Genomic DNA, 126,433 nt, shown 5'->3' on the forward strand with positions numbered 1-126,433 from the left:
TATTGTATATTTACACAACACTTCCAATGGGATGGGGGAGGTCTTCTTCTAAAAACACACTGATGTTTCTGCATCAAAGTGTATGAATATGCAAAATAAGTGCAAATAGTCAAGACTGCCAATAAATAGCCTTTCTATCAGTTCAGGTCATGCTAAGGCTCTTGAATTTCTCCGGAAGGATTTCGAGCAGAGAAGTGACATGGTCTGGTTGATGTCCTAAGAGAGCCGAGCCCAAACATGAGCAGGCACCAGAATCTCCCCAGGAGGCTTGGTAAATACAGATCACAGGGCTCCCCACACATGGTCCCTCTGGCCTCACGGCAGCTGGTGAGGAAGGCACGGTGCCTCTCCCATTTTACGGAATGTTTCACAGAAAGCTGAGGCTCAGAAAGGCGGAATTACGTGCCCAGGGCCTCACAGGTAGGTGGTGGGGTTGGAACTTGCTGAGTGAGTTTGGGGGCCAAATTTATCAAAAACCCTTTGGTTTTTCAAGGATAAACTGCCCTCATACTGGGCTGGGGGAGAGGCCTGTGACAGAGGGATAGGCTTCGGGATTTGAACCGGCCCTGCCACGTCTTGGTTGTTTCACCTCAGCCAAGGGACCTGGCCTCGCCGAACCTCAGTTTCCCCATCTGCAAATTGGAATTGGCAGCCGTTCTTTGCAGGTTTGAGGGAGGCAATGCTGGGCAGCCCTCGGGCACTCGGGGGGAGGAGCAGCATTGGTACCAGGGCTGCTCTCCGCTGGGGTGTCGGGCTGAGCCCCAGAATTCCCCAGGCCCTACTGCCAGCCCACACCCCAACGTGCCTGGGCCTGGGCTCCAGAACGGGGAGGAGCCCTTCGAGCCTCGGTTGCCCCAATATTGCCGAGGCCTGTTGGTGCCTCTCCATGGTGACGGCACCCTGAGTGGGATGTGGACAGGAAGCTGCCTCTGTGCCAGGCACCTGCAGGTGCTGTCCCCAACGCTGGGACACTGCAGGAAGAAGGCTGTGCCACCTGAGTGAAACTACAGGGGCAGCTAGGCCTTGGCGATGAGCCTTCTGGGGAATCCAGCCAATGGGTGTTTATTAGGCCCATGTCTGTGTGCTCCAAGCCCAGAAGCCATCGCCTTTTCTCTCTTTCTCTTCCTTCCTTCCTTCCTTCCTTCCTTCCTTTCTTCCTTCTTTCTTTCTTTCTTGGGGGGCTTCACCCATGGCATATGGAGGTTCCCAGGCTAGGGGGTGAATCGGAGCTGTAGCTGCTGGCTTACACCACAGCTCACAGCAACACCGGATCCTTAACCCACTGGGCAAGGCCGGGGATCAAACCTGCATCCTCTTGGATACTAGTGGGATTCGTTTCCACTGAGCCACCATGACGGAACCCCGCCATCACTTTTTCAACCCAGGCACTGACTCTCTGTCTCTATCTCTTTCTCTTAAAATCCGTTTTATCCAAGTTCAACATTTGCTGACACCACAGAGGACTGAAGAGCTCAAAGCTTCCAAAGCCAGAGCCCTGGGTTCAAATCCCAGCTCAGCCAGTGACTGGCTGCATGACCTCGGGCAGGTTACCTGACTCTCTGTGCTTTCATTTCCTCCTCTGGAAAGGAGCTGGCACCTCCCCACTTCCAGGGCCTTAGATCCAAACCTCAGGGACAGCCTGGACTCCTCTTTTTCCTTCATCCCCCGCGTCTGCTCAGGAAGTCCAGGTGGCTGTACTTTCAGATCGACCCAGAATCAAATCAAATCTTCCTCCTTCCATCTACCCCCCCTCCCCCCGCCAGAGCCGCCACCGTCTCTCACCTCCTTGTTCTTTCTTCTTCCACACTGGCTTCCGGTAGCTTATTCTCAGTGCCCTGCAATGCCTCCCTGGCGCAATCAGAGGGAAAACTCAAGTCCTCTGATGCCTCATGTGGCCTGGCCTCACCTCCTAGCCTCACTTCCCGGCCTTGCCTCTCGCCACGAATTCTGCTGATGCCGAAGAAAGTCCTGCCCTGATGTGGTGCCCTGGCCACTCTCTCCGCCTGGAATGCTCTTCCCCACATACAACTGGCTTGCTTTCTGACCTTCCCCTGGTCTCTGCTTAAACGTCATCTTATCGGATGCCAGTATTTAAAGCACAGCCCCCAGGCACCCCCCCAGGCCCGCTCTGTCCCCCTCCCTGCTTTATTTTCCCACATGACTCTAATCACTGTTTAATAATCCTGTATCTGACTTTATTTATTTATTTTTTATTTATTTTTTTCTGTATCTGACTTTAGTTGTCTAGAGTGTAAGCCACAAAGGGCAGGGAACTTTGTGAGGTTCGTTCTCTGCCATACCCCCAGCACCTAGACTAGCATGGCCCAAGCATTAAAGACATCTTCAGGAAACATGGTCGAATGAATGATGACGACTACACGTTTGTAGCAAGGATTAAATGAGTTCGTGCCAAGCACTTAGAACATGCAGAGCTCATGGGAAGCCCAAGATAGACTTGCTCTTGCTGTTGGGACCAGGGTAGAGCGATGGCTTGTAAGGCAGCAGTGGGAAAGGCCAGGTCTGCTCCAAGAGGACGTCCTGGAAGGGGCTCAAGTCGTGCCAACTCCTGGGGCTGTGGTAGGCTGTGGGGCCTGGAGATGCTGAGCAGCCTGGTGAGCAGGTGTGCGGGGGAGCAGGTGTGTGAGGGACGCCGCAGCTCCGATCGCCAAGCACCTGGAGAGCCAGGTAAGGGGCTGAACTTGAGGAAAGGGGTTAACCGCCCTGAGAACCAGGACCTCCGCCCTTTGAGGTCTTAACAGGGAAGCTTATGACCCTTGAACTGGAAGCTTTGTTGCAGCAGTGGGGGACTGAGACCTGGAACTCTTCTTTTTTTTTTTTTTTTTTTTTTGGTCTTTTGTCTTTTTAGGGCTGCAACTGGGGCAGATGGAGGTTCCCAGGCTAAGGGTCTAATCGGAGCTGCTGCTGCTGGCCTATGCCAGAGCCACAGCAATGCCAGATCCTTAACTGGCCAGGGATGTGAGGGCCAGGGATGCGCAACCTCATGGTTCCTGGTTGGAATGGTTTCCGCTGTGCCACAAGGGGAACTCCAGAACCGGAACTCTTTTAAAGGGACAATCTCTGTTTCTGCCCTGCCATGGCTGGGAGGGGCCTTCTGGTGAGCAAGAGGGTCCCCCCACCCATAACCCTCCACATCCCATGCTTTGCCCAGTGCTGGGGAAGTGAGTCTCCCATCTCTGGCAGTTTCCCAGCAGATTTCCTGGGCTAGGAGGGACAAAGGGACAGTGGCTGGACTGTGTGGCTCCCTCACGGGCAGGAGGGGCACAGAGGGGTCCTCAGTGAGGGGCAGTGACATGGGCTCTACAGGCTGGAGACTTCTGGGAGGGTCTCTTCACCCATTCCTCCAACACACACTCACTGAGCATTTACCATGGGCCAGGACGGCACAGGGCCCTGGATGTGCAGCAGGACACAGCCTGGGCAAGTCCCTGCCCTCCTGGGGTCGCCAGGCTGGGAGGCAGGAGATCCACCAATGAGCAGACAAACACCATTGAATTACAAATGTGAAAGGTGCTCTGAGGGGAATTTGCCTTCCGTGGGAGAGACAGATGAAGCCTAGAGGGTGGGGGAAGAGCCTCTCAGAGAAGATGGCATTTGGGCCCCTATCTGGAGGCTTAGCAGGAGGTCTTCATGTAAAGAGTCAGGGGAAGAGCATCCCTGGCAGAGGGAACAGCAGGGGCCAGGCTCAGAGGCCACGCCCAGTCTCCTACTATCCCGGATGGAGTTGGGTTTTCCAGGGCTGGTCAGAATCTGCATTTGGAGAACGCACTTTTTGGGGGGGGCGTATTTTTAGGGCCACACTGGTGGCATATATGGAAGTTCCCAGGCTAGGGGTCATATTAGAGCTACAGCTGCCGGCCTACACCACAGCCACAGCAACTCAAGATCTGAGCCACATCTGTGACCTACACCACAGCTCATGGCAGTGCCTGATCCCTAACCCACTGAGCGAAGCCAGGGATCGAAGCTGCGTCCTCATGGATACGAGTCTGGTTCGTTACCACCGAGCCACAACAAGAACTGGGGAAGCCACCTTTAAGAGCAAAACTATTCTTAGGGAGGCCAATGTCATACTTACTATGATCTCCCCTGCCCTTCAAAAAAAAAAAAAAAAATTTGGGCGTTCCCACTGTGGTGCAGTGGGTTAATGGTTAATGATCCAGCATTGCTGCAGCTGTGGCATAGGTGGCAGCTCTGGTTTGGATCTGATCCCTGGCCCGGGAACTTCCATATGCCATGGGTGCAGCCAAAAAAGGAAAGAAAAAAAAAATTACCTTTCCCACCCTGGCATAGGAAATAAAAACCATTTGGCAAAGTAAAGATTCAAAAAGAAGATGGGGAGAGTCAGCACTTTTTCCTTCGGAGGGAAACAACCTTAGCAAAGAACAGAAGGGAAATTAATTAAAGCATTTCATTCATTCATGTCCTTTTGGGTACCTACTATGTGTCAGGCTTTGTTCTAGAGAGTGCATGGCTGTGAACAAGACAAAGTCCTCACCTTCACAAAGTTTATGGTAGCAAGAGAGACAATTAACAAGTGAGCAAATAAAAATGTCACATCGGGAGTGAGATGTTAAGTGCTATGAAGGAAATAAGGTCAGGGTAGACTGGTTCAGGGGGAGGGTTAGTGGTCAGGTGCGCCTCCCTCAGAGGGTGCTGTTTGAGCTGAGTAACGTGAGGAAGGAAGCGGGGGGGAGGATGTGAGGTCAAGTATTCCAGACAGAGGGAACAGCAAGTGCAAAGGCCCTGGGGCCGGGGGGGGGCATTTTAATTGCTTCAAGGAGCAGCAACGAGGCCAGATATATAGATAGAGATATCTCTCTCTCTGCCTTTATCTCTATCTATCTTATCTCCTTCTCCTCTTTCTTTTGCTTAACCCTTTCAGAGTATGCTGTGGTTATAACTTTTTGCCCCAAGTACTTCCATACTCCCCACATAATCTAATGTTTACCTGATACAGTATGATTAGCTTCTGTACAGCTGATATTCAGATTTTGCCAATTGTCTCGATAGCATTTCTTTCTCCCATCTGGAATCCAGCCCTGGATGAGGCCTGTCTTCAGCTGCCCTGTCTCCTTTCTCTCCTTTAATCTGGAACGTTGAGTTCTTCCACCCTCTGTACCTTTCACGACCTTGACATTTCTGCAGAAAACAGGCCCATTGTTTTGTAGAACATCCTTGTCCTTCATTGTGGGCTTGTCCTGGTTGTTTGCTCATGATCAGATCCAGGTCCTGCGTTTTTGGCAGGGCTTCCCCAGCGGCACTGCCCAGTCCGCCGTGCATCACATCAGAAAGGCACGTGGTGTCCGATGGCCCCAAATGAGCTTTTGGCTAAGCTGGTGTCTGCCAGAAGTCCCCCAGCAAACGTACACGCTTCCCTTGTGCGATAAGCAAGTCCTATGGAGGCTGATGCTTTGAGACCGCAGATATTATATCCTGCCCACCCTCAACAAACTTTCCCCCACGATGGTTCTTACTTAAATCAGTTTAGGGAGCCAAAGGATTTCCTAACTCCATCAGTCCTTGATGAGCCTGACCTGATGATTCCTCAGCATCCGTTGATGACAAAGGAATTAGTTTTCGCTACAAGGGTTGTCAAATGCTTTTATAAATTCATCATTTCCCCCTTCATTCATTAGTTGGCATTCTTCTATAAGGAAGAGCTCCCCCCAACTCTGTTTCCTTCCTCCCTCCTACTTTTCTTTTTTCTTTATTTTATATTTATCAGGCTGAAATTGTGGATTCCTTTTAATTCAGTATATTATAATCTTTTACTTCCATTATTCAGGGCTCACTTGTCACCTGCGAGTCATTACATAAATTGTCCCATGGTTGGCAACTGTGGTCTGTCCCTTCAGGCTGGCTCCTGTATCCTTTTGATGCATCATTCTTTGTTCACTTCCTTATTTTCTGCCAAAACTTGGTGTTCCAGGCTCATCTTGTATTTTTCTTGTTCCAACCTTGGGTTCGCCCATTCCCCCACATGGCCCTGGTTCCTTTTATTGGGGCTACGATACTTTGAACCAAGATCCTGGTGCCATGGACTCCCTGTTACTGGGGTGTCATCAATCCCCAGCCCTTTCTGCAGACAGAGCTGCAAATCAACATTCATTTGTGTTTAAATACATTTACAATGAGAGCTCATACTTTTCCTTCAAATTCCAGTCCAACACCACAGGATTCTTTTTCTGTATTTTTAGAGCCACACTTGCCGCATATGGAAGTTCCCAGGCTAGGGGGTAAATCAGAGCTGCAGCTGCCGGCCTACACCACAGCCACAGCAACACGGGATCCGAGCCATGTCTGCAACCTACACCACACAGCAATGCTGGATCCTTAACCCACTAAGCGAGGCCAGGGATTGAACCTGTGTCCTCATGAATGCTAGTCAGATTTGCTTCTGTTGAGCCAGGACAGGAAATCCCCACCACAGGATTCTTGCCCACCTTCTCCCTCTCATATTTGCTGCAAACCTGGCCTCCCCACCACATCAATGTATTTGCTCATTTGCTCAGGGCTACAATAACCACAAAACAGTTTCAGACCTGGTCAACTACAGGGAACCTCTTCTGTAAAGTTCAGCCTTTCTTTCCAGTTCTATTGGCTTTAGCTCGAGGGCAACATAGTGTTTTGACTGTGTTAAGAGGTTGCCTGGATTTGTTCTTTTTCCCCTCTCTGCGGTCTCAGGATATCACGGTGATGTATCCATTTCCTATGCAGTTGGATTGATTTGCTTTTCTTTGTTTAATTGTAGAGTTTTGCTCATTCTTGTTGATTTTACACCTTGTTTACTTCCTCTCTGGCTCTGTCTCCTACAATGTCAATGTTGGACAAGATCCTGAGCTAAAAACGCAGAGGTGCTGGTGATGCTCCTGCAATCCCCTTCTGCTTCAGTTTCCCAAACTGTGGGCTGCACGCTGCCTGCAGAGGCAATTTTACAGACGTGGCACAAAGTAACAATAAATCACACCATGGAGAAATCCATTCTTTTTCTGGTTCCCTCCTTCCCCTTTCATCCTCGGATTACTTCAAGGAGAAAGCCTCGGGTTGGTGCCACTGTGGCTTGAGCACCTCTTCAGCTATTGTTGATCTCAGTTTGTACCAAAGAGAAAGAGGCTTCAGGCACAGAGCCCGCAGAAGGCAACAATATTTAGATAGAGGACATAACATTGTTTTATTTAGCTATTGGTTTGTTTCTTAGAGCCAGGTTGCCTAGTTTCCAATGGTAACCCGGCTGCTTTCCAGCTATGACAGTGGGCCGGCTACTTAAGAGCTCTGTGGAGTTCCCGTCGTGGCACAGTGGTTAACAAATCCGACTAGGAACCATGAGGTTGCGGGTTCGGTTCCTGCCCTTGCTCAGTGGGTTAAGGATCTGGTGTTGCCGTGAGCTGTGGTGCAGGTTGCAGACGCAGCTTGGATCCCGCGTTGCTGTGGCTGTGGTATAGGCCGGAGACTACAGCTCTGATTTGACCCCTAGCCTGGGAACCTTCATATGCTGCGGGAGCGGCCCAAGAAATGGCAAAAAGACAAAAAAAAAAAAAAACCCCAAAAACCTCCGTGCCTCAGTTTCCCCATCTATATATTTGAGATATAATGGTACCCCATCATAAAATCGTTCTGGGAATGAACAAGTTAATGTTGGTTGATTGTCTGGCACAGGGTAAACACCCATTATATGTGTATATATATACACTTTTTTTTTTCTTTTTTTTTTCCGAGAATCTTTTGTTGCTCTTTTTTTTGGCCATGGCGTGCAATAGCTTGATGTGGGATCTCAGTTCCCAGACCAGGAATTGAATTGAAGCTGAGCCGCAGCAGCAAAAGGGCCGCATCCTAACCCCTAGACCCCCAGGGAACGCCCAGAGAACCTTTTGTTGATGGGAAGTGATTCTAGTTTTCCCCACTGGGTCGTGATGCAACATTTCCTTTCAAGATTCGTTTGGTTCCGCGAGGCGATTAAAAACAAAGAGTAAGGTTCAAAACACGGGGTCTTCAGATTGAGCCAAACGCATCAAAGCCCTGTGGTGTGAGGGGCCAACGCTTCCTTGTAGGTTTCCTCGCTGCCCCGGCTTTTCACGCCGAGGATGAAGAGGAAAGAACACTCCGCCAGTTGCAAATGCTTTCCTCCCTCCCACCCTCACCCTCGCTGCCTCCTTCCCGTCCTCCGTCTTACCCTCCCTCGTCTCTCTCTTTCTCCCTCTCATCGTCCTTTCCACCCTCTTCCCTCCTTCCTTCCACAGAGAGACTCCAGCCAGGTGCTGGGTCAGGTGAGGAAGCCACCAAGCCCATCCTGCTGGAATTCACAGTCTACCTGGGGAGGCAGACGAGTAACCAGATAATTGGTACCCGGTGGTAATTGCCCTGATGGTAGAGCCTCATCATGGCATGTAATTGGAGCAGAGAGGAGTGCGAGGGCCTCACCCAGCCCAGGTGCGGGTGGGTGGGTCGGAGTTGGCTGCTGAAGCCAGAGCGATGTCTTCAAGACCATGTAAGGATTACTGGGGGTGAGGAGTTCCTGTCATGGCTCAGCGGTCATGAACCTGACGAGTATCCATGAGGTTGCAGGTTCGATCCCTGGCCTCGCTCAGTGGGTTAAGGATCCAGCGTTGCCATGAGCTGTGGTATAGGTCACAGATGCAGCTGGGATCCCAGTATCTCTGATTCGACCCCTAGCCTGGGAACTTCCATATGCCGCTGGTGTGGCTCTAAAAAGACACAAAAAAAGAACTACTAGGGGTGAGGAAGACCCGGCAAGGACCCTGACAGAGGGCCCGGCCCCTGTAAAGGTGTTCAGTATTTGAGAGCACGCCCCGTGTGTTTGCTCAGGAAAACATAAGCACTCAGGGTGACAGGGTGCAGGGGGTGGGCGTGGGGGTGGGCGCTGGAGCAGGGGGCTGGAGAAATCTCAGGGGGTCAGTGGACGAAGGTCAAGTTCAAAGCTAGGGCTTCATCCTCTACCACTGGGGAGATGCTGAAGGACTCCAAAGAATAGAAAGACGTGGTCACATTGCATTTGGGGAGGTCATTTGGGTGCTGGGCCAAACTGGAGGGCCAAGCCTGGAATCTGTACCTGGGGACGATCTCAAGCTGTCCCTGGACCCCAAGCCACTCCTCCTTCCTGAGCTGCCTATGAGCCTGGCGCCCAAGAGAGAGACCCTGTGCACATTCTGCCAAGACCGGGTCACCCCGATCTGGTGTCATAACCCAGCTCTGCCATCCTCTGGCTGGCTGGTCTTAGACAAGTTACTTCTCCTCCAGAGGCCTGCGCCATGGGCAGAATCCCACCCACTTCAAAGACCAGGGTGAAGCCCAGTCATAGCCAGTGCCTTGCACAGGGCTGTGTCCGTACATGGGGTGGGTGTTTGTACCATTTCTCAAACTCCCATAGCACCTGGCTGAGTCAGAGCCTTGACGTGCTTCACTGCTCCCAGCTCCAGGGACTCCACCCGCTCCTGTCCTTTCTAGGAGATGCTCTAGGTCACGTCTTGGGCTTCGCTCATCATTGATCTGTGCATACAGAGTTTGCCAACACCTGCTGATGGCCTACTCCCAGCCTTGACACCTGCCCCCACCCTGGAATGTCCCACACTGGAGGCCCCCTCTTACCTGGGTCACTGCTGTCATCTATGCTCTGATCTCCTTCCTGGGGGTTGGGGGACAACACAGGCTCAAATAGCCTTTCATCCATCTGCCCATCCATCCATCCACCCATCCATCTACCCATCCACCCATCCATCCATCCATCTACCCATCCACCCATCCATCCATCCATCTATCCATCCATCCATCTTCACTGAGCCCCTTCTCTGTGCCAGGTGAAGTGCTAAGCTCTGGGGAGGGAGGAATGAATGAAATGGACTTGAGTTTGCTCTCATGCACAGAGCGTTTGCTCAAGAAAATGTAAGTATATCAAGGTGGTGGAGTCCAGAATACAGGGTTTAGGGGGTTGAGGCATGCGGCCAGAGTGGTCTGCAGGGTTTAGGATGTAGTCCGATGGGGGAGGTGACCATACACAGGTAAACAGGGCATTTTAGACTGTAAGTATCAGAAAGGAAGGCAACAGGGCTGGGCCATATGCAGGGAGAGGCGATGGGGTTTGTTGGCGCACTGGCAGCAAGGAGAGCGGGGCCCCGGGGCGGTTATGAGGACTGGACTTGCCGATGGACAGAAAGAAGGGATCCTGAAGAGCTGCAGCCAGAGAACCTGTAGGACCTGAGGAATAACAGCCCTCCAGGTGGCTCTGAGGCCTCAGGTGTACAGGCAACTGTCTGCCCCCAGGAGGAAGACCTAGGTTCAAGTCTTGGGTCTGCCACTCCCCGACTGTGACCTTAGGCAAATTACCTCCCCTCTGGGACCCTCAGTTTCATTATCTCTAGAATGGGAATCTCAATGGTCCTGACCTTTTGAGTGGTGAGGAGAATGTACTCAGTGCCAAGCAATCCAGCAGGCTGCCTGGTGCCTGGGACGTGATAAATGCGTGTTCATTTTGCCATCCATTCTCCCTCCCTTCTTCTCACCAGTAGCCCTAGAGAGTTTGAGGACCCCTGACGACTCTGCAGCGGCCCCTCCTGCAGTTTCCTATAAAACGGGGTGACAACAGTGCCTGACCCCGCAAAAGTGCCATCTGTGTTAGAGGCTGTTGTGGTCGCTTGCAGACCCCCCTGCCAGTCTGCTCAAGCCTGAGCAGGATCCTTAACCCACTGAGCAGGGCCAGGGATGAACCCCCGTCCTCACGGATACTAGTCAGGTTTGTTACCGCTGAGCCACGACGGGAACTCCAAGATGTCCCTTTGTAAGACTGAATATTCCATTGTATGCATACACCGCAGTTTCTTTATCCACCCTTCCATCCATGGACATTCAGGTTGTTTCTGCATCTTGGCTACTGTGAATAGAGCTACAGCGAACATCAAACTAAAAAGTTTCCGCACAGCAAGGGAAACAATGAGCAGAATGAAAAGGCAACCTATAGAATGGGAGAGAATATTTACAAACCAATGCTAGGGTAAGAGATGTACCCAGAAAGGTATAAGGAACTCTTTTTTTTTTTGTCTTTTCTAGGGCCGCACCCGTGGCATATGGAGGTTCCCAGGCTAGTGGTCTAATTGGAGCTACAGTTGCCGGCCACAGCCACAGCCACAGCCACAGCCACAGCAATGTGGGATCTGAGCCGTGTCTGCGACCTACACCACAGCTCACAGCGATGCCAGATCTTTAACCCACTGAGCAAGGTCAGGGATCGAACCCGAAACCTCATGGTTCCCAACTGGATTCGTTTCCACTGCGCCACGATGGGAACTCCCCATAAGGAACTCTTAAAACTCAAACTAGTCACCTGATTTTAAAATGGGCTAAGGAGTTGAATACACATTTCTCCAAAGAAGACACACAATGGCCAACGGGTATATTGAAAGGGGTTCAGTGTCACTAATCATCAAAATCTCACACCTGTCAGGGTGTTTTTTTGTTTGTTTTGTTGTTGTTTTTTGTTTTTTTGTTTGTTTAAATCACCAACCAAAGAAAACAAGTGTTGGTGAGGATGTGGAGAAACCAGAACCCTTGAGCACTGTTGGTGGGAAGGCAAAATGGTGCAGCCGCTGTGGACAACAGTATGGAGGGTCCTCAAGAAATTAAAAATATAACTACCGTATGATCCTGCAGTCCCACATCGGGATATGCATGCAAAAGAACTGAACCCCAGCTTTCTTTGAAAGTAGTCAGTTCTCTCCTTCCCGACCTGTTCCCTGGCAAGAAGTTACTGCCCTTCTCCCCTATTCCCACTGCCCCTGGGCTCAGGTACCTTGCTGGGGGTGTTCAGGGAGCATCTGCTGGTGGGATTAACAGCCCTGGGCGCTCTGGGGGGGCGGGGGGGGGGGGCTGCATGTCTCACCAGAGCTGTGAAGGGTTCATTCAACTAGGGGCCTCTGCCGCCACCTACCGGGCATCTGAGGAAAGGGCTTTACAGTCACCCATGGAGCTCTTTCTGTTGTCTGGACATCTGTAAATTTATATATTTATAAATGTTTGCATATTTATGAATGCCACCATATGCAGCAATAAAAGCAGCTATGACTTAATCAAATGATTACTATATGTCAGCTATTGTACCAGGTACTTTCAAAACACCATATCTTGATCTCCAACAACTTTAAAATGTGGCTGGTGTTATCTTGTTGTATGTATGTATGTATGTATGTATATATGTATTGCATTTTTAGGGCCCAGGCTGGGGGTCAAATCGGAGCTGCAGCTGCCAGCCTACGCCACAGCCACAGCAACGCCAGATCTGAGCCACATCTGGGACCTACACTACAGCTCATGGCAACCCATTGAGCTAGGTCAGGGATCGAACCTGCATCTTCATGGATACTAGTCAGTCTTGTTACCGCTGAGCCACAATGAGAATTTCCTTGATGTATTTATTCAAAGAGAAAGCGAAAGAGACTCCGAAAGAAAAAGTGGTCAAGTTCCCACTGCTACAGATGGCCAAGTTCGGATTCTTACCCAGGTTTCTCTGGCCCCAGAATGGGGCTGAGCAGTGTCCTGGAGAAAGGCAGAGAGGCAATGAGAGGGTGGGTAGGAAAGGAGGAAGAAGGGAGCAGAGGGCTGTAGAAGGCTCTGGAAACTACTCTTGGTGCCCTTCCCAGGAAAACTCACTCATGTTTCCTCCCTCTTGGAGGCACCCATGCTGTCCCAAGGCCTGGCTCTGAGCCCTCCTCAGGACTTCTTCCCCACGACCCTGGGCATGCACCCCCTCACCCAGTACCACACAGGGGTGGAGAGCCTGGGCCACCATCCTCCCAGACGTGTGGGGCAGGGGTGAGGCTGACTCCAGGCCCTAAGCCTGGTGCCCGGGGGACCAAAGTCAATCACCCTTGGACAAGGGTAGGCACCCAGGTTTTGAGGGTCTGAGAGTCAATCTCCTCGAAGTCTGGGGGCCTGGTAGTTTCCCCACATGCTCTGATGGTCAAGGGCCCTGTCTGCTACCGGATGTGCCCTCCTCTCAATGGAGGGCACGTTGCTGATGTCAGGGAGACCAGCGCTCTTTTTCTGGCGCTGCCACTTTCTAGCTCAGTGATCTTGGGCAACTCCCTTCACCTCTCTGAGCCTCACTTTACCCTTCTGTAAAGTGGGCCTAATCCCAGTCCCTACCTGTTAGGGCTCAATTGGAATCAAGTGAAAACACCTGTGTCGAGCCCTGCGGACACGGTAATAAATGATATTATGAAGGACCTCACAGCCAGACAGCAGCCGTGCCTCAGAGCCTCTGCAAGGCTGAGAGGTGCCGTGAGATGCCCCTGAAGAATCGGGGAAACTGAGTCACTGGGCCAGGAAGTGCCTGGGTCCAGAGTTCAGCCTGAGTCACAGACCTAATGCTGGCAAACCTCCTGCAGCCACCTCCAGAAAGGCTTCGGGCCACTGTCTGTTGGCCTCCTTCGCTCCCTGCCCCATCATCCAGGCCAGGCCAGGTCCCATCTATGTATCTGCCGAGGGAAGGATGCTCTGAGATGCACATTTCTCCCCCCTTACGGCTGGGGGAACCGAAGCTGCAAAGAGGGAGCTGGTGGCTGACCCAGGGCCGCAAAGCTATGTTGGGGGTAGGACCCCGACTCCCCCTCGGGGGCGCCCGTCAGCAAAGTTCCCAGTGGCTGGGCCCGCTCAGGGCTGGCTCACGCCCCCAGCCCAGGCCAGGATCAAAGGCGACGCTGCAGGAAGCCCTTCCCATCTGACTTCCCCAGAACTAGGACACGCTTTGACGTCAACACGTCCACATTCCTGCCCTCCAGCCCCAGGGCGGGGGCACCGATTTCCTCCCACCAGCGTTGGCATCACAAACAGGAAGCTGGGTCATGCGGGCAGGGCCGGGCTGGGCACCGGCAGGAGGGGGCGGGAGCCCAATCCCGGCCTCAGTTCCCAGCTGACACCCAAGGGGAGCTGTTTGATGTGTCCCCAGTCACATTGTTCCTAAGGCGCTTACAAAGAGGCTTCGGTGACTTTGTCCTTTTTGGTCCGCACGCACTCTCGTTCTCATTCGTTACGACTCTCTTACTGATGAACAATAATGGCTACCATGGCTTTTCTCTCTTAATTCCCATAGTCCTCTTATTTTCACCGAACAGATGGGGAAACCAAGGCACTGGCAGGTTAAGTCCAAAAAGTCCAGGAGTTCCTTGATGGCTCAGTGGGTTAAGGATCCAGTGGTGTCACTGCTGTGGCTCCGGTCACTGCTGTGGTGCAGGCTCGATCCCTGGCCACAGGTGTGGTTGCCCCCAAAAAGTGTGCAGCAGTGGGGAGCAGGCAGGGCAGGGATTTGGACCCCCAGAGTGTCTGGCCCAGAGCTGGTGCAGCCTCCTTCCCATCTCAGCCTCCTCCAGCGCTGTGTTAGCAAGAGCAAATCTGATGGCGTCTCCCCTGGGCTTATCCCTTCCGTGGCTCCCCTTAACCCCAGGGACAAAAATCCGTGCTCTGAGGATGGCACTCTATGCCCTTGTCCTGCTGCCCCCACCTCCCCGGTATGTCTGCTTTCAACATATAGAGTCGCTTCTGATCCCTGAAATGCCTCTCGTTTCTCATTATAACCGTTTTCCATACGGGGACAGAGGGGACAGAATGGGTCAGGTCACAGAACCAATGAGGGGCAGAGTCAGAATTCACATCTGGTCTGGCTGGGCCAAAGCCTTCCATGCCCGAGTTTCCCATGTCACAGGGCAGAGAAATGTCCCCAGGGGCAGCTTCCGGGGCCCCACCTGGGAGATGCAGGGCAGGGGCCCTGGAACCTGCACGGTGAGTGACCTCCCCAGGGGAGTCCGAGGACCTCCTCCCCAGCCCTCTGCAGCCCCCACAGCTGTCGGTGGGGTTCCTGTTGTCACAGAAGCTGCAAGACATGCTGGGGGGCTTTTCCGGCGGCTGGGCCTGCCTTCCCAGGGCTCATGGCAGCCGGGAGCCACCTCAACTTCCTGCTCCTCCCTCTTGGGAAGCCCCTCCATGCTTCCCTCCTCATCGTCCTCGCCTCTCCTCTGGGCAGGCGGGCTTTCTACAGCAGAGAAGGGCTGCTGCAGCCTGGGGTTCTCACCCTTGACCGTGCTTCAGAACTGGAAGGGGAGTCCCGTTGACCATGGAGGGATGGGGACGGGGGTCTGGGAGAAGGTGTCCAAGGCCACCACAGGATGGAAAGGCAGGGAAGTTGTGGCTCAGTGGGTTAAGAAGCTGACTAGTATCCATGAGGATGCGGGTTCGATCCCTGGCCTCTCTCAGTGGGTTAAAGCTTCCTGCATTGCTGTGGCTGTGGCATAGGCTGGCAGCTGCAGCTCCAGTTCAACCCCTAGCCTGGGAATTTCCATAGGCTGCAAGGGCAGCCCTAAAAGGACCCCCCCCCCCCCCGCAAAAAGAGAAGCCTACCAACCAACCAAACGAAAAAAATCCAGAATGCCCTGGAAGACTTTTAGGCACAGATTGCCAGGCCCATCCCTGAATCAGATGTGGAAGTCTGCGTGGGGCCTCAAAGCATGAGGTTCTGTGTGTTTGTATTTGTGTGTGTGTGTGTGTGTGGGTGTGTGTGTGAGAGAGAGAGAGAGAAAGGGAGAGAGAGAAACCATCTCATAGCCCTATAATTCCTTCACCTAAAAGTACAAATTCTCCAAATTCTGAATGAGGTATTGAGGATTTATTTCTGGGTCTTTTCTAAAATTTTTCAGCATAGCTTCTGCTTTTTTACTTTTTAATTTTTCAAATTGTTTTTTAAAATTAAAGGGTAGTTGATTTACAATGAGTTTCTTTCTTCAAACTTTGATGCTTCACACAGCCCTTCTCACGGCAACGCACAGGGACCTGGGCTGCCCCGCCGATGGGAGGGTAACATCCCCGATGGAGTCTGACGGCACAGGATGAAGTCATTCTGGGTCATTCAAGGTTAAACTTAATAGAGGACTCTATGGGTGAGTTTAAAAATCTCACTTGGAAGAATGGACAGAGCATCTTTCTTTTCTTTCTTTCTTTCTTTCTCTCTCTCTCTCTCTCTCTTTCTTTCTTTTGCTTGTTAGGGCCACACTCTCGGCATAGGGAGGTTCCCAGGCTAGGGATCTAATCGGAGCTACAGCTGCCGGCCTCCGCCACAGCCACAGCAACGCAGGATCTGAGCCATGTCTGCAACCTACACCACAGCTCACGGCAACGCCAGATCCTTAACCCACTGAGTGAGGCCAGGGATCAAACCCGCATCCTCATGGTTCCTAGTCAGATTTATTTCCACTGCACTATGGCGGGAACTCTGGACAGGAATTTTTCCAAAGACATGCAGAAGGCCAACGGGCGCGTGAAAAGAGGTTCAAGATCACTGATGATTAGGGAATTGTAAACCACAGCCATGACGAGATAGCCCCTCGTGCCTGCTAGAAAGGCTAGCATCAAAAAGGCAAGAAACAGCAGTTCACACTGTGGCACAACGGGATTGGCGGCTCCTTGGGAGAACTGGGACTCAGGTTCCATCCCTGGCTCAGGACAGTGAGTTAAGGGTCCAGCATTGTCAAAGCTGTGGCTTGGCTGGCGGCTTCGGCTCGGATCTAATCCCTGGCCTGGGAACTCCGTACGCTGCAGGGCAGCCGAAAACAAACAAACAGACAAAAACCACGAGGAGGAACTGGAACCCTTGTACACTGCCTGTGGGCGTGTAAATTGGTGCAGCCACTATAGAAAACAGTTCGATGTTTCCTCATTAAACTAAAAAATAGAGCTGCCGTATGATCCAACAATTCTGCTTCTTGGTATTTATCTGGAGAATGGGCGAATATGAATTCAAAAGATATATGCACCCCTATGTTCATAGCAGCTCTGTTTGCAATAGTCAGACGTGAAACCAACCTGAGTGCCCATGGAGAGATGAATGTGTGTGTGTGTGTGTGTGTGTGTGTGTGTGTGTGTGTGTGTATACCATGGAATATTCAGATATATAAAGATGAAATCTTGCCATTTGGGGCAACGTGGGTGGATGTTGAGAGTATCGTGGTAGGTGCTGTAATTCAGATGGAAAAACAAAAATACCCTATGATTTCATATGTGAAATAGAAACAAACCAAACCAAACCAAATCAAACATACAGATACGGAGGATAGGGTAGTGGTTCCCAGAGGGAAGGGGGTTGGGGGGAGGGTTCTGTATGGTGACAGAGCTCAATTTTGGTAGCGAGCATCGGTAGTGTATACAGAAGTTGAAATATAACCTTGTACACGTGAAACTCATTTCCTGTCATAAACCAACGTTACTTCAAAAAAAATCTCATTTGGTGTCATGCAGTGTCTCTGGGGGCCCCCACGATCACTAGCAAGCAGTGTCAGTCACTGAGAGAGACAGTTTGGAAAGATGGATGGGTCCAGGGGGACGGCAAGCCCCAGTGGAAGGGCATGGATTTCTAACACGTGCTGGTGCCATGCTGCCGCTGCTGCTGCTGTGGGGCCACACTTTGAGAAGCACTGGTGTGGAGGAGGCCAGCTGGAGGGGTGGGCTGCCCGGGAGGCAGGGGGTGAGCAGGGGCTCAGCACCTTCCACCAGGTACAGCTGTGCCTCAGTTTCCTTTTTCATCAGACATGGGGAGACACATGTGCCTCTCAGAGCTGTGAGGTTTAGAGACCAGGAGACATAGAGGACCAGAATTTATTTTTCTTGCTCACTCAGGAGTCATTTTTCAGGCTGGCTCCTTCCACTAATATTTCCTAGGAAATATCTCTGTTCCCCTCATCCCTACTCTGATTCTCAAGGGGCAGCGAGGATTTGGGGCATCACCCTGGTGCTCCCGGGGACGTGAATGAAGCACCAGATCGGTGGACCAGGCGTTGCTGGTTCTCCAACCCCTCTTGATAGATGGGGACATTGAGGCTGCACGTCCACTCTTACACAGCCGGGAAGCGGCAGGGACAGGTGTCAAATCAGCTCTTAGTTCCAGCGCCCCTGAGGGCTTCTTAGGGAGACCACCGTGCTCACCCCTGAACGAGATCCCAGGATACTGGGGAGAGCTGAGTCCCCTGGACGGTTTCTCAGGTGACGGCGCCCTCTGGTGGTCGGCCTGCAAGGGCTGGGAAGGCGGGGAGCCTGGCGCCAGACCCTGGCAGCCCTCCTCCTCTTCCGGGGGAATGAGTCTTCCTTTTTTATTCTTTCATCCCTTCCGCGAACACTTCCAGAGTGCCTACGGAGTGCTCGAGGGACACACATTGGGACCCACGAAGACACCGTGGCTGCTCTAGCCACATTTAGTCCATCTGGGAGAAGAGACGTTACTCACCAACCCACGCAGGTGTAGAAATACAGCTTATATTAAAAATGCGCAGAGGAACAACTCAGGGTGTGTGACAGTGTGTGCCCGAGGGACCGGCCTATGGCCGGGTCAGCCAAGGCCCTTGGCAGGAGAGGCTTGATCGGGAGTGGGATCGGGGTGGGGTGGGCATCAATGGGGACCTCTGGGCAGGGGACACAGCACATGGGCAGACGCTGAGTGGGGAGGAGGCCAGGGGAGCCCGCAGGCTGGAGGGGTCTGGCCAAGCGGGGCGGTGGGAGGGGACACCCCTGTGGGAGGAGCTAGCTGCGTGGCCTTGGGCAAATTGCTGAAGTTGTCTGTGCCTCAGATTCCTCCCTGGGATAACTGGGATGGTCGCGAAACACCACACGCTCCTGTGTATTTGGAGGTTCTTGGTATTTCTTGAAAGTTTAGCTTGAGATTTTTTGGTAATTTTGTAAAATGTCAGCTACTATCTCTTTGAATATTGCTTCCACTCTTTTTCTTCTCTCTCTCTCTGTTTTTCTTTTTAGGGCGGCATCCGCAGCATATGGAAGTTCCCAGGCTAGGGGTCACATTGGAGCTGCAGCTGTTGGCCTACGCCACAGCCACAGTAACACCAGATCCGAGCAGCATCTGTGACCTAGGCCACAGCTTGTGGCAACGCAGGACCCTTAACCCACTGAGCAAGGCCAGGGATGGAACCTGCATTCTTATGGATACTAGTCAGGATCCTCTCCTGCTAAGCCACAATGGGAACACCCTCAATTAATTTTTCCTCCTATTAAAAAACTTCTGAACAAAAATTGCAAATCAAATAATAGACGAGGAGAAATGTTTTCAACACATACATCCAGCAAAGGATAATCGTTCTTACTAGCACTCTTACTAACCGCTAACACTGCCCCCAAATCAGCAAAGGATAAGGAAACGCAATTCACAATAAGATAGCCCAAATAAGAAAATGTATATGCTTGCCAGTAATGAAATATCACAACATCATTGAGATGCTAGATATTTAAAGTATCCAATTGATCAAAGCTGAAAAATGACCAATACCCTGAGTTGATGAGTTTACAGGGAAGTAAGTATTCCCACATTGTTGGTGAAGTTGTAAATTGCTTCAGTCTTGGAGTTCCTGAAATGGTGCAATGGGATCATTCCCTGGCCCAGCAGAGTGGGTTAAAGATCTGGTGTTGCTGCAGCTTCGGCTTAGGTCGCAACTGTGACTTTGATCTGATCCCCGGCCCGAGAACTCCATGTGCTGTAGGGTGGCCAATAAAATTTTTTTTTCAGTCTCTTTGGAGAACATTTTGGCAACAGGGATCTAACATCTTAGATCTTTGCTTTTTTTTTTTTTTGCTTTTTAGGGCCACTCCCAAGGCATATGGAGGTTCCCAGGCTAGGGGTCCAATCAGAGCTGCAGCTGCCGGCCTACACCACAGCCACAGCAATGCCGGATCCTTAACCCACTGAGTGAAGATAGGGATCGAACCTGCCTCTTCTTGGGTACTAGTTGTCTTCATTACTGCTGAGCCATGATGGCAACTCCATATCTTTGCCCATTTTTTGATCTAACAATTCCTCGTCAAGGAATTTATCCTGTGGAAGCATTTGTGAGATGAGCCAAAAAAGCTTCAAGGACCTGTGTGACAGTGCTGTTAATAATTGAAAGAATTTGCATGCAATCAAAATGTTGATTAATAGGGGAATGATGAATAATTTATGGATCATCCAATCAACCGAATATTGTGAAATACTTAGATTTGATGACAAAAACATAGAGCAGCAATTCAGAAAATGCCAATACAGTGGTAAGGGACCCTGGGTAGCCCTTGTCCTAAAAGCCACCACTCCGCTTAGGGCCATAGGCGTCGAAGCGGGTGAGAGTCCACCCCCGGCCCCCAGGGACCCTCAGGCTACCCCCCCATGCCCGGGTCATCTTCCTGACTTTCTCTCCTTCCTGCCCTGCCCCGCACGGCCTCTCAGCTGAGCCTATCCTGCCATCTGCCTTCTCTCTCCCTCGAACCCTCCACAGTGCACTGCCAATCCACGCGCATGTTCATGCACACACCCACGCGCATCAACGCTCACTCCCAGACATTGCCACACACTCACCTTCACTCTGTTCACACTCACCCGCCCACAGACACACACTCACCCGCAGCAACCCTCACCACCCCTGTATTCACACGCACACACCCTTTCACTATACCCTCCACTCACACTGGACACAACCACGTGCACGCTCTCACCCCCACGCACGTTCCCTGTCACTCTCACATTCATTCGTACTCTGCACATTCGCCCATTTTCACACACGTAGAACTCACCCACCAACATTCCCTCACACGCATTCACTCGACGCTCACACACACCAATAGTCATCCTTCTGTAGATCCTCACACATGCAAACACCCCCCTACCCTCACCCTTGACACGTTCACACTCACACTCACCCACCCACACTCACTCACTCACACACACTGCACCCCCATGTCCAGGACCCCGGTTCTCTCTGAGGTCCACAAGCCCGCCTCTGTCCCCGGCTGGCTGCTCTGAGCTGTCCCTCCCTCCTGCCTGACCCAACTTTCGGTATCCCGGGTGGACGATGTTTCCCCAGGGGAAGGATGTGCAGATTCCCAGTTCCCTCTCCTCCTTGGAGACTCTGTCATCTGGCTCTGTCACCCTCTCCCGCTTCAGGGCTGCCATCACCAGTCCCCTGGACACCCCCTAATTCACTGATGACCGAGCTCACTTGGGGGCACTCTGATGCTCATGAGAGTGAGCGACCCACCCAGGTCCCAGGTCCCAGGCCCCCTCCACCTCCAGGGACTCTCCTGTCCCTGCCCCTCAGCCACCCGCTCTGCTGCACTGGGGGCCTCTGTCATCTCATAAACAGCATCGCCATGGACCATTCACGTCCAAGTGCTCAGCTCCAGGCCACCACTTCCCGTCCTGCCAGCTCAAGAACCTCCCCGACCCCAGAAACCCACTGGCCTCAGTCTGTGGTCGCACTCATCCCCCCGCCCCCGCTGGCCCCCCTTCCCCAGCTCAGAGTTCAGAGCCCATTGTTTACTTCCTCACAAACCCCTCTCCTCTTCAGCTTTATTGATTTTTTTAGGTCCACACCCGCGGCATATGGAGGTTCCCAGGCTAGGGGTCCAATTGGAGCTGCAGCTGACAGCCTACACCACAGCCACAGCCACAGCCACGCCAGATTCGAGCCGCATTTGTGACCTACATTGCCGCTTGCAGACACTATGTCAGGTTCTCAACCTGCTGAGCCACAAGGGCAACTCCAAGGGGGTGGTTTTGATTGTCCCTCTATTTGAGGGGCTCTCCTGTAGAGACCCAGGGATACTAACTTCTGGGGATACCCAGAATAGCCCTGGGCGACAAAGAACTCTCTTATCCCAAAGCCGGTTTCTCTTACCATTAAAACAAACCCATCCCTCCATCCATCAATTGTTCAAACCAATGACTCATGATACTATCTCCCCCCACCCCCGACCCCGCCTGCCACTGCCTTTCTCTTCCCACCTTTACATCCAAACTTTCCGAAGGATGGTCCACACAGTTTCACCTTCCCTCCCCTGGTCACTTTCCAGGACACTTTAATCAGACATCCGTGTCCACCATTCTGTTGAAATTGCTCTCGTCAAGCTTGCCCAGGGCCTCCCCATTGCTAATCTAACAGCCCTTCCCTGTTCTCATCAAAAGAAATTTCCAGCAGCCTCTTCACAATTCACTTCCGTCCTTGAGAAGCTCTTCTCAGCTCAGGACACCCCCCTGGCTGGCTTCTCCGCTGGCTGCTCCTCCTCCACCTGATCTCACATCTTAGGGGTCCTCGAATGCGGTCCTGAACCCCTGCGTTCTCTCCATCTACACCGTCTTCCCAGTTGAACCCATCCAATCTCATGATTTTAAATACCTCCTAGGGCGTTCCCATTGTGGCACAGGGGAAATGAACCCCACCGGTATCCATGAGGATGTGGGGTCCATCCCTGGCCTCTCTCAGTGGGTGGGGGACCTGGCATTGCTGCAAGCTGCAGTGTAGGTTGCACAGGTGGCTTGGATCTCATGTTGCTGGGGTTGTGGTGTAGGTTGGCAGCTGCAGCTCTGATTCGACCCCTAGCCTGGGAACCTCCATATGCCACAGGTGCAGCCCTAAAAAGCAAAAATAGAGTAAAAGAAAAGAAAAGAAAAACCTATATTTCAAATCTAGACTATTCCCCGGCTCCAGATTCATACGTCTGGCTGTCTACACCACACCTCCTCTGGAACATCTCACAGGCAGCTCAACATGAATATACCCCAAAGGCAAAGTGTAGCTTTCCTCTAAAACCTGCCTTCTCGGCCCAAGCCTCCTGGCACCACCATGCGCACGACTGCTGCCGTTGGAACCTTAGGGGTCCTTCTTGATCCCTTCCTTTCCATCTCCCAGTCTAACTCTGAGCCCATTCTCTTATCTCTGCCCCCCAACCCCAACGCATCCTCCCTCTGTCCACTTGTGCCCACTGGCCCCGTGCCCACTGGCCCCGTATCCCCTTGGTGCAGACCCACCTCCATCTCTGCCCTGGACCACGGCAGCAGCCCAGCACGACTCTCTGCTGGCCGTCCCCCACCTCAGGTCATTGTCCACAGACCTCATCAGAAATCGATGGAACACCTACCTCGTGCCAGGTCCTGGGAACAAAAAGTGAATGAGATAGATTGTCTCTGCTTCCACTCACCTCTGGTAGGGTGAGTGAGAGAGAGAAAACTGGAAAAATGTGAGAAATGCTATGAAGAAAATAAAAGGGCTGCTGAAACAGACAAGAGTCTACCTAGCAGGGTCACCAAAGGTATTTCTGGGTAAATGACCTTCAAGCTGAAACCCTGAGATGGCAAAGCCTTGTGGGCCCCCATAAGGAGCTTTGGGCTTAATAGGAGAATCTTTGTAGGATTTTAAGCAGAGGAATTGTATAATCTGGCTTATGCTTTAAGAAAATCCCTGCAGCTGCTGTGTGGACAATGGATTAGGGTGGGGTGAGGGCAGAGGAGGTGGAAAGCACTGATTGGCCAGGCCATGGGCACAGCTTTCAGCCAAGGCAATGAGCTCAGCCAGCAGGATCCACAGGGATGGGGTGGGGTGGGTGGCGCCCCTGGGAAAAAACTGAAGTCCAATTTCCAAAATAAGGGGAAAGAAGCCTGGGCAGGAAGAAAAGTAATGGCTGTCCACTCCAGGGACCAAGATCAAGTGGACTATTACGCAGACGAAGAGCATTAGAAAGCAAAGGGCTGGAGTTCCCGTCGTGGCGCAGTGGTTAACGAATCCGACTAGGAACCATGAGGTTGCGGGTTTGGTCCCTGCCCTTGCTCAGTGGGTTCACGATCCGGCGTTGCCGTGAGCTGTGGTGTAGGTTGCAGACGCGGATCGGATCACACATTGCTGTGGCTCTGGCGTAGGCCGGTGGCTACAGCTCCGATTCAACCCCTAGCCTGGGAACCTCCATATGCTGCGGGAGCAGCCCAAGAAATAGCAACAACAACAACAACAAAAGACAAAAAAAAAAAAAAAAAGAAAGAAAGCAAAGGGCTTTCTACCCCTGGCATGTCTGAGGGCTCAATAAAACTTAAAGGAGGAGTTTCCTGTTGGCCTAGTGGTTAAAGATTTGGCATTGTCCCTGCTATGGCTTGGGCTAGATCCCTAGCCAGGAATTTCCACCTATCTCAGGTAAGGCAACAGAACAAAACAAAAAACTCCATTTTATTGAGGAAAGGGCTACCATAGGTCTAAGATATGAAGGGCTGTGCAGACCAGGAAAGAGAGATTTCTCTTCCCTTCTGCGGACTCAGGAGGAGAGTGGGAGAGGCAGGAACTCTCCATTGTGGCTTCTCAAGGATGGAGCCGTGGTCCATGTGGTCCAGTCCAAGAAAATCCTCATGGGATCAAGACCAGAGTCCAGCATATAAAAAAGCAGTATCAACACAACGAAATTCTTCCATGAGTATCTCTCAGTCACCATGCAAAGGATGGATTTCCTACTGTCTTGTTCCCCCGTAGGTACTCTGAGCCTCTATTCCAAATTCCTCCTGCTTGACTCTGGGGCTCCCCCTTACTCTGGCTTTCTTCTGAGAATCCTCCCAAAAAGTGGCCAGGGGAGAAGTGGGACAAAGCTACTTGGTAGGAGGCAAGAAAGGTTCAGAACACACTCGCAGAGGAGTCATTGTCCCCTGGCCGTGGCCCGATCTTCCCCTGGCCTGTCTTCCTCACGCACCAAGTAGTCATTTGCTTAAGTGCAGAACTGCCTGTGGGTGCCTAACAAGAGCTGGGCACAGCTCTGAGAATCAGAGCTAAAAGATGAACTAGATCTTGCCCCTGCCCTTGAGAAGCTAATGGTTTACAGAACGTGATAGGGAAGAAAGCAAACCATCACAGATTAACCCAGCCTGGCGGTGTCGGGGGCCAGGGACAGCTTTCTGGAGGAGCTCGTATGGAGACTGGGAGGTTTGAATGGAGAGCAGGCGAGTAGGCATCATCCAGGCAAAATGTGTGTGAGTCTGTGTGTGTGTGTGTGTGTGTGTGTGTGTGTGTGTGCATGAGTGTATGCACTTGGAGTGTGGGTGGGGGAACATTCCAGACAGAGAGAGAAGCCTGTGTACCATGGCTCTGACTCTCAATCCATTAACCCAGGCATGCATGAAATGAGCTGATTTCCCCCCAACCTCATTCCTATTTTGAGATCCCATTCTACAGGGCTTCTCTCCCTTTCCCCCAAGGTCATGGCCAAGTTCCAGGGGTTCGTGTCGTGCCAAGATGATTGCGGGGAGTAGGCGTAGAACACAGCCGATTCCTGGTTCCATCCATGTGGTAATCCAGAATGGTCCTAGAGTGGGTATTGTGTGCTGAGTCTTTGCACCCGAGTTGCTTCCTGTCCCGTGGCTTCTTTCTTTTGGGAACGGAGGGAGGGGGAGACCCTAGGTGGGGGAGGGAAGTGCCGGGGGGTCAGGGAGTCTCAGTTAATATTTTAGAAGTACCAGCCTTCCACATCGTAAGGCAGTTTACTCTGGCTAGCACATAGCAAAGTTTAGGGTGGTGGGGTTGGTGAGGGTGGAGGAGCAAGAGGGGAGCACTGCCAGGCTGGACATTTGCCAGGGTGGACATTTGTCCCTCATCCCTGAAGAAGCAGGTGGTCTGAGCCTGGCAGGGGTCATTGCTTTCTCCATCGGAGGTGGGTGGGCTCTTTAAGGCCACCTGGGGGTGTCTCACAAGTTCACTCTACCCAGATTATGCAGAGAAAGGTCTTCTAAGTGGTCTAGAAGGTCTTCTAGTCTGTTATTAGAGAAACTGAGGGTAGCAACAGCCAATGGCTTTGCTGGGGTCACAAGGCTAACAGAGGCCACATCTCACCCCCAACCCAGGGCACAATGTCTTCCCTTATGGGAGTGGGGAATAAATAGCCCTTGGAAATGCCCCCTTCTGATTTTATTGAACTTAACTCCTAGTATTAGTGACTTAGCTCGGATCCCGCATTGCTGTGGCTCCGGCGTAGGCCGGCAGCTACAGCTCTGATTAGACCCCTAGCCTGGGAACCTCCATGTGCCGTGGGAATGGCCCTACAAAAGGCAAAAAGACAAAAAAAAAAAAAAAAAAGAAAGAAGAAGAAGAAGAAGAACATTGTCTTGTCTTGCCAGTTTTTTCTTTTCTTTTTTTTTTTTTTTTTTCCCCCAGCACCTGCAGCATATGGAAGTTCCTGGGCCAGGGATCGAACTTTCTCCACAGCAGTGACCCAAGCTGCTGCAGTGACAACACCGGATCCTTAACCTGCTGCGCCCTAGGAGAACTCAATGGCCAGTTCTCTCTTCATGCCCACAATCCAGACCTCTCTTGCATTACAAAACTATAATATTTTTCTTCTAATGGCAATATATATTTCTGATAGAATTTCTTTTTCTTCTTCTTTTTTTTTTTACATGCAGAGAAGCAAAAGAAAATAAAATCACTCATTTCACCACCACCGTCTCTCCATCGAGATGAGCACCATCCACATTTCAGCATATTCCCTCCAGCTATTTTTCTGTGTCCAATTTTCACGTGTGTTTTAATATTCATGAATTGTTTACAGGGTCTGCAACTCTTTTTTCTCCCTTAGTAACCTAGCAATATCGTTCTCATGCTAAGTGTGTTCCAGTGAGATTGAATCCCAGGTCTTGAGCTGTAACGATGGAAGGAGGAGCTCTGACCAGAAACTGTGAGCAAGTGGCCTTGGGGCGTCAGGGCTGCCAGGTACAGAGGCAGGGCTAGAGCCATGTTGCTGTCATTGTTGTGCCCTGTCTAGCCTCCCCGAAGGATGTTCCACTCCACATCCGGCCATCGGGAACATCCGCTGCTTCCACGATGCAGGCTACTCATGCTGGGATTCGCCCTTGCCACCCAAAAGGTGGTTGAGGTGACCCCCTCCAGAGCTTGTCACAAACCCAGACCAGACTTCCTACATCAGCTGGGTAACAATTATCTCAAGTTCTTATGGACCAAATTGTGTCCCCACTCCCTCCCCCATCTCGTATGCTGAAGTTCTAACTCTCAATGTGACTCTGTTGAGAAAAAGGGTCTCTTGGGAGGTAATAAGTATAAATGAGCTCATAAGGGTGGGCCTTCCTCTGATGGGACTGGTGTCCTTTTTTTTTTTTTTTTTTTTTTTTGGTCTTTTAAGGGCCACACTGACAGCATATGGAGGTTCCCAGGCTAGGGGTTGAATCAGAGCTGTAGCTGCACCACAGCCACAGCAACATGGGATCCGAGCCACATCTGTGACCTACATCACAGCTCTCGGCAGTGCCAGATCCTTAATCCACTGAGCGCGGCCAGAGATCGAACCTGCGTCCTCATGGATGCTAGTCAGATTCATTTCCTCTGAGGCACGACAGGAATTCCAGGACTGCTGTCCTTAAAAGAAGAGGAAGAGACATTGGAGGGCCCTCGCTCTGCGTGCGCATGCGCGTGCAAACACACACACACACACACACACACACACACACACGCACACGCACACGCACACGCACACGCACACACACGGAAAGGCCATTCCAGGACAAAGTGAGACAGCGGCAAGAGAGGTCACCAGACTCCACCTTGGACGGTGCCCTCATCTTGGACGTCCAGCTTCCAGAACTCTGAGAAAATAAATTTCTGTTACAAGCCACCTAGTCTGTAGTAGTTTTGTTACAGCCGCTCCAGCAAACTAAAACACACATGTAGGGGAGTCACCTTGATGACCAATGATAGTTTTAGCAGCATTGCCGTTTCTTGTCTATATTTGAGCGCTTTCTCTTTACAATTTAAAAATTTGTGAAATACCTAGAACACAAAGCTTACCATCTTAACCATTTCAGAGTGTACAGTTCAGTAGCATTAAGTGTATTGAGATTTTTGTGCAAATGCTACCATCCACCTCCAGAATGTTTTTCATTTTCCTGAAATGAAACTCTGCATCCATTAAACAATCATCCCTAATCCCCCTCCCCCATCCTGCTTTCTTATTTTGCTTTTTTTTTTTTTTTTTTTTTTTTTTAAGAGCTGCACCTGAGGTATATGGAAGTTCCCAGGCTAGGGGTCGAATCGGAGCCGCAGCTGCCAGCCTACACCACAGCTCACAGCAGTGCTGGATCCTTAACCCACTGAGCGAGGCCAGGGATTGAACCTGCGTCCTCAAGTGTACTAGTCGGGTTCATTGCCGCTCAGCCACAAAGGGAACTCCCTCTATTCTACTTTCTATCTCCATGAATTTGACTACACCAGGGACTTCCATGATGCCTAAGTGGAATCATGAGTTTTTGTCCTTTTGTGACTGGCTTATTTCACTCGGCATAATGACCTGGGGGTTTCGTTTTATTGCATTTTTCTCCCCTTGCTTTATTTTAATGTGCTGACCCAAAGTTGCATGCGTGGGTTGAACAGACCAAGTCCGGTCAGTGGCCTGAGGTGGGGACCAGACTTAGGAAACCACGTACCGTTCTCCCAGCATTGAGGGGTCTGGGGAAGGAATGTGTCCCAGTCCCAGCCCCAGTCCATCCCCACTGTGTCCCCCACCTCAGCGCCAGTCCAATCTCAGTCACAGATGTAACCTCAGCCCAGCCTGTCACCCTAGCACACCCTCCTCAAGCTTGTTCAGATCCACAGAGCCATTCACAGGAGTCTGGTTTCCCAGGTGATCTGGTGACATCCCGAGAGTCTGCTGGGGGGTGGCGGTGGGGGGCAGCAGATCTGTCCAGTGTTTGGACTTGACCTAGCAGTTTCTTTATGCTTTGATCTTTCTGCCTCTCACTAAAGCCACTAGAGGGTGATGGTGCTCCATCTTCTGGAAGGAAACAGCTGCTCCCTCCCCAGGAGGAGCTCAGAAAGCCCCCTTCTCTGGACCTCAGGACTTCCAAGGTCCCTGCCTTATGGTGGAATGGGGAGACGGCGGTCCCAAGGGGCTGGAGCCCTCAGCCAGCATCATACAGCCATCCTCCCTTCTGCCCCCCGTCCAGGCTGCTCCACTGCCCTTTGTCCATCCGTCTGTCCCTTCTCGAGCCAGGCCTGCGGGAGGAAGCCTGCCCAGGAGCCTCCAGCTAGCAAGTCATGGGAACATCTTGAAAGGAGGGAAGCTGGTTGCAGCAGAAGGAAAATGTCTCTGGGGACCCTTGCCCCACCCTGGACTCCTCCTCCAATAGGCTGCTCTGTGCTCAAGCTGCTCTCTTCTGCAGCCAGTGCTAGGCCAATCGCTGGCCACCCTCCAGGGCCTGGCTCTTGGGGTGACCTCCCCAGAGAAGCCGCCCCCAGCACCGGCACCTCCGAGAAGAACAACTCTAGCTGAAACAACTGGGGGTGGGTGGGGGAAGGCAGCAAGGCGGGGCCAGAGGGATGGCCCTGGAGTCGGCTCTAGACTTGCCGGCCTACATCACAGCCACAGCAATGCCAGATCTGAGCCGCGTCTTTGACCTACACTGAAACTCACATCAACACCGGATCCTTAACCCACTGAGCAAGGCCAGGGATAGAACCTGCATCCTCATGGATCCTAGTCTGGTCCATTACCACTGAACCACCACAGGAACTCCCACTTCCCTGCATCTCTGTCCCATGGTGGCATTGGACACCTTCTCCCAGACCCTGTCTCCATCTCTCCATGGTGGGGCGGGTCTCCCTAGGGGATGCCAAGGTGGGTGTGGGCCAGCAAGACTGCGGGGATGGACTGCCGGGCTGCAGGCAGCTCCCTGTTGGGCTCCGCCTGGGGGAGGCCTGGCCCTTCCCACGCCCCTCCTGGAATGCAGGGCTGCTCCGGGGAGTTGAGCAAAAGTGTGACTTTCCCTCTGGAGTCTGAGGTCAGTCAGCCTCCCAGGCCCAGGCCAGCATTCTTGACAGGGAGCCAAAATAAGCAAGGGGCGAGGGGCCTGGGCCAGCCCGAGGCCGGGAGCCCCGCCATCTGATCGCCCCTCGCTTTCATTCCTTGCGGGTAGGAGGTGTGCTGATGCCAGAGATTCCACCCTCGGGGGAGGGAGATGTAGAAACCAAGGTTCTACTCTTTGGGCGACCCTGTGCTGGTCACCCATAGGTGCTGTTAGTGGTGTCACAGGCCCCTCTCCTCGAGGCAGTACAGGGCCTGAAGGGAGGCCCAGGGGACTGCTAGGGGACAGAGGCAGCCCCTGGCCCAGCTGGGTCGGGCAGGAGGGGGAGGAGCGAGGGAAGTGGGACCGCATATGGCTCATCCTGACACCCAAAGTGGTGGCGGGGGAGCGGGGGGGGCAGTGTGCTAACATCTTTTCACCTCAACGATCCAGAAACAGAGGCTCAGAGAGGACCAGTAACTTGCCCCACAGCTCGAACCCCAGGCTTGTCTGTCTTCTGAGCCTGCATTCTCATCCCCTATGTTAGACTCCATCACCCTGGATGCACCTGCTGGAGCTGAGACGCCAGGATGAAGCCTCCTCAGGACCTAGAGAGTTGGCTCTACAGCCCCACCTAGAGGCAGGGAAGTGAGGTGCAGAGAGGGGACCTCCCCATCACACATCCACAGGATGAACGGCACCCCCAGAAGGCACCTTGGGGAGGCTGAGCTTCCCCACTTGCTGGGGTCAGAGTGTGGACGTGAACTCTGGCCTGTCTCGCTGGCTCATAAGCGGTTCCTCCAGACTCCTCAGAGGATGGCTGAAGCCTTTCCTGGGCCCTGAGGAGAGGCAGGGGCTTGGGGGGTGGCTGAGGCTCTCAATTCAGAGAAAAAGGTTTAGATCTGGGCAGGTCAGAGCCAGGAAGGGAGGAAGCTTAGGAAAGAGGACCAAAGCACTCTGATGCAGCTGCCCCAGGGGCTTCTGGAAGATTCCTCTGGGTGCATTTAACAGCCAAGGTTGGGGCTCTGTTCCCATAGCTGGATGCCTGGAAAGTTCATGTTTTCCACATCCCCGTGTGGGAGCCAAAACCAGCTTCCAAGATCCAGGAGAGGTGAGCCTGAAGGGAGAGGCAGATTCCCTGTCCCTGGAATTGGACTAATAGATATTACATAAGTCGAGGACCCTGCTTGATGGCTTTTGTCTCCTTGCTCTTCTAGGTGCCAAGTCTGGACCCCTCCCCTCATCTTCTCTCCCCTCCCACTCTTCCTTCTTTTCCTCCTCTTTCCTCTATCCACTCCTCCTCCTCCCCATCCAGATAATTTCTTCACAGACAAACTGTGATGCTGGAGAAGGAGTCAGACCTGGTTCACACCCTGGGCTCCACAGCTCACAAGCTGTGTGATTCGGGCAGGTCACTTCCCTCTCTGAGCCTCTCTTCCCTTTTCTGTAAAGCGGGATAACACCCGCCTGAATGCCTGTTTGCAGGGTCAATGAAAATACAAGTGCATAAGTTCCAGGCCCATTTGCCCTTGGAAAATCACTAGGTCTAGATTATGGGAAATAATTCCAGAAAGAAAGAGAAGCAATCCTTTTGGCTTTGAGAGGCCATACACCGTAGGATAAAGTTACTTAATCTCTCTGAGTCTTGGGTTTTCTCGCTACAAATGGAACTAATGATGGGATCTACCACAAAAGCTGAGGTTTCAAAATGAGGATTTAATAGATGATCTTAGCACATAGTAAGTGGTCATTAAATGATTTGCTGTTTGTTATTATTATTATTATTATTATTATTGATTGTTTTTTCCCGTGGGAAGCCAGGGAATGAGGGAAAGAGAATTCTCCACATATATGCTGGGCCAAAACTCCTCTGAGTCTAGCCGCATGAGGGGTGCTGAGGATCAGGGCACAGGCTTTGTACACTGAAGCAATACACAAGAGATATGTGTATGAGGTGCCAGGGAGCATGGCCCAGGCATTAGTAAGAGCCTGAACATCGTGAGAAAGAAGGATGCCCAAATTACATCACTAAATGATCCAGAGCCTTTATGCCTTGGATTCAATTTGTCAACCTCAGAACCACAATGGTCTAAACATGTTTGTTTTGGGGTCTGCCTTCCTTTTCCAGATTAGTCGATTCTAGAGGGTAAGGGCTGTGTCATACCTGGTTTTGAATCAGGTGTAGGTATGTGAAAGAGACTGGCTCAGGGATTGAACTTTTCTTCTGTGGAGTCAAAGCAAAGACAGACAGCCCTGGAAGTTTTCCTGAAACTTTAAAAAAATCTTATTAAGCTGGCACGATGTGAGTTAGGAGCCACTGGAGGCCATCCTGATTGCTAAGGGAGAGCTTGTCCAAGAGTGATGTCAACCTTGAGGAAAGTGGAACTGAGAGACAGAGGCAAATGCCTAATAATATCATGTGAGCACCTGGATCCAGCCATTCCTGAAGCCAGTCATGACCTGTTTGGTTGTGTGGGTTGTTACTTAGGTTAGGTTTTTCTTTAGTTGGGTTTTTGTCTTTATAACCAAAAGAGCCAAGATAAAGTTGGTCTTTCCCCCCTGCTTTCTTACAAAAGTCTTAAGTCATCAGAGGGCACCTATGAAAATACCTCCTGGCCCAGTAGTAGTGGGTAATATCATGGGAAACACACCAAGAAGGAGAGAAAGAAGCCTAGGTTCTGGGGCAGACTCTGCCTCTCACTGAGACCTAGGAGAAAGGGTGAAAAATGTGCCCCCCGGAGATTTTGCCTTTACTTCGGAGCAATCTTACTACCTTGGAAGAAGCCTGGTTCCCTCTCTGTAAAATGAGGAAACAAACATTATTGTGAAAATTCATGGAGAGAATGTGTGAAAATCATGGTTTCTTCTTGATAAATCCTTGTTCATTTCTCTTACCTTACTGTTACCATTTTTTTTTTTTTTTAAGCTCTTTAGGGCGGCATTTGCAACATATGGAAGTTTCCAGGCTAGAGGTCAAATTGGAGTTGTAGCTGCTGGCCACAGCCACAGCCACAGCCACAGCAATGCGGGATCCAGGTCATGCCTGCGACCTACACAACTCACGGCAACACCAGATCCCCAACCCACTGAGCGAGGCTGGGGATTGAACCCACATCCTCACGGATACTAGTCAGGTTCATTTCCGCTGCTCTACAACAGGAACTTCCTGTTCCTAAGATTCAGTGTCACCAAGCTGGGCTGTTGTAGCAAGACAGGAGGCACAGGCCTGGGCAGCAACTTCACTTCTCCCCTCCCCCACTGCAAGGTTCCACCCCAGAAACCTGGGCCCTAAAGCCTGGCCTGGAGGAAGCCCAACCAAACTGGTCAGCCTGGTCTGGCCTCCACTAGAAACTTCCAGGCCCTTATCTACACCGTGACTAAATTTGGATCTCAAACACAGACAATCAGCCTGGGAACTCCTAACAAATTCCAGCCAGGGCCAGCTGTTCCTGTTGATTTTTGCAGAGGAGGGAGATAAATTTTTCCAAATAAGAAGTTTAAATTAAAAGTAATAATTGGTCATTATAGAAACATTGGAAAAAGTGTGGCCCTAAAAAGAGAGAGGAAAAAAAAAAAAGAAAAAAAAAAAGTTAGATATCTGGCCCAACATGATGGTTGAGGATCAGGCTGTCTGGCTTCACAGCCCACACTATTACGCAGGGATGTATTTGTTTCGGGATGTATTTATTTCATGCTTTATTCAACCTCTTTTTTTTTTTTTTTTTTTTTTTTGCTTTTTAGGCCCGCAAGCATATGGAAGTTCCCAGGCTAGGGGTCGAATCGGAGCTACAGCTGCCGACCGACACCACAGCCACAGCAATTCCAGATCCTTAACCCACTGAGCAAGGACAGGGCTCGAACCAGTAACCTCACGGTTCCTAGTCGGATTCGTTTCCGCTGCGCCACAAAGGGAACTCCTGTTCAACTTTTCTTAGACATCTGTTGCTCCTCCCTGCCCAACTTTCCTTCATGGCTCCACTTCGCCCCTAGCGTCTGTGATTTACCCCTCATCCCCCTCCACCTTCTCCCACCTCCCACCCCCCTCTACCCTTTGCACCCCCAACCCTTCCACTCCACTCCCTCCCACCCCATCTCCAACCCCCGGGCCCTAGGTCCACAGGTGCTGCCACTGGGTGGAGGTGAGCACGTGTCTTGGGTCTGACCAATCAGAGACCGGGATCTCCCTAGTTTCCGTGATCAGTGAAGAAAGAGGCATATGATCCTGTTTGGTCCATGGAGGGATTGCTTAAAGGCAGGATGTAATCTGGACCTTCTCTCAGTTGTCTTGAGAAACTGCCCGGGAGTGGGGCACATCAGAGGGCAGAGGCAGAGGGGGAGAGACCAAGTCCTGTTGCAGCATTTCAGATTCTACGCAAATGCACCTGTGTGAGTTCTTGGGTTTTGGATACTGGACTTCTCAGTTGCCTGAACCTTTTCATCCCTATAGGCCAGGTCCAGGTGGGGTTCTGTCACTTGTAACCAAGTTCTGGCCAGTACAGGTGGCCCTTCATATCTGCAGACTCTGTGGGTTCAACCAGTCTCAGATGGAAAATATTTGGAAAAAAAAGTTCTAGAAAGTTCCAAATAGCAAAACTTGAATTTGCTGTGCTGACAAATAGTTACATACAGTATTTACATTGCATTAGATATGGTAAGTATTCTAGAGATGATTTAAAGTATGTGGAAGGATGTGCATTTATGCAAATACTATTTTATACAAGGGACGTGGGCATCTGTGGTTCTCTAGGGAGGGGTGGTAGTCCTAGAACCAATCCCTCGATAATACTGAAGGACAGCAATAAAAGCTGGTTGTTCGACATTGGGGTTACTTATAGTTTCTCATCATTATAAATGATGGTGCAATGAGCATCTTTACATACAGAGCTTATCCTCAATCACAACTATTTCCTTGGGATATTCTTTCTTTCTTTTTTTTTGGCCAATACCTTGGGATCTTTCTTTCTTTTTCTTTCTTCCTTCCTTCCTCCCCCTCCCTCCCTCTCTCCTTTCCTTCTCCTTCCTTCTTCTTTTTTTGCCATGCCTGCAAATTCCCAGGCCAGGGGTTGAGCCTGTGCCACAGCAATGCCCTGAGCCATGGCAGCAACATCAGTCCTTAACCCGCTGCACCACCAGGGGATTCCATCCTTGGGATATTTTCCCAGGAGTTCCTTGGCAAAAGGATCAAACTTTCTCAGGATTCTACAGACATCCTGCAAATTGTTTTCTCAAGGCTGGCAATGGTCTGTATCCCTCACCTCCATGCCCCAACAGTGTAGGCAATGGTGATTTTCTTTTTTTTTTTTTTTTTTGTCTTTTTGCCATTTCTTGGGCCACTCCTATGGCATATGGAGGTTCCCAGGCTAGGCATCGAATAAGAGCTGTAGCCACTGGCCTACACCAGAGCCACAGCAACGCGGGATCCAAGCCGCATCTGCAACCTACACCACAGCCCACAGCCACGCCGGATCATTAACCCACTGAGCAAGGCCAGGGATCAAACCCGCAACCTCATGGTTCTTAGTTGGGTTCGCTAACCACTGTGCCATGACGGGAACTCCGCAATGGTGATTTTTAAAACTGATTCCTAGAGAGACTTTTTTTTAAAACAAGCCAAAGTTGTATTTGTTTGTTTGTTTGTTTGTTTAACAGGTGAATTATGTTAATATAAAACAGATAAAAACACAAAAATCAAAACACACAACACGCAAAAGCACAACACACAGGACCAGTGCAAACCCTTCCCAACAGCCCCCCCGCCCCACGTTTTCAAAACTTTATTACCGATCCCCAAAGATTAGACTGTATTGGAGAGGTCACAGTATGGAATCAGAAAAATAAGAAAAAGAGACATTTTTTAAAAGGTCTGTACACAGGTAGTGGGGGTGGGATGGGGTGGGGGACGCACACGTCATCACTCCAACATGGAATACGCAATGCAGAAGGGTGTCAGTGATTACCGCGGGTTTCTAGAACACTACCACGTACGCTAGTCCCCGGCCCATTTGTTAAAGTTGCTTTTAAAAAGGATTAAAAGTGCACAGACACTTTCATAAGGCACAGACAGATTGTTGTACAAGTCATCTCATTAGGGACTTGAGAAAGACGGTGAGACAATTACTGAGAGATGCCAGGAGGCCATGTGTTCCTGAGCCGGAGTCCCTCTGCCAGGACCGGGGCAGAGATGGGTCGAGTGGTGGCAAGTGACTCTCATCCGCCCAGACCTCGCACAACCCCATCCTCAACTGGAACTGACTGGGAATTTTCTGGTGACCTGGGGATTGATTTCCAGCCACCAGTCCCAAGGCCTGAAAGTAACGAGTAGTCATCTCCCTGGCAACACCTGGGGCGATTCTTGCCAGTGGGGTCTTTGAAGGGAAGGGTCTGCTCAAGGCTGTTTTTGGCAGCAGCTCACTGACTGCAAGGTGCCTGGCATTCTTAATGCAAAGAAGGCTTTTTGAAGCACGCAGGGGGCTCCAGGTAGAGAAAGCCACTGTGCACTCCCTAAGACAGACCCCCTTCCCAAGGCAACGGAATGACAAGAAAGCCTAATAGATTCTGCCCCGAATGTCTCATAATGTCACTCCCTCTGACGTCAGAGCTGGGGCCCTGTCCTCTTGGCCCTGTCTTTCCAGCATCCTACACCTAGCACTCCGCAAATGTTTGTTGAATGACTTTGCGTGCATGTGTACGTGGTTTTTATCAAACCCCGGAAGACTCGTAGCCTGATCTCTGATGTACTCACTAAACCTTTCCTGAGTACCTACTCTGTGCTACCTACCACAGGACCCAGCACTGGACGGGTCAAATACAAGATGACAAATCTGTCTGCCTCCCGCTCCGCACCAGCAGTGCCCTGCAGTCCTTGTCTTTAGACCCGGGGCCCAACCCTGTGTCCAGAACACGGGCTGTGCTGACCAGTGTTTGTTGGATGAAGGAAGCGGCTGCTCCAGGAAGCTAAATCCCAGAAGATCCCCAGTTCCGGGGATGGGTGAGAAAAGGAGAGGGTCTTGGTTTGCAAACAGCCCAGTTTTCTTGGTGGTTCAAAAAGAGCAGGTACCAGACCACGACAAAGGGGGCATCCTCTGGTCTCCCTGTCCCACCCCGGGGGACCCTGCTTAAAGGGGTGGTGGTCACTAGGTCCAAGGAGGTGGTGGGACAAACCTCTCCCTGAAGTGGCCCCACGTGGGCACCCCCATGTAACAGGAGGAGGCCCTTGGGTGGGACCCCAGCCCACATATGGCTCAGCTGTGCTGGGAGAAGTTGGGCCTGAAAGGAAGGACTCCTGTCCTCCCAGGGTGTGGGTGGCAGAGGGGCCACGGCCTGGGGTTAGAACCCTCCACATAGGCGCAGGTGCCTGGCTCTCTCCAGGGGCTGCCCAAGTGAGCATCAAGAAAGCACACTCAAGCAGGCTCGAGCTTTCTGTGCTCCAGGTCAGGCAGTGGAGAGCATGGGATGTGGCACCAGGCACTCCTGGGTTGGAACCTCAGTTCTCTTCCTGCCAAATGGGGATAAAGTCACATAGCACTGGTTCTAAGGAGCAGAGCTTGCCCACATAACATGTCTGAACAGAAAGATCTCCAGAGCTGTGGCATCTCAACAGTTAACACGGGCTGTGGCTTCCCCTAGTGGGGCCACAGAAGGTGTGTTTTGTAATTGGTGGCATCTTTGATACGCCTCAATACGGTATGAAGACCCACCTCCCAGGCCTGACATGCCGATAGCCCTCTCCAGCCCAGTGCCAACTGTACAATGGGGCCGAATGCAGGAGAATGGTTCCCTTCCATTTCTCCAACAGAATCTGGGGGCGGTGTGGGCAGCTCCTTTGCAGCGCTGAATAAATCAGTTTAGAGCATCAGGAAATGTCTGGTTTTTAGAAGATAAACACCCCCTTAATTCCTCTTGGAAACGGGGACGCTATTTATAGCAGCTGCAGAGCATGTGAAACAGGCCACCGGCTCTTTTCTTCCCAGGTAACAGGTTGCCAGACGCATGGGCTGGTCCACCTGGGTCCAGGTGCTTGGTCCCTGGGTTCCTGGTGGCGGCTACCCTGACCCTGGCTGGAACCAGAGGAAGCAGGAGAGAGGAGCTGACTCCTATAGGCCGCGAGACCACCAGCGCTGGTGCCTGTGGCTCAATCCAGTCAGAGGAGCTGCTGCCTGGAGAACCACGGTCCCGGGGGGTGACGAGCCCTCTCACATGGGCCCGTGCCTGGTGGCCTTGCCCACACCCAGCACGTGGGGGAAACGGAAGGCTCTAGCCGACCTATTTCTGCTGGCCACCTAGCACCACCTGGATTTGCAAACTCTAATCTCGGCAAATGCTGGGGTTCCAGTCGCGCCACCAAAGATTCTGTTGCAAAGTTAAAATGTGGGCGTGTATCCCAAGTTCACTAGGGCAAAAGAGCCAACCAGGGGTTCTCGCAGGGGCGGGAATAGGGTTTCTGAAGTTGAGATCGGGTCGGAATACCAGGTGGAGAAGAAGCAGATGGTCTGAGACCTGGAGCATCAGAAGGGCACAGACTGACTGGTCAATGGGATGTGACCTGACCAGGGGGACCCCAGACACCCAGCACATGTTCGTTACATGAACACATAAACTCCAAAGGGCTTCCTTTCCCTGCCTCCCTCTGTAGATGAACAGACTAAGAATGGAAATAAAAACGGTACCTGCTCTTGGCAAGGTGTCTTGGGCTTTGGGGAATGTTCTGCCGGTCCTAAGAGTGGAGTGGACAGGTGCCAGGCTTTCTCTTGGACAGACTGAGAAGTGAGAAACAGAGAGGCCTAGGGACTGCCTGAAAGGTACAGCACACGCCAGGGCAGAGGCAGGGCCCAGAAGGGGAGAGCAGACCTGCCAGCCTGTCAGCCCAGGTGTGGTCTGGGGGTCTGCAGCGACAGACCCAGGCAGGGATGAGGGGGTTGGGGAGCAAAGGCAGGGCCAGGGTCCCAGGAAATGCCCAGCAAAGAGTCCCAGTGTCAGTATTTTCAGTGAGTGTCTCGGTTACTCGTGAACGACCTGATGATCCACTAACTTCTTAGTCATCAGCAGGGGAAGGGAAGCTGAGAATCAGAACAAAGACCATTTGCAAAGCCCTGCTTCCTCCCCCTACCTGGCCAGCCGTTTGCCCCGGTGATGCCCACAGCCAGTGACCGGTGCCAGGCCCGGCGTCTCAGCAGGACATGGAGAGTGGCCCTTCCCAGCCTCGGCTGAGTCCCCTGCCCCTAGGATTCTCTCCCTCTCCCAGGAAAAGGGAGCCTGTTGCTTGTCTTCTCCATGGAGATGGTGAGGGTGGTACAGACCGAAAGCAGCCCCGCACCGCGTTGGGGGCTGGTGTGTGCTTGTTGTCGGGCTGTGTGGGGGTGACGGGGTGAAGACATTTCTGCAGACGACACCCACCCAGAGCCCTGGCCCCAGCACCCAGCAGACTCCTCTCAGAGACTGAGTTCGAAACTCAAGAAGCGAACCGTTCTTTTATGTTTTCCCCCCGCCAAGGAGTTGCTGCTCGGGAGCTGTAAACAATTGAGCTATTTTTTCCCCTCCCCTTAGGAAACTGGAGCATCCCTTTTCCATACCCTCCCAGGGGGTTCTGTTTAGGCGGAGGCTTCGACCCTTCAACACAGCTGACGGCACAGCCCCAGCACGTGAACAAGTTCTAGTCACACTACTGTCTGGGCTCCGAATCGCACATTCCTTCGTGGTAAATAACCTCCTAGAGCCAGGCTCTCTGGAGAAATACCTATGCGTTCTCTCTCTGTCATTCTCCCACGCTCCCCCCAACTCCTCTGGTCTGTCTGCCCCCCTCCCCTCCCCCTCTCTCACACACACGCAACCCAACCCCAGCAAAAGGCATTGCACAGAGGATACCGTTTCCCAGTGGAGAGGTCACCGTGGGACCAGGTGGTCTGCAAGGCAGTTCCTGAGCTTGCTCTTGGGACGGCCTTTTGGGGGCAAAGCACTTTCGAGCCAAAAGCAACCCTCACTTGGATGCAGACCCCCTGGGGGGGGGCTCGTCTCCATGACTGTCAGGCCCTGCCTACCCCTGGAGAGTGGCAGGCCAGGGGGCTGCACCCCTTGGATGCCCTGGTGGCCGTGGTGGTTGCCTGGCCCAGGGGGGCTTCAGAAAGGTGACCTTGCTCTGGTCAAGGCCCGTCGCGGGCCAGGCTATGGCCTGTAGATCTTAATGACGTCCTTGATGGGCCGCCGGCAGATGGGGCAGCAGGCCCGGGCCTGCCTCTTGAGCCGCAGGCCGCAGCCGTGGCACAGGCACATGTGTCCACACGTGTAGATGACCGTGTCCACCTCGCCGTCGAAGCACACCGTGCACTCGCCGTTCTTGCTGCCGGTCAGCTCCGGTGGGGAGAACACGGGGGACACCGGGGGGCTCAGCGGGGAGCTGGGGGCCGTCACTGTGCAAAGGGACAACAGGCAGACCTTGAGACGCAGCTCTCAGGCAGGCTCTGCCAGGGGCGGGGGGGGGTCCCCGAGAAGGCAGGGCTTCCAGGGCAGAATCCGTGGGGAGACAAGTTTGGAAGACACTAACTTTGGTTTTTCTTCTGGGTTTTGCCCCCTTTCCTCCCCACAAGCATCCCAGCGCCATTACCACCCTTTGGGATGCCTTATCCAGATGCTTCTCCTCCCTTCAGCTGAGGAAGAAGAGGATGCCCGGAGGGTGGGGGGGAGGTAGCTACCCTGTTTAGCCCTCAGGATAGGCTGGCACAAGCTGAAGGAGCCACGCTAGCTGCCAGTGCAAGACCCTGTCTCCCTGCACCCCCAGCCCCCCTCCCACCCCACCACCCACCCCAAGGGTTTGCACCTGCTTACCCAGGGATGATTCAGACGCTGAGGAGGACTGGTTGACGCTGAAGGCCATGTCAGAATCGCTATCGTCCTGGGAGCCGCTGAGAGACCCTGATGGGGAGGTGGTCGCAGGGCTGGACTGCAGGGTGCCTGAGACCAAAGAGACTCCATCAGGGGCAGTGGGTGGTGGCCTCTGCTCTGCTAATCCCTGACTCTCCATGGCTTTGCACCTTCACCTCCTTGTGAATCTAATGGGAGGACAAGAACCCATCTCACAGGGTTCTGCTGAGAACGGATGGAATTGTACTAGCATGATAGACACTAGTTTCCACGCTGTATTTCAGAAGCAGCACTGGAGTTTTGTTTGGGGGCACTATGTCACCCTCACTCACATGATCCAGACCAGGCCTGTGAGAACTTCTACCCCTTGGTCTCCACGGTGGTTCAGGGAAGGGCATATACCTCAAGCAAGGCCATTAGAACTATTAGAAAAGAAGGGGCCCATTCCATTGGGAGGTAAGCTTGGCGCTCTAGGCCTGCCTGAGAAGGAAGCCAACACAGAGGAAAGTAGAGCTTTGAGATGGAAAGAGAGGTGGAATCTTGATGACATCCTTTCAACACCTGGATCCCGCTGTTCCTGAATGCACCCAATCTACCCCCAGACTTCTGAGGTATGTGTAGCCTCCAAATTCCCTTTTTGCTTAGGGCACTGTGAGTAGGGTTTTGTTACCTGCAACTATAAGATTCCTGACTAGTGTTCAATATGGATGTGTGTTCTTCCCTGAATTCACTGTTGCTTCAGATAATGACGGGTTATTTCTGAGGTGAAGAGAGATGGCCCTCCCCCTCCCCCACTTGAGGACAGATGGACAGATTGCACCATCAGGGCTGCTGTCAGATACGGATCTGGAGGGCAAGTCCCTGGCCTCCAAAAGCAGTCACTTCCTTTCTACCTTCTCCTACCTTCTCTTCCTGACTACTCAAAGGCACACCCTGGTTCCTCTGAAAGTGCTAGGGAAGAGGGGAGAAAGACCCTGGGCTTAGTTCTTGCAGCCCCCAGTGGGAACTTGGCCACTCATCTAGGCTGAAAGAATGCCTGTGCTTGTTGGTCCCTTTAAAAAACAAACAAAAAACCCCAAACCGACCAAATGACAACCACTGCCACTCTCTTCCTCCTCCACCCTCAATGGAACATCAGCAATCACTGGCATTACTATTGTTACATATTAAACATGCTGCACATGGACAGTACCTGCAGGAAGTATTGCGTCCATCATTTCATCCTCACAACTACCCCAGGATGCAAGTAATTACTCCCTTTCTACACAGAAAGAAACTGAGGCTCAGGGATTCCATGATTTGCTCAACATCTTCATGGCTGGCCAGCTGCATGACTGGGACAGTCATTAATCTCTCTGCCCTTTAATCTGCTAACCTGTGCAGATGGGGATAGTGATATTGGTTTTGAAGGGGCATCAGGAGGATAAAATTGAACGAGGTGACATATGAAATGTTCGTTTCTGTTGTCATTTGGACTTCTACTTCCTAGAAACATGAAAACAGCTGGGCTCTCTGGGAACCTTTCCTGATCACCACCACTGCTCTACCACGCTGGAGAGAAGCCCCTCTACTGCAGCGAACATCACGCTGGCCAAGTCGCCATTTGGGTGACTGTGGGGACGTTCAGACGTCCACAATCTGTGTCCTGTCCTCTGCCCTGCCCCATTCAAGGACCTCAGGGCCTGGCACACGGCTGGGGAGGGGGGGTGCTCTGTGTCTCTCTGGCATGAAGGCATGACTCAGTCTCAAAACGGGTGGTCCAAGCCTGCATTCAATTTTCTGTGGATGGTCTTAGGTCCATTTTCTCTCTTTAAATGTAGTTGCATTTACTTTTTCTCCTACACTTAATATGCATTAGATATGTAAAAACTCACTCTCTATAGAAAATGAATCATAACACTGGAAATAAAAATTGCACTGACCATTCACCTGTCAAGCCCTGACACCAGAGGGTTGATGTGGAAAAGTGTGGTCCAGGGAGCTGCAACTTGGGCATCGCCGGGGGCACCAGTGAGAAATGCATCTTCTCAGGGGCCCACCCTTACTGAACCGGAAATTCTAGGTGAGGCCAGGTGGTTCTGATGCGCGCTCAAGTTTGGGGACCGCTGGCTAGGCTTCAGGAGCGGCTTTAGCCACCTAGCCTGGGGCGCCCGGGTTCCCGGGGCAAGTCCCGCGCACGCGCGGTCGGGGGACTCACCGAGTAGGCGCAGCTGGCCGGCGGCGCCGCCGCGCACGGCGAAGAAGGCCCAGAGCGCCTGCGTGGTGTCGACGCACAGCAGGCGGCCGCGCGGGCGCCCGTTGACTCCCAAGAGCACGTCGCCGCCGGGCCGCAGCGTGAAGCTAAGCGCGTCGCCGCCGCTCGGCACAGGCCCAGCGCGCGCCACCACCCAGTACTCCTTGCGGTCGAGCAACGCGTCGGGGTCGGCGGGCAGCTCGGCGGGCCGCAGCCCGCCCGGGTCGCACGACGTGATGCCGAAGGCCAGCGCGCCGGGCGCCGCCAGGCCCGGGCGGCCCACCTCCACGAAGAGGCTCTCGCCGGGCCGCAGAGGGCGCTCGGAGAAGACGAGCGTGCGGCCGCCGTCGGGCCTCGGCGCGCAGGCCACCTTGCGGTCGAGCGACAGGCTCACGTCGGGTCCGCGCGTCGCGTGGAAGCGCAGGTCGGCCTCGAGCAGCGCCGGCGACGACGCGGGCCGCTGGCGCTCGCCGGGCCCGCACGGGATGGCAGCGGCCGCATGGTCGGCGGGCGGCGGGCCCGGGGCGCGGCCCAGCGCCAGGTGGCCCAGCTTGGCCACCACCTGGTTGTTCTCCAGCTCATTGTTGTCGAAGTTGGCCGCGTCGTGGCTGCTGGGCGGCAGACAGGCGCTGAAGCGGGCCTGGCCGAGTCGCGCGGGCGTCAACGTGTCGGCAAACCCGCTCTCTGCGCGGGGAGGGCAGAAGAAGGGGGGTGAGGCACGGCCCGCAGAGCCCGGGCCTTGACCTCTCCGCCCCCCCGGGCAGCCCCCACGCCCACCCGGGCCCGCCCCCTTCCTTTTCTTGTTCCTTTGTGAGTTTATGTAAAACCCCCAAGTGCACGGAACTGGATTAAGCATAATCCAGAGCGCACTGGACGTACTCTTTTATCTTTGGGATGGACAGATGGGGAGGGGGGCTTCCTCTCTTTTTCCTCCCTCCCTCTCTACGCCCATCCCTCCATTCTTTCCTCTTCCTCCTTTCTGTCTTGTAGTCTACCCTCTCGCCTTCCTTTTTATCTTTCCTTCCTTCCTCCCTCTCTTCCTCAGAGGTTTTCATATTTTTGAACTTAAAGGGCATTTCGAAATCCTGTACTGTCTGCCTCCCCTACTGGAACATAAGCGCCAAGGAAAAGAGCAAGCCCTAGGGTCTGTGGCCTTGCTCTATGACAGATTATTATTTTAAGCTCCTTTTCACACATTCTCTTATTTAGTGCTCATACAACCTGTGAGGTGGGTCCCTTTATCACCCGCCAATTAGCAAAGAAAGGAGCTGAGGCACAAAGGGGCTGGGGAATATGGCCAAGGCCACACAGCATCTAAGTGGCAAAGCGTGGACGGGAACCCTGCGGGGTGGGGTGTCTGGTTCCATGCTGCCTCTGAAAGAAGGCAGGGTGTGAGCCTGACCTCACTGCTGTGTCTGCATGAGGGAACACGATACCCTGGTGCTACTCTTAACACTGAACAGGTAAAAGTTTCCATAAGAAATGAATCCGTTGTATAGAACAGGAAACTAAGGGGTGTGTTTTAAAAGTCATAGTCATGAAAATGTTTTTGAATAATATTTAGTAATATGAAAAAAAAATGCTCTTGATATATACACAGTAAAAAAGCAAGTAAAAATAGTGATGGTCGTTTAGGTAATAGAGGTTTTTATATTTGGTAGATTACTTGTTGGTCATCTCCCCACCTAGAATATGAGTCCCTGGAGGGCAGCATCTGTGATAGTCTGTTCACCACCATGTTTGAGGGCTTAGCAGAGTGTTTGGCCAATAGCCTTCACTCTTAGGTAGTCTCTTGGATGAATGAGTGAGTGAGGTCTCTAGAAGAGTTTGACTGCCACCCTGAATAACAAATCAGGGAAAGAAAGTATACTGAAGTGATTTTAGTGATTAAAAAAAAAAATATTCTGAAGTTCCTGTCTTGGCTCAGGGGTTAAGGAATCCGACTAGGAACCACGAGGTTGCAGGTTTGATCCCTGGCCTCACTCAGTGGGTTAAGTATCTGCTGTTGCTGTGAGCTATGGTGTAGGTCACAGGCGGGGCTCGGATCCCGCGTTGCTGTGGCTGTGGCTGTGGCTGTGGCTGGCAGCTACAGCTCCTATTAGACCCCTAGCCTCCATATGCTGCGGGTGCAGCCCTAGAAAAGGCAAAAAGACAAAAAAAAAAAAAAAAAAAAAAAAAAAAAGTATTCTTGTTAACCACGACAAGTAAACAAAGCAAGAAAACTGTAACTCAAACTTTTAAAACCAGAACACTACAGATTTAGGATTGGCACTTGCCGTCTCCCTCTACAAGGATGAAGTCATGAGCTGCTGCCCTTCAACACCCCCAGGAATGAGGCACTCTGTGCTCTGGGAAAAAACTGGCAGAACAGGTCTTTAGCTAGTTAGATATTTTCAGGAGAAGATTATATGAGCCCAATTCTTTCATCTCTTCCTATCTTAAAAAAGCACTAAAATCCTTCATGGTGATGTCTGCTCCTCGTGACTAGCAGTAACCACGAGACTAGCAGCCACCTGCAAAATGTGTGCGTGGTTGCGTGTCCCTCCCCGCTTCACCAAAATCACATGTATGCTGGCCTCCCCCTCCCCCGCCTCCGGAGCAGTTTCAGGGCTCTCTGAAATGCTGCCTCCCAGGCTACAGTCCTCATTTCGCCCCCCAATAAAACTTAACTCGCAATTCTCACGTGTATTTTTTTTTCAGTCAACACCACTCTAGCTAAGATTTTGTTACCCTCCTGTGATTTATATCATGGGAAAAATATTTCTTCCTCCTTAGTTTTCCAATATAAAATTAAATCATAATAATGAACATAGTTTTTCAAAAAGCGTGCCCCGACCACTGGTGAGAGCTTCGTATGTCACTCCCTACTCCGACTCTCTCCATCCAGGGCAGAGTATGCAAGCTGGCCATCCAGGTTCAGTTGGCTGGCTCACAGACCTGTCTAGTTGGCCTCCTGGTGTTTTTCTTTTTTCTTTTTTTAATTATTTTTGAAAAATAAACATATACAATAGTATAATGAATGCTATTTATCCAGATCCAACAATTCGTCATTCATGGCCAATCTTGTTTCATTGAAGCCCTCTTATATTATTTTGAAGCAAATCCTTGACATGTCATTTTAGCTGAAAAAATTTCAGTATGGCTCTCTAAAATTTAAAGACCTTATGATACCGTGTGCAAGAATATCCTTTTTTTTTTTCTGTTTGTTTGAATGAAACGCCAAATAAAGTCCCCTCGTTGTCATTGGTGTCTTTTAAGCTATGTTTGCTTCTTCATCTTTTCCCTCTTTCCACTGGTTTATTGAATAAATCACCACTGGTCTTCAAAAAAATTTTTGTTTGAATTAGTGGAATCAGGAAATTTCACCGAAACTGGATTTATAGGTTGGAACATCAGGTCTAGTAATACAGGGCCTGAATGGTGGCGGGTCATTAATGGGTTAAAGCTTGCCTTTTTGTTGAGGATGTTTGCTCTCCTTGCCCTTGGCCCTGACTGGCCCCTTCACCCATCTCAGCCTTGCTAGGGATCCTTGGGCATTTGACTTGTCTTGCATTAGAGGATGCTTCCCCATAACCTGAGGGAAGAAGGAGGACTTCAGGTTGGTCCTTTTAAAGAGTATATATGTGTGCATGTGTCTGTATCCATCTGTCTATACTACTGTATCCATCCTATGTATGTGCACAGGAAATCAGGTTTGAGAAAGGTGTAACAAAGGTTAACAGTCATTATCTCTCCCCGGGTGAGTTTATGAGGGACTTTGCAGATTTTTCTGTATTTTCCAATTTTCTATAATAAACATGAGCACTACAGAGTTTCATCATCAAAAACCCAAATATTTTTAAAAATCAAGTTTTTAAGGAATAGTTAACAACGTGGGGAAATGCACATGCTATAAAAGTGAACATGAGAGGATACAGAACTGAATATGTGATTTGATTCTAAGTAGGTGGAAAATATATGCATGAGATGCATGGGAAAGATATAGGAAGGAAATAAGATAGAAATTTGAGGGTGGTTATTCCTGGGTGGAAATTTGCTTCTTTATAGTTTTCAGATTTTCTCATTTTTCTCTAAGGAACTTATTAATTTTGTGATAAAAAAAAAAAGCATGAATAAAAGTAGACGAAACAAGTTCTTTTCTGGAAAAGGCATTTTAGGCAAGTGGATGTTTCTGGGAGCCTCTCGGTGTAATGCACTTTTCCAGGGCTCCCTGCCCTCCCCAGTCATCCTGCGAGGCCAAGCCTAAAGGCGTTGGCTGCGGCGCGCCCCGGGCCTCTGCTTTTGCCAGCACACTCTGCCTCTCTCCCCACCCGCAAAGCTCCTCTTCTTGCCCCTAACAGCTCCACGTAAGAGCTTGTCCTTCAGTAGTACTGCATCCTGATGAAGGCCATGGCCTGGAGATTTTAGGTTCAAATCCTGGCTTTAGCCTCTCCTGGCTATGTGACTTTAGGTAAGCTAAAGTCTTTCGTCTCAGCTTCCACAGCTTAAAATGGGTTAATGGCAGGAGTTCCCTTCATGGCTCAGCGGTTAATGAACCCAACCAGGATCCATGAGGATACAGGTTCGAGCCCTGGCCTCACTCAGTGCGTTAAGGATCCCACGTTACGGTCGCAGGGGAAGGGAGAGGTAGGATGGGTAGCACCATTATCTCGGTTTTTTTTTTTGCTTTTTAGGGCCGCAGGCTAGGGGTCGAATCAGAGCAATAGCTGCTGGCTTACGCCACAGCCACAGCAACAGAGGATCTGAGCCGCGTCTGCACCTACACCACAGCTCATGGCAAAGCCGGATCCTTAATCTACTGATCAAGGCCAGGGATCGAACCCGCACCCTCTGGGATACTAGTTGGGTTCTTAACCCACTGAGTCACAATGGGAACTCCTATGCACTTTTCTTTAATGCGTCTTGTATTATGCGATTTAAAAGTAAGAAGGAAAGAGAATGAAGAGGGCCTAGGATAGACTCCAGTGGGCGGGCCAAGGAGGGGAAGAAAACCAAGAGCTTTCCAGGCCCTGAGCCATGAGCAGGTCAGAGGCGCGGAGAGGTCACTGGTGCCCGAAGCGAGAGGCCTGGAAAGAGGATGGAGACCATGGCTCTGGATGTGGAGCATGGAGGCTGAAGGGTGAGCTTGATAAACCTGGAGTGAGAAGGGTTGATGAAGGTCCACGAGCACCGGCCACCCTGTGTGTCACTGCTGCAGCTGAACGACTTGCGTAAAGCACCTGGTGGTGACCTAACCTGGGAGAAGATGACATTGCAGGGCAAATCCTCTCCCTGACAGAATGGGCTGTTGAGGTGGACCCTGCCTGACTGGGTCCTTGATGACTCTGGGGGTAACCGGTAGAGCCCAAATGCGGAACGCCCACAGCATCCATGTCCTCCTGCACACGTTACAAAGCCTAAAGAACGAGAGAAGGTGTTTTTGTGGTTTAACCTCCAGAGAGAGCCCTGTTTGCAGTCCCTCTACACTGCGGGCTGGCAGGTGCCCCGCTGTCTGAATTGTGTGACGATGCACCAGGCCACGGACCCACCCTTTTTTGTCTCCCTCAGCTTCTGAGCAGGTTCCGTTTTACCTATAACTGCAATCCTGTGCAGTGCAGAAGAAGAAGCTTCTGGGAGCACAGCTCTACACAGTGTAGACTAAACACAGTAGAGGAGTTCCCGTCGTGGTGCAGTGGTTAACGAATCCGACTAGGAACCATGAGGTTGCGGGTTCAGTCCCTGCCCTTGCTCAGTGGGTTAAGAATCCGGCGTTGCCGTGAGCTGTGGTGTAGGTTGCAGACGTGGCTCCGATCCAGCGTTGCTGTGGCTCTGGCGTAGGCTGGTGGCTGCAGCTCCGATTCAACCCCTAGCCTGGGAACCTCCATATGCCGCGAGAGTGGCCCAAGAAATAGCAAAAAAAATAAAAAATAAAAAAAAATAAACACAGTAGAAAAGATGTTTGGGATTGATCTCTTCCCCAATCCTGACACTGCCAACTACAACGCATCCTATTGTTTGAAGAGTAAAGTAGCATGAAAAACCGGAAGGTGGCGTAAACCAATGAAATCATGTTTCATTTACTTTGGAGTCTACTCCTACTTTTTTTGTTATATCCTTAAAGAAAGTTGACTTCGTTCCATTTGTATTTTTCTTTTTAATTTCACTGGGGTGAGCCGAAGAAGGACATGGAGTTGGGTGGTAGAGCCAACACTTTTTTATTTTTGCAGCATATGGAGGTTTCCAGGCTAGGCATTGAATCAGAGCTGCCACGGCAATGCCAGATCCGAGCAGCATCTGCGACCTACACCACAGCTCACGGCAACGACACATCCTTAACCCACTGAGCAAGGCCAGGGATCGAACCCGAATCCTCATGGCTACTAGTCGGGGTCATTACTGCTGAGCCACAATGGGAACTCCCGACAACACTTTTGAGACAGCTTTCCTCTAAAGGAGAGCAGAGGAATGGGAGTCGCTGCTGGAAGACACTGCCAAGGGCATTTTCTTTTCAAGATGGGAGCTACCAGAACTCTTGTGTGTGCTTGGGATCCCGCGGTGAGGGAGAAAGAGTCTGGAGAAAGGGGCTAAATAGGAGCAATGTCCCTGGGCAGGCAGCAGGCTGGGGCCTGGGGTTTGAGAAGGTGAGCATGTTGGCACTGAGCCCTGCTTTTCCAGGTGCCACCCTGCCACCAACCAAAGATGATGGACCAGGGCAGACGGACCTCGCTTGGTCCCTGGCCGATTCTGGCTGAGACCTCAGCCTCTTCCTGCAATGCAAGGAGCCTCACCCCAGCCTCCCAGGCCCGGATTAATTGCAGAGCTGTGGAATAACCGCATGCTTGGTGCCATGCCGGGCACAAGGTGGGCCTTCAGGAGCCCCAGGTAGAACTAGGATGTGGCCACAGAGTGGGGATCAGACTCCAGACAGGGAAAGGATAAGCCCATGGGCCTCCCTGCCAGGCATATGCTTTCTATGGGTGGGGGCTGGGGGCTGGTCTGAGCTGTTTGTAAAGACAACATTAACTGCAAAAGTCGAATACCCTCTGCTGCTTCCTACCAGGGCTCTGGATGGAGCCAGCTGCAGCCGCTCCTCCCAGCCTGATGTGGGTGCTCCTGGGCTCCAGGCCCCTCTCTGGGTCCTGGACCGAACCTCCTCACCTACCAAGGCCACTGATCAGCTGGGTGGCCTCAGGCAAATCCCTGCCCCTCTCTGGGCCTCACTGTCCTTGTGTGCAGATGGAGTGGTGCACTCAGACCTGTGAGCCCTGATTTCAATCTCCAAGTCCACGTCTTTATCACACAGTTTGCTCATAACACTAGTGAACAAATACTGACTCTAGCACTGCTGACTGTTAGGTGACCTTGGCCAAGTTATCCATCCAAGCCGGGTCTGCAGATGGGGTCGACACTATTTCCTGCCTCATGTGGTTCTTATGAGGACTAGAAGACATCACCCAGGTAAAGCCCTCAGTATGGTGCCTGGCACACAGTAGGTCTAGTAAATTAAAGCACAGGCTCATCTTCAAGGTGGGTAAATGCCTCCCTTACAAAGCCTTTGGAGAGCTGGGGTTGCTTGCTTCCTATCATCTCACCCCTTCTTCTGGTCCTAAAACCCAGCTTTCCTTTTGAAGAGACCACCCACCCTGACCTCATTATGTCGAGGCAGGAGCCTTAACCAGGCTAGTCACTCTGTCCTGTCCCCCTGGCCATGGAGATCAACAAGGCTGGATTTTGAGATTCTATGTATGTATGTATGTATGTATGTATGTATGTCTTTTTAGGGCTGCACTCATGGCATGTGGAGCTTCCCAGGCTAGGGGTTGAGTCAGAGCTGTAGCCACCCCCCTATGCCACAGCCACAGCAAAGCCAGATCCAAGCCACATCTGCAACCTACACCACAGCTCATGGCAACACCAGATCCTTAACCCACTAAGCGAGGCCAGGGATCAAACCTGTGTCTTCATGGATGCTAGTTTGTTTCCACTGAGCCAGGACGGGAACTCCAGATTAAGGCTAGACTTTGTGAGAAAGCAGTTCTCCTGCTAGATTTATTACATTGGTGGAACATGGGACTGGAGCTGCTGGTGGCCTTGCCCCCCGCTAGAGGGAGAGCCAATAAAAACTACAGTGGAACATGAAATAAAGGCAGGCCAATATTCTGGGTGCTGTGCCTTGGGCCGCTGCATCAAGCCAGGCTTTCACGTAGCTATTACCTGGAATTTTCAGTCATAGGAGACATTAATTCCCTTTTTTTTTCCTTTTTTTTTTTGCTTGAGTGACTGGTTTCCGTCACTTGCAACCAAAGATTTCTGGCAGCGTGGCCTGCAATGCCACGGCCTTGGGCTGGCATTGCTTGTTCGGCCTGACCAGCTTTCTACCACTGGTCAGAGGAAGGATAACAAAGTCTTGACACTGAGCTGCCTGGAAGAGGGATGGGGCTGCCTCAGGACAGCATGGGGCCTGAACCCCAGAGCCCTAGGAAGGGGCTTCCTCAGAGAAAAGGGAGCCAGGAGACGGGAGATGAGTGTGCATGACCCAGCTGAACCTTCCCCTCCTGGGTCCAGGAGCTGCTAAATTCAGCAGAAAGTAACTTCTCTTTGGCCCAGAGGAGCACCAGAAAAATCAGAGGCTCCAGGATGGACCACTCTGGGTTCCCATAAGCTCATCCTGGTCGGTGCCTCAGAGAACAGTAAACTAGCAGCCACAGGCTGCCCTGTGGAGCAATGTCTCTAGCAGGGCAGTTGGCATGGGAGCAACCCCGGTATCCACCCAAGTGGGGAGCATTAGGAAACCAGGACCCAGATGGACAGACACAGAGAAATCTGAAAATGGGGCAGATGAAAAAAGAAAAACAGAATTAGAGCCTAAGCACAATGTCATCCATCTATACACACAGAACATATACAACTACATTTTTGGCCACACCCACAGCATGCAAGAAGTTCCTGGGCCAAGGATCAAACCCATGCCACATCAGCGACTGGCACCACAACAGTGACAACACCAGATCCTTAACCCCCAGGCCACTGGGGGACTCATATTTTTAAAGATACGCACATGCGCAAGGGCTATGCCAAACACAGAGTGGCGCCTCTCTGGGCAGGGGAAGGCGTGAATGGGAGCGGGGATTGGAGATGAAGCAGAGAATCAAACAAGAGAAGTGGCTACGATGTCTAGTGATGATACTGTGCCCTGAACTCAGAGGTCTGAAGAACTCAGCTGGCACCCGGCAGGGAGGAGGGACAGGCCCCCCTGCGAAGAGGATCAGCCCAATCACAATCCTGGTTGTGCCCTGGGATCATTCGAGGAGCCTGGACAAGTCCAGATGCCTGGGAGCCACCCCGAGGTTCTGATCTAATTGGTCTGGGTGCAGTCTGGGGAGTGGGGTTTTCAGAGCCCCCCCCACCCCACCAGGTGACCTCCATGTGCAACCACAGCTGGGAACCACCAAACTATAGGGAGACGCACCAGGTTCTAATCCTGGTTCTGCCACTCACAGGCAAGTCACTTCCCTTCTCGAGCCCTGGATTCTTTATCTAAAGGGGGCGATTTCAAAGTCACCCTATCTCGAGGAAGGACTGAGTGTCACAAGAGGGGACACCCCAGGGTCTGGCACAGAGAGGCAGTGCCTCTGCTGCAGCTGGACCCTCTTGCAGGAGGATGCTGAGCTGAAAGCACAGCTCCATCAGGTAAAAGAAATGCACAAGACCTATGAACCCCTTTTTATTTCTGAGACCTCATTTTGGCTCAGGTTCCAGGGCAAATACAGCACACCCTGCCCCACCAGAAGGGGAGGACACTTCCCAGAGGAGGGCTGCCAGATAAAACACAGGATGCAAAGTTACTTTTGAGTTTCAGATAACCAGCAGATTCCTTCATAAGTATGGTCCCAAACCTGCAGGGGGTGTGCTTGTACTAAAGACGGCATTCATCATTTTTCTGAAAGGCAAATGTGACTGGGCATCCCGAACCTGACAATCTCACCCCGATGCTGCCTTAGCCTGCTGGAGCTGAGGCTCTATCCAGTGGGTCTGAGAGAGGTGAGGGAGGGCTGAGGGGTCCCTATTCTGGAGTTTCACAGCTGAGACCCTCTCAAGGAACTATAGGACCTCCTTGTTCCTTGGGAGGAAAAGGAGGCCAGAGGGAACTCCACCTGCCTTTTTTTTTTTTTTTTTTTTCCAGTTGTGCTTCCGGCATGGGGGAGTTTCTGGGCCCGGAATCGAACCTGCACCACAGCAGGGACCCAAGCTGCTGCAGTGACTGCACCAGATTTAACCTGCTACACCATAGGGGACCTCCCGGCTACTTTTTATTTATCCACTTCATATGGTGGATGCCCCCCTCCGAAGCCCAGTTCTTCCAGGAATTGGGGGGAGGGGGAGGGACCCCATTTATGGTGGGGTTCCTGGGGTTCTTGCGTTGTGCTGGCAACAGCGGAGTCCTGATTACTGGACTCAAACCATACAAAATCATGTCTGTTTGGATTTCTTCTTGTTTTTATTATACTTTTTTTTCTGATTATAAATCTTTGCTGATAACTTGGGAGGGGCTGAAAGAAAAAAAAAACACCACCCCTCGTCCCTTTACCCAGCTGTAACCAATGTCAATATAGTCTTTCCCTGGGAAGGAAATATTTCCTGAGCTTTGACCGCATGTCGGTAACTTCTCCATTATCTCATATAACCTTCGGAAAGGAAAATAATGTTATTGCCCTTTCCGATTGTAAAAGTAATATAAGCGCTCTACATATATATTAAAAAAGATAACTCATAGAGGTTTAAAGAAGGAAGTGAAACTCACCTCCGACCCCATCGCCCAGAGATGATATTCCTTCTCATCTCATTTGCCCTTCTGCATGGATTTGCGAACATCGTGCTGGGTGCTCCCAGGCACCCAGCACCTCGCAGGCACTACGTGCAGAGGTGGAAACTGAGGCTCGTGTCTGCCACCTGCCCCTGACGTTCTAGGGGGCTCGCTCCTTCCCTCCAGGGGGCGTGGGATGCTGGAGGGGCTCCATAAAGGCTCCTTCAATGAACAAGTGAACAAATGGGGGCAAGAGCCCGTGGCTCCTTGCGTGTTTGTTCAGTCTCATTCCCTCATCAAAGGCTGCTTCCAATTTGCATTTAAAAAAAGACATCCTATCCACTGGTGCTGATTATGGAGTGGCTGTGATTTCTCGGCTGTTACCCTGAGACGTGGGCTGTCCGAGGGAGCAGGTGAATGAGGCGTGATTGTTTTCCTGCTCTGCAGGAAGAAAGACCTCCAAAACAGACGGACAGGGGATCTCAAGGAGGTTTTAGAAGCCCACATTTCCTGGAGGTGAAACTCCAAGCCTTCCATGGAAAAGAGCGTGGGAGAACACGGTTAAAATGCCCAAGTAAGGCCCTAGCTTGGAGGGTGGGTAGCTCTTCATCATTTGGTCTGCCTCAGCTGGGACTGCAGACCCGTGCTTTGGCCCACGTGCAAGCGGACAAGATGCTTCTTTGCTGTTATTTCTTGAGCGCCTTTTATGTACCAGGCGCTGTGCCACATCCCTTTCATGTACTATCTCCTGTCTCCCGCCCCCCTGCCAAGAATCCCATGAGGTGGGTGCTAACTCATTTTATAGATGAAGAAACTGAGGCACAGAGAGGTTCAGTCACCTGGCCAAGGCCACACAGCTGGCGAGTGGAGAGCCAGGTGTGGAGCAGAGGTCTGTACAACTCCCAACTCTCTGCTCCTAACTGCTCAGAAATTCTGCTGCCTTTCTTCTTCTGGAGAGCGGGGGAGCCTGGATGCATGCATCTTCCCTCCACTCCCGATGATGTGGGTGGTGGGCAAGGGCCGGGGCCAGAGTTTCCCCTCCAGATGCAGGGCCGAAAGATCAGAAAGGGCCCAGACATTCTAAAATACAAACTGTGGTACATCCAGATCATGGAATACGCCTGAGCAATGAAAAAGGAACAAATTTCTGATACACACGGCAACAGCTTGGATGGAATCGCAAAGCTCTTGTGCAGAGATTAAGGAGCCAGACGTGAATGCACATACTGTTTGATTCCATATAGTTCAACAAGAGGCACAATGATCTAAGGTGAAAAATCAGAACAGGGCTGTCTTAGAAGGGCAGGCAGGAACTTTCCTGGGCAATAGACAGGGGTATACATGTGTCAAAACTCAAACTTGAGATCTGGGCAGTCACCGCAGGTAAATGACACATAGGGATATGTCCCCTGAGAAACCTGAGCTCCTTTCACCACCACCCCCACCCCAGAAATGGAGGCTGGGTTGGCTCAGGCGCAACCTGTGAGTTCAAGAGCTAAGGTCCAAACAGAAAGCGGGTCAGTGGTTGCCAGGGGCTGGGGGGAGGGGAGAATGGGAAGTGACAGCGTAATGGGTATCGGATCTCCCTTTGGGGTGAAGAAAATATTTTGGAACTGGATAGAAGTGATGGCTGCCAACTGAATGCCACTGGACTCTACACTTTAAAAAATGGTACTTTTCTGGTATGTGAATTGTACCTCAGTTAGAAAAAAGTCTAAAGAGAGAGAGAGAGACAGAGACAGACAGAAAGCAATAGGGTCTTAAGATAAGAGCAGCAGACTTCTACCCCCATGAGTTCTTACGAGACCAGAATTTCAGCATTAGTGGCTGTCTTCTCTGTTGGAGCCCGAGTCACACTCTCTGCCTGCCTACCCAGTGGACCCTGAGCCCTTAACCATGGACCTTGATATGATGCTTGTGATTGCTCGCTGCCTGGGCAGGGTAGCTAGGAGAGGATTAGGGCATATGTTTGATTGCTGAGTAAGTGGACTGTGAGTGAATGAATGAGCTAATGAATAAATACATGTGCAAATGAGTGAATCTATGAATGAGTGAGCAAGTGAACAAAGGAAGGAAGAAATGAGCACAGGAATGGATGAAAGGCGTGAATGAGCAAGTGAATGAACCCGGGCCAGACCCCGAGGGTTCCAATCCTGCCTTTGCAAGGCAAGTCCTTTAACCTCTCTGAACCTCAGTTTTCTCATCGGAAAACAGAGGTGGCCTTTTGTCGCAAGAAATAAATGACTTGAAGTGTGTCAACTGCTTAGACGACCCCTGGCAAAATGAGCCCCCCGTATCGGAGAATGTTAGATACTCATCCAAGGGCCCCGGGACCTACTGCCTGACGCCACCCTATTCCCCTTCCTGCAGGGACCGCGACCTACCGAGGAGCTGCACCTCGTCGGTGATGCCATAGACGTCGATGAGCGCCCAGAGCGGGCCGCCCACGGCCACGCCGCAGTGGAAGAGCACCGGCTCGCCGTCGTTGACGCTGTAGAAGACGCGGCCGTGGCGGTCCGCCCAGTAGGCCAGCACCGTGTCGCGCAGCGCCAGGTTCTCCGGCAGCGCCTTGGCCCAGTAGCCGGGCCGTGTGACGAGGTCGGGGCAGGCGTACTTGGGGATGTCCTGGGCGCTCATGAGCGACGGGTCATGCGCCGTGAACCCGAAGCGCAGCGCGCCGCTCCAGCCCGGGCGCACGGCCACCAGGCGCAACCGCACCTGCTCGTACAGCCGGATGGGCCGCTGCGTGAACGTGACCCCATTGCAGAAGCTGTTGCGTCGCGTGGCCCGGCGCGAGTGGCCATCCAGCCGCACGTTCTTGCCTTTGGCCTGCGCGTGGAAGCGCGGTGCTTCGCCCAGGACCGGGCGCCGCTCTGGGCCGGGGCCGCAGCAAGGCCGGGTGGCCAGGAGGCGCGCAGGAGGGCTTGTGTCTGCTGGAAGAGACAGGCAGGAGGGTTAGGCCCCCTCGCAACTCTGCAGCCCCGATTTGTCTTTGAATAATCATTTCCATTTTAAAATTCCATCTTAATGAGATCAGTCACCGAGAAAGTTCTAGCCCAAGGTTGCCACGGCAAAGTCACGATCCCCACTTCGCAGATGAGCAAAGTGTGAGGCTTTGTGTGTGTGTGTGTGTGTGTGTCCCCGTCCAGTGAAGTACTGTTCCAAGCTCTTTCACTCCCAGACAGGCCAACACCACTGAACTTGTCACAACGGCCAGACTGGGGTCAACTGACTTATCCGTCCCCATCCAACTGCTCACATCTAGAGGCTTCCTCCAAAAGCCACTTCTGAGCTGCAAAGGCCCTTAAAGGCAACAAGGGCCTTGGATTCTTGGGGAGTCATGGTGAGGGGTCTTCGGTTGCTTTGCTCTGTGTAATTTTTATGAAAAAGCAAGGCGATTTCAGTGCACTCTGGCCCTTCCTGGCTGTGTAACAGGCGGCAGACCCTGTCTCTTCTCTAGCCTGTTTCCTTGCCTTGTATAATGGGGACATTGCCTAGCTCACCTTGCTGCTAAAAAAAACCCGTGTGGATAAAGTTCCTAGAATACTGCCTGGCACAGTATGTGCCTCACAGGCAATTAATAACAGGATCATAATACTGAGGTTCCAGAGGAAACTCCAGCTGGAATTCTGACCCCCCCCCCCCAGAATCAGGACTCTGATTTCACCTTTACCCATAGAAAACGAAAGTGTTCTTTCTAAACACGGATGGCTTTTCTAGAGCATACACCTTTCATAATTCATTTCTATGAGAATTTTGCCCTGAAGGACCTGGAGAATCTTGGGACAGTCTCCTTTCAAAGGAGCCGGCCGCTGGCCACACACGGGGCCAGGTCTGGAAGTGGGGACCGCATCCTTCCCACCTCTCCTTGCGCATCCAGGGGCAGTTCCTGGGAGGCTCTGGCAGCCCAGAAGGAGGCCGGGTGGGTAATTACTGCAGAGTCTCTGCTGCTCACTCACAGCAGCAGCTGAGTACAGTTTTCATGGCAAAGGCTCACAGATCACAGACAGCCCCTGGCTCACAATGGCCTGTAGAATGGCGACCCCAGGGAGTGAGAGGCCCCTGCAGGACCACGCTTCCCACGCCAGCCATGGGGTTCACTGTGCTTTAGGCGCATGGTGGGGGTCCCTGAACACTGAGGCTAATGGAAGCGAGGATAGGAGAAAATGAAGGGGGAAAGCAAAGACGAGGCAGGCATGCCGTGGCTCCCCTCCCCAGGCCCCAGGGGAAGCAAGCCCCTGTTGCTGAGGTAGGAATTCATGCTGGGAAGCTGGGAGACCCCTCCCACAGAAGCCATGGACCCACAGAAAACAGAACACAAGGAATAAAGCCCAGAATAACTAAGAAAGGGAGTTCCCATTGTGGCTCAGTGGTAACGAACCCAACTAGCATTTGGGAGGATGTGGGTTCTATCCCTGGCCTCAGCTCAGTGGGTTAAGGATCCGGTATTGCCATGAGCTATGGTGTAGTCGCAGATGTGGCTCAGATCTGGTGTTGCTGTGGCTGTGACTGTGACTGTGGCTGTGGCCGGCAGCTATAGCTCCGATTGGACCCCTAGCCTGGGAACATCCAAGTGCTGCAGCTGTGGCCCTAGAAAGAAAGAAAAAAAAAAAAAAAAAGAATAAATGAGAAAAAAAAAAGTTAAGGGACTTTATTCAGTCATTCAACAAATGTTTAGCGAGCACTCAGTATAGGCCAGACTGTGTGTCAGGTACCGGAAACACAGCCGCCACCAAGATCAATAAGGTTCTCACTGGGATGGAGCTGACATTCCAGGGGGGAGGATAAGGTTCTCACTAGGATGGAGCTGACATTCTAGGGGGGCGAAGTCAGGCAATAAATAAAACATCCTCTGCCTGGAGGGATGCAGTCAAGGGAGGGGGCAGAAAGGAGGGTTATCTTAGACAGAATGTTCAGGGAGGGCTTCTTGATGAATGACCTTTGAGCAGAGGCTTGAAGGAGGGAAGAGGAGTCCAGGCAGGAGTTAACAGCAAGTGCAAAGGCCCTGAGGTGGGAATGTGCTGGTGGGGCTGGATGGCATCAGCCAGTGTCAGGAGCGGCAGGAGATGAGAGAAGAGCTGGAGCAGTGGGGGCTGGGGAGGAGGTCCTGCGGTTGTGGTTTGTTTTTTCTGTAATCATTTTGCTCTGAGCGAGATGGGACACTATTGGAGGTTTAGAGCAAAGGAGTGGCAGGAATGCTCAGGCCCTTGTGTGGAGAGTGGACTGCTGGCCAGGGGGGTGGGCAGGGGAGCTGGGGGCTAAGACAAGGCTGAGACGATGGTGACTCAGACTGGGAGGGGGCAGGTATGGGTAACGGTGGTCTGAAGGGGTCTGATTCTGAATATCTTTGGAAGGTAGATTTGGAGGTTTTAGTTCTTTTTTTTGCTTTTTTTTAGGGTCACACTCGTGGCATACGGAGGTTCCCAGGCTAGGGATGGAACTGGAACTATAGCCACCAGCCACAGCCACAGCCACAGCAATGCAGGATCTGAGCTGCGTCTGTAACCTACACCACAGCTCACGGCAAAGCCGGATCCTTAATCCACTGAGTGAAGCCAGGGATCGAACCCGCAACCTCATGGTTCCTAGTCGGATTCGTACCACTGCCCACATGGAATCCTGAGGTTTATTCTTTTTTTTTTTGTCTTTTGTCTTTTTTTTTTTTTTTGCTATTCTTCGCTCCACAGCATAGGAGTTCCAGCTAGGGTGAATCGGCTAGCCACCGCCTACGCCAAGCCACAGCACCGGATCCCACTCTCACCACCACAGCTCACGCAAGCCGGATCCCCACACAACCCCCGCAACCTCATGGTTCCTAGTCGGATTCATTTCCGCTGCGCCACAGCGGGAACTCCGGTTTTAGTTCTTAATGAGAGAAATAAAAAACATTCAGTACATAGTCCCCCTCTGTGTTTTCGGGTTCTGTGTCAGGGGATTCAATTAACCACAGATTGAAAATATTTGGGGGAAAAAAGATTCCAGAAAGTTCCCCAAATCAAAACTTGAATTTGCTGTGACCTGGCAACTATTTACATAGCATTTACATTGTATTTACAACTATTTACATAGCATTTACATTGTATTAGGTATTAAGTAATCTAGAGCTGATTTAAAATATAAAGGAGGATATGTGTAGGTTATATGCAAATACTGCATCATTTTATACAAGAAACTTGAGCATCTGAGGATTCTGGTATCTGTGTGGGATCCTGGAACAGATCCCCTGCCCCCAGGATACTGAAGAAAGACTGTATTTGCTTTGGATGTTTGAACTATATATGACAAATATAATTTAAACTATATTTTTGAAATGCAAAAATGTTTAAAAGATCTTTTGGTTCTGTAACAGCTCCTCAAAGGGAAGGCAGAGAGGTAGGTGGTACGAAAGGGTTGAGAGATACCCGGATGGAGCCCGGAGAGCAGGGGCTTGTCCATTTCACCTGTGTCTCCCCTGTGCCCAGCAAGGGCCTGGCACACACCGGGCACGTGGACATGCGTGCTGCTGCCTTTCTTATGGTCAGTGCTGGAGCAGACCTCAGAGAGCACCTCCTCGAATAAGGTCATTTTGCAGATGGAAACATGGGTCTCCAGAGGGAGAGGACCTGCTCAAGTTCAAGGTCACTTAGGCTCTGGGCAGGAACCTGTTTCTTCTGGCCTGACCACCTCTGACGCAGGGAGGGAGAGTGTCAGAGGTCACCCCTACCCCAGGGGAGCCCTGGCCATGCACCATCTCCCACAGGCCCTGGGCCATCATGAAAAAGGACTCTAGTTTTCTGTAGCTCCCACAGCAGTTAGCCCCATGGGCACACCCTGCTCTGACCTGCCCAGCAACACCCATTCCTCCTTTTCTTGTTCCTGTGCCCCGATGCACCTGTGGAGAGCCAGCTTGCCCCCAACTAGTGGGCTGATCTCATCTTAACTCTAGAAACTGGAGTGTGACCCAGGTGCAGCCAATCAGATCACTGTAAACTTTTCAGGTAGGGGAGCCCTCGTCTGCTTATAAGCCAGGTTGGGCTAGATTTCCGATACAAAACCATCCTGAATGATAGTCATCATGCATCAGGAACAGGGTATGGGACGCCAACGCTGGCCTGGTTACTTGCCAGGCATTACCTCATTTACTCCTTATAGTAACCCTTTGAGATAGGACTACTATCGTCCCCAACTCGCAAATGAATACAGCGTTTCAGAGAGGTTGAGTGACTTGTCCAAAGTCACACAGCTGGCTTGGCTAAAGGCAGAGCTGCAAATGAAGCCAGGTCTGGGGGGCCTCCATCCCACCATTTTAGTTATTTCACTATGTTCTCTCTGCCCTGTAGGAATCAACACAGGATGAAAGAAGGGACCCCTGATGTAGGAGAGGGGGGCCTGCCCTGCACTGGGCTGTTGGAAGGCATCCAGCAAAATGTGCACTCCATCCTTTAGCCATCCATCCATCCAATCATCTATCATTCATCCATCCATCCATCCGTCCCAGTATCCATCTGTCCATCCATCCTGCATCCATCCATCCATTCATTTGTTCACCCATCCGTGTATCCATTTGTCCGTCCACGCATCCATCTGTCCATCCATCCATCTTTCCTGCAGATGCATCTGCTGGTGCGAAGCACTGAGGGTCCACAGGGGATCCTACAGTCCTGCCCTTGTGGCGATCTGAGCCTCTCCGTGGAGAAGACACACAGATGGACAACATCAACTACACGGACCGACAACACCAGCAAAGACCCCATTAGCCATCAGTGGGGGGGGGGGGGGGGTTGGGGGGGTGGCTATTAGACCCAGAGGAGACCCCAGACTCAATTAGAGGCTGGGGGGTGGGAGGGATGCCCACAGAGTCAGGTCTTCAGGCAGGAGAGGGAACACTCCAGGCAGAGGGAACACTAGGGGCAGAGGTGTGGGAAGCTGGACTTGGGGAGAGAAATGACCATGGCAGGTGTGGCAGAGGGCGTCTGAGCTTGGGCAGCCACTGTCTCACGGGGGTGAGGGACGAGGGGGCTGCTGCTGATGTCACAGGGACTAGACCGGAAGGCCCTGAATGCCAGCCCGAGAGGCTCAGCACGCACAGCATAGGGGAGAGGGAGCCACGAGGGGCTTCCGGCTGAGCCAGGCTGCGGGCCATCTCCAGAACCGCAAGGATATGAGCAAGGGCTCCCTGGAGAGCAAAACTAGCAGGACAAAAATCAAATGAGTGGGGGAGATGCCATCCGGGTGTAAACCATCAGGAGAGGCTGCCCAGGACGGCAGACCCGCGTTCTCCCCAGCTAGGGCCCTGTACCAGCCACCCGGCTCTGGGTGGCAGCTCCCTCCCGTGTCCAAAAGGCCGGGTTCTCTCCAAGGTCCCTGCAGCTGGCAAACCCTCCAGGAAACATTAAATAGGACCACAGATCAAAAGCCCTTCTGAGCACCAAAGACCACAAGCCACCCTTATTGATTATTTTTTATCTCCCCTCCCATCTCTGTTGTTTGTCCAACCTTATCTCCCCATCAGAGAGTTTCTTCACAAAACTGGCTTGGGAATCCTAAGCAAATGTTCCTTCATCGTGGCCTGGTGATTTCAGTGAAGGCTGGTGTGGGGAGAAATACTGCCTTTTTCTTTTTTCTTTTTCTTACTTTCTTTTTTTTTTTTTGTCTCTTAGGGCCATACCAGAGGCATATTGAGGCTCCCAGGCTAAGGGTCGAGTCAGAGCTGTAGCTGCCGGCCTACGCCAGAGGCACAGCCACGCTGGATCCAAGCTGCGTCTGCAACCTACACGACAGCTCACGACAACCCTGGATCCTTAACTCCCTGAACAAGGCCAGGGATCAAACCCCCGACCTCATGATTCCTAGTTGGATTCATTTCCGCTGTGCCACGACAGGAACTCCCTGCTTTGTTACTGTAAGAGTAAGTTGCCTGCAAAACCAGCTATATGTTAGGATAAAAGGCAGCCAAGGAAAGCGAAGTTTACATATTTGTTATCCAGACTATATGATCCAACCCTCTTTTTAAACCTCCTCTGAGGCCAGAGTCCTGATGTGAGATAAAGAAAAGCAGAGTGAAAAAGCTTCTAAGAGGATGTGCTATTTACGCACATGGAAAACAGTTAAAAGAACAACAAGAGGCAATTGGACCCCAGCGTCCGCTTTTAGCTCAGCTCAGGGCAAGTGACTGCTCCATGAAACAGACGACCTTGGCCATGGACTCCAGAGGCCTCCACAGAACATCCGAGCTTGCAGATGCCAGTGGAAAACCTGAACTTTGTCATTTCAATTACTGCAATAAACACTGTGGCCGCAGTACAGGACGTTTGAGAAGAAGGAGAAAAATCCACCCCATTTCCCCACATTCACACTTTCGCTTGCATGACATTTCTCATGGCCCCCTGGCCCTCAGCCAGGTGCCATGTCTTCTGCGGATGTTTTTGGTTCATGGTTACAGTTAATTCTCTAAACAAATCTTCACTTACAGGATGATTTCCTCTATTTTCCAGGAAAAAGCACACTTCCTGCAGCTACAGGGTGATGGAAACCCAGCTCTGGCTGACCCCAGACCAGGGCTCTTTCCTCCTGTTTCCACTTTCTTCCCGAAGTAGCAGAGAAGGACTAAGCGCGAAGTAGCCCTGAGTCCCTTTTCTAGCCGCATTGCAATCAGAGCACACATTCAATTGTGCTTCCTGCCTTTTCTTTCCCAGCTCAACAGGACACAAAAAAGCATTTCTCCCCACGTGGCTCCTGAGTATTCGCTGTGCTTATAATGTGCGGCTGCAGAATATTCCACCGAGGGCCAAAATGTCCCCTGCCGTTCCCCTCCTGGTGATCACGTCAGCTGTTCCCCCAAATGGCTGAGTCCACAGGCACAGAGGTTCCTGGACGCTGGGGCCAGAACTAGATTGAGATGGACACCCTGTGCCTGAGAAAACCTCGGGCTGCAAAGAGGTCCCTACACGCCAGGGACCAGACTTTCTCTCATGCAAAGCCTTATGTGGGGGCTGTCTCCGGCCAGTGAGGGGCCCAAGAACCCAAAGAACAAGGCAGGGGGAGGTGGGGACCAAGGGGAGTCCTCTGCAGGTCCTTCCCATGCCTAGGAGGGTGGGGACCGTCCTGGCCCACCCCCGGTGATTATCCAAAGGCTGAGCAGCCCCCGCTTAGACCAGAGGGGAGGGTCCTCCCAGCGTTTAGTCAAGGAAGCAATGCCTCAACTTGAAAATGTCTGAGCAGAAATTTTAGGGTGTGGGTGAGGAGTAGCTGTGGGTAGTTAGGGAGGATGGAACTCTGTTCTGGCTAAACAAATGTCGCCACTGCCAGCCTTGGGCTAGTCCTTCGGGAAGGCAGGGGGCCTCAGAGCTGTTCCAGGGGTGGCTATTCCTACGGGGAATATCACTCCATCTCTCCTATGCTTTTCTTTTCTGTTTCTTTTCTTGTCTTTTTAGGGCTGCACCTGCAACACATGGAAGTGCCCAGGCTAGGGCTCGAAGCGGAGCTGTAGCTGCCGGCCTACACCACAGCCACGGCAACGCCAGATCTGAGCCACATCTGCAACCTACGCCTCAGCCGGCAGCAACACCAGATCCCTGACTCACTGAGCAAGGCCAGGAATCAAATCCAAATCCTCATGGATACTAGTCAGGTTCTTAACCCACTGAGCCACAACGAGAACTCCCAGGCTTTTATTTTCTAAATCTCAGTTTGAGAGGGGGTTAAAAGAGACGAGGCTTGGAGCCAGACAGATGAGGGTTTAAGTTCTGGTTTTGTCAATTCATAGCTGTGTGATCTTGCAGTACATGCCTAACTTCTCTGGGCCTCCTAACCAGACCTAGAAAACTAGTAAGAGTCATGTCCACCCTGCGTGATTGCTGTGAGGACGAACGAGGCCAACGTGTCAGGTACAGCGTGTGGCACATAGCAGGTGTTCATTTAACCCTTGGCCCTTCTCTTTAGCTACCTTATTTAGTTCCTTTGATGAGAAAAGGTTTATTTCTTTTTTTAATTTATGGGTCTGGGGACTACATCCTGCAACAGTTCTCCCATGGGGGGCTGGCGACCTTGGCCAAGAAACTCCTCTTGAAAATGCCAGGATCGCTTTCCCTATGTGTCCAAGGACAGAGACCTATTTTTAAGCCATCCCAGCAAAGTCTCAAATGTGCACTGTACCACCCCCTGAATGATGCCCGCTCATCGCCCCAGCCCAGCCTTTCCTTTGATCTAAAAAGAGCCCAAGGAAATGGCATTTACTGCCAGGAGGATGGCAGGAAGCAACAGCTCGGGTTTCTCTGGCCGCCGAGATGATGGCCCCCAGCGTGTTGGCATTCAGCAGATGGCATCCTGGCTGAAATTTTCAGCAGATTCCGCTCCACCGGGAAAGGGAATTGTCAACTGCCAGGACAGCCTATTCTGTCCCCTCCCTCTCAGCAGAGGATTTAACTGGCCTTTTACTGAGCCCTGGTCGCTTGCCGGCTCGGGCCTTTGCTTTATTCCCAGGGGAGGGGTCGAATCAGAGCTGTAGCCGCTGGCCTGCGCTACAGGCACAGCAACACCAGATCCAAGCCACGTTTGCAACCCACACCACAGCTCATGGCAACACCGGATCCTTAACTCACTGAGCGAGACCAGGGATTGAACCTGCGTCTTCATGGATGCTAGTCAGATTCATTTCCACTGAGCCACGATGGGAACTCCCCGCCTTCATTTTCCAGATAAGGAAACCAAGGCAGCAAAGCTGGGTGGTGGCAGGAAAGGGCCAGGCTCAGCCCTTCCCCCCACCCGCACCCCCCCAACCCCTCTCCAAGGCCCCAGCTGTGGTCTTTGGGGGCGGGGGGCATGGGTCTCGCTAAGTGTTATGAGAGCTGTACCAGCCTCTCTCCCCTGAAACACACTCACATTCCACAGGCACGATTCGAAGTACACCGTCAGGGGCTTCTGCACCCACCCAACATCCAGCCCCAGATGTTGGGGCCTCCAGGAAGAAGTCTCTAGTTCAAGCGGCAGTGGCAGGAAGAAGCGGGGTGCACCTGCGTGCCTATGTGTACGTGTTGTGTGCTCTAGAGAGGAACAGGCGAGGCTGGCATTTGGCAGGGCTGCCCGCCACCCGAAGCAGGGCGAGGATATCAGTCTCCTTTGGCAACAGAGAGCACCTTTTCTATTGGTAGGTTTGAAAGCGGGCTAGAAACAAAATAACCAACCCTCCCTCACCTCTGCCAAACAGGGCAGTGACATGCACCCAGGAGACAGGCGCCAGCCTAGGGATTTTGATCTCTGTTTCAGAGGCCTGGGCGGCCGGCACCCAGGATGGAAAGGGGCCAGCGCACGCTGGAAACCGCCACCCTGCTCCTCCCCGCTCCTATTCTTTGCAAACAGAACCCCGGGCAGCGGCAGCGCGGCTGGGAAGGCCCACGGCTGCTGTCAACAGCTGCGAGGAGCCCCCAGGGGTGGGGCCCGGGACGGGGTGGGGTGCGGGGGACGTCACGCGACACTGCTCGTTGGGAGAAAAGCCCACTCCTTCCAGGCCTAAGTGGCAGCCCTCTTGGCTCAAGTGGGTTCGGATGATGCACCGAGTTCCCAGGGGCTGAGGTCATGGCGATGCTCCCTCCGAGTGTGTTCCACAGAGTCGGGATTCCCAACCTGGCTCCGACCCTCTGCTGGGCCCCTCTTTTTGATAAAGGGACCCAGGAAACTCCAACTTCAAAGGTGCCGGCTCCCAGGGTTAGGGCCCCACTGCTGCAGCTGGTGTGTGGGGGGATGTGCCCTCATTCCTTCTCGAGCACATCCCTTGCTCCCTCATCTAACATTCACGAGGCATCTGCTCAGTGCCAGCACTGTGCTGGCTGCAGAGTCACACACGGTCCCTGCCTCTGGAGCTAGGAGACCAGGAGTGGGGCTGGACACAGACACCATGACTGCCCAGGGTGGTCAGCAGGGAGGGGGGGCCCTGGGGTGCCTCTCAGAGGGGTCCCTCTGCATTCGGAGGAAGACGTGGCTGGGCAGGGGGGCAGATGATAAAGGATGGGGAACTGTGTTTCAAGCAGGGGGAAGAGCATAGGCAAAGGCCCGGAGGCGTGAACGAGCTCAGTGCTCTTGGGGAACTGCCGGGAATAGTGTACCAGGGAGAGGGGAGGTTGCAGAGGGACTCAGGAGCTGCATCACAAAGGGTCTTTTCTTTTTTTTTTCTTTTTAGGGCCGCACCTGCGGCATATAGAGTTTCCCAGGCTAGGGGTCCAATCGGAGTTGTAGCTGCTGGCCTACACCACAGCCACAGCCACGCCAGATCCAAGCCGCATCTGTGACCTAGACCACAGATCATGGCAATGCCGGCTCCTTAACCCACTGAGCGAGGCCAGAGATCGAACCCATGTCTTCATGGATGCTAGTCGGATTTGTAACCGATGCGCCACTACGGGAACTTGCACAAAGGGTCTTAAAGGCTGAGCAGAGGAAGTTAAGGTCCTCGAGAAGGAAGCCCTGAGGAGTCATTGCTCTGAAGAATGAGAGTCGCAGCCTGGGTCTTCCCAAAGAAACTGCCCGTTCCTCTTGTCCCTGCCTATCGAAATGAGCCAGCCTAGCAGGAGTGGGAAAACCAGCCCAGGTTTCGAACGTTGCTTCCAACGGCTGGCACAGCCCTGCCCCTTGGCACCTGCCTCTCCTTCCAGGCAGCTTGTGGCAGCTGCCTGCTGATAAACCAGCTGATCGGCCAGTTTTCTCCTTCTCTTTGTCCTAAGAGCAGCCACTCCCCCAGCCTGGGTGGTGCCCAGAAGCCTGGCTGTTCACTAACCTCGGCCCCAGGCGGGCACCTGCAAGGGCCCCTGTCCCGACTTTTTGGAACAAGAGAGCCACGGGCCCTGCTTTTCAGGATCAAAAGCTGTGCTGGAAATTCACTTTGAACATTGCTGCCCTTGCTTCTGGAACTGAGGAAACGTTCTTCCCAAGCCCCAGGACTGGGCAGTGCTTGCTGGCCCCAAGGAGTGGGAGCCCACCTCTGTGGCACTTTCAGTGTGTGCCAGGGGCTCATCACACGGCCCATTCACTCATGACCACACCCTACCAGGTGGCTTCCACACAAGGAAACTGAGGCCCAGAGAGACAGACATCCTGGCCAGAGGCCGCCCAGCCTATGAGGGTAGTAAGCAGACCAGATTTTTGAATCTGGTCCTTTCTGACCCTGATGGTTGCATCCTTCCTAATTTATGCCTCCCTCCTCCCCAAAGTCTCTTCCTTATCCCTTGATCTGCAAGAAAAAAACAAAGAACAACAACAACAAAAAACTAGTCTATGTACAAGATGCTTCAGCCACCTCCTGGGAAAGAGGTGGGGTGAGGCCCTGGCTTGGTTTCAGGGAGGGGCTGGGGTGGGAATGGATGTCATCAATCAGCCTGTTTTGAGCAACTCAAAGGCCATGGGTTGGCAGAACTTGGGATGAACAATAAGCAACATCTAAAAAGGGAAAGCGGTGACAGATTACAGTGGGGTGGGGGCAGATGGAGCCCCAGGGCCTAACGTCTCCAAGTTCTGAAAAGGGAATTGGAGGCGGGGCATGTTCAGAGAGGCAGATCTCCTCCTGGGGAAGGGGTGGTAGTGGTATAAAGTCTGGGACTGGCCCTCCAACCCCCACCGGACTTCCTGCGATCCTCCTGACAGTGCTGAAGGAGGCAACTGCTATCCAGGAAGAGAGGCTCAGAGAGGCTGGGAGAGCTGCCCCAGGTCACACAGCCAGGAAGTGGTGGGCTTAGCATTAGAACCCATACCAGCCTGGGCCCCCCATGCTAGGAAGAAGACGCTATGGGTGCTCAGGTAAAGCAAAGAAGTTATCCCTACAGGGAAGGAACAGGGCATGATGCTTGGCACACAGTAGGTCCTCAACGAAAGTTGAGTCCTTCCCTGCCATGTTTGGCTTTGAAGCCCACAGGGAAGTGACTCAAGGATGTCCCTTCCACTCTGCTTCCTTCTCCAAAGATCTAGCTTTCTCTTTCCCTTGCCTCTGTCAGCTTGGCCTCCAATTGCCTGAGTTCTCGCGAGAGCTGGTAAGCATAGTCTGAGGATGCCTGCAGAAAGCCTGTGTGGACTTCTGCCCCCTGACCCGAGGTAAAGGATACATATTGGAAATGCAAACTCAGGAGCCCTAAGAAGCATCTCCTTTCCATACATCCTAAGCTCTGATGACCTGAGAGGTGTTGGCTTATGAGGGTCTCTCTAGAGCCATATGAACCCATTTCCCAGATGAGGACAGCAGGCATAGATGAGAAGGGGCTGGTCCAAGGTCATGATGCAGGCAAACAGCTGGGTGAGGATCCCACTTAGATCTGAATCCGAAGGCCACGCATGCTCTTGACCGTTCCGGGGAATAGCTTCCCTAGCCAGCCAGCAGTTGCCTTAGGAATCTATCCCAGGGACTTGAGAGATACAACCCAACAGGACTCTTTGGTCCTACTGCTCCTCTCGCCTTCATCAATTGCAGGAGCACAGATCACTTGCCTTTAAGGAATGCAAAGTCGCCTCTGGCAAAGAGGGTGAGACACGTGCCCTTATGGAGTCCCCGTCTTAAGTAGGCTCAGACTTCTCATGGAGCCTCCTATTTATTCCTCATCACAACCCCAAGAGGGAGGTACCATCATTATCCCCATCCTACCTACAGACGAGAACTGAAGGTTCAGAGAGGGGAAGTGACTTGCCCAGGGTCACACAGCTTAGATTTAGAAGTGAGATTTGAACACAAGACTGCCTCCAAAACCAGGGCTCTCGTTCCACCACCTCTCTTGGGATTCAGCCAAAGACCCCCATCTGTAATCTGTGTGCCCTTTCACGAGGCTCTGGTCCTCAGTGTCCCGATCGGTCGAATGAGAGGCGGGGCGTGGTGATTCTGAGCACGCTTTGGTCCTGGAGACAGAGCCCCTGAGTGACCTGACTATGGGGATGAAGCCTGCACCATCCCCAGAGACGGGGAAATTCCGTTCTCCCTGCTCCTGCCCTTGAATCACCCAGAACCTTGAGGGGAAGCAAAGCTCGTCTGGGGGGTGAAGATCAGCCCCTGCGGAGTGGAAAGTTACTAGGCAGACCTGGCTTTGGAGACCCGGGGCAGGCGTGTGCCCACCCATCTCAAAAACCCATCCTCCTTGGGGAAAAGGAAAGGGAACATGTGTCTAAGGGATGTAATTGCGATACGAACATTGTGTCACGTTGAGGAGGTAAACAGAACACGCTCGTTAATGGCCACGGGCATTCTGCCAACTGCTGGTATTGCCCCAGACACCCCCCAGCCCCGCCATAGCCCCACTTGGCTTACTCATTAAAGAACTTTCCCCCGTCTGCCCAGAGGGGAGGCAAGAGGCCATCTCTGAGCTGCCCTGAGTCCTGCTAACAAGAAGAATGAAGGAGAAGGACTGAGAGGAAAAGCGGAGGAAGGTCTAAGAATGGCTGGTACGAAGCCCACTCAGAAGGGCCTGCTGCTACGTGTGAAAAAGTGCTGAGGCTGGGAGGTCACGGGCGAGGAAACAGACCCAAGAGGGGGTAGGTGACTTCACCTTTCTTGGCCTGATCGATAGTTTCCTGATCTATAAAATGAGGCTAAAAGCTCCCAGCATGCAGAACTGGCAGGGGGATTATACGAGTGAAAGATTACGAAGGGTTCTTGAGGGGTTCGGCAGATAAGCACTTTCTAGCACTTCCTCTAAGATCCCAGGGTCAAATGCACCTTAAGGAGTTGCCGTTGTGGCTCAGTGGTGACGAACCTGACCTGCATCCACAAGCACGCAGCTTTCATCCCTGGCCTCGCTCAGTGGGTTAAGGATCCGGCGTTGCCATGAGCTGTGGAGTAGATCACAGACGAGGCTCACATCTGGCATTGCTGTGGCTGTGGTGTAGGCCGGCAGCTGCAGCTCCGATTCGACGCCTAGCCTGGGAACTTCCATACACTGCGGTGTGGCCCTAAACAAACAAACAAAAAAGGCACCTTCATGGACAAGTCCTCCCGCAGCTCTAGTTGCCTCTACAAAGTCCATGTCAAGTCCCAAATTGGGCTAAATACTAGTGCCACTCCAGCCAAAGGCACTTGCTCCCCTCCCTGCCCTCATTCCACTTCTGGCTAGCTTCCACAGTTAGAAAGTTCTTCCTTTGACTGAATCGAAGTCTCCCATGATGTCCACACACATCTGGTCAAGTCTGCTTGCTCTGCAGTGCCCTTCCCCATCAAGTCAGCTCCCCTGCCTCATAGATCTGAAGGCAGCTCTCAGGTTCCAGGGGTCCCCCGTAGGTTGCTCGGGGGCCTTGGCCGCTGGGGCTGACCTGGCCCTTGATGTGCTCTTCAGAAAACCCTCAGGACATCAGCCGGCCCCCAGCCGGCTTTGAAAGGAGGTTGGAGATCTACATATCAGACTTGGGGACGATCAGCTGGGGCTGACACAGTGAACCCATAAGCCACTTGGAGAGCACCCCCGCCCTGCCATCCCTAGAGGGGGATGTGAGACTAACAACCTCAGAAGCAGGTGAGCAACTGAAAACAAATCTGCCAGACACGTCTAAATGCTCACGGGTTTTTGCTCAATACTATGAAGGCCTCCAGGGCGAATGTGAAATGCCCTCCCTCCCAGTCATCCATCCCGCACCGATATCCCTTCCTTGTAGTGGGAATCCTGTTGGACTACCCCAGCTGTGTGCCCTTAGGCAAGTTACTTTCCCTCTCTGTTCTCTCCACAGTTATATGGGACTAAAAATAGTAGCTCTCTCACAGGGCTTGTCCTGAGGGCTAAATGCAGGTACCCACTGGGAACAGTGTCTGGCACAGATTGGCTGTGAGATACTAGCTCCTGGTTATTATTATTCTTTTGTGTCTGTCTCCCTTGGGAGTGCCAGGCTCAGCAGGGGCTTGTTTGCCTCGGGAGCACATAATCCTCAGAGGTGCCCCCTGTGAGCCCCCACTATCTGTCAGATGCTTTACGGGAGCATCATTATCTCCTTCCTGCAGAAAAGGGAATCACAGCTTAGAAGGTCAAGCCGTTTGTCTGGATAATAAGGGGCAGTGTCGAGACTCAGACCGAAGGATGGAGGACCCCAGCCCGTCGTGCTATGACCAACTCTGCTAATAATGACAGCACAGCAGGGGGACAGGACGCTCCGGGTCTGCAGGCAAGCCTGGGTGCAGGGCAACAAAGCGTTCTCAGCCTGGCCCCTTGCTCTTGCCAGTAGACCGGAAGGGGCTGCCTGGAGCTCTGGGGGGTGGCGGGGGTGGGGAATAAGCCTGCAAACACCTGGGCTCGAGGGAAAGGATGTAGGTACAAGGTGACACCTGCCAATAGGGGCAGGGGGTGGCCAAGCAAGGGCCATTATTTTTGACCAGGCAGACACATCGGGAGCCCTAGTCGGACAGAAGGAAGGGGTGTGGAGCTCCCGTTCACCCCTCTCCTCAGGGCAGGATTCCAGGAGGCCACCTCCATCTTTTTAAAGTCTCCAGGCCTGGGTTGCAATGGATGGGGTTGGGAGATGGACCTTTTCTCGGGCAGTTTCATGCTGGCAGCTGGGGACAGAGGTGATGCAGCCTCCCAGGACACGGATGGTAAGAAGCTATGCCTGCAGGAAGGACAGCTTGTGGGGAGGGGGAGCCAGGAGCTCAGGACAGGGACAAAGGGCAGCAGCACCAAGAGGTCCCAGGAGGCAGCCGCCCACGATGATGCGGGAAGGGGCTGGGGGGCTGGGCAGGTGGGGGGTGACATTCTGCTCTGTCCCTTCCTCGCCACCTGACCCAAGGCAGGTCTCAAGACCTCTCTGAGCTCAGTTTCCTCATCTGGGAAGTGGGAGGCTACTTCTGGAAGGCTTGTCCTGATGGCTTAAAGGACCTGGCATGGGGCGGGCGTGTCGCAGCTCCAACCACTCGGCTCTACCCCCGGGGATGGGCACTCACGACCTACCACACGCGGGCCCCCTCCTCCCCCCTCTGCTTCCTCACCACACACCTGGCTTCTGGGCTGCTATTTTAAGCCCTCCGAGAGCACCACCAAGTCCAGACGGCTCTTTGGTCCAAAAGAGGGCAGAGCTGACTCTTCTTGTTCGCGGGGAAGATTAAACAGCCCGTTCTGCGCAGTCTTTTGCAGCCCAGCCCAGCAAACAGCCCAGCATCCCGGCGGGGAGTGTGGCCTCTGAGAAAGCTACGTCTCCTGACTGTAGGCTGGCTGGCGAGAAACCCCTCTTCCTCTGACCTTATCTCACCCAGCACCCTGACCTCCTATTGCCACCCCGACTGGTACTGGGACCCCAGAACTCTGTAGCTCCCCCTCCCTCTGCCCAACACCCCCTGTTCCCCCTCCCCTCAGCCTTTTGCACATCTAATGCTCTGCCTTGAACACCCATTGCTTTGTGACTGACTTCTCTGCTTTCTTTTTTTTTTTTTTTTTTTTTTTAGGGCCGCACCCATGGCATATGGAAGTTCCCAGGCCAGGGGTTGAATCGGAGCTGCAGCTGCCGGCCTACACCACAGCCACAGCAACACCAGATCCGAGCTGTGTTTGTGACCTACACCACAGCTCACAGCAACGCCAGATCTTTAACCCCCTGAGTGAGGCCCGGGATTGAACCCGAGTCCTCCTGGATACTAGTTGGGTTCATTACCACTGAGCCATGATGGGAACTCCTAACTTCTCTGCTTTCTAGTCTTGGCTGGACAGCACCTCCTCCAGGAAGCCTTCCTGGCATCCTCCTCTGGGCTCTCACCTCCCTCACCTACCATAAGTGCCCTGTCCTTGTTAGTTTCTCCCACTAGCACTGGACGTCTGGTGAGCCAGTGCAAACTGCAAGATGCAACCCACCAGGCAGATTCTTCTCATCAGAAATCAGGTGTCTTGGGTCGGGCTCCAGGAACCCTGGGGAACTGCTGTCAGCGCCATGAAAGGGATGCCTCCCAATCCAGCCCCACGGCTCGAGGCTCGGGGTCACCTGGGGCAGGGCTTTCAAGGCAGGAAGTGAAGGGCACCTGTCAGCCGGCCTGGTCCAGGGACCCCAGGGGCAGGCCTGAGGCCTTGCCTTTCCACGGTGGCAACAATAACCATGACAGCGACCGCCCTGGGCATTGTGCTCAAGCCTCTGCCTGCACCATTCCATTTAATACTCACCCCCCCCACCACCAACCACCAGGGAGCTCCCATCCCCCCACTTCCAGGGAGGAAACCGAGGCCCAGGGAGGGAAGTCCTTGCCCAACTTCACGACACTGGCAAACGGCCCCTCTGAGACTTCAACCTAAGCAGCTTGACTCCAAGATGCGTGTCTAGACCCGGACACCAGACCTCCAACTGCTGCGGACCAGTGCATGGTCTCACACAGCCCTTAACCACTGCGACCCAGGGAGAGAAATGCACTAGACATTGTGACACACCACACACCCACAGGTGTGCACACACACACCACTGAAACACAAGTTTCTGAGGCAAAAGTGCTCTTACTGTGCGAATGTACTCAATGTGTTATCTTTTATTCTCTTCTGTGCCATTAAAGATTTTTTTAAAAAGCTGATTGTGCATGACCCACAGCAGAGGGACCACTTGATCTGGTGGCCAGACCTTGTTTGGGGCATTGGGCACCGGCTCCTCCCTCTCTGAGGCACAGGGTAGCAGCGCCTTATGGTCTCGGATGTGCCCGACCATGTGACCTGCTCTACTAGAGCATCCGATCCCTCCTGCCCCACTGGCTGGCTCACGGGGGCTGCCCGTGGCTGTCCATCCCATTCATGGCTGAACCCCTGGGCCAGCGCATGACAGATGCCCAACAGATGTCAGATAAAGGCACTCTCAGGAAACTGCAGAGCAGGGCACACCCCAGAGTCACCCCAGCCTGGGCACATGGCACTTAAGCAGAGATCAGGGTGGCCTGGGGCAACTGAACCACAGAAGAACCTAAAGGCAGACAGAAAAAGATGACACTTAGAGTTCCTGTCGTGGCACAGCAGAAATGAATCCGACTAGGAACCATGAGGTTGCGGGTTTGATCCCTGGCCTCACTCAGTGGGTTAAGGATCCGGTGTTGCCATGGCCTGTGGTGTAGGTCACAGACATGGCTTGGTTCTGACATTGCTGTGGCTGTGGTGTAGGACGGCAGCTTAGCTCCAATTCAACCCCTAGCCTTGGAACCTCCATATGCCGCAAGTGCGACCCTAAAAAGCAAAAAAAAAAAAAAGAAAAGAAAAGAAAAAAATGACATTTGAGTGGGGGTACATTTGAGTGGGGGCAGACATTCAGTTGGGCTTTCCTTCAGATGTCACCTCCTCCAGGAAGACTTCCCTACCCCCATAGCCCCAGAGCTCCCTCCTTTGCTGCCGGGGGAGATAGAGAGAGAAGGGAGCTGAGGTAGGAGCAGGAAGAGGGTAAAAACAGAGGGAGGCCCTAGTTCCTTCTGGCTCTGCAGGCTCCTTGGGGAACTTCAGGTTTCCTATGAGCTGGACAGACCCATTGCTTCTTCCTCACTTCCACGGAGGCATAAGACTGCTCCCTTCCCCTCCCCCACCCTGCCCCAGCCCCAGGCCCTCAGCCCCCAGCACCCTCACAGGCCATCACCTAGGAGCCTTGACTAGTTAGGCCCTGCTGGCCATGTGTTGACAGCCTGGTAGGTTTCAGCGCTGTTGAGGGAGCCGCTATCACTTTGAGAGGCTCAGACGCAGGCCTCTTGCTCCACTGGGAGGCTATAAAAGTGATTCTTCCTGACCTGGTGGGAGGGAGGCAGATGGGGCCAGATAAGGCGGGCAAGTCCCGTGTAAAGGAGGAAAAATGGTGCAGAGAGAGAAAAATGTCACTGGCTGGCTCATCTAGGCAGCCACCGCGATGGCTGTAAGGGGAGTGACAAAGGCTGCTGTCCTTCCTAAAGCTGAGAAAAGAGTGGCTGCCAGGCCGCGGGAGCATCACTACCCACGGCCAGAGGGCAGCAGATCTGACCCACGTAGGCCCAGCACCCACGCGGCTCCATATCCAGGTCGAGTAAAGAAAGAGTCTCAGCAGGGGGAGCCTCTAAGTGGCCTGAGAGCAGCAGGTGCTTCTGGTCTGGACACAGCATTGGCAGACTGACCATCTAGGGCAGGGAGGGTGGTTCTCCCCCCTAGACCAGTGTGCCTTTTTTCTTCCCCGCCCTGAGCCTCCATCTACCTCCCAGAAAAATGGGGATAAATATAGCCTCTCTAAAGCCTTGTTCCGAGGATCTGAAATAGGCACTGTGGATCAAGCCCTTAACTCAGGGATTGGCACAGAGCAGGGTCAATGCGCTTCCCTCATTCCAGAGCTCCAGGCTCACTGCGCTAACACTGACAAGGACCGTTGACTTGGTCAAGCATGGACCGACTTAATGATTAAACCCAACCAGCAGTTTGAATTAAGCCTCTTCTCCAACCAGAACCAGGGGTGAGCCCCAGAGGCACGCTGAGGAAAAGGATCGAAACGTGCTGGCGAAAGAACGGGGAGAGTCCCCCCCCTTCCTGTCCCTGCTGGAATTCTGCCCTCCCCTCCCCCCACCTGTTTACACTTTCCTTTTTTTTTTGCCTTTTCAAAACCCAGATTAAGGCTCCTGGAGTGCAGAGGAAAGGACAGAGTGGCATTAGGGATAAGACAGGCTGTGTGAGTTGCGGGCAGGTGTCTCACCCTCTCTGTGCCTCAGTGTCCTCCTCCATAAAATGGTGCAGAATGGTATCTTATTTTGCAGGACTGAACCGCGACTAGAAAGGGAGTGGGTAATGCACACAGTAGGTGCTTAGCCATGGTGAGTTCCTGTGCTGACCCCTGCACACTTGTTTATAGGGCACTGATCTGAATCTGCTGATGCCCTTTTCGAAGGCCACCCGGGGCTTCCCCTTAGTGGATTTTAAAGAGGATTCCTTTCCTTTGGCATTTCCTTATTGTATACAATAACATGCCAGGTGTACCATAGGGCGCCCAATAAATGGTATCTGAACCATGGGTTGGGAGGGTGCTGCCTGTCGGGGAAAGAATGCAGGACTTTGGAGCTAAGTAAACCGGAATTTCAGTCGTGGTTCTGCCAACTGGATGAGCCATGTGTGGTGGGATGAGTCATTTTCCCTCTTGGAGCTTTGGTTTCCTTATCTGTAAAGTGGAGAGGATAACCCCTGCCTTGCAGGGCTGTTGGGAGAATTAAATTCATTCATGCAATAATTTAAAAAAATTTTTTTTCTTTTTAGGCCACACCCGCAGCATACGGAAGTTCCCAGGCTAAGGGTCGAATGAGAACTGCAGCTGCCAGCCTACACCACAGCCACAGGCACTTGGGATCTAAGCTGAGTCTGTGACCTATGCTGCAGCTTGTGGCAATGCCAGATCCTTAACCCACTGCGAGAGACAGGGGATCAAACACCCATCCTTGTGGATGCTAGTCGGGTTCTTCAGCTGCTGAGCCACAGTGGGAATTCCTATGCAACAAATATTTACTAAACATCTACTATATCCTAGTCCACTGCTCCCAGAGCTGAATATACAGCAGTGAATAAAACAGACAAAATCCATCCTGAGGAGACAGACGATAAACAGCTCACTAAACACGCAGGGTGGCACATGGTGATCCATGCCAAGAAGAACCACAAAAGCAGGGGAGAGGGAGTGGGGAGCGCTGGGGGCAGGGGCAATGATAGCAGAGACCTGCAGGAGGCTGGGGGAGCCATGTGGAGATCTGGGGGGAAGAAGGTTCCAGGCAGAAGGATCAGCAAGTGCAGGAGCCTTAAGGAGAAGCGTGCTTGGCATGTAAATGAAGCCACAGATGCAGGAAGCCTGGCACAGAATCCAGGTGCTCAGCAAATGCCAGCTCTCTATTTCAAGTCCCGTAGAAGGACCCCCACGCATGTGTCCTTTTCCTGGGAACGAAAGCGCAAAGATTTCTACAGGGCAAGATGGAGCCAAGCGTTCGTTCTTTCAGCCTAATAGGCAGGCAACATGTGAGCTCCACCACCAGTTTCTGGGCCCCGGCCAGGCACCAGGCTCTGGGCTGGGCAATTAGGGATACGAGATGATCAAGATGTGGGCTCTGTCCTTAGGTAGCCCCCAGGGGAGTCGTGGAGATGCGTGATGACAATGCAAAGTGGTGGACGGGGCGAGACTTAAGAAGGAGGCAGAGGGAAGGATGGGATTGGGTGTGGGCGGTCAGGGGAGGCTTCCTGGAGGAGGTAACAACTGAGTTGAGTTTTGAAAGATGGACCAGACAATGAAAGGATATTCTGGGTGTGGGGAGTGTCACGTACTGAGCACAGAGGTGTTAACAAATGGCACAGTGTGTGTGAAAACCTAATGATGGGCAGGTTAGAAACGCATAAACGGTTCTTTGTGTTCTTGGCACCTGCTGCCTGATGCGGGGCAGGCATTCCAGTTTTGTCTCCTTCCCCAGACTCAATGCTAGCTTCAGCCCCAGCAGCGTTTGAATTTTCCACACTTAGCTGCTGCAGCGAGTAACCGACCTTAACCCCAGGCTCCCAGCCCAGGGTGGCCCAGTCCACAGGGAGAGGGCCGAGTGGGATGGAGACTACATAAATATCCAGCTATATTTAGCCCGCTTGGCGTGTGTCTGTCCCTTCATCCACCCCAAGGCTGATCCACAGGTGGCAGAAGAGCTTTTTTTTTTTTTTAACCAGAAGAGCACAAACATTTCTTAAGGAAGAAATCCTACCAAGGGGCCCATGTCTTCGTGGCTGGTGGGACATCTCTCTGCTGCTCTATTCACCAACATCCCTGGACTCCTCCAGACTGGTTGGTGGGGTTCTCCTCATTCTGGCAATAGCCCTAGCCAGGGGAGGTGTGGCCAGCCCCGGGGGAAGTAGGCCTGGGTTCGAATCCCACCTCTGTCACTGACTAGCTGGTGATCCTCTCTGAGAATTTGGTGAATTCTTTATGCAGTGGCTGGAAAGCTGACCAGGGACTTACAACGTGGAAGGAGGCGGCTCCTCTTCTATAAGCCGGCCTTGGGCATGCAAGGCTCGGAGCCATCCATTCCTATCCTTCCAGAGGAAGAAATAATGATCTTTGGATATACAATAATATTTTTTTGGACATAGCTCTCCTAGAAGGGAGAGCTAGTGATCCCGAAGTGTTAGAGCAGAGAGGGGGGGATACGCCCCTCTTCTCCTAAAACCTCAAGCATGTGTCTCCCACTTTCTGCCTAAAGGATGCTACCAGACTTAAAGCAAAATAAAGACATTCTAAAGACTTGGGGGCAGGAGGAGGCTGGGCAGACAGACCTCCGTCTCAATCCAGATCCCCCTCCCCTACAACCAGCAGCGTGACCTTGGGTGTGTCATTTTTCCCCTGCTCTGAGCTTCAATATCTTCATCATAAAATTGGGATACACACCTTTAAGAGAAGCTTCTTAGCATTCAACACTGGGGTATGTAACCTCCGAGCCACAATTACCAAGGATTTTCTAGCAAGGCCTCCTTTGCCCCCACCCCCGGCTCTGAATCCCCTTACTCCAGGCCCCGGAAATTCTGGGGTGGTGTTACCTAGGGGGCGATGTGCTCTGCAGAGGCGACTGCCTACTGCGAGGGGCTAGAGAGCCCCCAGCTGAGCGGACACCAGAGGGGGGCGCAGCCGGGGTGCGCTTGGGAACATGGTCAAACCAAGGCAGCATGTGCCGCGGGGGCGCTGGGCGGCTGGGAACCCCTGTGAGCAACCCCCACTCAGCCGCTGCAGTCTCAGCACAACGGGCGGCTTCTGGCCGTCGGAAGCCCTGCGGAACCCGGCTCCATGCACACCCAGAGCGCCCCGGGCTCCCTCGTCAGCGCCTTCAGGCTGGAACAAAGGCGAGGGGACGCGCGGCATCGCCCCAACGCCCCTTCGCGCGTCTGGCCAAAGCCAGGAGAAAGAGGACGAGGGTCCCCAAGGTAACCAGGACGCGGTACCCGCCCTCCTGGAGCGCAAAGCCCAGCCGCTTCGCGCGCGCGGAGCCGGAGTCCGGGAGGAACCGGAGACTCCAGCCCGTCGCGCGCCGAGGGCCACACCGGGGGCGGGGTGGCTCTCCGGAAGTCACCCAGAGGGTCCCCCAAGGAGAGGAGAATCCCAACGCCCGTCTCCTAGGCAGGGCTCCCCGGCGTACCTGGCAGAGTCCTGTGCACCGTGTTGCCCATCGCTGCGTCGGGGTGCGGCGTTGGCAGCGGCGCGCTCGGGGCGCACGGAGGCTAATTATGCCGTGGGCCGGGGACCCGGGCCGGGGTCGGGCTCCTTGACATCGCGGCTGCAAGGAGAGCCGGCGGGCGACAGCTAGGGCGGGTGCCGGGAGGGAAGCCGCGGCGGCTGGAGGAGGAGGCGGAGCCACCAGCCCGGGGTCCGTAGGCTCCGCCCCCGCCTCCCGCGGCCTCCAATCGCACGGAGAGGGGCGGGGCCGTGGCCGCCGCATCTTTTGAAAGTTTGCACCAGGCGGCGGGAGGGGAAAGGCAGAGCGTCCCGCCCTCGCTGTTCCCGCGCCCGGGGCAGGAAGGCGCGCTGGGCAGTTAGGTGCCCTCAGGGTGCCAGGCTCGTCAGACTGCTGGCCTTTCAGTCATGTATTCCAATATTTTGAGAAGGCCTACTGTGTGCCAGGCGCTGGGCCCCAGGGAGCGAAGCCGTCGTGCCGCCGCCGTAATTGTACGCGGGTGCAGGGGTGCAGGGCTGGAAGCAGGTGAGGAGGTCTGAGGCAAAAGGTCCGACAGTGTAAAGAGCTTGAAAACAGTCCAGCCAAGGTGACAGGGGTGGGAGTGGGATCTTGTGCCTACAGGAGGAGAAACCTAGACAGTTTCCAAAGGTTGGCAGGAGGGAACTTTCTTCATTAATTCACGCATTCGTTCATTTATATATTGAGCGCTTCCTATGTGCCACGCGCTGTGCTGGGCACTGCAGATACAGACAAGGCATGAAGACAGAAATAACAAGCATTTAAAACCATATAATATAATTATCAAAGCCAGGAAGAAAATAAAACAAGTTGAGACTTATGGGGTGTGTCTGTGGGGCTCAGGGAGAACCTGGGGGCATGTCAGTTCTGCCTGATGGACAGCAAAGAATCAGCATGGGAGGAGCTGGGGAGAATGTCCCAGGCAGAGGAAGTCATTGGCATTTCTCATTCATTAATTCACCCTACCATATCTCAGCACCTTTCCTGTGCTGGGGCATGAGGCCTGCTCCTCCCTCCCCTCACTGGGCACCGTTTTTCAGATCAGAACCCTGAGGCTCAGGAGGTGTGATGACTTGCCTAAGAAGAACCAATTCCAAACCAGTATTTTTCCTACTCTGCTTTCCATGCGTTTGTATCCCTTATGACCTTAGGCAGCACGTTATTATCTCCACTTCACCGATGGGCAGATTGAGGCTCAGAGAGTGAAAAACAGGTGCCCCAAATTTCCCAGGAGGAGGCAAAGCTGGCCTGGAGCTATATGAATGAAAAGGGGTATTGTTCCTGGTGAGGTTGCTTTGGCTCTGGGTACCACACTTGAGAAGCAAGACAAAGCTGCTCCACAAAAATGAGGCAGGTGGCTTTGGGAGAGAGGGAGGTCCCAGTCACAGATAGAAGCAGAGGAGGGGGAAGTATTCCGGGGCCAGGATGGCTGTCTCTAGTCACAACCTCTCCTGGCTTTGACTTCCACACCCTCCCTCCACCCCCACCTCCCTTAACCACATGTAGAATCACAGAGACAATGCCACCCTCCCTTGGCACCAAGATCCTTGCTTGGATTGGAGGGGCCCCTGGGTGGGGCTGCCTCTCTTGACTGTGCAGTGTTGGCACAGCCTCCCATGACACTGGGTAGAGGGAGGGCCCTGGCTGTGCTCCCTGGCATTGCTCCCTCTGGGCATGCCCCAGCAGATCCTGCCCCCTGCACAGCAGGTGGTCAGGTGCACCTGTGAAAAGGGGTCCGGGGCTGGGTGCGGGCATGTCCACTGTAGACTTCTGGGTAAAAACCTCCTTCCTCCATGGAACCCAAAGTTCTTTGCACAGACTCCTCCTTGCAACTCAAGAACTGAGAAGTCAGGCTACAGTCCGTCCAACCTCAAAGCTCGGTTTCAGAATTGTTACAGGAAGCCTCTACTTTTCAGCAAACCCTGCCCATCAGACCCTCGGATTTCCAAAGCCACGGTCTTCACCCACAAAAGCAGTATTTTTCACTTGCTGGTTACAAAGTGCCAACCACTCAGTGGGCACCAGGCTGCACCCTTTAAGTGATCCTCCTCACAGTCTAGCGGTGTGCTTATTAAAACAGTTCCCCTTTGGCAGGGGAGGAAACTGAAGCTCAGGGCAAGGAAGGAATCCCCGAGTTCACACAGCCAGGAGGAAGCAGAACTCAGAGGGTTCTAGCTTTTACCGAGGAGGGAACAGTCTCAGAACCAATGAAGCCACTCGTTCAGTGTGGCACAGTGGTGAGCAGAGGGAGTCAAACATCTTGAGTTTTTCTGGCTCCTGTACCTCCATTTACACCACGCTGCTCTCAATCAGCAAATCACATTTGTAGGCTATTGAATCTGGCTACTGTTAACCTGGCCGCCAAGGCAAAGAGGGAAAGAAGCCCTGGCACATGGCTTTTCTTGTCCTCTTCCCTTGCAGATGCCTACTTGGTGCTGGTGTCATTCCCAAAGGGGAGGCCATCGCTGGTGCACAGGGAGGCTGGGTGGACAGAATCTTCCTTGTGAGTATACCCAGAGCACACCAACAGCGTTCAGATGGATGGATCCCATGCTGGCCATTGGAAAATGCCAAGCACTGACGTTTTCCTGAAATCCAATGGCGGCAGCTCTGGCCGGGGTCACGGGTGCCCTGGACCTGGCTTTCTCATAACACAAGGACAGAGCTTAGGTGCTCTGAGACAAGTGGTCTTGATGCCCATGGGATGAAACTTGAGGCAGAGGCCAAATTGAAATCAATTTATGATCCCAACAACTTGCATTCACTGTGCTGGTACAGTGAAAATTACATTTATTTGGTGCTAGATGCTATTTTAAGTCCTTTAGATGTATTAAGCACATAACAACCCTAGGAGGTGATATTACTAATACGCCCATTTGATGGGTGGGGAGACAATGTCTAGAGAATGAAGGCAGCTTGGCCTCAGTCATATAGGCAGAGAGCAGTGTTGCTGAGCAGGTTAGGTTCTGATTTATTTAATCCTCACAACAACCCTATGAAGCGAGAAAAGGAGTTAAGAGCTAAGGAGTTGCTTATATTTGCTGGCTTTTCAAATCTCCATCTCCTCCAGCAGAGGCAGGAGCCATTATCATGCCATTCTAAATGGCATGCTGGGAGGCTCAGAGAGGTGCAGCAACTTGCCCAAGCCACACAGCCAAGAGGGCAGAACCTAAACAGGAGCCCAGCCTGCTCTGACCCCAGAGTCTATGAGTTCCTCCTCTTGGCCCCTCAGGTGGCTGAGAATTTGCAAAGAGCCCCACCCATCCTACCTGGAGCGACTTAGAGGGCAGACCTGTGCTGACCCAGCCGAGTCCAGTGCCCAGTCTTAGCCAGGCCCTGGTCCCTGCTGCCTTCCTAGAGCTGTGGAGAACCCCCCCGGGGGACATGGACTTTGATTTATTGATTTATTTTCTTTTTAGGGCCACACCTGCAGCATATGGAAATTCCCAGGCTAGGGGTCAAACCGGAGCTGCAGCTACCAGTCTATGCCACAGCCACAACAACGCTGGATCGTTAACCCACTGAATGAGGCCAGAGATCAAATCTGCATCTTCACAGACACTATGTTGGGTTCTTCACCTGCTGAGCCACAATGGGAACTCCAAGGACATGGACTTTCAAAAAAAGTGGAATAATGGATATGGAAGGCCAAATCCTAGCGAGGCTGCTTACTTACTTGCCTTGAATCTTGTTGTCTGTGTGTCTTTGCACAGTTACTTCAGCTCTCTGAACTTCATTTCATCTGTAAAGGGTGGGAATTCCCGTCGTGGCTCAGCAGTTATCAAACCTGACTAGCATCCACGAGTCCACCTGTTTGATCCCTGGCCTCGCTCAGTGGGTTAAGGATCCGGCGTGGCCATGAGCTGTGGTATAGGTCGCAGACATGGCTCGGATCCCATGTTGCTGTGGCTGTGGCGTCGTCTGGTGGCTATAGCTCCAATCGGACCCCTAGCCTGGGAACTTCCATATGCTGTGGGTGTGGCCCTAAAAAGATAAAAGACAAAAAAAAAAAAAAAAAAAAAAAAGATCATCTGTAAAGTGTGGATGATTATAATGACTCCCTGATAGACACTTTCAATGAGATGATGATTGGAAAGTTCTTGGCAGAGAGTAGGTGCTCAATAAGTGTTTAAGGAATGAATGGATCAATGAATCAATAAACCCTAGGAACAAGGGTTGGGTCTCACCCACAGGTGACAAGGTGCTGGCTGAAGGCTCAAGCTCTGGAACCAGACGATCTGGGTTCATTGTCTGGCTTCCCTTCCCTTGACCATGTCACTCAGCTTCTCTGTGCTGCACACCCATCGTGTGTAAAATGGACTAATAAGAGTCCTAGCTTTAGGGAGTTCCCTGGTGGCTCAGCGGAACCCACATTGTCACTGCTGTGGCTCAGGTTGCTGCTGTGGTGTGGGTTCGATCCCTAGCCTGGGAACTTCTGCATGCCATGGTGTGGCCAAAAAAAAAAAAAAAAAAAAGTGCTAGCTTCATAGGATTGTTTTGAGTATTAATTGAGAAAATATATACCAAATGCCTAGATCAGTGCCTGGCACATGGTAAATATTCAATAAAATAAGCCGCCATGTTTATATTAACTATTGTTATTCTTGGGGTCAGTTGCTTCAGGAAGAGGACATTTCTTCTAGAGGCAGGGAACAGAGTCGGGACATGGGGTGGGCCCAGTGGGGGGATGTCACTTCTCTTGGCCTTGAACACTGTGGCGTCTCATGTCTTGGCGGTTGGGGGGGGGTGGATCCTCAGAGCTGGGTCAGGAGCTACCAGCTGTGAGGAGCCTGAGCAGGGGACTGCAGGGTTGTGCCAGCCTAGGGCCTGGTGGTGTCCCTTCAGGCCATGCGAGGAGTGGATCATGCCTCGCAGCCCTGGGACCCTTGGCTTCCTGTCACCCTTAGATCTTTCAGGCAATCTTAACCACCTTCACCTGGCCCCACACGGGCTGGAGCATTAGGAGAGTCACGGAGGCTCTGGGGCCACATGGGCTGCAGCAGGAACCTGAGTGGGGGACCCCAGGTGGGCAGGGGTTTGAGGCAGATTGAGGTCCTGGACAGCTGGGATGTGCGTTCTTAATGCGCAGGGCCCTGTCTATGCAGGAGGCCAGCCACTTGCACCACCAATGGGTTCCCGTGGGCTCCAGGTGGGGAGGTGGACAGACCCAGGGCATCCTTTGGCTCTGATGGGAGATGCTAAAGAGGGAACGAGCCCAGCTCCAGGCCCCTCTTTGGGTGCACATCCCATAGCTTCCCAGCTGGGGGTCCTTGAGCATGTCACGTGCCTGCTTTGAGCCTCAAGTTCCTGATCTATAGAATGGGGACAATAGTTCCAAGGTGGGAGTGAAATGAGAAGCAGCCTGGGGAGGGATTGGCACAGAGTGGAGGCTCCATCCAGGTGATGAGAGGCTAGAATTACCGTGAGTTTAGAATGAGATCTAGCGTGGAGCACACTTTTTCTCCAAAACACATCTGTAGTGCAGAGTACCATTTGGCCCCATTTCCTGAGGTGTTGCCAGGTGCCCGGTGAGGCTGATAAAGGCCAGAGGACAGAGTGGGACCTGGGTGGGTGGGTGGGTGAGTGGCACCAGGGGCCACAGCAGGTGCAGCAGGGCAGAGTTTGGACTCTGAGGCCCAGCCTGGCTTGTTCAAAAGCCCTTTCCCTGGCCATGTGGCAAGCATGAGCCTTGGTTTCTTCCCCTGAAAAGTGAGGAGGGGGCCAGGGTCTGTCTCCCTGATTATCAGGGTGAGTGAATGAGGCTGGGTGGCCTTTCTGGTGCTCCAGAGTCTGACGTGGAGACTGGCTTAGAATGGGCTCTTTGTCTCTGGCAAAGCCTGTTACCGTCTTAGGAGGAGAAAGGCGGGGGTCTCTGTTTTCTGTGCCTTTCAGAGGACCAAGTATTTATTTAGAGATCCAAGGAGCCACCCCAGCCCATGCTGGAGGCTTCTCACCGTGGTCTGGTTCATGCTCAGAGGTTTCTTCATCATCATCCGCCCAGCTTGAGGGGAGGGGTCTGTGCTGCGTGGCTGGGGAGGCTTGGGTACTGACTGGGACTTGAAAAGCCCAGGATCAGCTCAAGGCTACAGCCACCTGATGCTCCAAGCAGGCCTCAGTGTCCTCAACTGTAAAATGGCCATGTGAAATCAGTTTGTGCATTATTTGGAGTGGGATTGTGACAATCAGGCGATGGGCATTGCAACCCTGCAGTCCTACGCACAGGACCAAGTTGGCAATTGGGAATTTGGTCCTACAGACCTAGTTTCAAATCCTAATTCACCTTCTTATTTGCCCAGGGACTTGCCCTCATATCTCAGAGCAATGGGGACTCGGGGACAGGTCCAACTTTTGGGAAAAAAGAATCATTAATGCTATTAGAGGTATAGATGTAGACAGATAAATGCCTTCTTCTTTCTCCCACTCACCCCACCCCCTGCCCCGGGGACAATTTCTGGCCCCTGCTTTCTCTGCCCCCACTGATCCCAAAACTGGGTAAAATCTCATGAGGGCTCTTTAAAACCTTGTCTCACATCCATCACTGGAGTACCCATTTTGTGCCAAGCCTAGTGTCCCACTCTTGCTGTCTGGCGAGAATCAGTGTGTCCAGGTGAGGTGGGAGGAGCTGGGTCCTGAGCCAGTGGAGGTGGGTGACCAGGAGGGGCTCTCCGCTTTCCCGATCCCCCAGCCTCAAGAGCTGGTGCAGAAGGATGGGCTCTGAGAGCCCAGGACCCGGGAGCACTGACCAGTTCACTGAGCCATTTCCTGCCATGGCCTCTTTGCCTGTTTCGCTGATGAAGAAGCTGGAGCTCAGAGAGGGGAAGGATTTGCCCATGGCCATACAGCTGGATGCAGTGGGCCCAAGCCCTTTGTGGGGCCCCTACAGCGGGTCTTCCATCTCTCTGACCCCTCATCTGTAGAAGAAGAGGCTCCTCAGGCCAAGAGGAAAGAGCCCGTGGGAAGAGGCATGGGTTTCTGGAAGAGCCCATGTTATCCTCCATCCTCCCGAAGTGGTTAAGAGCTGGAGTCCTGGGCCAGAGTACCTAGGTTCAAATCCCAGCTTGGGCCCTCGTTGCCTGTGACTTGGGTTAGTTACGTGACCTTTTGGTGCCTCAGATTCTACATCTGTAAAATGAGGCAAATGGCAGGAACTCCCTGCGAGGGTTGTGAGGATTGAAGAAGCTGAAAGGCCTGAAGCATTTACACGGATATCTGGCAATAGGTAGGTCATAAGAGACGCATCTGGAATAATTAGTTCCCAAGAAATGCATGACCCACGGGCAGTCACGGTTCCAGGTTCTAACTCCTGCTTTGAAGGGCCTCATAAGCTTCTCTTTGCACTCTGAGTCTGAACTCCACTTCTCAGAATCTATGCTGCAGATGTAATCCCAGACAGATGAGACTAAGAAATGCCCAGAGATCTTCTGCATGCATTGTGTCCACCAGGGTCAAGTCACCAATACCTCTGACCGCAGGTAGTGTGTAGTACACGGGTGTCACTCACAGAACCTGACAGAACTCCTGGCCGTGACATTTCTGAAGAGCAGAGTCGCAGGAGAGACAGCTGACGTTTTAAAGTTAAAGAGAAAGGCTGAACACAGAACTGTGACGCTGAATGAAATCAAGCTTCTAAAAAAAAAATCAGCAAATCCACAATGTATAGGGAAATAAGATGGCAGGAAGGGCAGCAAAATATGAAAAGTGATTATCTGAGTAATGAGGAATGTGCACACTTCCCGCCCTCTGCTATCTGTGGGTTGGCAAATTTTTTTTTAACTTTTGTCTTAGGGCCGCACCTGTGGCATATGGAACTTCCAAGGCTAGGGGTCGAATCAGAGCTACAGCTGCCGGTCTACACCACAGCCACAGCAACACGGGAATCCGAGCCATATCTGCAACCTTCACCACAGCTCACAGCAATGCCAGATCTTTCACCCACTGGCCACGATGCCAATTCCACAATTTTTATTTTTTGTTTTATTTTTTGTTTTAGGTGATTTACAAGGTTGTGATAATTTCTGCTGTACATGTTGGCAATTTTTTTTTTATTTTTCCTGATCAAGGATAATTTTTAATGCTAAAAGCTGCAATTCATAATGATAATATATGCTACTCTCAGTGGACAAGCATAAGTAGAGATATACCAGATGCAAAGAACATCAATCAATAACTGTGGAATACACATCTATATAAAACTTTTGTAGCTTAATCATTGGAATACACCTCTTCTCAAGTGCAAATGGAACCTTCACAAGCATGTGATTACCTACTGTCACAAAGAAAACATCTGCAAGTTTTATATAGTAGAAATATTATAAATAACGCTCTCTGATCTCAATGCAACAAAACCAGTAATCTTTTTATTTTTGGCCGTGCCTGCAGCATGCAGAAGTTCCTGGTCAGGAATCAAACCTGCGCCACAGCTGCAGCCTGAGCTGCAACCAGGGGACTTCCCATGTGGGCAGTTTTTAATGTTCTGCAATGAGCATGTGTCAAACTATTCTAATGGGAAAGAATGAGTAAACCGCTTTTCAAAAGTAGAGTTTTAGGTGGGAGCTGAACCATGGCCTGGCCTGGCCTTAGGACATGGACGTGGGTGGGGTTGTTGGTTTTCCAGTGATGGGGTGAACGCTCTGGGATGGGAGTGTGACAGGTAGTGTTTGCTTTGTGCATATCTACTGGATCCCAGCTCTGGGTCAGCCTCCTTGTGTGCAGGGGAAGAGGGTCTGGGGAGGGGACCCAGGCACACCTTGAAGTCCCTTGATATCGAGCTGGCAGGGGGCACAACAAAAATGTTCTGTGAACTTGGCTGTCTTCATGATTTTGCCACATCCAAGGGTTGCATAGCACTCACTTCAGAGGTTTTTTTAAAAATGGGTTCCTCTAAGAAAATTCTCAGCAACTGTAAAAGATGATTGAGAGAACTCCAAAAACTAAATGGAAGGATATATCATATTCATGAATTGGAATATTTGATATTTTATTTATTTATTCATTCTTTTTAGGGCCCCACCTGTATCATATGGAAGTTTCCAGGTTAGGGGTCGAATTGGAGCTGCAGCTGCCGGCCTACGCCACAGCCACAGCAAGGCCAGATCGAGCTGCAGCTTGTGGCAAAGCCAGATCCTTAACCCTCTGAGCAAGGCCAGGCATTGAACCCACCTCCTCAGGGATACTAGTCGGGTTCTTAACCCGCTGAGCCACAATGGGAACTCCAATATTTTAAAGGAGTCAGTTCTCTGCAAACTGATTCATAGATTCAATGCATACCGTGCTAATCAAAATCTTAATAAGGGTGTGTGTGTGTGTGTGTGTGTGGGTGTGTGTGTAACTTGGAAAACAGATTGTAAAACCTATGTGGAAACACAAAGGATGAAAGATAACCTTTTTTTTTTCACTTTTTTTTTTTTTTTGATAAAGAACAAAGTAGAAGGATTTGCCCTACTGGATAGCAATACCTATTATAAAGTTAAGTAAGTAAGATAGGATGGTTATTGGTTCAAGAATGGGCAAATAGACCAATGGGATAGAGACAGATGCCAAACATAAATGGACTCGTGTTTTATCCCAGACGTGACACTACCAGGCAGTAAGGGGAAGGACAATCTTTTCGATGACGAGAGTGGGGCGACTGGATGGCTACACAGGAAGAAGAGGAAATTTGATCCCTACCCTACACCACTCATAACAGCAGTTTCAGGGACCCTGTAAATCTAAATGTTCAAGGCAAAAGAGTAGAACTTCTAGAAAGAATGTCTAGAAAGAGAACATCTTCATGACCTCAAAGTGGTGGAAAAATTCTTTCACAAGACAGAGAAAGTGCTGACCATAAAAATGGACTGATAAAATTGACTATGTTAAAAGTTAACATTCTTTTTGTCAAAAGATATTAATGAGAGAATTCAAAGGCAAGTTATAGAGTGGGGAAAAAAATAGATCATACAGACATAACCACAGACGACTTACTTGTTTCCTGAATAAAAACAACTACAGGAGTTCCGTCGTGGCGCAGTGGTTAACGAATCCGACTGAGAACCAAGAGGTTTCGGGTTCAGTCCCTGCCCTTGCTCAGTGGGTTAACGATCCGGCATTGCCATGAGCTGTGGTGTAGGTCACAGACGTGGCTTGGATCCCACGTTGCTGTGGCTCTGGCATAGGCCGGTGGCTACAGCTCCGATTGGGCGCCTAGCCTGGGAACCTCCATGTGCTGCGGGAGCGGCCCAAGAAATAGCAAAAAGACAAAAAAACAAAAAAACTACAAACTGATACGAAAAACACTAACAACACAATACAAGCATACCTATCTTATTGAGCTTTGCTCATTGTGCTTCCCAGATACTGAGTTCTTTACTATTTGAAGGTTTGTGGTAACCTCGTGTAGAGAAAGTCTATTGGCGCCATTTTTCTATTTTTAGGGCCGCACGGCATTTTGAGGTTCCCAGACTAGGGGTTGAATCAGAGCTGTAGCTGCAGACTTAACGCCACAGCCATAGCAGCATGGGATCTCAGCCACATCTGCGACCTACACCACAGCTCATGGCAACAGATCCTTAACCCACTGAGTGAGGCAAGGGATTGAACCTGCATCCTTATAGATACTAGTCAGATTTGTTTCCACTGAGCCATGATGGGAACTCCTATTGGCACCCTTTTAACAGCCCTTTTTCTCACTTTGTGCCTCTGGATCACATTTTGGTAACCCTCACAATATTTCATGCTCTTTCATTACTGTTATATGTATTATGGTGATTGTGATGAGGGACCTTTTCTGCTACTCTTATAACTGTTTTGGAGTCCAGGAAGCTACTACTAGAAGACAGAAAATTTAGTTGATAAATGTTATTTGTGTTCTGATTACTCCACTGACCAGTCATTCCTCTGTCTCTCTCCCTCTCCTCAGGCCTCCTATTCCCTGAGACAGTAATATTGAAATTAGGCCAATTCATGACCCAACAAGGGCCTCTAAGTGTTCAACTGAAAGGAAGAGTTCCATAGCTCTCCCTTTCAATCAAAAGCTAGAAATGACTAAATTTGGTGAGAAGGCATGTCAAAAACTAAGATAGGCCAAAAGGTAGGCCTCTTGCACCACATAGTCAAGTTGTGAATGCAAAGGAAACGTTGTTGAAGGAAATTCAACATGTTACTCCAGTGAACCCAGGAAGGATCAGAAAGCAAAAATCTTATTGCAGATAGGGAGAATGCTTTAGCGGTTTGGATGGAAGATCAAACCAGCCACAAGTTCTCTTAAGCCAAAGCCTGATCCAGAGCAAAGCCCTAACTCTGTTCAATTTTATGAAAGCTGAGCGAGGTAAGGAAGCTGCAGAAGAAAAGCATGGAGCTAGCAGAGGTTGGTTCCTAGGTGTCAGGAGAGACACCAATGTGAAAGTGCAAGGGGAAGCAGCGGGTGCTGGTGTAGAAGCTGCAGCAAGTTCTCCAGGTGACCTAGCTGAGCTAATCCATTAAGCTTACACTAAACAACAGATTTTCAATGGAGACAAAACAGCTTTATATTGGAAGGAGATGCTGTCTAGGATTTTCATAGCTGTAGAGAAGTCAATATTGAGTTTCAAAATTTCAGAAAACTGGCTGACTCTCTTGTCAGGGCTAAGGTAGCTGGTGACTAAGTTGAAACCATGCTCATGGCCTTTCAAAAGCCCTAGGGCCCTTAAGAATTATGCTCAATCTACTCTGCCTAGGCTCTATAAATGGAACAATAAGCCCTAGATGACAGCACATCTGTTTACAACAATGATTTAACTGAATATTTTAAGTCCACTGCTCTGAGACCAGGGGAGAAAAAGATTTATTTCAAAATATCTCTGCTGTTGACAATGCACTTGGTCACCCAAGAGCTCTGATAGAGATATACAATTAGGTTATAGTTGTTTTCTCGCCTGTTAACACAACATCCATTCTGCAGCCCATGGACCAAGAAGTCATTTCAGAGTTCCCATCGTGGCTCAGGGGAAATGAATCTGACTAGCATCCATGAGGACGCAGGTTTGATCCCGGCCTCACTCAGTGGGTTAAAGATCCTGTGTTGCCATGAGCTGTGATGTAGTTGCAGACACGGCTCAGATTCTGTTCCTGTGGCTGTGGCGTAGGCTAGCAGCTACAGCTCCAATTAGACCCCTAGCCTGGGAACCTCTATATGCCATGGGTGTAGCCCTAAAAAGACAGAAAATAAAATAAAATAAAATAAAATGAAAAAGGAGTCATTTCAATATCCCCATATCCTTGTTTAAGAAATTCATTTCATAAGGCTGAAGCTTCCACAGAGGGTGTTTGTTTTGATGGGTCTGGGCAAGGCCAACCTAAAACATTTTAGAAAGGGTTCGCCATTCTAGATGCCATTAAGAACATTGGCGATTAGGGGAAGAGGTCAAAACAGCATCGTGAACCAGAGTACTGAAGAAGTTGATTCCAGTCCTCTTGGAGGGGGTTCAAGACTTCAGTGCAGGAAGCAATTGCAGATATATGTGGAAATAGCAGAGAACTAGATTTAGAAGTAGGGCCTGAAGATGTGGCTGAACTGTTGCGATCTTGGAGAAAACCAGAATGGATGAGGAGTTGCTTCTCCTGAATGAACAAAGAAACTTGTTTCTTGAGATGGAATCTCCTCCTGGTAAAGATGCTGTGAAGGTTGTTGAAATGACAACAAAGGATTTAGACCAGGACATGAACTTAGTTGATAAAGCAGTGGTAGGGTTTGAGAGGACCAATCCCAATTTTGAAAGAAGTTCTGCTGTGGGTAAAATGCTATCAAACAGCATCGCATGCTACAGCAAAATCATTCATGAGAGGAAGAGTCAATCAATGAAGTTGTTGTCTGATTTTGTTCTTTATTGTTGTCTTATTGTAAGAAATTGCCACAGCCACCCCAACCTTCAGCCAGCAGGCAAGATCCTCCCCAGCAAAAAGAATATGATGCTCTGAAGGCTCAGATGACCATTAGTATTTTTTTTTAGCAATAAAGTTTTGTGGGTTTTTTTAGGGCTGCAACCACAGCCTATGGAAGTTCCCAGGCTAGGGGTCAAATCGAACCTACACCACAGCCACAGCCACACAGGATCAGAGTGGCGTCTATGACCTACACCATAGCTCAGAGCAACCCCGGATTCCTCACTCACCGAGCAAGGCCAGGGATCAGACCCGAGTCCTCATGGATACTAGTGGGGTTCGTGGCCACTGAGCCACAATGGGAACTCCATCAATAAAGTATTTTTTAATTAAGGGTGTACATTTTTAGACATAATGCTATTGCACACTTAATAGACTACAGTGTAGTATAAATACTACTTCTATATGAACTGGAAAACCAAAAAACAGGTGACTCACTTTACAGCAATATTCTCTATTGTGGTGATCTATTACCAAACCCTCAATATCTCTGAGATATGCCTGTATAAAAATAGGAAGAAAAAAACCCAAACACTTCACAGCAAGAATATTCTCATGGCCAAAAATATATAAAAGAGTACTGAATTTCATCAATAATCAAGGAAATGGAAAATCAAAGTCTCAATGGGATAACCCAGACAGCTTGGCTAAACTTTAACCTTTTGACAGCAGCAAGTACTGGCAAGGATGTGGAGCACCAGGAACACTCATACACTGTTGATGGGACTGTAAAGTGGTACGATCATTTTGCAGAACTCTTTGGCAGGATCTGCTAAACATCCATGTAGCCCCATGATCCAGCAAAACTCTTCTAGATAGAGACCCAAGAGAAATGCCTATTTATATGAACCTAGAGAACTGTTCGTGAATGGTCATGGTAGTTTTATTCAAGTACCCAAAGTGAAAACAACCCAAATGTCCATCAAGAGGAAAGTGGGTCAAAACATTGGAATATAGTCATCCAATGGAATACCACTCAGTCATAAGCAGGAACAAAGTACCGTCCGCATACCAACCTGGATGACTCAGCAACATAATATCTTGTGAAAGAAGCCAGGCCCCGTAGAATACATGTGACATGATTATTTATACGACAATGAAAAATAGGTGTGTAGGTTATAAAAGCGGACTGAAAAGCAAGACATGATTGTCATAAAACTCCAGGTAGTGGTCACCTTTGAACAGGAGGGAGGGGTACCAATTGGGAGGACCCCAGGGGAGGGGCTCCTGAGCAGCTAGACATGTTCTATTTCTTGACCTGGATGTTTGCTTTTTGATAAATTATCAAGCTGTGCATTTTAGTCTTGATGCAAGCTTTAGCCACACACAATGGGCTTCTCTGTGAGTGTTCTATTTCACAACAAAAGTTTAAAAGAAAAAAAAAAACAAAAAAACTCCCAGCGCCCCAAAGTGAAGGCAATTTGAAAGAGTCTAGCCGTAAGGGAGCATTCCAGGTGCAGAAAAGCAAGATAGTGTCAATCAGAAAGAGAAAGAGAAAGAGAAATACCATATCACTTATTTCTGGAATCTAATATATGGCACAAATGAACCTTTCCACAGAAAAGAAAATACATGGACTTGGAGAATAGACTTGTGCTTTCCAAGGTGGGGGTGGGAGGGAGGGGGGTGGGGGCAGAATGGGATGGGTTGGGAGCTTGGGGTTAATAGATGCAAACTATTACCTTTGGAATGGATTAGCGATGAGATCCTGCTGTGTAGCACTGAGAACTATGTCTAGTCACTTATGACGGAGCATGATAATGTGAGAAAAAAGAATGTACACATGAATGTGGAACTGGGTCACCATGCTGTACAGTAGATAAAAAACTTATCTAGGCATCCAATGCCTTTCCTGTTTTAGAATTAGAAATAGAACTCGGAAGTTCCTGGTGTGGCTCAGAGGGTTAAGAACCCTGCATAGTCTCCATAAGGATGCAGGTTTGATCCTTGACTTTGCTCAGTGGGTTAAGGATCTGGTGTGGCTGTGGCTGAGGTGTAGGCTAGCAGCTGCAGTTCTGATTCAGCTCCTAAACCAGGAACTTCCACATGGTGCAGGTGCAGCTGTGAAAAAAAAAAAAAAAAGGAAAGGAAGGAAGGGAGGAGGGAAAGAAAGAGAGAGAAAGAAAGAAATTGAATTCCAAAGAGAGGGGCAATGCAGAGAGGTGCATCAGCTTGTTTATGAATTGGAAAATAAACGCACGTAGCTTTCTGACTATACATCAGGTGGACCCGATCAGTTTGGTAAAGTGTTGGCCTTTCTGTTCAATTTGCCACGTGGAGTTTTGGGAAGAATTAACGAGGGGAATCTATAGCTTCAAGGTTGTGATTCGATTTTATTTAAACACTTGTTTTATTTAAAGCATGCTGGAGGTTACATCCTTTGCAAATATTTGCATTTACAACGAAAATATTTGGGTGTTTGTGTGTCCTATGCAGTTTTCAAAATTCTTTTAGGAGCGTGTGAGCTCCCAAGGTTAAGACCTCTGTCATTGCAGTTGTTATGTGTAGACTGAAGGTGGAGAGAGGCAAGGCGGGCCCTCGAGGGGAGGAAGGGCACGGGCAGAGGCCTGGAAGGCCAGCAGCGCTGGAAAGAAACTGGGGGAGGAAGAAGAGTGGGTGTCTGGTCTTTGGGGAGCTCTGAAGTCACCCATGGGGGCCTACAGGAGGGGGAGCAGGAAGAGGCCTAGGGATGGGGGCGGCAGAGGCCAGTGGAGCCAGTAGGGGGAACAGGTGGTGGAGCAGGTGGAGCAGAAGAAAGCAAAGAAAGGGGGCATCCCTGGCCCCCTGTTGTGTGCGGCCACAGCTCTTGAAAAGACCCAACAAAGCAGGCCCCCTACTCTGGCGGCTGCCTTGAAAAGACCTTGTGCCCACCCATCTGCCGCCAGCTCTCATCCCCCATTTCTGCCCCCACCCCCAGAGTCTCCCAGCAACACTGGCCTGTCCTCAGGGGACAGGGAGCAGGGGAGGGAAGTGGAAGGCCACCCTGCCACCTAGTCCTCTGCCTAGGGACCACTGGAGATGACTCTGTCCTTCACGTCGCTCTTCAGACAATTGTCGATACAACAGAAGGTGGCTGTGATAAAAATTAAGATTTCAAATCGTGCCCACATTGGCAGAAAGATCAAAGTGAAACTCTGCTCTAAGTCTGCACTGCAGCCGGTTTGTTATGTATTCTTGTTACCTCTGGTCAAATTCTCCCCGGCCGGTCGGAGAAAATAGAGGGGTCTTTAGAGTCAGCCGGCTACGATGTGCATCTCAGCTCTGCCACTGCTGTGTGACCTTAGAGAAGTTCTTTACCTCTCTGAGCCATATTTCCTTATCTGCTCAATGGGGCTAGGTTTAGTACCAATGTCAGAATATTGATGCAAAGATTCAGGGTCCTCCGCGGGGTGAATCCCCATCCCCACCCCTCCCTCTCTAAAGCTGATGGGGGAGGGTAGGTCCCCACGCGGGGCAGGGGCGGTGGGGGGGACGACACACTGAGTATTGTCCCCAGCCCAGCCTCACACTCAGAAGGAGCTGAGGCCCTTGCGCCAAGGAAGGTCCATTCTAGCAGACAAGACAGACAAGAAATCAGGTGATAATATGGGGTGACATGGAAAGAGGGAAAACAAAGCAGTCGGATGTGTGGCCCGGGGTGGCAGTCAGGGAAGGCCTCTCTGAGGAGGGGACTTTGAGGGAAGCAGGAAGGAAGCCAGGTAGCCTGAGGAAGGGTGCGCCAGGCAGAGGGCCCCGCAGGGGTGCTGGCTGGGAGGCAGCCAGGTGTGCTAGCAAATGACAGGGCCATCAGCTGAGGAGAGCGAGGCTCAGAAGGGCAAAGAACTTCACTCAAGGCCACCTAAGGGCTGAGTGGCTGAGCTAAAGGATTTCCATCCAGGTCTTTCTGACTCCAAAGTCCTTGACCCTGAAGCCTCTCCAGCAGAACCCTGGCTCCCTAGCCCCCCTCCCCGCATCAAAAGGTCAAAGTGCCCCTTCTCTTCCCTGGAAGACCGGGGGTGGAGCAGGGGTGGGTGAGTTAACACAGGAGGGATCCTGCTCAACCTGCCCTGGTCACAGCCCAGTGTAGCCCCCTCCCTCCACTCCCTCCAGATTCCCTGCCCCTGAGCTGGACCCTGGGGGTGGGGGGCTCCAGACCCGGCATGCCTTTGAGCTGACCAGCCACTCTTGGCCATGCTTTCAGAGACCGGGTTTCCTGCATAGCCCGGCTGGAGTCCTTGCCATGTTCTAGGAGTCAGACAGCTGAGGGCATAAAGCCATCTCCAGCCTGGGCTTCCTACCAGTGCAGGCCCTGCTCTGGCTTCCGATGCCCTGCCTGAGAACTAAGGCCATTGCTAAATATTAATGAGTGAATGAATGAATGGATGAAGAAAAAGTGATTGAATGAATCAAAAGGATGCTCAGACAGATGGGTGGCATGGAGAGTGCTAGCAGGCAGGAGGCTCCCAGGAGGTCTGAGAGGGGTGAAGGTCAGAGGGGGATGTCACGAAGCGCCAGACTCAGCTGGGCCTCCTTTAACCCCGCCCCGAGGCTCAGGTGCCCATCTGTGAAATGGACCCACTATGGGCTCTTCGAGGAGTGAGGGCCTCTCCCTCCCACTGGCTCAGTTCTGGCCGAACTTGAACTCTGCCGGCACTCGCAAACAAGGAAGGGAGGCCTCAGGGATGAGCAGCTCCTCCCAGGGCACATCCCAGCTCTGAAGGTTGGCACTTCCGACCTCTCAGCAGCCCTCATGGTGGGTATTACTGTCCCTGTCATCCAGGGTGGAAGCAGCCACTTGGACTTGTCATCCCAGCACAAGGTTATTTGGGAGACCCAGAGCCAGGATCACTCCTGGGATTTGGGCTCCAGAGGCCCAGGGTGAGCACTTGCGCCCCGGAGCTGGTTCTCTGTGGCCCCAGATCCTTCCCAGGCAAAGCTCATCCTGGCCAGATTTCTGTGCATCTGCCCTGACCTTCAGCCCTGCATGGGGATGGGAAATGCAGGGGTGATATTTCAGGACCCATCACATGAGAACAGACTGAGAATCCCCCTATTTTTAGCAATGAAGCTGCAGGTACCTGTCCCTGTACCCCCCTCCCCCGCTCCAGCCCCGCCATGGGGAGCAAATCTTAGATAAACATCCGTTCACACCAAGTAGTTCCTTAAATAAAGCAGCTACATTTTGGCATCCCCTGTGCTCGAAATATATGCTCCTTAGATTTTTTAATATCACATGCCGTCTGCATAATTTTAACCCGAGTGCATCAGCCGTTGACTCTTATTATGTGAGTCACTGTTTGGGGTGTTTGGATAACGGGAACAGATTGGCGGGCTCAGAGGGTGTGAGGGGTCCCGGTGCTCAATCCTGGTGGCCTGTGTGAGGGGCCTGGGCCCTCCTGACCCCCTAGGGAACAGATGGTTATCATCGTGAGGCCTACCAGCTACTGAGCTGGGCTTCCTCTATCCATTCTACTCACAGCAGCTGGAGTCCTCCCTCTGCAGCCTATGGTCCCCCACCCCCCACCCCCGCCAGCCCCCAGTGGATAAAAGCTCATTTCCTGACCTTTCCACAAGGAGCTCCCTGACCTGGCTGCTGTGGACCTTTCCCACTCATCTCCCACCAGGCTGTCCTGTGCTCACGGTGGTCCCCGCCACACCAGCCTTCTTCTGTTCTTGCAGTACTCTAAGCTTCACCTGGCCTCAGGGCCTTTGCACCTGCTGCCCACCCTGTCTGGAACGTTTATTCCCCAGATCTCCTAAGTGGTCTCAGCGCAAGTGCCATATGCTCAGAAAAGCCCCATAAATCTTGACCATCTTGACTAGTTGGACATAAGTTTGCCCCTCTCCCCTCAGGCACAAGTTATCTCAGGCTTCTCTTTTTTTTGTCTTCAAAGACTTTCTGTAACTCTACTGACAGGGTTACTCATTTGCTGTCTTCAGTCCCCCTGAAAATCCAGCAACTCCAGGAATCTCATCTGCCTTGTTCGCCACTGTATCTGCAGAGCCTACGTGACATAGAGCAGGTGCTCAATAGATACCTGTTAAACGAATGAATGAACCCTTGGCCGTGCTAATGCTAGTTCTCCTATGTTATAGATGAAGAAACTGAGACCCAGAGAGGTTAAGTAACTTGTCCAAGGTCACACAGCTTGTACATAGGGATCCCCTGGTTCCCATGAGTCCCACAGTAGGTCTGGGGTTGGGAATGCCGCACAGAGCATAACCACCCCCTCCCTCCCTCCTCAGTGAATAAACCTGGAGGGACACGCAGTGAAAAGCTGAGCAAAGTTTGCCGAATTAGCCAGTGTGGGGGCTGCCAGGCAGAGGGGATGGGCCTTTGATCCCTGCCCATGGGTGATAGGACGGGAGCTCCACCCACAAAGATGATTGTGTCATTCAGGCCAGCGGCACTGACAGGCGGCTCACCAGAGCTTGTTGTCATCAAGTCAGATCATTATAGGGCATGACTGTCACTGGAAAGGGACATGAAGATGACAGGGGAGCGCCCTATTTAGAAATTTCCAAGCCAACTCCCCAAACGTTTCCCCAGCTCAGGGAGAAGAGAGCCCACGCTCACTGGGCTCCTGCTGTGTGTCAAATGCCACACTAGGTGCTTTCCTGATACTTTCCCATCAGATCCTCCCTGCGGAAGGCAGGTGCTGTTGCCACATTGCATCGTACCTAAGATGCCATCCACAGTAAGATACATTGCGATTTCAGACAAGCCAAAATGTGAACGAACGTGCCTTGTAGAATTGACACCTGGAATTATCCCCATTTTACAAATAAAGATGCTCAGGCTCAGAGAGGACCAGCAGGGGTCAGTGGGTGGTCTGGTTCCCTACCCAGACCTACTAAAACCATTGATAGACCACTTACCAGGAACTCTGGTTCTCCACAGTGCACTCAGCTGCCAAGCTTTTTCTGCTGTTCCTTCTGCCTGAAGCACCCTTCCCCATCCTCCGCCCCACTCTGTCCTGGTGATCTGCCATCTACCTTCCTAGCCTGGCCCAGACATGGCCCCCTTTTGGGGTCTCCCTGGCCTCAGCGCTCTGTAGCTGAGTCTTGTTCCCCGTTGCCTGTCAGCAGTGACATAGCTAGAATCACCCAAGGGGCTTCGTTTCTCCCTGCCTGGGGCTAGCAGACCTCAGTGGACATGTGAATCACAAGGGGCAGTGTGTTTGAAATGAATGCAGAGTCCCAGGCCCTGCCTGAGCATTCCTGACTCCTTAGGTCTGGGTTGAGGCTCCAGAATCCATGCCATCCAGCCCAGTGATTCCCATCTGGGGGACTTTGCAAACCATTGCTCTGAACTTTAGAGTCTGATGAGGTCATCTTGATGGTTCCCGAGGGAGTTTCTGCTCTGTGAACTGAGCAATCAGTGCCCTTCTGGTTGTAAAGTCAGAAAGCAATACCATAGTCCATACACCTGCCCCCAAAGTTTATTAGCATATTGCACTACCCCACCCAGGCTGACCTAACTGTTTACTTCCACTGGAGTCAAAACCTACCCCTCCTATCAGTAAAATAAAATTTAAAAGTTTTTAAAATTAAATTAAATTAAAAAGTCGCAGGGAGGTAAGGCACATCACTAATCCTGTGATCTCTCTGCGTGATGACAGATGGTTACTAGACTTATCGCCGTGAGGTGTTTGTAATATCAGACCATGAAATCACTATATTGTACGCCTGAAACGAACATAATATTGTAGGCTAACTAAACTTGTTAAAAACCCGAAAACAAACTTTACCCCTCCTATCGCTACTTCCCTTAGAGTTGTGCTATTGCTGCTAGAGCTCCGGCTCCCTGATACCACAGGCTTCTCGGGGTGCAGGTCTACCGTGTGGGTGTGGGTGTTCCCTGCTCGGGAGACAACACTGTCATGCACAGGAGTGATGCTGAGGCTGGAACCCTAGGCAATGTGGCAAGCTGCTGGTTGTAGTTGTGGAACAGACAATGCTTATGTGGAAGTCCTGGCACTTGGTAGGTGGTCTATCACTTGTTTCAGAAGGGAAACCAAAGGGGGGATTTCCCATTTTGGTGCAGCAGAAATAATACCACTAGTATCCATGAGGATGCAGGTTTGATCCCTGGCCTCTCTTAGTGGGTTGGGGACCCGACATTGCCATGAGCTGTGATGTAGATTGCAGACATGGCTCAGATCCCCCATGTTGCTGTGGCTGTGGCATAGGCTGGTAGCTGTGCTCCAATTTGACCCCTAGACTGGGAACTTCCATATGCCACGGGTGTGGCCCTAAGAAGTAAAAAAATAAAAATAAAAACCAAACCTAAACAACAACAACAAAAAAACCCAAAGGGCCCAGACATTACTCCTGAGTTCTGTTCACAGCCTTGCTTGATGTTCTTAGGCTTCTCAAACACCACTTACCTAAAACACAAGACTGTAGGGGGAGCGCAAGCCTGGCTGGTGAGAAACTTGGGCCTGGGAGTTTGCCTGCTACTCTAGGATAATGGGGAGCCACAGAGGGATTTTGAGCAAATGGGACTGGAGGACAGAGAGAGTGGAGACATGGACCCCAGTGAGGAGGCTGTTGCAGTATTTCATCCAGCCGTCCAGCATTCATGGAGCACAGACTGGTGGGAAAAGAAGGTACCTGCCCTTAGAGAGCCCACAGCCAAGCCACTCAGCAGTAACCAGGTGGGCATGCGGTTCCTTCATGCTCTTCCAGGAAGCACAAGTTTATTTCACAACTGATGGCAAGGATGAGAGAATCTGCCCACTAGAAGTTTCCTCTATTCTTGTTCCACTTCTTAGAGACTAGTGACCTGGAGAATTTGATTCTCTGCTTCAAACCTCAATTCCTACCTCTGTCAAATGGGTATCAAAATAAAACCTGCTCCACAGACTTGTTCTAAGATTCCAAGGAGGAAACGGATAGCTGCACGTGGAGTGTGAGTAAGTGGCCTGTGGGGACCATGTTGAGGACACACTAGTAGAAAGATCGAGAGGGGTAGACATTTCTATTAAGTCTCTCAAGGAGGAGGAAGTGCAAAGAAACATATGGGAAGGAGGTTGATTTCCCTCAAGACTGTACTGTGTGGTTGTTGCCCCAGTACCTTCTACCTTCCCAACAAGTTGAGTCAAGCAGAGGGACCCGGATGGGTGAGGGGAGGCTGGGAAGAGACCAACATTGGCTCCCTGGGCTAGCAGCTTTCACAAAGGATGCATTCAACCCCCTGCAGTCCCAAGAGGAGGAGGCTCCTTCCCCACATCTGAGTTGGAGAAGCTCGGACCCACTTCAGTGGCCCACACACAATCAGCTGTGTGACCTGGGCAAGTTCTTTGGCCTCTCTGGGCCTCAGATCCCTCACCTGGGAGACAATCTCAGCTGCCCTTTTGCATTGTTGGAAGATGAGGTGAGCAACTGGAGGCAGGTGACTGCCCTTCATCCGGTGCACAGTAGGTGCTCCATAAACATTCATCCCCCTCCTCATTGCAAATAAGCTTGTGATTTCATCCATCCAGGAGAACATAGAACATGTTTCTCCCAGGATTTTTCTTTCTCTGCACATTAGCTAGTAGGCTTTAAAAAGCCCATTAACACCATATTTTTAAAAGCTGTGTTCTTGGGAGGAGGAAGGGAAGGGAAGATGTTTCTTTGTGAATTGGGTTGAGTGGGAAATGATGTTTGAGTTAGGCAATTCTTGTTTGGGGTCCAATCACATTAACAGTGAGGAAGATATGCCGGGAATGGCCAGTGGACCAGGGCCCGCTCAGGGTATGTGATGCAGCCAGTGCACCTACGGCACCCATGGCTCCGCCCTTATCACCCCCTTTGCTTTAAGGGCGCTCTCTAGACGGCTCTGCACAAATATAGCTCTTTGGCTCTAATGGGTTCCTAGGGGGATACGTTGGGAGTGGGCAGACACCATGGACACGTGTCTGCGTGTGGAGTGGGGGGATTTTGTTATACCTATGAGGTGTAAACCTCCTCCACCTGAAAGAAGCTGATAGGAAAGGGGGAGAGACGCCCCTGCACAAAGAAAACAAGCCAGGGGTTGTCTTTCCTCAGCCTGGGCGAGCCCATGAGTCAGCAGGCGGATCAGGAGGGGGAAGGAAGGTTCCAGCTGCAGACGCTCAAAGCAGCCCTCGGTTCTCGGAGGGAGACATGTGGGGGCTGGTCTCAAGACTGGAAGGCATCCTCTGGGTTCCTCCCATTCCCCCAGCCTGCGTCCCTTCTACAGGAACCCCAGCCCGCTCTGCTGTTCATGTCATAGAAGGAAGCACCTCCGACATGCCACACCGTGGAATGTGACGGCCACTGGGCACCTGGTGTCTGATTTAATCCTCAAAGCAGCCCAAGAGGTAGGGGATATTTTACCGTGTGTATAGATGAGGACACTAAGGCCCAGAGAGATTAAGTCACTTGCCCAAGGAGGCACAGGGAGTCAGTGGTGGGGCTCTGGGAGCTGAACAAACTATCCGTGGACAGTCTGACAACATGCAGCAAGACATCTCAAAAGGTACCTGCTTTCGACCGGGTCACCCCACTTTGAGAAATTGAGGAGTAGAATCAGGCAAGGGCCGCTACAACTCACCTCTGCTCCTGATGCCCGTGTCTTGAAACTTATTTTGTGTATTGAGTCCCATTTTGAATTGTTTCGGGTAGGAGGGTAAATCCAGATTCTGTTCCTCTCTGTGGTCAGAAGCAGAAATCCCTGGGAGTTCCCATCATGGCTCAGTGGTTAACAAACCCAACTAGTATCTATGAGGAGGTGAGTTCGCTCCCTGGCCTTGCTCAGTGGGTTAAGGATCCAGCGTTGTTGCCCTGAGCTGTGGTGTAGGTTGCAGACACTGCTCGGATCCTGCGTTGCAGCTGCAGCTCCGTTTCAACCCCTAGCCTGGGAACTTTCATATGCCGCAAGTGTGTCCCTAAAAAGACAAAAAAAAAAAAAGGAAGCAGAGGTGCCTGCATTAGCTGTGATTAATGACTATCACTGACCCTACACTCCATTGCCTTTTTCAGGACCCATCTTTAGCAAAGGGAGGCACAGAGAGGTTAACTGACTTGCCCAGGCTACACAGCTAGTAAGTGGTAGAGCAGGATCGGCACCAGCCTTGGCTGATCCAAAGTTCCTTCTCTCTAGTCCAACCGTTACCTCTGGGAAGAGAGCTGGCCTGACCCAGGGGTGGGTGGCTAAGCAGCAGCAGAGCAAGGGGCCAGGCTTGTGCTTCAAGCTCTGGGACTCACAGTCACCAACTGCAGGGTGGGCTGGGACTAAAGGCCAGACTGAGGCAGGATGAGGGCTTTGCAGGTTCTGGAGCCCAGGTTAGCTGCTTGCTCCTTCCCTCAGACCATGGTGGTATGTGGAGGTCAGAGGCGGGGCCTGCCAGCCTCAGCAATTGGGGTGGGGCTGCCCAATGCCAGCAACAGGCAGAGGCTGGGGCAGTGGGAGGGTCCATGCGACAGCTTACCCGTGCCCTCACCTATGGGGCAGGACCCCAACTGGCCCCTGCATGGCTTCGGAGTGGGCTATGGGGAAGGAGACCTTGTCTCCCTGGGCCTCCTCATTCTTCAGTGCACTGAAGGGTCAGCGGGTTTGCTGCTGCTGCTGCTGAGAGAATGGAGAAGGGAAGAGAAACTGACCTTCCAAAGATGGATGACTTTGACCTAGCCATGGCCATCCTGCAAGCGTGCCTCAGGTCTAGAAGGAAGGCAGGTCCTCCAGCATTAGAGAACCTGCATCTAAGGACACATCTGGGCAAGTGACCTCATCTCCCTGGGCATCTGTTTTCTCAGCTATTAAAAAGGAAATATTCCCATCATGATTGCAAGGCTTAGACGCAATATCTTGTCAGTAGCCTAACCTGGGTCTGCCCCAGAGGAGGTGCTTAAGAACTAGGAATGAAGGAATTCATTGGATGAATGAGTGGTGCATGCACGTGTATTTGATCACAGAGCCTTTTTGCCTACTCTCCTCCCAGGTTTGCAGATCTCAAGAGAGGTGGAGACTTTCCATAGCCTACCTCTCCCTACCGGTATCTACCTTCCCACTCTCTCTCCGCAACCCCTATGAGAAGGAGGCTGAGCTCAGATCTGCCTGCAAACCTCACAGCAGGAGTCAAGGGGTGCCAGCCTTTGCTTGAACTCAGTGGTTTTGCTCGCTTCCCCTGGGACCTCTGGAGCTGGGAAGCCAGTTTCTCATCATTACCATAAAATCTTGTTTTGTTCCAAATGGAAGCTGCTGACCATTAGAACTGTGATCCTCATTCTTGCAACACCCTCTTGTTCCTCTCAAAAAAGGACTTAGCAGGTGAATCAAGTTGCCATTGTTCTGAAATAGGATATTGTACTCACATGTAGAAAATGAAGAAATACATGGAAAAAAGGAAGGAAACAAAAATAAGTAGAAGTTCAAAAAGTCCTACCTAGTGTCAGAGACAGTCGCTGCTAACATTTTAATGTATATTTGTCCAGTCTTTTTTTCTGTGCTGGAGTTAAGAGTTACATTTTAATGAATGTATTTTTTAAAAGGTTTAAAGAAAGCAGGCTCCTAATAAAACCTCTGTAGTAAGAAGGTGAAAAGTAAGTTGATCTCTCAGCCCTGCCCAGTACCCCCCTTGCTCTGCCCACAGGTAACCTACGCTACATTTTCTTGGAAGGACTGTGGTTATACGAGGCTGTGTGTGCATGTGTGTGAGAGCACCTGTATGTGTGTTTGATATCAGAGTGTAGCTACTATTCTGCAAATGCTTCTTTACTCAGCCACCCTCGGGAAAGTGTCCCCATGCCAGTCAATCAACACTCCTCCCCACACACTATTCTATTCAATGGCTGCACTTTAATTTATTGAACCTATTTCCAGCTGTTACCAATTATAAATCATCTTGACCACCCGGTGTTGTCAAACTGGTAAATGTTAGGCTCTCTGGAGGAGGAAAAAAAAAAAAAAAGGCCCTGATTTGCAGTGCTTGCCCATTTCCATGGTGTAAATATTCCTGTTCCACTATTGTTGATTTTAAGCTACCGAGGACCACAAAGGAGCACAGTCCATAGGCTCCCTTGCAAGAAGCTTCCAGCATGCCCAGAACCCCTGCTGGTGACCTTTGGTATTACCTCGATGCCTACTCCTAATTCTTTCCTGGGAATACATTCCCCAAAGTGAAATGGCTGTCAAAGCTCACTTGCAATCCCAAAGCGGTGGATGAGCAATCCCGAATTGCCCTCCAGAAAGATGTTATCCATGTATGCTCCCTCAACCTCTGTGAGAGATCCCTGTTCATCTCACCCTGCCTCTCCAGCTGTGGCTGTGATTTATCATACCATCTCACCTGCCTGATAGGTAGAATAATGGTAGCTCATCGTTATTATTATTTTCACTATTTTCCATGAGTTACTTCTTTTGTTCAAACTTGTAGTCAAGTGAAATTTTATTCTGTCAACTTTCAGAGCATTTCATGAAGCCTCTGGGGAAAGCAATTTGGGAACATGGCTGTTGTGCATAGCTTTGTTTATCAATGAGATCAAATAGGAGATGAATTCACTCACCAACAGCATCAAAGCTTTTCCCAGAAGGTACCATGCTTGCTGCATTGCTCAACTCCATCTTGTCCCAGTCACTCCACCCCTTACACCCTTCTCCCTCTGCCTTTGTCCTAGGCGAACATGCCTGGAAAATGCCTCGCTATCCACTTAGCATGCTGTGGGAACAGGTGCCAACTAAGATTTGGGCTCAAGGAAGGTCAAGGTGGGCAGTATGAAGGATCTGAGGTGCTTCACAAACAAAGGAGGTGTTCTAGAGAGGTAGCTGTGGGGACTTGGACAGGTTATTCCACCCGCTGAGCCTCAGGGCCCTCATCTTCAAAATGGGAGTGGGAGTTGAGGTGGTACTGGCACAGCCTACGCAAGACTGTGGTGAGAATTAAACGAGCAAATGCATTTTAAGTGCTCAGCACAGGGCCTGGCATCGAGTCGGTGTGCAACAATTGACAATTATCATCACTGTCACTGTCATCATCATCTTATCACACTGCCGAGTACGAGTACGTTGTGAACCCCAGAGATGTGTACGAATGTGAAGTAGTGCCATTACAATCCTCCTTGTTTCTTCCAACCTCTCTGCTCTGATCAGGAAGGTCACAAATCCAGCTCCAAAGTCAGTCTTCTCTGGAATGGACTGGACCCTTTTTGGATTCTTTGAACCCCGTGCCTTCATTTGACCAAACATAACTTTTCTCAGAGGAGGGCTAAAGCCTTCTTCAAGGACCTTCCTCCGACAGGTCCTTTCTGGCTTTGCTTAGGTGGGGACAAAAGTATCTTAATGGGGCGCTTACCTCCTGTCTCCCCCAGCCAATTTGTCCTGCCCAAGATGGCTTCATGGGTCTTTCATCCATCCATGCATGCATCCATCCATCCTTGCGTCCATCCATCCATCCATCCATCCACCCATCCATCCATCCACTCATGCAGCCAACAAATCGATTGCTTACATCTGTTCAACATAGAATCCCAGAAATCCGGACACTTGCCAGGGGGTCTAATTTCAAGCAAACTTTAAAAACAGCAACACCATCGGAGTTCCCGTCGTGGCTCAGTGGTTAACGAATCCAATTATGAACCATGAGGTTGCAGGTTCGATCCCTGGCCTCGCTCAATTGGGTTAAGACTCCAGTGTTGCCGTGAGCTGTGGTGTAGGTTGCAGACACGGCTCGGATCCCTCGTTGCTGTGGCTCTGGCATAGGCCAGTGGCTACAGCTCTGATTTGACCCCTAGCCTGGAAACATCCATATACCGCGGGAGCAGCCCGAGAAAACGGCAAAAAGACCAAAAAAAAAAAAAAAAAAAAAGGCAACACCATCAAATTTTACCCTGACTTTCACGACCTGATTTTTATCCATCTCTCCAGTTTCATCTGTTCCCACTCTCCCCCTCATCCTTCACGTTCCAGCAACCCAGTCAACTGAAAGTTCTTGGTAAACTCCCAGCTATTTTCCTGTTCCCTTGGCGTGGAGGGCTTTCGTCTCTCCTCTTTGCCTTGCCAGTTTCTTTTTAGCATTTAGTTTCAGATTAAATGATACTTCCTCCAAAGGCACTTGCGTTGCCCCTCCCCAACTAAAAGTATGTCCTCTTCCTTGCGCTTCATTGTAGACTTATCATAATATGTGGAGTTGTGTTTTCTTTGTATTTTCACACATTTAATATTTGTCTCTTCTGGGAGATGGTAGGTTTATGAGGGTGGGGATCCTGCCTGCTGTGCATACAGTGATGGGGCTGGAGCTTAGGACTGTGCCTGGCAGTGTACATCCTCAAGATAAATTTGCTGAATGAATAAAGCAATATTTAGCCAAAGCTCAGTGAAAGAAACAGTATTGAGCAAGAATTGCTTTGAAGACAGATTGTCCACCTTCCCTTCCAGATATTCTCCAGTCTCTCCTGGAGGCAGCCAGATGGCAGCCAGTTGGGAATGGAGACTCATCATAGGAACTCAGGCTGCAGACCTGAAATGTGTCTTGGCAAGAAAGTGTAAATGCATAGAGGGATGGGATAAAACATGAAATCCCTCCTGTGCCTACTGCAAGAATGCAGGTTGTTACACAATGTCCACCCTTGGGAGAATCCTTGGGGGAGATTCTTATGTTTGACCCCGAGATGGATTAGAGCTGAGGCTCTGGATTAATTAATTAATTTATTTATTTATTACATCTTTTTTAGGGCCACATCCACAGCATATGGAAGTTCCCAGCCTAGGAGTTGAATCAGCGCTGTAGCTGCCGGCCTACACACAGCCACAGCCGTGCCAGATCTGAACCACATCTACAACCTACACTGCAGCTCGTGGCAATGCCATATCCTTAATCCACTGAGTGAGGCCAGGGATTGAACCGGCATCCTTGAGGATACTAGCTGGGTTCATTACTGCTGAGTCATGACAGGAACACCTGAGGCTCTGAATTTAAATATTCTATATTCCAGTTCTTGTTCCAAGTGTGTGACTATGGGCAAGTTGTGAACTTTTCTCTTCCTGTTAGTGAGGATAATAGTGCCTCCTTTGTTTGAAGTAGTAAACATTTAATAGATGCTTCGTGCTATTATAACTCTCTTGGGTAATTCGTTTGTTCAAATGGCATGATCATTGTGATTTATGTGACTGGCCATATTTCCCTTTTCACACTGGCTGCTAGGAAGCTTGATATCAATCTGGTGGCCCAACCATAGCAAATGTCTGAGGCATGATGGGTGCTTTCTGTAAATAGGCTTTCATTATGGTTCCAGTTAGGGCCCAACTTTGTCATTTGTTTCTTCACTCATTCTACTCTTTAGGTGTGTAACTTGCTCTAACTCATGTGTCCTTGGAAACTGCCTTTAATCTTTCCAGTAAGCAATCTGGTATCTTGTATGAGAAGTTTCTGTTTGCCTGTGGCTACTTTTGTCTCCTCGTCAGCTGGGGGGCCCCTTGAGAGCAGGAACTATCTTTGATGTGTTTTCGGATCCCCATCCCCAGGGTTAAGTAATGCATTCTAGGCTGAGCAGATGAGGTGATGAAACGTTAGAAAGGGGAGGAACTCAAAGAAGCTCCCTACCTGAGCCACAAGCGAACAAATAGCTGACCTAGGAGGTCTCTTAAGTGTCTATAAAACCAAAACCAGCTCCACGTGGGAAAGGAGACTGACCAATAGGCTCAATTCCTGTGCTGTCAGACCACAGAGAGCATGAGGATGGCTGGAAGAATAAATGTGCAACCAGGGGATCTTGCTCATCCCAGAGCTGCCTCACTGGTTGGCCAACAAGAGGACTCAAGCTTCATTTTTTTTTATTGGTTAAAATTTTTATTAAAAGGATAGCTGATTTACAGTGTTGTGCCAATTCCTGCTGTACAGCAAAGTGACGCAGTCATCCATATAAATACATTCCCTTTCTTATATGTTCTTCCATCATGCTCTCTCCTGGGAAAACGGATGTTGTTCCCTGTGCCGTACAGCAGGACCTCATTGCTTATCCATTCTAAATGTAATAGTTTGCATCTCCTAACCCCAAACTCCCCGTCCATCCCACTCCCTCCCCACTTCCCCTTGGCAACCACAAATCTCTTCTCCAGGTCTGTGAGTCTGTTTCTCTTTTGTAGACAGGATCTTTTGTTCAAGCTCCATTTTGATGTCTGGGGTGGTAGAGATTTCAGGAGCTAATGGCTCTCTTACCAACATCTGGGTCATCCTCTTTTTCTGGCTACCCAGGGCCTAGATCCCACATTTCATATTTTTTTTACAAAAAAAATGGACAATCAGGGACGATTGGGCAACTCTGGGCCCCCTTGTCCTACGTGGCAATCATCGATGCCCTCTTCTGATGGGGTGGGCACAAATCTTTGAGTATTGTGCTGGTCCCCACTGCCCGGCCCACCTCACCTACCCATGACCTCTGCCTGCCCCCGTCGGCATCTGAAGCTGAGTCCTGGTAGATGGTGATGCTGCCGATGCTGGGACCTGGGCAGCCTTTCTTGTCCACTTGGAGACCCTTTGCTCCCCTGGTCAACCCCGGCAGGCCCTCCTCCTCTTAGGCAGCCTCCGTTTTCCCATTAGGAAGTTGCAGTCCCCTCCGTGGCAACTCCAGACCCCTCAGATACCCATCCCACATCCCACCCCATTCACCCGAATCCTTCAAAGTTGAGATGTCTCAGCTCTTCCGGGAGAACTGCCAGGATCCCCAGGCAACCCTGTTCGCACCCCCTCATGTTGTTCTATAATTACCAACCCATAGTCTTACCATAGCCCATAGACCTCATGCCAGCTGGGAGCTCAAAATCTGCTTGTTGAATGAGTGAATGAGATAGGGAATGACCCAAAGCATGAGTGATTAGATCAAAACTGCCTGAGTTCACTTGGGCCCACGTAGCAGCATCCAGACTTGGATGTGGGAACTCAGAATCCCCTGCTCTCCTACAAGATCCTTCTGGCCAGGGACCCTGGACCACCTGTGGTCCCCCTGACTGTCTCTCCAATGCCAGACTCTGCCACCCCCCAGGCTGATGTCCACGGGAGAAAGATGTCACAGCTCTAGACAGTCACACAAGGGCCCCAGCACCATTGGCCACCTTTGTGGAGAAGAGCAGCCCCCTCCCCCGCTACAAGGAATCTTTCTTTTCTTCTCTCCATCCCCCCTCGCCCAATCCTCTCTGTGTAATTGCTGTTCTAGGGAGCAGGAAGAATGTCGTAGATGGTGCATCTGTTTCTTTGGAAGACTGTGAGTGCATTAAAATATGTGCTCTGTGGGCGTTTGGTAGGCTGGGGCCTCTCGCGCAGCTTAATAAGTGGGTTGGTGGGGGGGAAGAGCCGGGGAAGAAGATGGGAGGGAGAGACAGACAGAGAAGGGGGCACTCAGGGAGAAGTAGACAGAACACAGAGAGTGACAGAGGTTCAAAGAGAGAGAGAGAAACAGAGGCAGAGTACGAAATAGATGAGGAAAAAAGAGGAGGGAGGGAGATTGTGGTCTGTGGTCACCACCGTGTCCCTCTGATGTTCAGCGTTTCTCTAACGAGCCCCGGACAGAGATTTACGAGGGTTTATCCTCAACATCTGCAGCATGAGGCTGACAAGATACACATTGTGTTTCTTTCCGGGAGCAGCGGTGACCTGCTCACGGAAACCCTGCCGAGCCTGGGGCCCCGAGGCTGCTGCCCACCCCCCTTGTCCCCTCCACTTCCTTGTCTTGTCCAAGATGCTGGCAGGATGCAGGACTGAGCTTCCTCCAAAGGTCATGGGTTCGAGTTGCCAGGACTGGGAGAGGACCCTCAGTGTGGCCAGGCTGACTTGGAGGGGGGCAGCCACCCAAGAGGGGTGCCACAGCGAGGGACCTCTGGTAAGGGATGCTTCGAGGGATGCGGAGGAGGCGAGGAGAGTGGAGGAGCAGCCCAGCGGCTCTGGGAGGGAAAGTGTTGTGAGTATAGACTGTTCGGTTAGTCATCATCATTACCCATGAGTGAGAGTCATCCGTTCCCCCTTTTCACAGACAGAGAAATGGCAGCTCAGAGAGGGAAGGGGCCTGACCGAGGGCACACAGCCAGGGGGCCTTGGGAGAGTTTGGAATCAGTATTTTTTGACTAACCTCTCACTGACGATTCCCCAGGTCCTTCTCCCAGTGACTCCTGGTTCCATTTAGAGATCTGAGAGGTTTGGGGATGCTGATGCCACTCGGGGTCCAGGACGAGCCTGCGATCCAGGCTGGGCAGGTGGCTCATTCTTTCCTTCTGGAAGTAGTGGCTGTATGGCGGGCAGGAGGCAAGGTTCCGAGGATCATTACACCCGGCCAAGGGGCTTGGACTGGGTCCTACAGGGGCAAAGGTGTCTTTCAAGAGGATCCTATGCAGAGACTGAGAATCCAGGGGAAGAGGTGAGGTGGGGTAACGGGTGGGGTCAGACCAGTGTGGGTAACAAAGGCAAGCATTCAAATATCCATAAATCCTGTTATTCACATGGCATCATAAGCCAGGGTGTGACTGATTAAAAACAAATAATAAGCCTACATATGAAGGTCTTAGAGAGCAGGTAGTCTAGCTGTTCACCCATTTTACAGATGGAGAAACTGAGATTATAATTTATTCAGTACTGTGTACTGAATAACTTAGAGTAGTTCATCAAGAAGAGTCGGGTGGGAGTCTTAATGATTACCTGCCCAACATCCTGTACTCTCTCCTCATCCTAGTTATCATTCAACCAGCCACCCGGCCCCCTAAATCCTCTACCCTCCATGGAAGACTGACCCTCATCCCAGCCCTGGTCTGGGCCCTACTGCCTTAAGGTCCCTGGCCACAGTAACCGGTTTGGGGATCAGTGACCCAAATGTATCCAATCACAGTGAATCTCTAGAGTCTTGTTTGGAAATTCTGGGACAGAATGCTCTTGCTGACTTTCTGAATGTTTGAGGAGGTACAAAGATCCCCCTGGCAGATGTCAGAAGCCATCTGGCTACCATGAGAGAAGTCAGCTTAAGGATGCAGCTCACAGACTTACAAAGGAAGGTAGAGCTGAGAGAACCACTGAAAAATGGAGCTGGAGCCTTGATCAAGCCTCACCTGAAGCTCATACACTCTCAATTTCCCAGCTATGTGAATCAATATATCTCTTATCTGCATCAGCTTGAATTTTTTTTCCCCCACAGCAGATAGTGTGCTGACTACACCCTTCCAGGGATTTTTTTTTTTTTTTGGTCTTTTTGCCTTTTCTAGGGCCACACCCACAGCATATGGAGGTTCCCAGGCTAGGGGTCTAATTGGAGCTCTAGCTGCTGGCCTATGCCACAGCCACAGCAACGCAGGATCCGAGCTGCGTCTGTGACCTATACCGCAGGTCACAGCAACACCAGATCTTTAACTCACTGAGTGAGGCCAGGGATCAAACCCTCAACCTCATGGTTCCTAGTCAGATTCGTTTCTGCTGTGCCACGATGGGAACTCCCACAACCTTATTTTTCAAAGAGCTTTATTGATACTGAATTCACACACCATAAAACTCACCCATTTTAACATGCACAATTCGGGATTCCCACTCTGGTGCAGCAGGTTAAGATTCTGACCGCAGTGGCTTGTGGTCACTGCGGAGACGCAGGTTCAATCCTCAACCCAGCACAGCAGGTTAAAGGATCTGGCTCAGATTCAATCCTGGGCCTGGGGAACTTCCAAATGCCATAGGTGTGGCCATAAAATTTTTTTAGAAAATAAATATATACAATTCAATGGCTTTTAGTAAATTCAGAGTTGGGTGACCATCACCATAACCAATTTTAGGATATTTTCAGTACTCCAAAAAGAAACCCATGCTCCTTAGTGATGACGACCCCAACCCCTCTATATTTCCATTTCTAGCCAAACTCTAATCTACTCTCTGTCTCTACAGATTTACCTGTTCTGGACATTCCAGGTAAATGGAATTATACATAATAATACATTAGGACTGGCTTCTTTCACTTTCTTTCATTTTGCAAACCTTTCATAATGTTTTCAAGGAAAAATATTTTTAATGCAGCTGCTGAGGGGATAAGGGCAATCAAGGAGGGGATGGGATGAGAATGCAAAGTGCTTGTTAGTTGAAACCTTGCTTTTTACAGATGAGGAAAAGGAGGCCCCTGGAGGTTGTGTGACTTGCCCTATGGTTACCCAGCACTTCAGGAGCAGAGCGTGGGCTAGTACTGGGCAGAGAGCCATCTCTCCATGCAGCTGGGGAGATACCAGCCAGGAGCTAGGAGGTCTCTACTACAGACCCTCTGCCTTAGTCTCACGGCCTCGTTTGCCTCTCCCAGAAATCCTGAGGCAGAAGCTAAGCTCGGCTAACGGTCTGACCAGAGATTCAGAGAAAGTAAGTGACCCGCTCAAGGGACCCCAGCAGGAGTGCCATGCCTTCAGCCAGAGCCAAGCTTCGAACCTGGTTCTGCAGCCTCCTGGGCAAGTGGCCCGAGCAGGGAACATGGCGTTGCTAAAAGCTCAGTGTTCCCTTCCGTAAAGACGGGAGTGTGACTGCTCTGAGAGGTCTCTGTCTGCCGCTCCAGACCCGCTCTCCACGCTTCACTAACCAGCTCTGGACCTGGAGCCACGGGGCTCTGGTGGCGTAACCCAGACCCCGCCCCTCTGACTTCCGGTTGGCTGGCCAATAGGAAGCTCCGATGGTGCTCAGCTCTTGAGAGAAGGGACAGGCTGGATCGCCAGGGCCACAGCTCAGCAGCTCCCCACAGTCTGAAGGCCCAGGGGCTCCCCTTGAATCCTCCCTAAGCTGAGTCCCTGACGGATTCCATGACCCTTCCCACAGGGTTAGGAAGAGAACTGGATGAGGAAATGATAGCCATTGGTTAGTCCCACTCTCCCGTATCCAGACGGCCCTCCCCACTCGACACCTTTCTCCCCTGGGGGCCTAGAGGAAAGTGTCCCCTTGTTCTTGGCCTCTTCCTTTGCTGATAAAGGATCTGGCTACCGGAAAGCTCCAGAACCCAAGGATCACGCCAACCTTGAATCTTGGCATTGGACCCAATCTTAGCAATTGGAGGTAAAGTGGATGGAGAGGCTCTGACTTGATTCCGGGGGAAGAAACTGCTCCTGGGTCTGGACAGGCTGCCCACAGGGAAAGTCCTCACCCACTGTGTGCTCCTGGGACCTGCCAGTGTTTGTGCACGTGGCCCACTCCTCAACAACACGTTCCCACACCCGCAAACAGCACACATACCACAGCCCCATGCATGAAAACAGCATTCACATTGCACCTAGCAGATGGACCTCTCATGTCCTCAACAGCATGGCATGAAACGGACTTCTGGCTGTGACACACACACCTGGGGAATCACCCATTCTCACCCCGGTGTAGGTCCACACCCACCCCTGGCATCCTGCCAAGAACACAGCATAGGGCAGGGGCTGCGGAAAGTGCAGTCTCAGTTGCCTGGAAAAATCAGGCTCCAGGAGACTAGCCCAAGCGACGGGGCTCTGTGTGTGTGTGTGTGTGTGTGTATACAAGCACACATGCATGTGTATGAAGGGTATGTGCATGTATGTTTCTGATGTGTATGTGCACGTGAGTCTACTGTGTATGTATCTGCTGTGTATGTATCTGGTGAGTATTGTCTGATGTGTGTGTCTCCAGGATGTTTGTGTGTAGGAGGCTGCCTTTATTCTCTACCTAGCAAGGGAAGTGGGAGGAGGCAGTGGACCCTTAGACTCAGAATGGCTGTGTCCTGAGGCCACCTCTGTCTTCAGCTCACCCAGTACAGGCACCTCCAGTGCTGAAAGGAAGCAGAAGTCTTGCCCAAAGAGGCTGGGATAGCTCTCCTCTGGGCTCTTAGAAGAGAAGCAAAGGGGGCAGTGGACCTGTGCCTAAAGCCCTCAGGCCATTGACAGTCAAGGTGTCCTCTCCCAGATGACAGGTGGCCCAGAGCACACAGCCCAGCCATGGTGTGTGGGCTGGACTTCAGTCCTGCTCTCCCTGGTGTCCAGGCACCTTTGGGCAGTGCACGACCTGCACAGCCGCACATCACAGCCCTGATGGCCTGACTTGCTGAGTGAGCATGAGAAAGTCCTCACCCTGAGCCACAGTGTCCTCATCTGTACGATGGGGGGAACAAGGCCGACAGAACAGTTATGTGGAGGTGAAGTTAAAAGACGTTGCACCTCAAAGCCCAGGCCCATAGCAGGAGCTCAGGAATTTAGGGCTGGCTTTCTCCAGCACCCCTAGGGCTGCACAGTGCACAAAAGCCAGAGGAGGATACTCTGCAAGGATTACATCTTACAGTCAGCGTGAAAGGGTCAAGGACCCTGGGCTAAGGAGCAGAACCTTCACAGAGGGGCACCAGCTGCCAGTTCACCATCCAAGCCAGCGTGTGAGAAAGGGGAGGGGGCAGAGCTAGCTAACTACGTGCCAGGCCTCTGCTAGCATCAGACACCACCATAAGGTGGCCTTTCCATAAGGCCCCGGGGGAAATGTATTATCACTCCCAATTTACAGAGGAGGAAGTCGAACCAAAGAGAAGGCAGTTCACCTGCTGGCCACACCGCTTATAAACTGCAGGGCAGGGATTGGAACCTGGTTGTAGTAACCCTGTGTTTCTGATGCTTTGGTACTTGGGGCCATGCCACCTTGACGCTGGAGAGACTAGCCCTCCCAGGGCCAGATGATTCCTGGCTTAGGAAGCAATCCGGAGCCCATCCTGCCCCAATCTCCTCACACTCAGAGCCACACTACCGCCCCAAGTCATCACAAGATCAGGTACCAGACAACCCTGAGCAGCCCCAATACCCCAGAGCCTGCTAGAATTATTCACACTAGCCAGTCCTAAGCCTGCTCCCTCTGCCTTCCTGTTCCTTCCCGCAGAAGCCCCCATAAGGTTCTTACCCATGTTTTCCCCTGGCCTCGTGACCAATCACTGCGTTGTGACCAGCCCTGCTACTTCCCCGTGGGGTCTTGCGGGGCATGGCGTGCCCTCCTCCTAGAAACTGGATGACAAACTATCTTCTAAATAGCAGTCATCTTCTGATCTGTGGGCCTCACCATCCCTGAATAATCATAAAACCTACATGTGAAAACACTGCTCATAGCTGATTTCCAAGATCTCACATAACCCCCTTGCCACACTACCCGAGCTCCTTTCTCAGGCATGGCCGCCCTGGGTCTCTGCCTCCATGTGGAGTATGAATGGCTTCCTGCATCTCTATCTGGTCCCCAATTTACCAGGGTTTGGACAGCTTTGTCCCCTGAGTCTGTCTCCAGAGTCCAGCCCGGGCCATATCTGACTACGGTCTGTCTCCTCCACAGACCGTGGACTCCATGAGGATGGACGTAGCAGGGGCTTAAGAAGCCTCTCTGCTGTCTCTGAGCCCATTCCCTCATTGGACACTCCCAGCCACACTCAGGCAGACACAGACTCTTGTACCCATTTTACAGAGAGGAAAACAGAGGCTTAGAGAAGGGAAGTGACCACCCATGGCCACATGGCGGGCCAGACATGGAACTTGTGGAACAGGGATCAGAATCTAGGCTGAGGACATTTTCTTGGCAACTGTGCTCATGCTTCTGTGTTCCCGCCTGCTCCCTGCAGGGGACAGGCTCGCATGCAGCCATTCTAAAACTGATGAAAGTGAGAGGCCATCCAGGCCACGGGGAGGGGACAGGATGGTGAGCTGGGGCTGGGGGCACTGGGGAATGATATATCAGGGGCCTTTGAAATGAAGTTGAAGAGAAGACCTGATTTATAAAGAGAAAAAACAAAAAAACAGGTAAAACAACCACTGTCCTGCTTTTTTTTTTTTTTTTTCTCGTAGTTTCTGCCACCCCCCAAAGCCATCTAGTGAGAGGTGCTGCCAGCTTTGAAGGTTCCCTGCTCTCCCTGGTCCTCTGGTTCTCTTCAGACTCATCTCGAGAGGATGGACTGTCCCAGTGGGTCTCCGGTAAGCGCTGCAGTGGCTTCCTTAGCTGCCCTCCCTGGATACTGGTGCACATAAGGATGAGAGGATGGGTGGATGCAAGGACAAAGGGACAGGTTTTCCCCAAGCCCTCCTTCCCGGTGAGATCCTCTCTAATCACTACAGCAGAACTGCCGCCCTTCCCCCAGCCAAGCATCCTTCCCCCTCCTGCCCCCACCTCTGCTCTCTTTCCCCCATAGCACCTTTCTGCACCTCGAAGACCCTCTCCGTTCATCATTGCCTTTCTCCCATGTTAGTGCAGAGGCTCCCCGAGGGCAGCGATCCCTTTTTTTTTTTCTTTTTTTTTTTTTTTCTTTTTTTTTTTTAGGGCTGCACCCAGGGCATATGGAGGTTCCCAGGCTAGGGGTCTAATTGGAGCTGTAGCCACCAGCCTATGCCACAGCCACAGCCGCGCCAGATCCGAGCCGCATCTGCGGCCTACACCACAGCTCACGTCAATGCCAGATCCTTAACCCACTGAGAGAGGCCAGGGATCAAACCCGCAACTTCATGGTTCCTAGTCCCATTCGTTTCTGCTGTGCCATGGCGGGAACTCCAAGGGCAGCGATCTTGGTCTGTTTCATCCTCTGGCCCAGCACAGGGCTGGGCCAAAGGGGGTCACCTCCTCTCTCCATCCCCACTCGCCTCCTCACTGGTCTCCCTCCCTTTGGTCCACCCATGGCATCCTCTCTGCAGCCAGAGTGCTCCTGGTAAGATGCAAATCTGACTCTCTCTGTCCTCAGATCAAAACCTTTCCTTTCCTGCCTGGAGGAAGCCCAGGTTCTTCAGCATCACTTGCAGAGTGCACGTGATCTGGCCCACAGGCCTCTGTGGCTGCCCCTGACCCTGAGCTGCCACCAAGCTCAATTCCCTCTTGGCACTATGCCAAGTTTCATCCCACTGCCAAGCCTTTGTCTCTCCTGGGATATCTGACTCCTATTTACCTTCTGGTCCTCTCCTGCTCTAGGAAGCCCTCCTGGACCCAAGTCTCAGTAAATGCTTCCTGAGCCCCAGAAATTAACAGTCTGTTCATTTTCGTTGGTCTAGCTGTGAGTATCATAGGGCAGAAAGCACCCATTTTCTGCCTTTTCCTGAAGTCGCTGACCCAGCTTGCGCTTGGCATGTTCAGGTCGTGTCTATTGATCTGTATCGAGATGAAATAAACTGAACTGAACCTAATGAAGCCAATCAAAGGGACTGGTCTAACTGGAAATTCAAGGTAAAGCAATAAAAAGCAGACTTTTTTTTTTTCTTTTTAGGGCCACACCCTCGGCATATGGAGGTTCCCAGGCTGGGGTCAAACCAGAGCTACACTGATGGCCTACACCACAGACAAAGAAACTCGGGATCCAAGCCACTTCTGCGACCTACACCCTAGCTCACGGCAGTGCCAGATACCTGACCCACTGAAAGAGGCCAGCGTTCGAACCTGCATGCTCATGGATACTGGTCAGATTCGTTTCCACTGCGCCACAACAGGAACTCCCTAGAAAAAAGTTTTTAATTCTCAGTTTGGATCCTCAGGCATCCAAGACCCTCATTTACAGATGAGGAAATTTGAGGATTTGACATCCTCAAATTTATTCTCCCAATACAGGCTTTTTTTTTTTTTTTTTTTTTAAAGACTGTGGCTGTAACGACCTGCTGCTCCACCAAAGCTTCTGACCTTGAAAAGACCCTGAGGCAACATGGAGGAGGAAAAGCTCAGAGAGGCAAATGACTTACTCAACATCACACGGCTAGGAGATAGCTGAGCTGGGAATAAATGTGAGCTCACTTTGACTCCAGAGCCCCTTCTTAGGCTATAAAATAATGCTTATATCAAAGGGTAGGAAGTTGACCTGAAATTCTGAGATTCTGCCTTCAGTCTACGTTTCCTAGCCCCATCTTAGTTGTTGAGAATAATACTGCAATGAGCATGAGTGCAGGGATCTCTTAGAGGCAGCCGCACAAAGAATGCTGTGTGGCCTTTAAAAGAGATGGTGTAAAAGTTCCCGTTGTGGCTCAGTGGGTTAAGAACACGACATAGTGCCCACAAGGATGAGGGTTCAATCCCTGGCCTCGCTCAGTGAATTAAGGATCTGGGGTTGCCACAATTTTCGGGGTAGTTTGCAGGTGCAGCTCGGAGCTGGTGTTGCTATGGCTGTGGCATAGGCCTCAGCTACAGCTCCAATTCGACCTCAGGGGCAACCCTAAAAAGAAAAAATGGATGGTATATGAAACAACCTGGGAATATTTCCACAACTTTTTTTTCTTTTTGTCTTTTTGGTTTTGGTTTTTTTTGGGTTTTTTTTTTTTTTTTTTTTTTTTTTTTAGAGCTGCACCCGTGACATATGGAGGTTCCCAGGCTGGGGGTTGAATCAGAGCTGTAGCTGCCAGCCTACACCACAGCCCCAGCAGATCCGAGCTGCGTCTGCGACCTACACCACAGCTCATGGCAATGCCAGATCCTTAACCCACTGAGAGAGGCCAGGGATCGAACCCACATCATCATCATTCCTAGTGGGATTCGTTAACCACTGAGCCACGACAGGAACTCCCCACAACATTTTTAAGGAGAAAAAAAGGTGGGTGACAAAAACTGGATATATACTAGAATCCTATTTTTACATCTGTGTGTGTTTATATGTACACACATAGAGGAAAGAGAATGAGAGAGAGAGAGAAGATGAACGCTCTTCTGCTTTTCAGCAGGACAAGTGTGCTCCAGGCCTTGGCACCAAAACAAAGTCTGGAGCCTGAATTCCAGGGTCTACTGGAGACACAGGCTTGAGGGTCAGGGACACTTGCTGCCCTGGACTCAGTTTCCCATCAAGGATGGTTTGGGATCTGAAGTCAGGGCTTGCCTCCTCCTGGCCCTCCTGGCAGCTGTGAACCAGCCCTTGCAGGCCACTTTGACCTTGGCCTTCTCCCAACCTCTATACCCAAGCTTTTAACCTACTCCCCACTGTACACCCTTGATCAGTGGTTCCCACTTAGCTGGAACTTGGGTCCTTTGCTCAGCTGGGGCCAGCACTATCCCTTGGGGACAGGACCGGTTCCAACTGCCAGCCCCTAACTAAGTTACCCTCGTAGGTCAAAAGCCCTGGTGCCAGGCCATGCCCGTTCTGCTCCCCAGCTGAGGCCTGCCCTGAGTCTGGATACCTTTGTTTGTCTAGACGGTTCCCCAGCAGAGCAGAGAGCCTCAACGCAGCTGCACCCCCAGGGAACAGTCTTGGCAGCTGGGCGAGCTGGCCCACCTGTCCCCTCCAGTCTCAACAGCCCTCAGACATGGTGGACCCTAGAAATAAGCATAGCTACGCTGCCTTGGGTACTTACAACCTGTGTGGCTTTGGGCAAGTTACTGTCCTTTCCTGAGCCTTATCCTCCTCCTCTTCTGTAAAGTGATTTCCTCTCAAAGCTGCCAGGAGAATTAGCTGAGTGAATGAGTGTGAGTGTGAAGTTCATAGTAGGTCCTCAATCAATGGTAGCTGACGAGGTTTCCGTTTGGAATGATGAAAAGTTCTGGAACTGGACAGTGGTGATGGTTACACATCATCGTGCCTGTACTTACTGCCACTGAACTGCACACTTGAAAACGGTTCAGTGGTGTAGGTCAAAGACATGGCTTGGATGTGGTGTTGCTGTGGTGGTGGCATAGGCTGGCAGCTGCAGCTCCGATTTGACCCCTAGCTTGGGAACTTCCACATGCCCAGGGTGCAGCCCTAAAAAAAAAAAAAAAAAAAAAAAAAAAAAAAGTTTCAATGACGAGTTTGTATGTTATATGTATTTTACCTCAATCAATCCATCTGTCCATTAATCAGTCAATCAGCGGCTCCCTTCCAGGCTCTATTGCAGAGCCCTTTGTGCCCTGGCCTGTCCAAGTTTAATCTTCAGACACCTTTGTGCCCTCCTTCACCTCCAGATGGCTCCTTAGAAAACTGCCTTGACCTTGAAGCCAACTAAGACATCCTGTTTTTTCCTCTTCCTGGAAGGCTCCACCCCCCCAGAGATCTTCAGGGGGGTCAGGTGGGGGGCGGACTGGAGGAGGCACAGCTGACCCATCCTTCAAGCCCCATGACTACACTTGGCAGCCTGAGAGGGGAGGACCCCACCCAGCCCAGGAGTTTGGAACCAATCTGTTGTCTCCCAGGACAATGGTTGTCAGCAGCTGGGTGTCCTTCCTGGGGTCTATAGCTAAGCCTGGCCTGGGGAACCCCCGCCCCTGACTCTGCACCAGAACCTACAAGCTGCTCCTCTGTGCCCCAGCCCTTCAAGGCCACCTGCCTAAACCAAGTTCATCACCCTTACCCCAGCTGCCTCTTCCCTTCTCCCAGGTTCCCAGGCCCATGATGGCGCTGCCCAAGCTGGAAACCCAGAGCCGGCAACTCCCCTTATGACTTTATTCCAGATATCCAGGACCCTAGAATTCTCTGTCCACACTTCCAGGGCTTGAATCCATCCTCCTGAGGGTGGACTGCATCACTGGCATGGGGGTCTGTCCCTGGACCCGAGGGGTGGATGAGGGCTGCTGTTTGAGACAAGGGAGGACACTGCTTAGAATTTGGAAGTACAGGCTAACTCCACTGCATGGGGGGCTATGGAGGGGTGCAAGGAGAAGAGGGGCAGACCCTGGGCAGCAGCCTCTCTACAAGACTGGGGTGGATCTGCTTCCCCCAGCCCTAGGAGAGCTTGGTAACTCCAGTCCCAGCTGCCCAACCAGGCAGAGCCTGGTCCCCATCTCCTGGCTTCTGAAGGGAGGCTTCATGTCAGCATCTAAGTGTTTAATCCTGTTTTCAGTAGGTCCATCACACCACTTATCTCTGTGCCTTCCTGTGGCGAGGAGCCAGGCTCCCCACCAGCAAGGCTGAGGCTCTGCCTGATGCCACCCGGGAGGGATTTTGACAAGAAACAGAAAAGATGGCAAGAGATGCCCCCTGGGCAGCTGTCAGCTGGGGCTGAACTGGATCCACTCAAGGCACGGCTCACACCTCTGCTTTCCCTGAAGACTGAGGAAGCAGCTGTTGATCCTCCAGTCCTGACTCTGCTTTTCCGGGTCCCATTTCTCCTTGTACAATGGGTCAACCTGCCCCATTTTTCCCTGGTCTCTCTGTCCAAGCCAGCTTTTCCCATCCATCCTCCATGCTGCAGCCAGAATGAACTCTCCAAAGCCCAGGCTCTCTCCCTGCTGATGAATTTTCAAGGGCTCCTTATTACTGTAGATAATGCCTAGATTTCTCACAGGACACAGACCTAGCTGACCTGGCCTGGCCGCTCCCTGCCTCACACCGTATACTATAAGCAAACAGCACAGTCTCCCTCCAGGAGGAGCTAGTTAGTGCTTTTGTGCCCCATGCATCTACCATACACTCCGCTTGCTTTTTCACCTGGAAAATCCTCCCTCGTGCAGAGCCATCAAGATCTGCAAGGTGAGGGATTTCCCGTCATGGTGCAGTGGTTAACGAATCCGACTAGGAACCATGAGGTTGTGGGTTCAATCCCTGGCTTTGCTCAGTGGGTTAAGGATCTGCCGTTGCCGTGAGCTGTGGTGTAGGTTGCAGACAAGGCTCGGGTCCCGAGTTGCTGTGGCTCTGGCATAGGCCAGTGGCTGCAGCTCCAGTTGGACCCCTAGGCTGGGAACCTCCATATGCCGTGGGTGCGGCGGCCCTAGAAAAAGGCAAAAAGACCAAAAAAAAAAAAAATCTGCAAGGTGAATCTTTTTCTTTTTTCTTTTTAGGGCTGCACCTGCAGCATATGGAAGTTCCCATGCTAGGGGTCTGATCAGGCCTACACCACAGCCACAGCCACAGCAACTTGGGATCCAAGGCGAGTTTTCATCCTACACCACAGCTCACAGCAACGCCAGATCCTTAACCTGCTGAGCAAGGCCAATGATCAGACTTGCAACCGCATGGATCCTAGTTGAATTCGTTAACTGCTGAGCCATGAAGGGAACTCCTGCCTTGTGAATCTTAATAGCACCCTGACATGATAATACATAAAGCATCTCCATGAAACAAGGCAGCTTCAAGTCTGCAGTCAGACTTGGGTGCAAATCCCAAGTGTACTGATTATTGGCTGTGTGACCTGGGGCAAAGTACTTAACCTCTCTGAATCTCTTTCTTTTCTGCAGAGTGGGGCCAAAAAATATTGCTATTTCAGGGTGGTCATAGATTTATATTAACACATGACATGTATGGATTTGATCCTGCCATTGTAATGGTCCCAAAAGCTATAGCTATGACCATATCATCATTATTTTCTGCATCCAGAAGAAAAAGTAGATAGTGGATTCCCAGATGTAAGAGGGAAGATCTCATCAGGGGCACAAAAAACGATGATTAGACCAGGTACTTTGTGACATCAGGTGAAATAAACAGATCCCAATGATATGCACAGGACAATGGAATCTTCGCAAAAACAGTAACATAGTTTTGATAGAGAGAAGACCATCCCAAGATATTGGAGAGGTTATCTCTACATGATGTGAATGTTTAATGATTTTATTCATTTATTTATTACTCATCTGTTTACTGATTTTTTTTTTTTTTCCTATAACGAATGTTGTGGGTTGAATGGCATCCCCTTACAAAATATGTTGAGGTCCTAACCCCGGGACCTATGACTGTGATTTTTTTTTTGGAAATAGTTATCTTTTCAAATGTAATAGGGTCAACATGAGGTCATACTCGATCCATGTGGGCCCTGGTCCAGTATGACTGGCATCTCTAATGAGAAGAGAAAAGACACAGAAACTCGGGCAGGGAAAATGCCACGTGACTGCTGAGGCAGAGCGAAGTGATACACGGACAAGCCAGGGAGCTCTCAGGAGCCAGGAGCGCCAACTACGCCGCAGCTACGAAAAAGACAAGGATGAATTCTCTCCTAGAGCTTTCAGAACAAGCTTGCCCCTGCTGACACCTCGATTTCAGACTTCTAGCTTGAGGAACTGGGAGAGCATGAATGCTTGTTGTTTGAAGCCACCCAGTTAACGGTAATTCGTTACACCGGCTCTGGGACTTGTCTTACTTGTGCACGAGAAAGGGCTGAGAGTTTAAAAAGAGAGAGAGGAGGAGGAGGAGGAGGGAGAAGGAGGGAGAAGCAGAAGCAGAAGGAGAAGCTTGAAATGTGTCTGCTTGGGGATCAGCCCAGAGGTGCAGGGAGTGTTTGTTGAATGAATACATATATCACCTTCATATACATCTGTCCTCTCTGTGCTGTCTCCCCACCCATCTCCCGCTCCAGCCCAGGGCTCCACTGGCCTCCCTGGTCAGCCAGGAGCTCTAGCATGAGGCCTTGCCCCCCACAGGGTCAGTGGGCGGGAGGAGGACTGAAGGAGCTGGAGGTCAGCATCTTCAGACCATCGACCTCCCCCCGCCCCCGAGGTCCCTGCAGGAGGCATGTCCTCTGCTTCCTGTCTAGTTTCTTGTTCCTTGTGACCAAGCCTCACTTGTCATGGGTCAGTCCTGTATACTGCTTCCAGCACAAACTTCCTAAAACACAGATCAAACCATGTCACGCTTTCCCCGCCCCTTAAAATCATCAGTGGTACTGTCTCCTTGCTCGGCGGTCAAGGCCACTGTATTCCAAGCTGTTTTCTGGGTTTATCCCCCTGTCCCCACAGCCAGCGAGTTCTGTCCGTCGCTCCCCGACACTCCCCAACTGTCATACCTCTGTGCCATCCTGCATGCCCTCCCGCCTTCTCTAAGCATCATTGCTCTGCTTGGGCCTCTCAGAGGGGCCGTGGGGAGCACAGCCTTGCTCAGCACTCCTTCCAGGAAGAGGGGACCAAGGCGGGGAGAGATTAGTAGCTGGACAGGGGACTCTATCTCCGGCAGGGGAAGAGAGAGCAGATGGCTTCTGCTCCCCCGAGTGACCCCGTAGGCCTTGAAGAATGGCAGGAAGCGGCTCTGGAGCCAGCTAATTAGCTTTGGCCGGCTTCCCCCTGTCCTGGCGAGGGCTGGGCCGGGGAGCGTCTTTGGGTCCCCCTTGACTTGTCATTTTGGCCTTTCTTCCACCTTCCTAATGCCTCCTTGCTCTTCCTCCTCCGGGAGGGGCCGCGTGATGACGCGGCTGCAGGCAGAGCGGAGGCCCAGGCGGAGGAAGGCAGGCTCATCTCCAACTGTGGGTTTTCTATAAACAGCTTTTCTTTTCTTCTTTTTCTTTTTGGGCCACACCTGCAGCACCTGGAAGTTCCCAGGCTAGGGGTCAAATCGGAGTTACAGCTGCCAGCCTCCACCAGAGCCACAGCAATGCGGGATCTGAGCCTTGTCTGCGACCTACACCACCACTCACGGCAACACTGGATCCTTAACCCACTGAGCAAGGCCAGGGATCAAACCCGCATCCTCATGGATACTAGTTGGGTTCATTATACCACTGAGCCACAACAGGAACTCCACGAACAGCTTTTCTTCTGCTTGGGTTTGCCGACACCGCGCCTTGGTCAGGGGTGGCTTGTTTCTTAGGAAGAGAAAACCCCATCAAGGTAACTGGAATTAGTAGGAAGCTGGGAAACAACAGGGGACATGAGGACCAGGGGGCCACCAAGCTCAAGGCAAACTGTCAGACACCAGATGCCCGCCGTCTCCCTGCATTGGGGTCCACCTCTCTCAGCCCTTCTGCTCTGTTTTTTTCTGATTCTTTGCAGGTCAGCCCCCTCCTCCCTGACCATTCTTCAGATCCCCAGAGGGCAGCCTTTGTTTTCAAACTTAACGGGACCCCCAGGCCCAGCCCATGAATCCTATTTCTTCATACCTGGGAGCAAGAATGATTGTCACCACCAGCAAATACCCAACTGCAAACACACGCATCCCAATTGTGTGCTGGGCCCTGGTCTAAGGGCTTCATGTGGGCCTTCTGATTTAATTCTCAAAATAACCCTACCAAACAAGGTTTTTTAGTATTAAAAAAAATGTGAAAGGAAAGGAATAGAAGCTCAGAGTGATGGAGCAACTTGCCAGGATCGCTCAGCTCATGAGTGGGCAGGTTGGGGTTTGAACCTGGGCTGCCCAGCTTCAAGGTCTATGTCCTGAAGCTGATTGGCCCCACTTGGCTCCTGAATAATTGTCCTAGATCAGGTGTCCCTTCATGGCCCCACCAGCGATGGC

At 51.6% G+C, this 126,433-nt stretch overlaps 1 protein-coding gene and 2 long non-coding RNA genes across 5 annotated transcripts; 2 read left to right on the forward strand and 1 right to left on the reverse strand.

The window, feature by feature from the left end:
* On the forward strand, nt 25,000-26,393 carry LOC110257322. Its single transcript, XR_002339784.1, has 2 exons — nt 25,000-25,157; nt 26,246-26,393. It is a non-coding gene; the product is annotated as an uncharacterized LOC110257322 (long non-coding RNA).
* NEURL1B (neuralized E3 ubiquitin protein ligase 1B) lies at nt 35,227-79,735 on the reverse strand. Of its 3 annotated transcripts, none has more exons than XM_005674572.3 (5): nt 79,523-79,735; nt 55,887-56,432; nt 42,684-43,403; nt 40,451-40,576; nt 35,227-40,035 (listed from the first exon to the last, which is right to left on the reverse strand). In XM_005674572.3, the coding sequence occupies exons 1-5, from the start codon at nt 79,551-79,553 to the stop codon at nt 39,791-39,793; spliced, it is 1,668 nt and encodes a 555-aa protein (XP_005674629.2). In that variant the 5' UTR covers nt 79,554-79,735; the 3' UTR covers nt 35,227-39,790. The 3 variants fall into 3 exon arrangements, with proteins under 3 accessions (XP_005674629.2, XP_020932298.1, XP_020932299.1); XM_021076639.1 differs by having other exon boundaries at nt 55,887-56,435; XM_021076640.1 differs by lacking the exon at nt 42,684-43,403 and having other exon boundaries at nt 55,887-56,435; nt 79,523-79,734.
* LOC110257271 lies at nt 79,860-119,422 on the forward strand. Its single transcript, XR_002339675.1, has 4 exons — nt 79,860-80,083; nt 81,998-82,079; nt 117,204-117,329; nt 118,969-119,422. It is a non-coding gene; the product is annotated as an uncharacterized LOC110257271 (long non-coding RNA).

Source organism: Sus scrofa, chromosome 16 (assembly GCF_000003025.6).
Source record: "Sus scrofa isolate TJ Tabasco breed Duroc chromosome 16, Sscrofa11.1, whole genome shotgun sequence".
In the NCBI taxonomy this organism is placed as follows: Eukaryota; Metazoa; Chordata; class Mammalia; order Artiodactyla; family Suidae; genus Sus; species Sus scrofa.

What these genes read in the sequence shown, in the direction of transcription:
- NEURL1B (XM_021076639.1), bottom strand. Translation starts at nt 79,553, where the DNA reads ATGGGCAACACGGTGCACAGGACTCTGCCAG. An exon ending in GGTGCACAGGACTCTGCCAG is followed by an intron (nt 56,436 to 79,522) that starts GTACGCCGGGGA and finishes TGTCTCTTCCAG; the next exon opens with CAGACACAAGCCCTCCTGCG. An exon ending in AGCGTCTGAATCATCCCTGG is followed by an intron (nt 40,036 to 40,450) that starts GTAAGCAGGTGC and finishes CCCTTTGCACAG; the next exon opens with TGACGGCCCCCAGCTCCCCG.